Source organism: Oncorhynchus nerka, linkage group LG17 (genome assembly GCF_034236695.1).
Source record: "Oncorhynchus nerka isolate Pitt River linkage group LG17, Oner_Uvic_2.0, whole genome shotgun sequence".
NCBI lineage: Eukaryota > Metazoa > Chordata > Actinopteri > Salmoniformes > Salmonidae > Oncorhynchus > Oncorhynchus nerka.
Genome location: NC_088412.1, coordinates 16271339 through 16415517, shown reverse-complemented (window position 1 = coordinate 16415517; position 144179 = coordinate 16271339). Strand labels below are relative to the sequence as shown.

The 144179-nt window shown below is 41.7% G+C and overlaps 1 protein-coding gene across 1 annotated transcript; it reads right to left on the bottom strand.

Moving 5' to 3' along the window:
- Positions 1–50127: 50127 nt before the first annotated feature.
- LOC115144774 (chemokine-like protein TAFA-5) lies at positions 50128–112365 on the bottom strand. The gene is made up of 5 exons (XM_029685831.2): positions 111459–112365; positions 83068–83217; positions 59428–59555; positions 53021–53155; positions 50128–50865 (listed from the first exon to the last, which is right to left on the bottom strand). The coding sequence occupies exons 1-4, from the start codon at positions 111547–111549 to the stop codon at positions 53147–53149; spliced, it is 378 nt and encodes a 125-aa protein (XP_029541691.1). The 5' UTR covers positions 111550–112365; the 3' UTR covers positions 50128–50865; positions 53021–53146.
- Positions 112366–144179: the final 31814 nt, after the last annotated feature.

The following is a 144179-nucleotide window of genomic DNA, read 5'->3' as shown; positions in this document are numbered from 1 at the left end:
CCTACTCTGACCAGTCTAAATAAAGACACTAGAGAGACTACCTACTCTGACCAGTCTAAAGACAGACACTAGAGAGACGACCTACTCTGACCAGTCTAAAGACAGACACTAGAGAGACTACCTACTCTGACCAGTCTAAAGACAGACACTAGAGAGACTACCTACTCTGACCAGTCTAAATACAGACACTAGAGAGACTACATACTCTGACCAGTCTAAAGACAGACACTAGAGAGACTACCTACTCTGACCACAGTCTAAATACAGACACTAGAGAGACTACCTACTCTGACCAGTCTAAAGACAGACACTAGAGAGACTACCTACTCTGACCACAGTCTAAAGACAGACACTAAAGATACTACCTACTCTGACCAGTCTAAATACAGACACTAGATAGACTACCTACTGTGACCAGTCTAAATACAGACACTAGAGAGACTAACTACTCTGACCAGTCTAAATACAGACACTAGAGAGACTACCTGCTCTGACCAGTCTAAAGACAGACACTAGAGAGTTAAAGTAAGATTGGTAGTACAGAGCAGGAGGCTAGTGAAGGGAGGATGGCTCATATTAATAGCTGGAATGGAGTGGACGGATTGGTATCAAACGATGTATTTTATACCGTTAATAAGTACACTGCGTTACAACCATTACTATGAACTCACCCATCCCAATTGAGGTGCCTACCAGCCACTTGGGTAGTACAGTAATGGTCATAAGTTCGGAACAATTGACTTACAGTAACGTACGGGGACAAAAGCGACATAATCTCTCTGAAAAACACTCACACATGCAAGTTTTCCATAAATTACTCATCCGGAAATCAGTACTGCTCTGCAGACACAAAACTTTGTCCCTTCTGTCGAAGTACATGCATTCACACAACCAAACTGTACGGACTGCGAAGAAAGAGTAGCACCATGGTTCATCAATCTCACTGCTCAATGTGCAAACCCCTGAGTCCTGGGGTTCTCTGTTTGGTTCTCGTTGTACTTCTTGCAGTTCTCCAGACACCCCATGCCGTTTCCAAGCAGGTTACCACTCCATTCTTCAGTACTCGCTATGCAGCAGTGCCTTTATCATTTACCCGACTTTGCTCTAAAGTTACGCAACATGCAGAGACCGACTTACGTAACGTTGTAAAAGTTGTAAACTTTTCAACGCTTTCTTTTGTTTTCATTTTCTGCCTCTTCGGAGATCTTCAATCCACCGTGTTTTTGGAGATAATGTTGTGAAGCTGTAAAACATAGTTCTGTGTTTATTCTGGTTCCTCTGGGGACTGTGAACTCAGTCTACTGTGGCTTGACAGACGCGACTCTGTGTTTTAATGTGACACCCTCCAAACTGATTAGAGTTCCCCATCTCACTGGAGTGGCTCAAAGGCCCTTTCCCATGAGCAGAACGTCATGCAAATAGGCTGTGACTGCTCGGCATAATACAGCTTCCAACATCCAGCAGACAGAAGCATTTGATTGTGTACTCTGAGATCATAACCAATACATAACTTAATGCAAAAGGGAACAAGCTGAATTTCCCAGCTTAAACCTGTTCTCTGCCCACAAATACTATGACTGCAAACAGTAGAAAGTAAAAACTAAATGGTGACGAACAACCTATGTGCCCCTCGCTGTATCACAATAAAAGCTGTGGGACTTAGAGGTGAACAATATAGGTCTAACAACAGGAAGGAATCTAACAGTCTTCATCTCTAGATGGCTTCACAGATTTCTAACAAAAGTTGGAACTAACACACTGGGCACAGACGTCAATTCAACGTCTATTCCACATTGGTTCAACATGATTTCATTGAAATGACGTGGAAACACTGTTGATTCAACCACTATGTGCCCAGTGGGGAGATTAAACAGAAACATTACATGAATAACATTTAGCTGCTTATTTAACATTATTACAAAAGGAAAAGGGCATTATACTCACTGATGACAGTCAAAGGCTAGTTTTTTTTTTTATAATCAGAGTTTTTTTTCATTGCCTGGTCTCTTCGTTACGACTGGCATGTATTATGTCTAATTCTCTCCTAAAACCGTAGGCAATCAAGCGAGAGGAGCTCCATTAACCAATAAACTCTGTGTCACTGCTTACAAACGACCCCTTTCAGAAGGAACTAGAAGGTAAAAAAAAGATCCTCCTCTCTTTTCTTTTATTGCAAAACTTCAGAGCTCAACCCCTCATCCCAATCCCTTCCCTGTCTTATTTGATTTATTATGATTTGTGGGTCTCAGAGGAAAGGAAGAGAAGAACTCCTATTGGTTAAAATCAGCAAACAATGAGTCTTCTTTGTGTGTGATGGATGAACTACATCCCTCCCCATTTGTCTGGGCTTTATGCGTCCCCTGTATCAATTGTTAAAGAAAGTTAGCTTAACATGCACTCCTGAATGTAGTGAGGTCAAAAGAAAAAGCGAGAGAGAGAATTAGGAACAAGAAAAGGACTGATTTAGGCAGAAAGTGTGGGACAATTAAGAATGTCTATTCTTATGTCTTTCAGGCTACCATTAATAATGATACTTCGGTTGTAGTCCTTTTTCTGTGACATTTAACTCTAAATGTTCCTCATTATTGTTACCCTGTGTCCAATTAAGTAACCCATATATGCATGACAATGTACTTGAAATACTTTTGTCTTTACAATATTCACATCATTGTCCATTTAAAACTTTTTGTTAAAATCAATAGCGATGCCTGAGGGAAATACACTGTTCAGTATTTGTTCTGTGTATCTCAGTTGGTAGAGCACGGAACTTGCAACACCAAGGTTGTAGGTTCGATTCCCACAGGGGACCAGAACGGAGGAGAAAAAAATTTTTGTATGTAATGTATGCACTCACTACTAAGTTGCTCTGGATAAGAGTGTCTGCTTAATGATGAAAATGTAATGTGTAATTGAAGATGTAATGTCTCTGTAGGACAAAAAGATACACATTTTATAGTCAGTGAACATAGCACTCACCACTGCACATTCTTTAATTAAGCACCTACATGCATACGTTTCTGTCTACATGTTTTACTGTAATTCATTAGTAAAACTAAAGGACATGATGAATTGTCATAGTGACAGGAAATAAAACGCATCCATCCCATTGACGTGCTAAAATGTGGATTTGAAGAGGACATCGCTGCATTCGCCACCCCTTTTTCCCTTACCTTGATATTACAACCTCCTTACAGAATTTACAGCCAGGTTTGAGTAATATCACCGTGCAAGCAATCAATCAGAGGACGTTTAGTCCTGTCATCTCAGCTAGGCTATTCAAGTCCCCTTTTGAATGTTAAATGTCTCACCTAAGAAACAGTTTGTGGGTAAAGCAAGCGGATATAGCACTATGGTAGCATTAGCAAAGAACTCTGTTTTTACAGGACACCATTTCCCAACGCATTTAATACATCTTCAGCATGCGAGTTGCTTCCCCCAAAAACATTATGCAGTCCGTTGTCCACATAAAACCAGTCCATTTCACCATCCACTTTAATGTTAAAAAGCCACAGCAGGACATTGGTAGTTCTGCACACAAAAGTTTAGGGACCTTTTTTTATGTCTTAATGAAGTCTAAACATATCTTTAGACTTTCCTTTTTAGAGATTTATTTTGCTGGACCTCTATTCGTTTCATGTCTAGCCACACTCAGTATCATATTACAGTTAATTGGTCCTCTAGAGGAATAATTAGGTGCCAAAATAAAAGTGTTGTTTTTTTGCAATGAAAAGCTGTCTTTTTTTCCATACGAATTACAGATCATGGTCGTTTATTTTTGAATGGAGAGCTATTCTTTTTAAAACATAAGTAAACAGAACTGTATAAATACAAAGAAATGAAGAACTTGAAATGTACTCAGTGTCTGATTAACTATGCTATGCTGGTAACAAACAGTAAATCCATTTAGCTCACCACTACTTAGCGCAGGGTATTCTTTTGTTCTCATGAACAAGGATTTAGAGTTTATCTATTTGCTTAACCTCCATCCATTGCTTAGTAATGATTTCTACTAATGACAAGCGAATAGGAAAGTAAATAGGCGGCATAGATGAGAAAGCAGGCGAGTGAAGCCAAGTGTAAAATTGATATTTCAGGAAATGTGATGCATTGTTGTGCCAGGTCTGCTTAGTGTCATGGGCTCAGTGTCACTGTAATGATAGAATAATTTCCCCCTTTTTCCATGTCTTCATTGGAGAGTATTTTCGCCCCATACAGAATAGTACAGCCATTTTTTTAAGTACAAGGAATACTGCTGAATTCAATCAAATAAATATATCGGAAAACATGAAAAACATGAAAATTGATGATCCACGATACGACATGGAGTTCCACTCTCTCTTTTAATCAACAACAGTATAGGTAGCTCAAAATCACAAGCATCTTTCCTTAAAACCTGTATAAAGACGTTAACATTAGCATTCTCAGATTTTCTACTAAGCTGACATGCTGGTGACACAGAGGTCACCAAATGTCAGGCCTGTAGGCTTTGTCTTGACAGGGACACTTTAAACACAGACAGAAGAGGTAATTAGAGAGCATGTGTGACCGATAACACACAGCAGCGGTTGTCTCAATCTATACATTGACATTTTTATGATTAAGGATCCACACCTTTTTTCCATTTTGGCCTCAAATGACATACCCAAATCTAACTGCCTGTAGCTCAGGACCTGAAGCAAGGATATGCATATTCTTGATACCATTTCAAAAGAAACACTTTGAAGTTTGTGGAAATGTCAAATTAATGTAGGAGAATATAGCACATTAGATCTGGTTATTAAAGATAATACAAAGAAAAAAACATGCATTTTTTGTATTTTTGTGTACCATCATCTTTGAAATGCAAGAGAAAGGCCATAATGTATTATTCCAGCCCAGGCGCAATTTCGATTTTGGCTACTAGATGGCAGAAGTGTATGGGCAACGTTTTAGACTGATCCAATGAACCATCGCATTTCTGTTTTGTATCAAGACTGCCCAAATGTGCCTATTTGGTTTATTAATACATTTTCATGTTCATAACTGTGCACTCTCCTTAAACAATAGCATGGTATTATTTCACTGTAAATTGGAAAGTGCAGATAGATTAACAAGAATTTAAGCTTTATGCCAAGAGCAGATATTTCTATGTCCTGGGAAATGTTCTTGTACTTACTACCTCATGCTTAGCATGAGTTTAGCTTAGCTTAGCCTATGTTACCTCAACCATCCCAAATCAAATCAAATGTTATTTGTCACATACACATGGTTAGCAGATGTTAATGCGAGTGTAGCGAAATGCTTGTGCTTCTAGTTCCGACCATGCAGTAATATCTAACAAGTAATCTAATAATTTCACAACAACTACCTTATAACAGAAGTGTAAAGGATATTTAAAAATATATATTTTTTAATCATTGTATTATTTATTTTTTCAGAGGGGGGTCCCAAGGGGGACCCACCGATCTTGTAGAGGTTAACCCCTTACCTTCAGAGGAGTCCCATTTGACACATGTGGGGGTCGTAGAGCAAAACGGAGAATACCATTTTGTTTGTGAGAGTCTCCCCTTTCCATGGTGTGGTCATAATAGTTTGTAGGGAGCTGCAAACGTTTTCGCGAGAAGACCAGTTTTCGGGACAGCTGATGATAAAGACTGCTCCAGCTCTCCCACCTTCCACCGCATATGCGGAAGTGCGACACTGGTGCATGCAGTGGATTGACACACATCCAATGTGTTAGCTTAAACTGAAGGATTTTGATGGGGATGTATTGGTTATGTAACTTAGATTGACGCACCGGTGCACTACCCAACGCTATGGGGTTAAATTAAACAAGAAATAAGAGGCAACCATTTACCTCTTCCCTGTGTTGTTAAATTGATGCACACAGCACAGAACCCACTGGGCAAAAACTAGTTGAATCAACATTTTTTCCACATAATTTCAACCCCCAAAATGTGATGACGTTGAATCAACCCTCAAAAAATCTATGTGATGATGTTGATTCAACGTGGAAAACTTTTTTTACACCAAACTAAATCCAATGACATGGTAAATGTTTTGTTCATTTCCTGTTGAATTCATGTTAGTTGACAAATCAAATATAATGTAAATCTAAACTAGATGTAGAGCTTACGTCTGTGCCCAGTGGGCTATCACAGACACCATGTCCAGTGTTATGTTCTATCTCACCTGCTAGTGTTATGCAGGTGAGTGAGGACCCAAAAGCGGTTTAACAAAAACAGAGTCCTTTAATGTCAAAACACAGGGAAGACATAGATCCTCTTCAGATGTATATAATGGCAAAATAGACAACCCGCAGAGAGGGCGACAAATGAATCATAAAGTCCTTCTGATATTTGCAGAAGAGTCCCCTTCTTATCAGCAGAGGAGAATAGCAGGGTTAGCGGCGACAGACTGCTGGTCTCTCTGGGTAGGCGCGGGTTGTAGAGGACAGAGGTACCTGATCACACGTAGCATCAGATGAACAGGCAGATTCCGACAGGACGGGACAAGGGTGAAGCAAACGAGACGATAGTTTGGTTCTGGCATGAGAAACTCAAACGAGAATCTGACAAAGACAGAAGCAGGAACAGAGAGAGAAATAGAGACCTAATCAGAGGGAAAAAGGGAACAGGTGGGAAAAGGGTGAACGAGGTAGTTAGAGAAGATGAGGAACAGCTGGGGGAAGGAAAGGAAGAGAAGGTAACCTAATACGACCAGCAGGGGGAGACGGAGTGAAGAGAAAGAACAGGAACAAGACATAATATGACAATACATGACAGCTAGTGTCAATGGCTTCTGTGTTCTTTAAATATGTGAAAATATACATTATATATATATATATATATATATATACACTACCGTTCAAAAGTTTGTGGTCACTTAGAAATGTCCTTGTTTTTGAAAGAACAGCTAATTGTTTGTCCATTAAAATAACATCAAATTGATCAGAAATAAAGTGTAGACATTGTTAATGTTGTAAATGACTATTGTAGCTGGAAATGGCTGATTTGTTAATGGAATATCTATATAGGAGTACAGAGGGCCATTATCAGCAACCATCACTCCTGTGTTCCAATGGCATGTTGTGTTAGATAATCCAAGTTTATTGTTTTAGAAGGATAACTGATCATAAGAAAACCCTTTTGCAATTATGTTAGCACAGCTGAAAACTGTTGTTCTAATTAAAGAAGCAATAAAACTGGCCTTCTTTAGACAAGTTGAGTATCTGGAGAATCAGTGTTTGTGGGTTTGATTACAGGCTCAAAATGGACAGAAATAAAAAATATTATTCTGAAACTCATCTGTCTATTCTTGTTCTGAGAAATGAAGGCTATTCCATGCGAGAAATTGCCAAGAAACAACGCTGTGTACTACTCCCTTCACAGAACAGAGCAAACTGTCTCAAACCAGAATAGAAAGAGGAGTGGGAGGCCCCGATGCACAACTGAGCAAGAGGACAAGTACATTAGAGTGTCTAGTTTGGGAAACAGATGCCTCACAAGTCCTCAACTGGCAGCTTCATTAAAAAGTACCCGCAAAACACCAGTCTCAACGTCAACAGCAAAGACGCGACTCCGGGATAATGGCCTTCTAGGCAGAGTTCCTCTGTTCAGTATCTGTGTTCTTTTGCCTGTCTTAATCTTTTATTTTTATTGGCCAGTCTGAGATATGGCTTTTTCTTTGCAACTCTGCCTAGAAGGCCAGCATACCAGAGTCGCCTCTTCACTATACAATTATATATATTTCCAGATTTTTTTTTTATCTCCTAGATTTAGGAAAGACACTTCAAAACTTTTGTTTTTGCCATTTATGAATGTGTTATTCAATGCATTTCTGTGGGCTTTAGTATTAAAGGCCAAATTCAATATTTTATCCCCCCCCAAAAAGTATATATTATTTTTTTTATAACTAAAGGGGTCTTAAATTCTAAATCAAATAGCTAAATGATCCATCTGAATAAATATCCATATGTCAGTTTAGCACCAACCCCCCAACATCTTAGTCTCTAAATAGTTTATTTGATAAGGGTGCTTAGATTGAAGAACGACAATAGAGGAGGGAAAACACTCGAGAATGTTGAGCACAGTCAAACTTCAATAAAATGGAATATATGTATCACAATAAATGCAACAGGAAAGCCATTGAAAATGTGTTTAATTTCTGAGAATAGCTGGCCCTTGAATCCTTTACCGCACAATAAAGGACTTGTGTGACAATAATGGTGAAGTAAACTTTGTGTTGTAAGTCTTTGGGCAGTGGAGGTTCCTCAGTAGAGGAAGGGGAGGACCATCCTTCTCAGTGAATTTTCTCCAAATAAAAATTGTGAAACATTTAGAAAGTTATCCTTTTTAGATAAAACTATGCTAAATATATTTATGTTTGACCAAATAATTGATTAAAACACTGTTTTGTAATGAAGGTTTAGAGTAGCCTCAGAAGCATTCTGATGGGTATCACCATGGTGTAGCTGGAGAACAGCTAGCTTCTGTCCTCCTCTGGGTACATTGACTTCAATACTTCCGGAGGATGTTCTCCAACCTATCAGAGCTTTTGCAATATGAACTATCATGTTGTCCACCCAATCAAAGGATCAGAGAATGAATCTAGTACTGAAAGTATACACTACAGCTAGCTAAAAATGTTATAAATGTTATAAAATGTTGTAAGTAGTTGACTCAAAGAGAGAGAAAGACAAAAGTTGAACAGTTTTGAACAAATTCATTTCTTCCTAAATGAAAAAAAAGCAAGAGATAGAGAGAGAGAGGGACAGAGAGAGAGAGCGCAAGAGCGCTATATTTTTTAGTATATATTTTTTCACTTACTTAGCTATTATTGAATGCAGCTAGCTAGTTTAGCCTACTCAAACAGCGGGCTCAAACAGAGAGGGATGCTATGTTAGCTAGCTGGCTATGGCTATCCAACACTGTAACTCTTCGAAGTAAGGTAAGCTTTTGGTTTTATTTATTTATTGCCACCGAGACCCACCAGTGTAACTGCTAAACTGCTTGCCTCTGACTGTACACTGTAAATCAAATCAAATCAAATGTTATTTGTCTCATACACATGGTTAGCAGATGTTAATGCGAGTGTAGCGAAATGCTTGTGCTTCTAGTTCCGACAATGCAGTAATATCCAACGAGTAATCTAACCTAACAATTTCACAACAATTACCTTATACACACAAGTGTAAAGGAATGAATATGAATATGTACATACAAAAATATATGAATGACTGATGGTATAGAACGGTATAGAACGGCAAGATGCAGTGGATGGTATAGAGTACAGTATATACATATGAGATGAGTAATGTAGGGTATGTAAACATATAAAAGTAGCATTGTTTAAAGTGGCTAGTGATACATTACATCAAGATGGCAAGATGCAGTAGATGGTATAGAGTACAGTATATACATATGAGATGAGTAATGTAGGGTATGTAAACATTATATTAAGTGGCATTGTTTAAAGTGGCTAGTGATACATTTTTCATCATTCATTTATTATATCAATTTTTCCATTATTAAATTGGCTGGCGTAGTGTATGATTGCAGTTTACTAAGGCATTCGTTTTAGTAGCTATGTTGACTATGATGTGACAATGATGTAGGTGGTGTGCAGTTTGTGGTCATGATATGAAGGTTTGGCTTGGTTTTTTCGCCTGGTCACAGACAGCTGATGTGTTGTGCACTGAAGTCCAAAAGCGAAGGGAAAAGATGATAGGAGGAGAGCGTGTAGATAGCTGTGAGAAGGAATTATATATATGAAGAGCCAATTATATCTGGCTGCTATGAAAGTGAACTGTGTTTAACTGTGATCAGAGGTGTATTCATTCTGCCGATTCTGTTGAAAAACGTTTCCTAAACGGAAGCAAGCGGAATGAAATGGGGTTAATTAAACATACCTGAATTTGTCCACTAGAAACTCTCGTTTGCAACTGTTGGACTAATGATTACACTTTAGATCAGCTAGATGCAGGCAAGAATGTGCAATATGGTATTGAATGTGTCACTGTCTGTCACCTTGATTACTCAAAATGATTTAGACCTGTGCACCAACCTGTGCACCTACGTTAGAAACTTTCATTCATAGGCTAGGTTGTAGCAACTTCATGATGGGTACAGGGAAAATTCAAGCATCATGTGGGAGCCTAAACCTATTGATGTTACATTGAGCTGGGTCAACCAATATGCTGTATTAGAAATAAGGCAATGCTCATAAAAAATAATCCCTCATCTAAAACGGAACCTACCGCCACTGATTTGGGGGATGCAAGTCACATGACCAGTTTTGGAAGCACTCCCAAGGACTCTCACTCTCTTTTCCCGAGGGGCCGAACACTCCTCTCTCGATCGCAGGCAGCCATGATGGATTGAGGGTGTGAGAAATGGGTCTGTCCCAGGGGCTGAGGCGTCTTTCTGTGGGGTTAAACAACGCTCAATACCTGCTCCACACTGAATGGGCTTCCTGTTCGTTCAAAGCTCTTGGTGAATAGCTTCATTCTAAATCTATATTTATTGGAAATGACTATGATGTGATCTTGAACAGTGCTAAATATAAGTAAATATCAGCATAAAACCAAATGGTTATCCTTATGAAAAATGATTTCAGTAAGAGTGTAGTTTAACTGCAGTATGCTGCAAATACTGCATCCAAAATAACACCGTTTTTTTTTACTGCAGTAATTTTGCAGTGTAACTGCAGTTCAACTTCAGTACACTACAGTTATTTTGCAATTACTGCATCCAAAATACCAGTCGACTGCAGTTATGCACTTTTACTGCATTTTCACAACTGCTGTCTTCTTTTGTTAGGGTGTACTTTCAAAGCCTATAGGGTAAATGACTGCTGTCTGAATCAGCTCTCCGTACATGGAAAATATTCTTAGATGCTCCACATTTATTTGAATAAAGGCTCTGACTGACATGTGGAAAAAAATGCAAGAGAGAGATCCTCTTTCCGAAGCCTTAACAGGGCCATGTGCAACACCAAACTATACACTTGGAAAGTGGAGACATCACAAACCACAATATGTAAACCAAACTTGAGACACATGTCAGTTTCGTCACACATGTCAGTCTTTGCTAGCAAAGAGCAGAGTACAGCCACAGAGTTTCTAAATGTAACATGTGTGACAATGTCTTGTGGCACTATCTTGCATGCTGTTGTGCAACCCAGTGAAGGTTGTCTATTTACCGAACTCATCTCATTGGCTGATGAGATTGATCCATTTCAATATCAGGTTTGTTGAGACTTGGGTGCGGCCAGGAGCCGGTAGGAGTGTATGGAGCTCACTTGGTCATGTATGAACATTTGAACATCTTGGCCATGTTCTGTTATAATCTCCACACCGGCACAGCCAGAAGAGGTCTGGCCACCCCTCATAGCCTGGTTCCTCTCTAGGTTTCTTCCTAGGTTTAGGCCTTTCTAGGGAGTTTTTCCTAGCCACCGTGCTTCTACACCTGCATTGCTTGCTGTTTGGGGTTTTAGGCTGGGTTTCTGTACAGCACTTTGAGATATCAGCTGATGTACGAAGGGCTAGAAAATACATTTGATTTGATTTGTTTTTAGGCATCTAAAATGTCCTTTAAAATGTTGATTACTTCTTGCTATTATCACTCACCTGATGATAATACAAGATGTAAAAACGTTTTGTTTTTGCTAATGCCTGGGAGGGGAGGGGGTCCCTGGCCAAGAAAAGGTTGAAGACCCCTGTCTTAAGTAGCTGAACATGTTACTACTTATGAAAGAAGTGCCTTGGATTTGATGGCATGCACATGCACAGTTCATGAGAGATGACTGTTAGACCCAATGACGTGTTTCTGCACATGAGCTTAGCTAGCCAATGTCACCATGACCTCGCCCACAAGCGTGATTAGGGACTTCTATTGCAGAAGCAGTTTTTAAGCTTCTTCATACTATACAATATTTGGTACAGCTAACTAACAGTAAATAGTGATTTGTTTCACCTCACTGTTAGCCCAAATGGTTAGCTAGCTAGTTATATATTTTTTTCCTGCTTGCTTCCATTTCTCCTATACTCTTTCGTTAGCTTATTCCGCTGTGTCAAAAAAATAGTCTCCAAAAATTACAAGGCGTCTCCAACGGTGTTAAGTTACATTTGCTAGGAGGCATTTTTACACTACGACAGATTCTGTAGAGGTTTTGAGAAAATACCCTAGCTATACCTTTTACTGTAGTGTCAAGTTGTGAAAAGCCTGACGTCTCTTACTCCCACATCATGAGGTTGCCGGTGAGACTCGGGCTGAGAGAACCCCCCTCCGAGCAGTCAGATTTAAATAGAATTGTCTCTTCAAGTGGAATGCACCTACAGATAAAATCGTAATAGCAGAGCAGTGTTTTTGAAACAGCTAAAATGTATTCCTCATATTTAAGACGTGTTTCATTGAGTTTTTACATGAAATTGCAGTAACAGCCTGTTACATTCTAAAATTGTCACCGTAGCTTAAAAAAAACAGGTGTTTGGCTGCACTGAGCCAAGTAGCTTACATTTGGCTAGTAAGCCGTTGATCTCAACTCACCAGTGAATTACCCATGTTTTCAGTCGCAATTGCTTTGCATGACATTGATAGAACAAACCAGGCTTAATTTTGTAAGGTAACTTTGATAAGATAAAATTGTAAGGTAGGCCTATTGTACTTTTGTATCCGTATGAAAGAGGTAATCACTTATTTTTTTACGAGTCATGTTGTTAGCTTTAGCTAGCTAGCTGTAACTGTGCTTCTATTTTGAAGCTAAAATGACTTTATTTTATTTAACGTTTATTTAACCAGGAAGGGCTTATTGAGATTTGAAATCTCTTTTTCAAGAGCGTCCTGCCAAGATAGGCAGCACCATGTAATTACACAATTACAGACAGACAACATGACACACTACAAGTAATCTAGTAAAAACCATAGAATATAACAAAATCATAAAACAACAAATTAAAAACATTGACAGGTCAGGGAATCAGCCTCAAAATCCTTCATCAGTGATTTAAAAACACCAATCGGGACAAGTTCTTCCAGTTTATTTATTTATTTAACTAGGCAAGTCAGTTAAAGAACAAATTCTTATTTTCAATGACGGCCTAGGAACAGTGGGTTAACTGCCTTGTTCAGGGGCAGAGAGACAGATTTTTACCTTGTCATCTCAGGGATTCGATCTCGCAACCTTTCGATTACAAGTCCAACACTCACACCACTAGGCTACTTGCTGCCCCCAAGGCTTTTAGATTAAAGGATTTTGTAAAGTGTTCCAAGCCGATGGCGCAGAGTACATAAAAGCCCTTTTACCAAATTCAGTTTGGACATTTGGAACAGTTAGCAGGATAAAGTCCTGCGAACATAGAGAGTATCCACCACATTTCTGAACAATAAAAATGCCCAAATAAAATGGTAGTAAACCCAAAATGGCTTTGTAAATACAAGTATACCAGTGACTGAGCCTACGAGTGACTAGAGAAGGCCAGCCAACCCTGGTATATAAAGTGCAGTGGTGCGTAAGGGTTTAGCAGTTTAAAATAAATCTCAAAGTGCCATGGTAAAGGGTGCAATGAGTGTATTGACTAAAAAACTAACCCTTTATTTGTCTTCACATGAGTGTGAATTGTTACATTATTCAATATGGCACAAACATTCAGTTGCTATTGTAAATTGAAAAGTTTATGTACATATTATGTACATTTTTAAATCATCTCGATGCCTCTGCTACAACTCTCTTCAATCTGAAAATGCTCTTGGTCTTAACTATAAACTGTGGACAAATCAAACAAATCCAAACTCATGGATCGGAAGGTAGTTGACTTTCAGCAAGTAGGTTGAGTTAGCTAGGATATCAAACTGGGCACAAAGTGCAGCTGATTTAAAAAAAATCTTGCATAAAACCACAGTGCAGACTATATTTAATGAGACATTATGTTAAATGATTCTGTCAGGTGTATGGACTTATGCAAACAGCAACCTGGTGACCTCAATGCAATGTCTTGCTTTGGTGCATGTGGAGTACTTTGGAAGTGCATCATCGGGGAGCGATATTTGAAAGTTTAGGACCTTGTGTTATCCTGCTCAAATGGAGATGAAATAACACCTATTTCAACTGCCATATTGCCACGTCTTTTCATCTCTGGGTTGTTTTCTCTCCACCAGACCACCCAGTGGCTTCTGTCCACCCTCTGTGTCACTTGATTTATTTATTCAAATTATTTCCATATGCAATATGACATGGCATGACATCAATTCACATTACCATATGGTCTGCTGAAAGCAACATATTTTCGCTTTTAATGCAGGCTGGCGCCACAAACTCTCAACGGAGGGGCCTCCACTCCACTCCATCACGCACTGTCTGTGAACCTCTCTAAAGAGGGAGAGAATTGAATCATTTATACATTTATTCCATGTCCATCTGCCCCTTTCCAGACTCGGCAACGATAAACCAAGGGGGTTCTTCACTTAGTGCCAGAGAATGAAGCGAGCAAGACACAGAATGGAGAAAAAAACAGTCATTCGATTCGATGAGCAAATCTCACGCTCGAAATTGGGTGTTTTCGCACTATGGTGGGTTTAGAGGGCATGCACACTATTTTACTCTCACTCTTTCTCTCGCAGTATCTTTTTCTCCGAAAGAAACCGACCTCTTGAGATGTATCATTTTACAGATTAAGCTGTAAATTGTTTGACCCTGATGTGGAATGGTGCCTTGCAATGATCCCCTCTTGCAATTTGAAAGATGTGCCTTATGGTTATGTACTCTCACCACTGACTTTCTAATATGATAGATGTCAATAACGAGACCCCGTTAAATTAGTATTAGATATACTGGCTCACCTGGGTTACTTGCTGTACAGCCATAATACTGAAACATTGATATCTAATCTTAAGTGTAGGCCTATAGCTTCCAGGGTTCGTATACACTAAATGGCCAAAAACATCTGGGCACCTGCTCATCAAACATCTGGACACCTGCTCATCGAACATCTCAATCCAAAATGATGGTTATTAATATGGAGTTGATCCCGCATTTGCTACTATAACAGCCTCCACTCTTCTGGGAAGTCTTTCCACTAGATGTTGGAACATTGCTGCGGGGATTTGCTTCCATTCATTCAGCCACAAGAGCATTGGTGAGGTAGGGCACTGATGTTGGGCAATTATGCCTGGTTCGCAGTCAGCATTCCAATTCATCCCAAAGGTGTTCTATGGGGTTAAGGTCAGGTCTCTGTGCAGGCCGGTCAAGTTCTTCCACACCAATTTCGACAAACCATTTCTGTATGGACCTCGCTTTGTACATGGGGGCATGGGTCCCCAGATCCTCAAAAGGTTCTATAGCTGCATCACCGCCTGGTACGGCAACTGCTTCTCGGCATCTGACCGTAAGGCACTACAGAGGGTAGTGCATACAGCCCAGTACATCACCGGGGCCAAGCTTCCTGACATCTAGGACATATATACTAGGCGGTGTCAGAGGTGGGCCCAAAAAATTGTCAAAGGCTTCAGTCACCCAAGTCATAAACTGTTCTCTTTGCTACAGCACAGAAGTGGTACTGGAGCCCCCTGTATATAGCCTCGTTATTGTTATGTACATATATTTTTTTTACTTCGGTTTATTTAGTAAATATTTTATTAATTATATTTCTTGAACTGCATTGTTGGTTAAGGGCTTGTAAGTAAGCATTTCACAATAAGGTCTACCTGTTGTATTCGGCTCATGTGACAAATGCGATTTGATTTGATGCTCAAGCTGAAACAGGAAATTGCATTCTGTTGCCAGAAGTTGGAAGCACAGAATTGTCTAGAATGTCATTGAGCGTTTCCACTGCACCAGAGTCCAATGGCGGCGAGCTTTACACCACTCCAGCTGATACTTCTCATTGCTCATGGTGATCTTAGGCTTGCGTGCGGCTGCTCGGCCATGGAAACCCATTTCACGAAGCTCCCAACAAACAGTTATTGTGCTGATGTTGATTCCAGAGGCAGTTTGGAACTCGGTAGTGAGTGTTGCAACCGAGGACAGACAATTTTTACGTGTTACGCGCTTCAGCACTCGGTGGTCCCATTATGTGAGCTTGTGTGGCCTACCAATTTGCGGCTGACCCATAGTTGCTCCAAGACGTTTCCACTTCACAATAACAGCACTTACAGTTGACCGGGGAAGCTCTAGCAGGGCAAAAAAAATAAGAACTGACAGTGCCATGTTGAAAGTCACTGAGCTCTTCAGTAAGGCCATTCTACTGCCAATGATTGTCTATGGAGATTGCATGGTTGTGTGCTCAATTGTATACACCTGTCAGCAACGGGTATAGCTGAAATAGCCGAATCCACTCATTTAAAGAGGTGTCCACATACTTTTGCTTATATAATGTAAGTGCTTGCTTTCTGGGTCATTTCTCCCTTGATCTTCCGTCCTCTCACCTCGAGACTTCATTCTCCAATCCTCCATTGCATCCAATACGTCTCAATCACAACTTGAAAGAGTTATCTGTTCTGTTTCATTATCCCAACATCCCCTGGACAAAAGTACTTATGAGTTAGAAATACAATTTTTAGGAGGTGATAGTGTCATAGTAGGTGCCATACTATCCAATCCTTCCCACCTTGTCACTCTTTCTACACTGTAACTCACCCTGTCACTCATTCAAAAAAATGGTTATTTCAAATGACATATATCACTTGTGGCATTCAATTGCAGACAGGTTTAGGGCATAGATCTGCAAATAATGATGAGATGCTCATGTCTCCACCCTAACAACGGGAGACGTTGTCCCAAAGTATGGAAGGCAGGTAACAAGCTTAGGTCCAAAGTAAGCCCATAGAAATGCATTGGGATTATTTTGGACAGATTTTGGCAAGAGAGAAACCTCTCGCTTCGCCTCTTCCTCTCTGGTTAAGGGCCAAATCGATTTCTACTCTGTCTATTCAGGAGACAGGATTTGAAACTCAATTCATGAAAAAGTGAAAATAAACTTTTCTATGTTTTTGTGAACAACTTTTATTTGGTTGTACAACTGTGCCCACAGTGCAGGGAATAACATTTAATGTAACATACTGTGTGGCATTCCACCAGTACAGTGCCTTTTGGGAAGTATAATTTGGTCAAAATAAACTATTTATTTCACCAAATTTTTTACATTCTGTCATAAAGAGCGCATGATCAACCTCATAAACTTGTTTTCCCATCTCCAGAAGTTAAATAAGTAATGTTGTAATTAAGTGGGTTAAAATATTCCTAGAATTCCAAATTCAGATTTTTGGCAGTTTAGCAAGTCTTTATCCATATGAAAATCTTATTTATAGAATTTTCCATGTGGTATACATTAAAAGGCACTTTATTTAACAGGCTTTTAAAATTCAGTATTGGTACACAATTTCTACTTAAAATATAAAACGGACACAAAAGGCCGACCCCTGTATTAAAATAGAATTAACAAACTAGCATCGTCACTATTAGCAACAGAGGATGTAGCTATGCTAAGCTAACCAGATACTGCTGACAGAAACTCTCCCAGAAGTGTCCTTATCCTTTCTCACCATTGCTAAATAGACTACAGTGCACCACCGTTTTCAATCAACTAGCCTCCCCTTTTTCCTGGAAATAGCCAGTCCTCCTATTGGCACTTTGGCTGCTGTGGACATCAACTGGATCAGTGTCGTCTTCTGAAATGAGCACAGCTGGAAAACCACCAACTGGACTTCCCTCTCTGTATCTTTGTTGTGAATAGTGGTGTGTAAGTCCTCTGTCTATCAGTTGGTATTGCATGTTGCTTGCAATCCCAGGTTAGTGGGTTTGATTCCCGGGACCACCCACATGTAAAATGAATAACACTTCATTTGGATAGTCCATCTGTAGATGCTCTACAGACTATCAGTAACATTTCAACTAACGGTCTACAAATCCTAACCTTTATTTATATAACTGTAACCTTAGCAAGCCGCTGTTGATAGTATGACTGTGTGTAGAACATCTACAGATTTACTATAGGGGGTATCCAAATAAATTGTGACCGAAAAGGGTATGCACGCATGACTGGATAAAAGCATCTGCTAAATGGAAATCTATATCAATATGTATTTTTTTGTATTCCACAAGTATGAATTCCACAAATTCAGTATGAATGTGATGCTCCATCAGACAAGAGAGGCAAAACCAATGTCAGCAAAATACTGATATGAGCCCTCGCCAATTGATGCTCAAGGTTTCTCATCTGCCCACAAGAAGTTTATCACTACTCCTAATAATATGATTTATAGTATAAATAATCTGCCTGTCAAATATTCTCTTCCTTGCTATGCATGGTTTCTGTGTGTAGCCTTCTCGTGTGCAGGGCTTTAGCGATTCTGCGCTGATTGTTTAAAAGGATTCCACTCTGTTGTCGGCAGTGCTTTAAAGATCCTGACAGAGGTAGGTAATGGCCCCTCTTATCTCTCTATAAGGAGCCATGGCTTTGGCAGCAGATCTGGCACATCTACATGATGTGTTTAATGCCTCTGCAGTTGCATTCACCTGACAGGGAAGCCCTGTTACTGCACTGATAACAGCATTGTATCGGCAACAAAATGGCCGCTCGGGAGAGGAGTTCATTGTAGAATGATGCAGTTCACAGCACATTACCTAACAGATTTGACATATATGGTGAAGTAAAGAAAAAAGGTGCCTTGACTTTCATCAGTTTCAGTGAGTTGAAATTATGGTTGGATGCATGAAGGATAATGAAAAAATGATTGCCGCTAGGCCTTCCACCCCTAAATACTTAACATTAGCATGTCATCATGCTTCACACACACACACACACACACACACACACACACACACACACACACACACACACACACACACACACACACACACACACACACACACACACACACTTATCAAACTTGGGCAGCCAGCTGTAGGATGAGACTGCTGCATTGCGTTTTCAGGTTAGATGGCAAATTACATTTTCTCTCTGCCTGAATTAGATGTTATAATAGGAGAGTGTATATGAGACATGTTGATGCTCTCTCGTTGGTAGTGTATGAGCTCTGCAGTGTGAATAATTCAAACGCTAGACCCCTTCTCTTTCAGAGGCACAACGTATGCTTTTTGAATGCAATATTCACCCATGTGCTACCAAGGACATAGAGTTGAAGTCGGAAGTTTACATACATTTAGGTTGGAGTCATTAAAACTCGTTTTTCATCCACTCCACAAATGTCTTGTTAATAACAAACTATAGTTTTGGCAAGTCGGTTAGGGCATCTACGTTGTGCATGACACAAGTACAAGTAGTTTTCAACAATTGTTTACAGACAGATTCTTTCACTTATAATTCACTGTATCACAATTCCAGTGGGTCAGAAGTTTACATACACTAAGTTGACTGTGCCTTTAAACAGCTTGGAAAATTCCAGAAAATGATGTCATGGCTTTAGAAGCTTCTGATAGGCGAATTGACATCATTTGAGTCAATTGGAGGTGTACTTGTGGATGTATTTCAAGAACTGCCTTCAAACTCAGTGCCTCTTTGCTTGACATCATGGGAAAATCAAAAGAAATCAGCCAAGACCTCAGAAAAAAATTGTAGACCTCGAACAGTCTGGTTCATCCTTGGGAGCAATTTCCAAATGCCTGAAGGTACCACATTCATTTGTACAAACAATAGTATGCAAGTATAAACACCATGGAACCACGCAGCTGTCATACGTCTCAGGAAGGAGACGCGTTCTGTGTCCTAGAGATGAATATACAGTACTTTGGTGCGAAATGTGCAAATCAATCCCAGAACAACAGCAAAGGACCTTGTGAAGATGCTGGAGGAAACAGGTAGAAAAGTATCTATATCCACAGTAAAACAAGTTCTATATCGACTTAACCTGAAAGGCCGCTCAGCAAGGAAGAAGCTACTGCTCCATAAAAAAGCCAGACTACGGTTTGCAACTGCACATGGGGAACAAGATTGTACTTTTTGGAGAAATGTCCTCTGGTCTGATGAAACAAAAATAGAACTGTTTCGTCATAATGACCATCGTTATGTTTGGAGGAAAAAGGGGGAGGCTTGCAAGCTGAAGAACCCCATCCCAACCGTGAAGCATTGGGGTGGCAGCATCATGTTGTGGGGGTGTTTTGCTGCAGGAGAGACTGTTGCACTTCACAAAATAGATGGCATCATGAGGACGTAAAATTATGTGGATATATTGAAGCAACGTCTCAAGACATCAAGTTAAACAAGTTAAGCTTGGTCGCAAATTGGTCTTCCAAATGGACAATGACCCCAAACATACTTCCAAAGTTGTGGCAAAATGGCTTAAGGACAACAAAGTCAAGGTATTGGTGTGGCCATCACAAAGCCCTGACCTCAACCCTATAGAAAATGTGTGGGCAGAACTGAAAAAGCGTGTGCGAGCAATGAGGCCTACAAACCTGACTTAGTTACACCAGCCCTGTCAGGAGGAATGGGCCAAAATTCACCCAACTTATTGTGGAAAGCTTGTGGAAGGCTACCGAAACGTTTGACCCAAATTATACAATTGAAAGGCAATGCTACCAAATACTAATTGAGTGTATATACACTTCTGACCCACTGGGATTGTGATGAAAGAATGAAAAGCTGAAATAAATAATTCTCTCTACTATTATTATGACGTTTCACATTCTTAAAATAAAGTGGTGATCTTAAATGACCTGAGACAGGGAATTTTTACTAGGATTAAATCTCAGGAACTGCGAAATACTGAGTTTAAATGTATTTGGCTAAGGTGTATGTAAACTTCCGACTTCAACTCCAAATGTGATACACTGAGTGTATAAAACATTAGAAACACCTGCCATGACATAGACTGACCAGGTGAATCCAGGTGAAAGTTATGATTCATTATTTATGTCATCAGTTAAATTCATGTCAGTCAGTGTAGATGAAGGAGAGGATAGAGGTTAAAGAAGGATTTTTAAGCTTTGAGATATTTGAGACATGGATGCCTGTGCACCAGTTCGAGTTAGTGTCAAGAATTGCAACGCTGCTGGGTTTTTCATGCTCAACAATTTCCTGTGTGTATCAAGAATGGTTCACCACCCAAAGGACATCCAGCCAACTTGACACACCTGTGGGAAGCATTGGAGTCAACATGGGCCAGCATCTCTGTTGAATGCTTTTAACACCTTGTAGAAGCCCCGACAAATTGAGGCTGTTCTGAGGGCAAAAGGGGGTGCAATTCAATATTAAGAAGGTGTTCCTAATGTTTTGTTCACTCATTGTATACCCATATCTCTGCTCTTCATAAACACACCATGTCTCCCCTCACTCTGTTTCTTAACCCTTTCTCTCTGTCTCACATTCTCTCTCCTAACATTTCTATTCATCTCACTGTCCTTTCTTAGTGTTTTTAGTTTCATTATTTGGAGACTATTCTCCTTTTCACCTTTGTTTCCATACTCTTTAAGTGAGTAGATGAATGGACACCAGTCCATTCCCAAGCCTCGGTGCTAGAATCGCTTCTGGAAGAACAATATGATCCCTTTTGGTTGAACAATAAGTCATTTATAATGTTTTCGTCATCCTCATACTACTCCAGTGTGTTCTAAAACATGCTTCCCACAGTCCATTCTATAACCACCTTACCACACAACAACTCATTGTGTCTGCGTTGAGCCTCGTGCCATAGTTCGGCATGATTTCCCCTTCCAGCTAAAACACTACTTTCGGTTTGATGGGAATTGACATTGATCTCTCCTCAGATTCCAAAATTCTTCGGGGGCTTAAAATCGATGCCATTTGTTGGTCAATTGTACTAAATGGAATGGTATGCACTCTCTTAACTGAATAATGGAAAGAAATGGAAAAGCAGCCACAGAAGAGAGTCTATCGAAGTGAGAAAACTTGTTTAGTTTCCCCTCTGTCCCAATGACCCTGGACTCTTTGCAGGCTGTTATGTTGATTTTTGCTCCCCAATCCATTCTTGCAATCACAGTGTGCAGCTGTGGGAAGGCAGAGGAACAACTCGTTAATTGATTGGCAGTTATTTGCATATACAGTACAGGAAAAATGTCACATTGCGCTATCCGGTGACCTAAAGGGTCTGGCGGAGAAACAGGCTGATGAGGGTCATTTATCATGCGGCAGTCTTTAGCGCTGGGCTGTCTGTCCGGTCAGGCTATTGTTAGCGTCGCCAGTCACCTGTCATAGCACACTGCTAACGCTAGCGAGCCGTGAGGGTGGATTCAGCAGGCTGGACGCCAACAAGGAAATGTCACAACACCATGATTAGAGCGGAAAGATCACGATAGATGGTTAGGAGGGGCAGTGAATGCTTCCAACGGTGAGATATAACTACCTAACAATGTTTTGTGTTTGAAAGCAAAGTATTTGCAAAGAACGTTCTGAATACTTGCCAATGCAGTGGTCAATAGTCATGTCATACCAGAGCGGCATATAATGACTTTCATATGTGAATTGACAGTGATAGATAGAATAAGGTTGTAGCTGTTGCCACGTCATTTTGAAGTAACTAGAGGACACATCGTGTGCTGTCAACAAATGGGTTAGTGGTGTTTCTATATGGGCAGCCATCTGATAGAACCAGACCAGAACCAGATGATTTCCGGCGCCGACAGAGATGGCCGCCTCGCTTCGCGTTCCTAGGAAACTATGCAGTTTTTTGTTTTTTTACGTGTTATTTCTTACATTAGTACCCCAGGTCATCTTAGGTTTCATTACATACAGTCGAGAAGAACTACTGAATATAAGATCAGCGTCAACTCACCATCAGTACAACCAAGAATATGTTTTCCACGCGAGCCTTACAAACAGGACAACGGAATGGATCGCATGCAGCGACCCAAGAAAACGACTCGAAAAAGAGGAAACGTGGCGGTCTTCTGGTCAGACTCCGGACAAGGGCACATCACGCACCACTCCCGAGCATTCTTCTTGCCAATGTCCAGTCTCTTGACAACAAGGTTGATGAAATCCGAGCAAGGGTAGCATTCAGAGGGACATCAGAGACTGCAATGTTCTCTGCTTCACGGAAACATGGCTTACTGGGAAGACGCTATCCGATGCGGTGCAGCCAACGGGTTTCTCCACGCATCGCGCCGACAGAAACAAACATCTTTCTGGTAAGAAGAGCGGCGGGGGCGTATGCCTCATGACTAACAAGACATGGTGTGATGAAGGAAACATACAGGAACTCAAATCCTTCTGTTCACCTGATTTAGAATTCCTCACAATCAAATGTAGACCGCATTATCTTCCAAGAGAATTCTCTTCGATTATAATCACAGCCGTATATATCCCCCAAGCAGACACATCGATGGCTCTGAACGAACTTTATTTAACTCTTTGCAAACTGGAAACCATTTATCCGGAGGCTGCATTCATTGTAGCTGGGGATTTTAACAAAGCTAATCTGAAAACAAGACTCCCTAAATTTTATCAGCATATCGATTGCGCAACCAGGGGTGGTAAAACCTTGGATCATTGTTACTCTAACTTCCGCGACGCATATAAGGCCCTGCCCCGCCCCCTTTCGGAAAAGCTGACCACGACTCCATTTTGTTGATCCCTGCCTACAGGCAGAAACTTAAACAAGAGGCTCCACGCTGAGGTCTGTCCAACGCTGGTCAGACCAAGCTGACTCCACACTCCAAGACTGCTTCCATCACGTGGACTGGGACATGTTTTCGTATTGCGTCAGATGAAAATATTGACGAATACGCTGATTCGGTGTGCGAGTTCATTAGAACGTGCGTCGAAGATGTCGTTCCCATAGCAACGATAAAAACATTCCCAAACCAGAAACCGTGGATTGATGGCAGCATTCGCGTGAAACTGAAAGCGCGAACCACTGCTTTTAATCAGGGCAAGGTGTCTGGTAACATGTCCGAATATAAACAATGCAGCTATTCCCTCCGCAAGGCTATTAAACAAGCTAGCGTCAGTACAGGGACAAAGTGGAATCTCAATTCAATGGCTCAGACACAAGAGGCATGTGGCAGGGTCTACAGTCAATCACGGACTACAAGAAGAAACCCAGCCCAGTCACGGACCAGGATGTCTTGCTCCCAGGCAGACTAAATAACTTTTTGCCCGCTTTGAGGACAATACAGTGCCACTGACACGGCCTGCAACGAAAACATGCGGTCTCTCCTTCACTGCAGCCGAGGTGAGTAAGACATTTAAACGTGTTAACCCTCGCAAGGCTGCAGGCCCAGACGGCATCCCCAGCCGCGCCCTCAGAGCATGCGCAGACCAGCTGGCCGGTGTGTTTACGGACATATTCAATCAATCCCTATACCAGTCTGCTGTTCCCACATGCTTCAAGAGGGCCACCATTGTTCCTGTTCCCAAGAAAGCTAAGGTAACTGAGCTAAACGACTACCGCCCCGTAGCACTCACTTCCGTCATCATGAAGTGCTTTGAGAGACTAGTCAAGGACCATATCACCTCCACCCTACCTGACACCCTAGACCCACTCCAATTTGCTTACCGCCCAAATAGGTCCACAGACGATGCAATCTCAACCACACTGCACACTGCCCTAACCCACCTGGACAAGAGGAATACCTATGTGAGAATGCTGTTCATCGACTACAGCTCGGCATTCAACACCATAGTACCCTCCAAGCTCGTCATCAAGCTCGAGACCCTGGGTCTCGACCCCGCCCTGTGGGTACTGGACTTCCTGACGGGCCGCCCCAGGTGGTGAGGGTAGGCAACAACATCTCCTCCCCTGATCCTCAACACGGGGCCCCACAAGGTGCGTTCTTCTCCTGTACTCCCTGTTCACCCACGACTGCGTGGCCACGCACGCCTCTAACTCAATCATCAAGTTTGCGGACGACACAACAGTGGTAGGCTTGATTACCAACAACGACCGGCCTACAGGGAGGAGGTGAGGGCCCTCGGAGTGTGGTGTCAGGAAAATAACCTCACACTCAACGTCAACAAAACTAAGGAGATGATTGTGGACTTCAGGAAACAGCAGAGGAACACCCCCCTATCCACATCGATGGAACAGTAGTGGAGAGGGTAGCAAGTTTTAAGTTCCTCGGCATACACATCACAGACAAACTGAATTGGTCCACTCACACTGACAGCGTTGAAGAAGCGCAGCAGCGCCTCTTCAACCTCAGGAGGCTGAAGAAATTCGGCTTGTCACCAAAAGCACTCACGAACTTCTACAGATGCACAATCGAGAGCATCCTGGCGGGCTGTATCACCGCCTGGTACGGCAACTGCTCCGCCCTCAACCGTAAGGCTCTCCAGAGGGTAGTGAGGTCTGCACAACGCATCACCGGGGGCAAACTACCTGCCCTCCAGGACACCTACACCACCCGATGTTACAGGAAGGCCATAAAGATCATCAAGGACATCAACCACCCGAACCACTGCCTGTTCACCCCGCTATCATCCAGAAGGCGAGGTCAGTACAGGTGCATCAAAGCTGGGACTGAGAGACTGAAAACAGCTTCTATCTCAAGGCTATCAGACTGTTAAACAGCCACCATTGAGTGGCTGCTGCCAACACACTGTCATTGACACTGACCCAACTCCAGCCACTTTAATAATGGGAATTGATGGGAAATGATGTAAATATATCACTAGCCACTTTAAACAATGCTACCTTATATAATGTTACTTACCCTACATTATTCATCTCATATGCATACGTATATACTGTACTCTACATCATCGACTGCATCCTTATGTAATACATGTATCACTAGCCACTTTAACTATGCCACTTTGTTTACTTTGTCTACATACTCATCTCATATGTATATACTGTACTCGATACCATCTACTGTATGCTGCTCTGTACCATCACTCACTCATATATCCTTATGTACATATTCTTTATCCCCTAACACTGTGTATAAGACAGTAGTTTTAGAATTGTTAGTTAGATTACTTGTTGGTTATCACTGCATTGTTGGAACTAGAAGCACAAGCATTTCGCTACACTCGCATTAACATCTGCTAACCATGTGTATGTGACAAATAAATTTGATTTGATTTGATTTGATTTGATTTGATTTGACTTCAATGGCATGTCGGACTTGCTGTGGAATCATATGAAGTTCAATTGCCTCCTGCCTTATACGTGTCCCATGGTCTGTGTTGTTCCATTCTTTCACTCTAGTCATCTCTCATTCCCTCTCCATGTCATTCTCCACGGTTCCCAACATTCACTGTTCAATCATCTTCCCCCCTCTCTCTTCACCTTTTCCCCGTTCCCTCTCTCTCCACCTTCTCCCTGTTCCCTCTCTCCACCTTCTCCCTGTTCCCTCTCTCTAAATCTCTCCCTGTTCCCTCTCGCTCCACCTTCTCCCTGTTCCCTCTCTCTCTACATCTCTCCCTGTTCCCTCTCTCTACATCTCTCCCTGTTCCCTCTCTTTCACCTTTTCCCCGTTCCCTCTCGCTCCACCTTCTCCCTGTTCCCTCTCGCTCCACCTTCTCCCTGTTCCCTCTCGCTCCACCTTCTCCCTGTTCCCTCTCTCTCTACATCTCTCCCTGTTCCCTCTCTCTACATCTCTCCCTGTTCCCTCTCTCTCCACCTTCTCCCTGTTCCCTCTCTCTCTACATCTCTCCCTGTTCCCTCTCTCTACATCTCTCCCTGTTCCCTCTCTCTCCACCTTCTCCCTGTTCCCTCTCTCTACATCTCTCCCTGTTCCCTCTCTCTACATCTCTCCCTGTTCCCTCTCTCTTCACCTTTTCCCCGTTCCCTCTCGCTCCACCTTCTCCCTGTTCCCTCTCGCTCCACCTTCTCCCTGTTCCCTCTCGCTCCACCTTCTCCCTGTTCCCTCTCTCTCTACATCTCTCCCTGTTCCCTCTCTCTACATCTCTCCCTGTTCCCTCTCTCTCCACCTTCTCCCTGTTCCCTCTCTCTCTACATCTCTCCCTGTTCCCTCTCTCTACATCTCTCCCTGTTCCCTCTCTCTCCACCTTCTCCCTGTTCCCTCTCTCTACATCTCTCCCTGTTCCCTCTCGCTCCACTTTCTCCCTGTTCCATCTCTCTCCACCTTCTCCCTGTTCCCTCTCTCTCCACTTTCTCCCTGTTCCCTCTCTCTACATCTCTCCCTGTTCCCTCTCTCTACATCTCTCCCTGTTCCCTCTCTCTACATCTCTCCCTGTTCCCTCTCTCTACATCTCTCCCTGTTCCCTCTCTCTCCACCTTCTCCCTGTTCCCTCTCTCTCCACTTTCTCCCTGTTCCCTCTCTCTACATCTCTCCCTGTTCCCTCTCTCTACATCTCTCCCTGTTCCCTCTCTCTACATATCTCCCTGTTCCCTCTCTCTACATCTCTCCCTGTTCCCTCTCTCTACATCTCTCCCTGTTCCCTCTCTCTACATCTCTCCCTGTTCCCTCTCTCTACATCTCTCCCTGTTCCCTCTCTCTACATCTCTCCCTGTTCCCTCTCTCCACATTCTCCCTGTTCCCTCTCTCTCCACTTTCTCCCTGTTCCCTCTCTCTCCACCTTCTCCCTGTTCCCTCTCTCTCCACTTTCTCCCTGTTCCCTCTCTCTCCACATTCTCCCTGTTCCCTCTCTCTCCACTTTCTCCCTGTTCCCTCTCTCTCCACTTTCTCCCTGTTCCCTCTCTCTCCACCTTCTCCCTGTTCCCTCTCTCTCCACTTTCTCCCTGTTCCCTCTCTCTACATCTCTCCCTGTTCCCTCTCTCTCCACTTTCTCCCTGTTCCCTCTCTCTACATCTCTCCCTGTTCCCTCTCTCTACATCTCTCCCTGTTCCCTCTCTCTACATCTCTCCCTGTTCCCTCTCTCTACATCTCTCCCTGTTCCCTCTCTCTACATCTCTCCCACTGTATTCCCAGGCCTCCAGCATGGTGACTTCCACTGATGTGGAAAGGTGACATTCAGGTGTCTCTGGTGGGTCGCTGCCGACATAAATCAATCAGTTTTGGTAAAAGTGGTCCAAAATAAATGCCGGTCAACAAAGCCCTGGCTTCCTCTTTGCTCCAATAATCCTGTTACCACACTGCTTGGCTTCTTCCCTTCCCACCCCACAGGGGCTCCGACATAGGACACCACTAATGTACACCGCGGAAGGTCACTGAGTATTCCGACTGGAGCGTAATCACGTGTACATTTTGAGGCATTCACAGTTTGAGACGGGGCTTTTATTGTGTCTATATGTCAGCTGCTGATAGAGAAAATGCTTCAGAGGCCATTGCTGATCGTGGAGTGTTGGTGAATTATGATGCATGAGAGTCTACCCGGTGCTCCATTTGGCAACATGCTCCAGTTTCTTTCCTTTTTAGCTTGCCTCATACCCTTAGCTAACGTTAACCACCATGAGCTAGAACAGTCAATGCTTCTCTGGACCAGTGATCAAAGAATATGATGTACATTAAACATTGTGACGTTCTGGTTACGTTGAATGGATGTTGATTTTCTGTTGGGGTGATGGACATGTCAGCCTGTCACACAGTCTGTGGCCCAAGAAGATGTCTCCACCCTGGTCTTACCTCATCAAGGAGCCGCCACCCCGGTCCTACCTCATCAAGGAGTCTCCACCCTGGTCCTACCTCATCCAGGAGTCTCCACACTGGTCCAACCTCATCAAGGATTCTCCACCCTGGTCTTGTCTCATCAAGGAGTCTCCACACTGGTCCTCCCTCATCAAGGAGTCTCCACCCTGGTCCTACCTCATCAAGGATTCTCCACCCTGGTCTTGTCTCATCAAGGAGTCTCCACACTGGTCCTACCTCATCAAGGAGTCTCCATTATGGTCCTACCTCATCAAGGAGTCTCCACCCTGGTCCTGTCTCATCAAGGAGTCTCCATTATGGTCCTGTCTCATCAAGGGGTCTCCATTATGGTCCTGTCTCATCAAGGGGTCTCCATTATGGTCCTACCTCCTAAAGGAGTCTCCACCCTGGTCCTGTCTCATCAAGGGGTCTCCAACGTGGTCCTATCTGGTTTGGAACCACTAAAGCCAGACATCTGTTATAGGCATGCCATGTTAACAAACATAGAGGAAAATAAGAAAATAGGGTCCAGGGCTGAGTGTGTGTGTGTGTGTGTGTGTGTGTGTGTGTGTGTGTGTGTGTGTGTGTGCGTGCGTGCGTGCGTGCGTGCGTGCGTGCGTGCGTGCGTGTGTGTGTGTTAATACTTTTGTGTTTGTGGCAAAATAGCCCAAAAATACAGGGAATTCAATTGAGCACCCCATCCCTAACTTTGACCACAACATAATTCACACTGATTCGATGAGCCGCAGACAATGTGTATCCATCCTCCCACTAAATTAAAAGTAACCAAACTAATCAAAGAAGCTATTTATCTAATGGAACTTTGAATGATATTTGAATAGATTTTCTCTGGCAATGTGGAGCTTCAGGACATGCTGTTTATGAATATTTGTCGCCACGGGACCAATGTCAGAGCCAGTTCGTGTTTCTCTTTGAAGTTCATTGGAAAAGTGTGAATCTAATCTCTACTGTCCTCTCCCTCTCTCACATTCTGTTTCATACAATCATTAAGTGAGAACTGCTGTGTTTGCATTGTTTGGAAATAAGGAATGGGTATGAACAGGTGGTAATGTACTCGGGCAGATAAAGGTGATTCTGATTCTGAACACACAGTGGTGTTGCTATTACATTTCTGAACGTTCTGTTCAGGTCACTGTTCAATGGCTTCTAAGAATATTCATGTGACAGGGTAGAACTGTTAAAGTATTTCGAACACACCATCATCTCCTTTGCCAGCTGCAGGTGTGTCTAATTGTTAATTAAGGGTGTGGCCATCTGTATAAAAGCTGTGCATTTTCTGTCGTTCAGAGGATCCCCTTTGCCATGTCGAGGTCGGTGTGCCTTGGGAGGATGGGGGCGGTGATGGTTGTTTTAACAAAGTAAATGTAGTGTTTTAAGCATAGTATCTTTAGTCCTCCTAAACCCGCTCTCCTTCTCCCTGGACATGCCCTCCTTCTCCCTGGACACGCCCTCCTTCTCCCTGGACATGCCCTCCTTCTCCCTGGACACGCCCTCTTTTTCCCTGAACATGCCGTCCTTCTCCCTGGACACGCACTCCATCTCACTGGACACGCCCTCCTCACTGGACACGCCCTCCTTCTCCCTGGACACGCCCTCCATCTCACTGGACACGCCCCTCCATCTCACTGGACACGCCCCCATTCTCCCTGGACACGCCCTCCTTCTCCATGGACACGCCCTCCTTCTCCATGGACACTCTCTCCGTGAGTGTTGCAACAGTGTCATTGTCAGTTTGATTATTTGAATGAAACGTGTAAACCTAGTGATATTCGTGTGTGAAGATCTGATATTGCTAACGTGAAGTTTGTCTTTTGGACAGCTGTGCAGAGCTCTTACAACTGAAGATGATGTATGTAGATGACTGCATTGGAGAACTACACAAATAAGAAAATAAATGATTGTTGCATTGAAGATATGGTTATCTTATTCCCATACTCCACTCCTTGATTTAAATAACTAACTAACTATGTGTTAGTTTGTTTATTCCATGTGTATCTCTGGGTTGTTGTTTGTGTCGCACTGCTTTGCTTTATCTTGACCAGGTCGCAGTTGTAAATGACAACTTGTTCTCAACTAGCCTACCTAGTTAAATAAAGGTGAAATAAAAGATAAATACATTAACTTCTTGCGTCGAGCCATCCCGGATCCGTTATCGTGACTACAGCCTCAAGCTCATTACCATAACGCAACGTTAACTATTCATGAAAATCGCAAATGAAATGAAATTAATCTATTTGCTCTCAAGCTTAGCCTTTTGTTAACTACACTGTCATCTCAGATTTTCAAAATATGCTTCTCAACCATTGCAAAACAAGCATTTGTGTAACAGTATTGATAGCTAACGTAGCATTTAGCGAAGCATTTAGCGTTAGCATTCAGCAGGCAACATTTTCACAAAAACCAGAAAAGCATTCAAATAAAATCATTTACCTTTGAAGAACTTCGGATGTTTTCAATGAGGAGACTCTCAGATAGCAAATGTTCAGTTTTTCCTGAAAGATTATTTGTTTAGGACAAATCGCTCCGTTTTCTGCGTCACGTTTAGCTACGAAAAAAAACCTGTATCCAGGATTGTGTAAATCTATCCGCAAGCTCATTAGCATAACACAACGTTAACTATTCATGAAAATCGCAAATGAAATTAAATGAATCTATTTGCTCTCAAGCTTAGCCTTTTGTTAACAACACTGTCATCTCAGATTTTCAAAATATGCTTTTGAACCATAGCTAAACAAGCATTTGTGTAACAGTATTGATAGCCTAGCATAGGATTATGCCTCTCTTTCAGCATGCAACATTTTCACAAAAACCAGAAAAGCATTCAAATAAAATAATTTACCTTTGAAGAACTTCGGATGTTTTCAATGAGGAGACTCTCAGATAGCAAATGTTCAGTTTTTCCTGAAAGATTATTTGTTTAGGACAAATTGCTCCATTTTCTGCGTCACGTTTAGCTACGAAAAAAAACCTGTATCCAGGATTGTGTAAATCTATCCGCAAGCTCATTAGCATAACACAACGTTAACTATTCATGAAAATTGCAAATGAAATTAAATTAATCTATTTGCTCTCAAGCTTAGCCTTTTGTTAACAACACTGTCATCTCAGATTTTCAAAATATGCTTTTGAACCATAGCTAAACAAGCATTTGTGTAACAGTATTGATAGCCTAGCATAGGATTATGCCTCTCTTTCAGCATGCAACATTTTCACAAAAACCAGAAAAGAATTCAAATAAAATAATTTACCTTTGAAGAACTTCAGATGTTTTCAATGAGGAGACTCTCAGTTAGATAGCAAATGTTCCGTTTTTACAAAAAAATATTATTTGTGTCGACTAATCGATCCGTTTTGTTCATCACGTTTGGGTAAGGAAAAAAAATAAAAAAATAAAATAAAGTCATTAAAACACTAACTTGTTTCCAAATTAACTCCATAATATCGACAGAAGCATGGCAAACCGATGTCTAGAATCAATCCACAAGGTGTTTTTCACATATCTATCGACGATAAAATCCTTCGTGGCAGTTGACTTTCTCTTCTGAAGAAATGGAACACGCATGGACCTACAGATTACGCAATAATTTCGACACAGGACACCGGGTGGGACACCAGGTAAATGTAGTCTCTTATGGTCAATCTTCCAATGATATGCCTACAAACACGTCACAATGCAGCAGACACCTTGGGGAAACGACAGAACGACATTCACAGCCATATAAGGAGACATTGGAACACAGCGCCTTCAGAATCTGGGGCATTTCCTGTATGAAACTTCATCTTGGTTTCGCCTGTAGCATTAGTTCTGGGGCACTCACAGATAATATCTTTGCAGTTTTGGAAACGTCAGAGTTTTGTCTTTCCAAGGCTGTCAATTCCATGCATCGTCGAGCATCTTTTCGTGACAAAATATTGCGCTTAAAACGGGCATGTCTTTTTATCCAATAATGACATAGCGCCCCCATAGGTTGAAGAGGTTAATTAGTTTAGTCTCGGGGACTTCACCTCGTGTATTAAAAGGGTGGTGTATATCGGCTACAGGATATTGATATTTATGGCTAAATCCCCCACGTTACACTAAAGGTGTCCGCATGCTTCCCAGCTGAAACAGTTTGGATGAGTTTGTGCATATACAGGGTTGGGGAGTAATTGCTTCCCAGCTGAAACAGTTTGGATGAGTTTGTGCATATACAGGGTTGGGGAGTAATTGCTTCCCAGCTGAAACAGTTTGGATGAGTTTGTGCATATACAGGGTTGGAGAGTAACTGCTTCCCAGCTGAAACAGTTTGGATGAGTTTGTGCATATACAGGGTTGGGGAGTAATTGCTTCCCAGCTGAAACAGTTTGGATGAGTTTGTGCATATACAGGGTTGGAGAGTAACTGCTTCCCAGCTGAAACAGTTTGGATGAGTTTGTGCATATACAGGGTTGGAGAGTAACTGCTTCCCAGCTGAAACAGTTTGGATGAGTTTGTGCATATACAGGGTTGGAGAGTAACTGCTTCCCAGCTGAAACAGTTTGGATGAGTTTGTGCATATACAGGGTTGGAGAGTAACTGCTTCCCAGCTGAAACAGTTTGGATGAGTTTGTGCATATGCAGGGTTAGAGAGTAACTGCTTCCCAGCTGAAACAGTTTGGATGAGTTTGTGCATATACAGGGTTGGAGAGTAACGGGTTACAAAACTGTACCTGTAATCCGTTACATTACCAGCAAAAATATTGTACTCAGATTACAGATACTTTTTGAAAAACTAGATGCTTACTTCAAGGATTACTTTTAAATTCAGAAAGGATGTTTGCGGAAAAAAATGTTTGACACTTCTCTGTTTTTTCAATGACATACCACTCAGCATTGAAAAAAGTGCAAATTTACATTTGTTCAACGTGAGCAAGTCTGACCATAAGTCAGAGACCACTATGATGCCTTGATTGTGGTTGTTGTGGATGACTGTTCACAAAACTAAATGTGTATTTGAACCCAATAATGGTGGAATTCAAGAAGTTTAAGCTGCCTATCAATCATTGTTTTTGAAACCAGTGGACAGCCAGTGAAAATGTGCTCTTGCAACAGCTGCATAGTGCCGATCCCAGCCTATGGAATAAAAGTGAGGCGTTTATTGCTCAATCTAATTCATGCTGGTAAAAAAACATCCATTTATATATATCGCCACTGTGTCATGACCTGACCTTAGAGCCGTTTTATTTCTCTATTTGGTTAGGTCAAGGTGTGATTTGGGTGGGTATTCTATGTGTTGTATTTCTTTGTTTTTGGCCGAGTGTGGTTCCCAATCAGAGGCAGCTGTCTATCGTTGTCTCTGATTGGGAATCATACTTAGGCAGCCTTTTTTCCCACCTAAGGTTGTGGGTAGCTATTTATTTTCTGTGTGTGTTTGTGTGCGCCACGGTTGCATCACGTTTGTTTCTGTTTACCTGTTCTTTTTTGTGACGGTTTCACTACGATTAAAAGATGTGGAATTACATGCACGCTGCGCCTTGGCTCATCTATAACAGGGAGTTTGAAGACAGTGAAAGGGACACATTGATTCTTGAAGAATATTATTTATGAGTTTAATTCAACTGTCACACGCCATGGGAACCCAAAATATAAGCTTGTTTTCTCCAATGTTTGGAAACGTTGTAAATGTTAATAAACACTGTATAGCCTCGTAACATAAAAACAACAATTGTGATATCATGGATGGTCAGTCCTTGCATCCATAGCTCTGTCTATTAATCTGAGAGGGATTACATTTCTCCAGGCCCACCCCTCAGCCTTTTACCATTGTTTAATCTGTGGATTTTTTTTAAACAACTACAAATCCACAGATGAAACAATAGCAAAACAGCCTCCCCGCCTCTGTTTTGGTAAAAAACTGAGGGATGGGCCTGGAGAAATATAACCACTCTCAGATTAATAGACAGAGCTATGGATGCAAGGACTGACCATCCATGTTATCAAAATTATTGTTTTTATGTTATGAGGCGATAGTGTGTTTGTTTACATTTACAATGTAAGAAATGAGTGTCACCAACAAAAAGGCAAACAATAGGCCTATAGCAAATACGTTAATTTTTCACATGTAAATCGCACTGTCATTCTGCCTCTGAACAAAGCAGTGAACCCACTGTTCCTAGGTCATCATTGTAAATAAGAATTTGTTCTTAACTGACTTGCCTAGGTAAATAGGTTAAATGAAACACAGCATGAAATGTAACATTTTTTCAGTAGTGCTCAAAACATGCCATTCCATGAGAGCAGCACTTATTTTTCAAATCGAATCCATGAGCCCAATCAGTCCTCCATAAAAACAAAATCATAAACAACAGAGTAGGGCTGGCTAATAAGTCCTTAGTTTTGCGGTTATGCTCAGGTAAAACAATTTGGCTAATCTATACTTCCATATTTCCAAGTCCTATTCTGGAAGATCAAGGGGTATAACATTTATTGGAATGACTGGAATTCTGACAGACTTTGGTTTTTAATGTAAAGATATAATTTAATCATATTATTAAATGTAGTAGAAAGCGATGGGTTAGAAGAAGCCTACATAACCAATCCATGGAGTAAAATGTAACATCCATATATGGCCAGATATGTAAACTTTAACACTGATTTATCCTGCAATAGATGTCGTTCAATTGGTAACATACATTTTTGTCTTCTTCTAATGCCTCTTAAGAGGAAAGTAATCTAAAAGTAACAATGTAATCAGATTACGTTACTGAGTTTGGGTAATCCAAAAGTTACATTACTGATTACAATTTTGGACAGGTAACTAGTAACTGTAACGAATTACATTTAGAAAGTAACCTACCCAACCCTGTACATTTACTATTACAACATTTTATGACGTTTTTCTTCGTTTTGGACATCGGTAAGGGTTTTTTCGGCTGTTCAGGAACACAATTGTTTTTCTCAAAGTCATCCGAAGTTCGGGAGCCAAAGTCTATGCCCCTTTGTCCGTGATTGGTCAACTGTAGAGATTCTTCAAAAAAGTATTTGTTGTCATTCAATGAGAGACTACTTGTTTTAATGCTATTTTTTAAATTGAGAAATACTACTTAGTTAGATGTAAAATTGCGCAACCTGGGAAAAATATCTAAATTAATGACAGATTTCTTGAGTTATCTAAGATTATTTTTGAACTATTTTGAAGAAGTGTATACTGGCTACGGCGTCTCAAAATGGACAAACAGTACTTCCTTGTTTCTCAAACAAAGGTCTTTTTAAGGGAGTTTATGAGCACACTCGTTCGGTTCTCCTAGCCGACCTTGGCTAGCCGCCATCAAACTGAAGCATGCTGATGCCTTAGCACATCCGCTAAAGTCACTCAACAATGATGTGAAACACTCTATGGGTGTCCGAACACGGTTTATCAATCTTATTCAACAAACTCCTCTAAGGACCCTCCACCGCCGGTCCGTACTGTCAGATTTGTCAAGCTGACATCATAGACATGCTCACGCCAAGAAGATATATTACATGTCCATTGTCATGTAAAAAGCTGCACTGAACCCTTCTGTTCATGAACGTCTCATTCTCCAAGGTCAGAGATGATCCAATTCATGGAGCCACAGTGTTCCTGCGTCATCCTCTGGGCGGTCAGAACGCAACTGATAATCATAATCCAGACTATTTATTTCCTGTCAGGAATATAAAATAAAAACTTTTAACCATTGTTCCCCGGATAACAAATTAGATGTGTCGTTCCGGACCATAGAGAAGCCAACAAAAACACAGGGTTACCACAAGAGCAAAAGTAAATAGATAAGCCTATGTACATATTGTATACCCATGTACTGGACACAGATATAATATCTGATTATATCCAATAGATGAGCACTAACCAATTATGCATTTTGATGAATGACTGATTTGCTCTGTTTTTCTCTGCATTATTACATGTACTGACAATATCCATGAGCAGGGTTAAAATGTCTTCCCTTTGAAAGTGGTGAATTCAGTTACTTCCCCAGAAGTAGAGTTTTTCAAATGTTTTTTTTTTTTTGTAAAGGGACGTTGCCTCTTGTGTCCAGAGAGCTCCCCTGTGAAGAGTCATCCTAGCAGTAACGGTGGACTTCCTCCCTGTTATTTAGGACAGCCAGAAATAGGGCTGGTGTGAATTGTATTATCCAGACCTGGTTTTCACATTGCTCTGACTCTCCTCAAGGAATTGCAACCCTGTAAAAGAAGCTGATGGTAATAGTTTCAAGTGTCTACCATTATCATTGTACCATGTACAAAGGACACTGGACTTCCTTTGCTCAAACATCTGTAAGACAGTGTATGTAGTTAATAGGGACATGTAATAAATACTGTATTGATGATTGATGCCAGACTCAGTACAACTTTCAAACATTGTTTAACATTGTGACTGTGGCCTGGTTGGCCTACGATAATTTGACAGCCTCCAGCACGTCTAAGGTTTTGGCATAGGTTCAAATCTACCACTGGCTACTACCTACTGCCCTTTGACACAACCTCTTTGTTTCCCCACTATCATCCTCTCAGTATCTGTCCAATAAAGTTAGATATTATATATATTTTTTAAATTGACCTTGTGACTTATTATTTTGGAAATGTTGTATTGGCTTAAGGTACATCTTTAGTACACATTTATAAGCCATAATTGCATTACTATTCCAACCCAACCCTATATTTGTTTATTTCATTACACAAATAGCAATGAGTAGTGTAAATAAAGGTTACAAATGACTTTTGTTTTTATAGCTAATGTCAATTTGAATCAGTTATTGAATCCATGCAGGCATTACAATGAAATGTTCTTTTTTATTTTTATTTATTTCACCTTTATTTAACCAGGTAAGCAAGTTGAGAACAAGTTCTCATTTACAATTGCGACCTGGCCAAGATAAAGCAAAGCAGTTCGACACATACAACGACACAGAGTTACACATGGAGTAAAACAAACATACAGTCAATAATACAGTAAAAAAAAAAACAAGTCTATATACAATGTGAGCAAATTAGGTGAGAAGGGAGGTAAAGGCAAAAAAGGCCATGGTGGCAAAGTAAATACAATATAGCAAGTAAAACATTGGAATGGTAGTTTTGCAATGGAAGAATGTGCAAAGTAGAAATAAAAATAATGGGGTGGAAAGGAGCAAAATAAATAAATAAATTAAATACAGTTGGGAAAGAGGTAGTTGTTTGGGCTAAATTATAGGTGGGCTATGTACAGGTGCAGTAATCTGTAAGATGCTCTGACAGTTGGTGCTTAAAGCTAGTGAGGGAGATAAGTGTTTCCAATTTAAGAGATTTTTGTAGTTCGTTCCAGTCATTGGCAGCAGAGAACTGGAAGGAGAGGCGGCCAAAGAAAGAATTGGTTTTGGGGGTGACTAGAGAGATATACCTGCTGGAGCGTGTGCTACAGGTGGGAGATGCTATGGTGACCAGCGAGCTGAGATAAGGGGGGACTTTACCTAGCAGGGTCTTGTAGATGACATGGAGCCAGTGGGTTTGGCGACGAGTATGAAGCGAGGGCCAGCCAACGAGAGCGTACAGGTCGCAATGGTGGGTAGTATATGGGGCTTTGGTGACAAAACGGATATTATTCTTATATTATTCTGTCTCAGTATGTCATCAGCACCAAGATGTTGTGCTGTAGATGTTACTTGTAATGTTGCATATACTACATCTCCTACATCAACATAATGAATCATCTAGCTAAATACATCAGATTATTTCTGCTTTGTTTGAATCTGACTCTCCTGATGTGACATGACCTCGTACATTCTTAATCTAACATACAATGGCTCTAAACATAAAGTGTAGCGTTATCCAAGCTAATGTACTTTTGCTTGGATGACTTAAAATATGCATATCCAATTGATGGATGTTTTAGTTTTCAATGACTAAGGCCTTTATTCAATCCGTAGCGCTGAAGACCTGCACTACAGTCCAATATAAATGTAAAGGGATTGTTCCCGCATTCGTGGAGACTGCATTCACGGTAACGCTGAACATGTCGACTCAATCGGAAATTACCTTTACATTTCAATAGCGCTTCAGATTAAATCAAGCCCTACATTTCCCTATGCGATTGATAATACTTCGTGGGCTCTATCTTGACAGGTCAAATAATGGAATGGATATTCTTAACCCAAAACATATGAGCTTTTTGCATAACCAGTATTTTGGGTGCAATACCTGGTGATGTAGGAAAAATACAGGGTTTACATTAAAAAAAAAGAAAGTTGTAGCTATGGCAAGGGCTTGAAGAAGATCAAAACATGGCCTGATAAATGTCTATTTACGGTCTTTGAAATGTCTTTCATATGTCTTGCGTTGTTCTAAACTCTGTTGTTTATGTGAGGGAAGATTATTACTGACACCACAACGTCAAGTGCATCTGCCTCCTCAAGCTGAGAGATCACTCATGAGCTTTAGACATGATTTCATACAAGTTCTGTTGGGTCCATCTTTTGATCCTCAGTCCTGAAGGCATCTTCTATTGTTCTATTGAAGTCAATATAACATCCTGAATGTAGTCAGCAATAAGCTTTACAAAAGGTAGAATGCTTTAGAAAGGCTTGCAAGAGGAATCCCAGTCCCTAGGGAACACGACCCCTGCTGCGTTGCATTTTTCCTTGGTATTTCATTTATCAATTAGAGCAATTGATTGAAGTCTCCCATGAGAGTCTATTCACCTGGTTTCCTGGGTTTAGATCAGTCAGTCTGATTAAAATGAATGGATAAAAACCAGCAGATGCTGTGTAGCCCATGAGGGTGAGAGTTTGGGATTCATTGAGAGGGGTACAGCAGGAGAACATTCATTATGAAGAAAGATAAAACATGGCCTTAAAGAACTACTCATGCTGAGACTACGAAGATGATGTTAGGCAAGTAGTATACAGTACTTCGTGCAATCCTGAAGGCATAATCTTAGCTAGAGAATGATTATACTGTACTCTTACTGCAATTTAGGAGATTCCAAGACCATCTGCCGTGTGGTAATGGAGGTCCGTGTCTGAGTCTATTTGTGTAGAGCTACAAGATGGGAATGCAGAAATACATGGCTGAGTATGGGAGTCTCCTGTGTGCACGTGCCTGTACCATAAAGTGATAGGAAACCTGTCCTCACCCGTCCTATGTCCCTGAAGGACTATGACTTTTGGTGGAGCTGGAGGTCACACGGCGGACACTGTGAATGTGTGGCTCCTCTCTGGGTTGAGGTGGACAGGTGCTAGGATGTCTAAGGTCTCTGTGGACACGATGATAGCAGGGGGGGACTAAACCATTCCACAGAGAGCAGGGGACGCTGCCTGTGGATGATTTATGACTAGGTCACAGCTACTACTTGAAGGGTTAGGATGCAACTCACAGTCCCAACACATGCCTGTGGCATTTGCAGTAGGACAGAACAGGACAGTACCTCGCTGACTCTTTTAACAGGGTACACTCCAAAAGGGTTCTTCCTCTGTCCCAATAGGGGAACCCTTTTTGGTTCCAGATAGAACCCTCTGTGGGAAGGGTTTTACATTAAACTCAAAATAGTTTTACCTGGAACCAAAACGGGTTCTTGAAAGGGTTTTCCTATGGGGACAGCTGAAGAACCCTTTTAGGTTCTAGATAGTATACCCAACTCCCCAGATTGGGAGCCAAGTCTTCCTCAACTCTCCTGGCTATATCCCCTACCCTTCATGAATGAGATGTCATTTATCATTTTGATAATTAAATTCTGCGGTTTCACCCACATAATCTATGAACACTTACAATATACTGAATATTTTTTAAATTACGAGTTGGAATATTTCACTGCTCAAATTTTACAAGATGATAAAAACAAATGCAATTCCTACAGTTATTTAGATGAATGTTGTATACACCATCGCAAATATATGTATACACCATCTCTGTGAAAAGATAACGTGTTAATTGTCCTTGCAAATTTGACATTGACAGAAGAATGATTGCCAACAGTCCATAATTGGCTGAGATTTGCTATGCTAAAATATTCTGTTAGGTTGGGGGAAATCACTTAAGTGCAGGAATGATTCTTGAATACATATTTTAATATAAAGTGATATTTCATTAATGTTTTGTACACATGAATGAAAACATATTTATTTTTGATTTGACATATAATTTGAAACGTTGTTTCTTACATAACAGGGCTGCCCAAAGTGGGCCGCTGCAGTTTGGTAGCAAGTAACATTATTGTTACCTTGAATGAATTGTATATGGAGATTAAGGACGCTGGTCTGGGCCTTTTAATGGAGTTATTCTTTATGATTCACGACAAATGGAAAGGGCCAGGTAATTCTGGCAGACTGTCAAGGAGGAACGCTACGGATACATCACAGCTCTTCATTTCTCCCTCACATAGTGGTGATGAAACTATGCCCCCTGGGATTGTGAGAGGAGCGACTGCAGAAAAGACGCCACCCCCAGAGTGGCATTATTCCACTAATGAAGAGACGGGAGTAGATTAAAAACATTTCAAACACCATTTGGCCCTCAGTGTGTTTTCAGCTGTGCACACCATCACAGCCATTCTCAGAGACTAGGGAAAGACTGTGTGTTTTCAGCTGTGCACACCATCACAGCCATTCTCAGAGACTAGGGAAAGACTGTGTGTTTTCAGCTGTGCACACCATCACAGCCATTCTCAGAGACTAGGGAAAGACTGTGTGTTTTCAGCTGTGCACACCATCACAGCCATTCTCAGAGACTAGGGAAAGACTGTGTGTTTTCAGCTGTGCACACCATCACAGCCATTCTCAGAGACTAGGGAAAGACGGTGCGCTATATATACTTACCAAGTGCCTCTACTGCAATTTGTCACTTGCTTTTTTATTACTGAATAAAACATGAAAAACAAAACTATATAATAAAATTGTAATCAAGTGACTCTCTAACCATGAGTAGATGGTTCCAATTCAACAAAAGAAGATAAATGCAACTGCTTTGCATGTAAACAAAGGTTAGAATACGCTTATTTCAATAACATACAGTATCAAGTATTTCATTTATTGATGAAAATCCGGTCGGGATGTGGTGTTTCTCATTTTGCCAGTCTGTCTGAGCATGTTAAAAATAGATCTCTTCGTGTGTTTTCTTTCTCTAATACCTTTCAGTTTTCACCTGACACGTTTGTTCATTTCAGGTGTGAACTTGTGGGTTTTCATGTGAGCTAAGGTTTTATCATGGTAATAGATAATTGCCCACACGCAATTACCTACAAATGTGTGGATCTTTGTCAAATGGATGCAATTATAAATTTGCACTATAAAGAGAGGAATTATTTTTCAAATCTCTCCCTTCAACGATAAAAGGGGTATTTGTTGCCCGTAGACACAGCTGAGAGCCAACAATTTATTGTAACATTTTGCAGATGCAACAATAGGGATCAATCATTGTTGTGCAATAAGCATCTTCTAACTGTTTTGATTTGAAATGCAGATGACCTACCCTACGCCTTGTATTATAAAGCTGTCAGCGAATGGGACGCCCTACAAACACACCACATCAATACAGCTATGACCGGAAGGGACTTTTTATAGCAGGTTATGAGAGCATTTTCCCTAACCCTAACCCTTTTAATAAGCTTAACCCAATTTTCCTAACCTGCTACGTTAATTATCGTAACCTACTGTGTTAAGTTCTCCTAACTTGTGACAAAAAAAGTAACTTCCGGTTAAAGCTGTATCAAAGTGAAATCTTTTTAGGGAACCTCTTCAGTGAATGGGAAAGCTGAACCAATGGACATGATGGTGACTGAATAATTACCACCAGATATTAACCATTAACCATCCGCAACAATACATCATAATTAACATTCAGCATGCATCCAGTTGGAACACTGGAATGGATCATTGATTGTGGGAAATGAATCTAGGAAATGTAGGTAACTATCAAGTTGAACATTACAAAAACACATGTTCAATACGTCATAATAGATTTAAGCTAATAAATAAATATGTAATGAGATTTAGATGTGTACTTTTAAATCTCCCAACTGACAGAATGAAATCTTGTCTTCAGTTAGCATGTCAGCATACCAACACTTTTCTTTCAAAGCTAATTATTTTCTCTATTTCTTTCCATCGTAGTAATTCTTATGCAAAACCCTGGGGATAATTTATTCATGGCTCAGCATTTAGCAACTCTAATCCTTTCGCTGATACTGTTACTGGCACATATAATTGTGTAAAACTGCTTAAGGGAGGATATCAGGCAATTGCTGTTACCGTCTATAGTTTTGGCAAAGGGAGAGAAAAAAAGCTGCTTTGTAACGAGAAAATCAGCTGGCAGTTTGGTAAGTGGGGGTCAGAATTACCTTGATAGGATGGGCTGGGCCTTCTCTCATGCATATTTCGGTCTATTGTCACCTCTCTCTGTTCCTAATAAGAGCTGACAGGATGGAAATGGGGTTATAAAGGAACTGGCAAAGGTGCTAATTTTTCTCATTTAGGCTGTGAATGAGCAGGCCAGGATTCCAGCTGCTTTGGTTCATCTGGATGCAGTACAGCTAAACCCAACACACCAGGACCTGATGATGAACGGGAGGTCTCCTCATTTTCACATATTCATCACTGTTGTTTGGCTTTACATCAGCAGCTTGGAAAGACATAAGAAAGCAATGGAGTTTGTGGGTTAGTCCAGCCTGGCAAACAGTGGCTGCTCTCTAATCCTCTTGGTTCACTTCCATACCTTGTCTACTTTCATTGTTGTGAGCACCATATTTCCACCATATAGCTTACACCCACTCTGTTCTATCAGATCTGAGGTCAGGAGGTGAAGGAGACAAGGAAAGGAAACTGTGTAGGACTATTTGAACTGAGCCATTGTGTTTGGGGGGAGGCACAATTCGCGTACCTTTTCTCTCTGCCCCGGCTGGCCCCCTTTCAAGACTCCTCCACTGCCCCTGTAGATGTAGAGCAGCCTTGAAACCATCTGTGGAAGCAGCATCATTACCCAAACATTCTGTATGCAGTCCCAGATAGGTCTTTATGTCTGGGCAGATGCTGTCTGAATGTAAAACACAGGCTCTACAGACTCAATTAAAGAGGGGGAAGAGGGGCCACTCTCTGATCAAGACATTGGTAACATTTTAATGGCATCCAGTCAATGAAGCTGGTAGGTTTTAATAGACCCTTCTCTGGCTTTGCCAAGTCCATTTTGTGTGCACATGCAGGGTGACTAGAAGATTCTGTTTGTTCCCCCGTGCCAAGATAATGACAGTGCTTGTTTCCACTTCCTTTCTGAACCCGGTTTCAGGGAAAGCCAGCCCCTGCAATGCTTTCTTATCATGGATTGAATTGCCGGACCGGCTTGAAAAGACATTTAAAAAAAACGGAATAAATCCAAAATCCTCAATTTGGTGTATCAGCCCAATGGAAACCTTTCTTATCACAGACTGAATTGCTTGGTCCAGTATAACGCTGAGGAATGGGTCTGGGGAAATGTAACTGCTCTCAAATTCACAAATGGAATACAAAGACGTCTCTATGATATTGCACGAGTAATTCAACCCTGCTAGAGTCTCAGTAGAGAAATGAATGAAAATATGAAAACATAAGGTCAATCAATTAGTTACAGATATACAATATTACCTAATGCACCCTAGAGCCATTCAACAATTCAGCTATTCAATAATCAAACACAGAAGCCCTAGCACACTTGATGGATTTGACTGGTGAGGAGGGAGGTGTGTTAGCAGACATGGTCACACACACACACACACACACACACACACACACACACACACACACACACACACACACACACACACACACACACACACACACACACACACACACACACACACACACACACACACACACACACACACACACACACACACACACACACACACACACACACACACACACACACACACACACACACACACACACACACACACACACACACACACACACACACACACAGTTATTTTATTGCAGCTCTTTAATTATTTGTAACTTTTATGTTTTTTGTTGTTGTTTTTCTTTTTGTATACATAATTTTTTATTTATAGATTATTTTTTTTAAATGTTTTATGTTTTATTTCTTTAGGTATTTTTTCTTAACTGTATTGTTGGTTAAGGGCTTGTAAGTAGGCATTTCACTGCAAGATCTACACCTGTTGAATTCGGCGCATGTGACAAATACAATTAGATTTGATTTGAATTACATTGGGCTAAACTACACTCCAATGTATTTTGTATTTTCAAAATACCGTAATTTTTATTTTGAAAATACTATTCTATACCATTTCTTATAGCAGTTCACATCTTGCGAACCCCAGCTGCTCCTGAGTGGCACAACGGTCTAAGGCACTGCATCTCAGTGCTGGAGGTGTCACTACAGACACCCTGGTTTGAATCCAGTCTGTATCACAACTGGCCATGATTGGGAGTCCCGTCGGCCGTCATCATAAATAAGACTGACTTGCCTAGTATGCAGGGTGAACGATAGCACTATGGTGTGATAAGAGTGTCTGCTAAATGAACTAAATGTATACGTAAAAATGTTTATAAATACTTTGTTGAGGGAAAATGTGCTTGATACGATTGTCTTACCTAGCTGTCTGAAGATGAATGCACTAATTGTAAGATGATCTGGATAAAAGTGTCTAATAAATTATAAAAATTAACGATTGCAAAGCATGCTGAGTATTATAATAATGAGTTCCGTCCCATAACAAGGCCAATAATAATACCCAGTGTGCTTTGCAGTTCCTTTTGTTATGTTAATTTTCACATATACACGTTAGTAATTTAGCAGACACTCTTCTCCAGAGTGACTTGCTCAACTAAGGTAGATAAACAACAACATATCACAGTCATAGCAAGAAAAACTTTTTTGTAACCGTTACTGAGAATGTTGTTGCAATCATGCTGGGTACTTGCAAAGGCATAAAAAATTAACTAGATATTCATAGTTCAATTTTATACATTGATCTTTGTGGTGTTTTGTAATTGCATTTTTGCCCATCCCTGCTCACACCATATGCCAGGTTACTGCTGCAGTGATGGTAGCGTGGCCGGTGGTGGCTGTGTAATAAGAGCTAATGTATGCAGGCTGTTAGTGATGTTAAATGGACCTTGACGCCTGGCTGACACAGGCAGATCTCCTCTGAGCCCATGGAGGATGAGGGCAAAGAGGAGGATGAGTGAAGGACGAGACTGGGGTGACTCAGGAGGAAAGAGGAAGAGAAATGGAAAAACAAGAGGTCCGGGAGAAGAAGGCACTAAAATCTGTCCATAGAAGTAATCTACCAAGCAGCTACAATTACATGGTTTATCAAGGCCTGGTAATTTGCAAAAATGTAGGTGAATGTATAAAACATTTTTTATTTTATTTTTGAGTTGTGCATTATCTGCTATGTAGTTTTATTTTTGAGTTGTGCATTATCTGCTATGTAGTTTTATTTTTTAATGGTTTTGTGTTTTGCCATTTTGCTGACCCGTTTTGCATAGGTCAACAGGTCAAAGATAAAACATATTGACACACTAACGACACCAAAGGGACTTTGTAGTGTCTCCATGTTTTCTCCCCGACATTTTTTCGCCTGAAGGAAAATAATAGCTGCCGTAGCCGTACGGGGAAGCAGCTGTGGAAGGTATATTGCATATTGATTGTACTTTCTCCATTGCAAGAACAGTAAACCATTCCATATTGTATGTAATTCAAGCAACAATGTACAATGTGACAATTAGATTGAAAGATCATGTTACAGTATGTATCAATCAAATTAAAACATCAGGATTTGTGTCTGATGTGTTTGGTTGATCTCTGTAACGCGGTTCTTTCCTTGGTGGAGGACCTAAAGACAGATGAGAAAAATGGTCTGTCACTTTGTTACAGCACAGTCAACCAAAGGTTTTAAGGATTAAACAGAAATAACTTTACACCATATTATGGTGTTTCAATTGGTCAGGCCTTTTTTATGTGGACTTCATCGCAAATAGAAAATCAGTGTTGTGTTGGAGGAAGATACAGATTGAAGAGAGTCCAACGTATCACTGAAGAGTTACAGATTGCGGGGCTAACATTTTTAAGGTAATTTCCAATGCAGCGTTTACCGGGAATGTAGTCTCCACTAACACGGGAACATTGTGTTTACATTTCAATCACACTAACGTTGAACTTCAGTGATACGCCTTTCATTCTTATTTCTCTCTCTATCTCTCACACACACACACACACACACACACACACACACACACACACACACACACACACACACACACACACACACACACACACACACACACACAATGCGTTAGTTTTTAACGTCCCATTAATCCATTAATACATGACCCATTTGATATGCCTTTAGAGTAGGAGTGGGCAATCATTTTGGCTCGAGGACCAACATTCAATGGAGGGCTGCACAGATTTTTTGGGGGACCTACTTTTTAAAAATCAAAATCAATTTTGCAGGAGAGAAAAAAATGCAGTTGAAAATATCCATTATAATTTCTACATATTTTCGATCTAGTTTTAGACGTTCAAGCGTGGCGTGGAGTGTTTTTCAACCCAAAATAAAAATTTCCCTCCCTCCCAAAAATGTATGAATATAGATTTAATGGGCCACCCCTGCTTTAGAGTATTAGAAAGGAGTCCATCTTGCCATCATTTTACCTGAAAAATCCATAGCTTGAGGAAACCCCACATTATTATTTTAATACCCAAATTAAATATGTAGAGGCATGACTTCTATAACACATTTGCCTCCAGGATACCAGCAGGTTATTGGAATTCAATCAAGGGGAATTAAATATGTCAGCCACCTTGTTAGGCAGCCATTACATAAAGCAACTTCATGCCATTTTCTTCTCCAGGCTGTTTGCTGATCCTGAGGAAATCCATGATAAAACACAACTGTACAAATTGATTTCTGGTAGCTATCATTTATGCAGAAAATACTTACTGAGTACATTCATTGTACAAATATTGGCTGAAGAGGGTTGATGGTAAAATTGGTTAAAGGGAAGGATATTGTTTCTTGGAACACCTGATATCAATACACTCACCTTTTAAGGGGTCTATTCTAGAACTGAGGTTAAAAAAGTCACTGTCGAAGACCAACCTACATGCCACTGTCTCCGTGGTCGATTTTGTGCAAAGCCAAGGTGAAGTACATTCAAGTACATTCTAAAATCACATACATTTTGCAAGATAGAATGTATACATTAACCTACTGTCAACTACTTTTGGTGTCTTTCTATGACTTAGCTTTTGTTTAAAATACAGTATATTTATTACCAAATACCTTAAACCAAAATGGCATAACGACTTTCAGAAGCATAATTCATTTTGACTCTCAGTTTAAGTGTGTTAATAGTACTGTAGGTCCAAAAACTAGGCCAGAATCAAGTTGATAAATAAAAGCGGACAATATAATAAATCCACAGCCTCTGAGACTAAAGTCCTACATTTGAACCATTCTGTATTTTTTGTGTTTTCAAACGCCTCATAACTGTTCTAATAAGTTAATATGTTCACACACAGTCAGGTCCAAAATTACTGGCACCCTTGATAAATGCATCTTTCTTGCGATGCAAGACCCACCACTGGTGTGCGTGGCCGAAGAGCTCTATTTTCATGTCATCTGACCATAGCACAGGTTCCAATCCAAGTGCCAATGCCGTTTAGAAAACTCTTGGCATTTACATTTGTTGGATGACATGATAATTGAGCTCTTTGGCCAAAGACACCAGTGGTGGCACATGCAGAAAGAACCCCATACCTACTTTTAAATATAGTCGTGGATCTTTGATGTTATGGGGTCAACGGCATCATGAATTTTACCCAGTACCAGGACATGTTTGCCAAAAACCTGGCAGCCTCTGCCGGGAGGCTGAAACTTGGCCGCAAGTGGATCTTCCAGAAAGACAATCACCCCAAGCACACATCAAAATCCACACAAAAATATTAGTTAGCACAGACAAAGGATATCAAGGATCTGGAAAGATTCTGTATGGAGGAATGGTCTAAGATCCCTCCCAATGTGTTTTCCAATCTCAAAAGCATTTTATAAAAAGGCTCATTGCCATTAACCTCGAAATGTGAGGTATTGAAAGACATTGAAAACCAGGTTGCCAATAATTATGATCTTAAAAAAATATATATATATTACTTGTTTAACAAAATCTCTTTCTCTGAGCAATTGCGTTTAGTATTACGTAATATAATTTCCCAAATAATATTAGAAATATTTATTTAATGCAGTGATGTTTCTCATCGTTATCAAGGGTGTCAAGAATTTCACACCCCACTGTATATGATGATCTGTTTATTTAAAAAGAAATACATTTTTTGGAGCTTAGTATTTTTATTATTTGTTTTTTTGCTCACAAATTTTGGACCCGACTGTATGTCATATGGAAATACTCTATGCAAGTGATTTGATATCCTCTTTGATGTCATTTTACTTTGATGGCACAAAGGCATTTAAATGGCCATGTGCGAACAGCATCTAAAGAGCATGATACTCATGTCTTCCAGACTCAAAATCTACAGGAAATATTGTGAAAGTAGAACATGTGTAGTCTGTATATTATTGATACTTTTTCACTAATTATACCAATTAGCCACATCGATGCAACCGGATTATGTTGACAAAGTCAGTTGAAATAAGGAGGAAATAATTAGTTAAATCCATGTTTGTCTAGAGATGTTACTGTAGGATGATATCTTGTAAATCAATGTTCACCTATGTATATGATATTCCCATGAAGTCTCTCTGATATAAAGTAAAATCTTTACAGAATCCCAGAGAAAACTTGCATTGAGACTACAGACAGTGGTAGAAGTTGTGTTTAAATTGGCCCACAATAGAGTACGTATTTGCCACTCATTGATCCAATACTCCAATGCGGTGGCATAATCCCACCACTAGGGTTGAACTACTAACAGGACGTTCATACTGCTCGCGACCTTCCGTACCATGTTGCTGAAATTATCCTAGTGTGTTTCTTCTGAACAGCATGCAAAACAGCATGTTGGTGGTAGCCTAACCAGCAGTGTCGAAGTTCGCTAGCGCGAGAGCTTCTCTCCCCCATTGGCTATTTCAAAAGTAGCCTCATCACTTTCTGAGCTTTGGTCGCAAACTGTAGTCGCCAATGAGTAACTCACTAAATGTCTCCCCCTTCCATTGAAAATGGCAGTAGCTTGGTCATTGAATGTAGTTTAAGTGGTTTGAAAAGTAAAACCCCAAATTGTGCAACATTTCCACAAAGGTTATTGGAGAGGGGCTATAAAAGTAGAACACTTAGAACACGTAGAACATATAACCTTTCAGAAATGGGCTCTGTACTATGATCTGAATGATTTAATTCTGATCTTTCTTCAATTCATGTTAAATAATTGACTTTTTATGATGAAAAAACTTGTTCAAATGAACAAGAGACCAGTAGGTTAAGGACGCTCATTGCCAATCATAAACTGTGGATACACAATGTGACCACATTTTCAGTGTTAAATAAGGTTTTCTACAAAGATACAACATATAAAACTGTTAAATATATAACTTTAGGCTTTTGAAAATACATTTAATGTTTCTTTACCCCAAACAGATATGATGTATTTACTATTTTCCTCCTATTCTTTACTGGTGAGAAATGATTTGTTTCTTTCACTATAACCAGTCATGCTGACTGCAAATTGTCCAAATATAGCAATTGAAAATGTATATCTGATTTAATGTATGTTCAAAATAGAGCAGTGAGTATACAAGTACAGTTTAGTAGTCCAAGAGATACATAATTGACGAATTACACAACGTCCCTTGACTTTTTCCATTCAGTATTCGTCATTCATTTGTACACATTTACTCTGCACAACACATCACTTTTATCACCATGTGTACATTTGTGGGTATGTCTAGAGTCTGTAATATGGTGAGAGGGAATATGGGATTGCATGTTTCATCAACTTGGAAAAGTCTCTAAACCCTTCATCCCGAAGTCCACTGTGTCTCCAAAATATGGAGCAGTCGGCTATCTTTTTCTTTGGTCTGTAAAATCACTACAGAGGAGTTGCCAAGCATAAACTCCAAAATAAACATTTTGTCCCGTGTCTCCAAAGTCTAGGTTGGGTCAGATCCAGAAGTTCATGACGACACACATCAGAATTCTCCAAACTCAACTGAAAAATAAGTTCTGTCTCCCAAGGAATAATAGAGCATTGCAGAGTCCATATGTTCCATGTTAAGCTCCAACTCCTGTATTTGGAGTCCGGGCCTTTGGCAACGTAGGTTCTACGTGGCTTCACGCTGCTGCACAGAACAATAGACGGACAGCTGATGATAAGACGACGTATGCTCCACACAGGCGGTGACGATGGACTATAGGAAGCAGCTCACACACCATCCCCTCTCTCTCGCTCGGGAGCGTCTGTCCCCGCCATCATCAGGAGACCTGGGAATCGATAGGAACACAACAGCCGTCAGGGGAGAAGAGGATGCAGGACGACATGCGACATCTGGCTCTTGTGTAAGCAATGTATTTATGGTGACGGCCACTGTTGATAAAAGGGCAAGCCCATCACTTCAGGGGACTCAATGCAGCATGTTATGTGTGATTCAGAAAACATTGGGGTTTGACATCAGGAGTCTGAATGTTTTGAGCTGCAGATACCCCCCCCCTCTCCCCCCTCTCTCTTTCCCCCTCTCCCCCCCTCTCTCTGTCACAAACACTTTTAAAGATTAACAATACTTTTTCCATATCCATGTCTTGTGTTCTATAGATAAAATTGCACAGAATGTTCTTTATTCTCCGACTGTATCACGTTCATTTCAGTTAATGAACTCGCTCTAATGATGCCAAGGTGTTGCTCAAGTTGAGATTAGACACGCACAAGATGTAAATGAGGTGACGAATACAGTGGCGTGAGGCAGACCTCACTGTCTGACTGAGCCTTCATTCAATTGAATACCATCACTTTCGATGACCCAACAGTACAGGGGTTAAAGAGTGTGACAGATCTTCCCCATACACACATAGCTTTGAAATGTAATCAGAGTTGTTTCGAATTCACTGCGATTTGACACAGCCCTTAATGTACAAAAGACAGTGTGGGGCACCACACTGCCCTCTAGCCATTTGGTTATGCTAAAAATAATGACAACATCATAGATGAAATGACAAAGTGAAGCAAAATGTCTTCCCTGCGCATTCACAAAGCAATTTAACTGAAGTATGCCTTAGTGCCCTGCATAAGTCACTGCCCCCACACTTACAATACAATGTCATGCAGGCGTCATGTTTCCTACCTCATTGCAATAGAGGGCACAGTATAGAGGTCATTCTTGCTATATTGATGACTGACACTTCAAGCCTCCCCTTGCATCTCAACCACGTGTTACAAACCCTGATATCAAATTAACTCACGTATATCCTGTATTTTGTGTTGACTGTACTGTAGTTGTAAGTCCTTCTCATTGTCCTGCATATTTAATGCCCTTTAATCTGTGCATGATGTTAGAAACATTATTTCCCCAATTGGACAATAAAATCAGGAGACACACATTATCAAAAATGACCTCGCAAGTAAATATTACCTGACAGAAATCCACAAGCAGACTACAAACAATTATAAACTGGGTGGTTCGAGCCCTGAATGCTGATTGGCTGACAGCCATGGTATATCAGACTGTATAGCATGGGTATGACAAAACATTTATTTTACTGCTCTAATTACATTGGTAACAAGTTTATAATAGCAGTTTATAATAGCAATAAGACACCACGGCTAAGGGCTGTATCCAGGCACTCCGTGTTGCATCGTGGCTAAGAACAGCCCTTAGTTCTGAATAGGCCATATACAACACCCCTCAGCCTTTATGCTTAAATATACCATGGTTGGTTTTCTTTAGCCATAGATTAATTTGCCTGCTTGAATCCAAATTAGACTACAGTGGAAATCATGCGTAGCACAGACTATAGAAAGATGGCACGACAAAGGCAGACAGTATATATTCATATTTCGGGATAGCACTCAAAGCTTTCTCTAAAAATGAACAATGGAAGACAATATGGGCAGGAAAAATATTTGTGTCCCTTAAAGGGCAGTGTCGTAGTCAATTCCATGTGAAGCCTTTGAACAAGTGCACCTTTGGGGCGAGTATGCATTGAATAATTCATAACCGTCTTGTAACTGTCTTGTACATCTGTAATAGGAATTCCAAAGCAGAGGCAAAACAGTACGGTCAGGCCAATGAACCTGGGTTCTAAGACCTTTATTTTGGCCCACTGCCAATTGAATCTCCCCTGTATTATTGACTCAAGCTAATTAAACAGGGATCAAATATAAATGTATCTATCATTACAGATGTCATTAATGTCAACATTTCATCGGATGCTGTTCAAATCAAATCAAATTGTACACATATTTAGCAGATGCTATTGCGGGTGTAGCAAAATGCTTGTGCTTAGGAGTTAGAAGCAGATCTGCCATGTCTGTCGGCGTCATCTTGCCCAACATCATTACGGAAGAGAAAACAAGTGTGTCATTTGCCATCACAAAGGAGTAATCATGCATATGACATTTAGGGGAAACAGGATTCATCTGTACCTTGCTGTGTCGCTCTAGCCTGCCAGGATCTGCAGTTTGTTGTTTCTCTCCTGTCTGTCCTTGAAAAGTGGTTGACTTTTGCTGTCTGTCTGGCTGGCAAGGCGTTGTGTCTTTGTGTGTGTGTCGTCATAGGGCCTGAAATCACAGGGAGCGTTTCTTGCATTTTTTGGTCATACAAAAAAGGTGCTATCTAGAAGCTTAAATGGTTCTTCGGGTGTCCCCATAGAAGAACCCTTTGAAGAACTCCCTTGGGTTCCATGTAGAACATTCTAAAAGAGTTCTACCTGGAACCAAAAAGGGTTCTCCTATGGACAGCCGCTGAACCAATTTGGAACCCCTTTTTTTAAGTGTATGCATAGGGATAAAGCATGGTCTTATACTAAATGAAGAGTGATGCTACATTTTCTTTGGTTAGATAAAACACTTCAAAATGTCAATATAATAACATTTTTTGTGTGAACAAATAAAAACTTAACTGTGTAGCAATTGAAACATTCTCTATTGCAGTGCTACACCTATATTGTGTCTCCAGGAATTCCCAGTTATTTGTTTGGATAGAAAAATGATTAGATTTTTGATTTCCCAATGTATAGATACTCATGGCAATGTAGCATAGCTGGCACAGGACAAAGCATAGTGATGTCTGGAAGCATGAGGCAATGATGGCACAACCAGTGGAATACAGGGAAACATCCTAAATGCAAAAGGATACAGCCATGTTGATACAGACAATACAGATGAAAGGTAAACCGTATGCTCAAGACCAAATATGATTAGTCAACAGAAATTCAATGAGCGACACAGTTATTAACACATTGGAAGTAATTCTGAGGAATAAAGTTTTTGTTTCCCGCAGTTAGATAGGGAAAATAGTGTTGACATTGGGAGAATGCTGAGATGAGGTTATCGCTGCCGCTTATGTTCTGACCTATGACCAGTCTATATATCATTTCACCTCCATAATGCTTAATGTTAGGATTGGTGATGGGTAGGCAGTTCCTACAACCTTGAGTCATTCTGCACTGTGTTCAGACGAACAGCTGTCCCCTCCATGGTGATTGTGTTCGAACTGTGATTTGATTGGTCCTGGTAAAGCCTGGCTGCCCAATGGGATCAATTAGGGAAAGAGAATCAGCTCCACCACAGCCCAGTCTATCTGTCTTCTTATAGATCTCTGTACTGTCCACTCATGCATTCCCCCAATTGGAAGAGCTGGGCACGTACACGCACACACACTCTAATATAGTTCATGTCAATAGTCTTTATTAAAAATGTGTTGCATACATAGGGAAAGAGTTGTGGTCCTGACAGTACGTGAAAATGAACCATAACTTCCTTGTCTCTGTCTCTTCACATTGACTGTCCATGCCAGCTGCCAAATATGACTGATTACAGTAATCTCATTCCTCAGTGTTAATGATGATGTACCACAGAATGTTCATTTTTAGTCTGCCACACAGTAAAGAGAGAGGTAATAACCGATGAGCTTTATCATATAATTAAGAACTTTCACTGCATCTAGAAATTGAGTGTGAATGTGAATACGGGATGGCAATAACCGCTTTTTGGGTTTTAATAAAATGGATGTTGTTATCTGTCATAATTTTTTTGCGATAAATAATCCTGCTAAAATTAATTGGAAAACAAAAGGGGCTGTGTTTCTTGCGTTTGCACATAATTAAGTTTTGGTAAAAAAATAAATAAAAGGAATTTGTTTTGAGAGCAAAACAAGATGAGATTTGATTGAATTAAACAGGCAAGCAATTGGCAAATATCTCAAAGCAACAAAAAACTAGCATGTTCGTGCGTTAGCCTGTATCAGCTCTGCCTTATTCTTTGTTGAGCCAAACCTTCTGGTCCAATGCTTTAGCTGATCGTCATATGCAAAGATATTTTGGGCAGGGTCGCTGGTAATGATTGGGGACATTGCCCTGTGTAGGGTGTTGTCTTTCAGGTGGGACTTTAAAATGGGTGTCCTGACTCTCTGTGGTCACTAAAAATCCCACGGCACTTATCCTAAGAGTAGGGGTGTTAACCCCGGTGTCCTGGCTAAATTCCCAATCTGGCCCTCATACCATCACGGTCCCCTAATCATCCCCAGCTTCCAATTACAATTGGCTCACTCACCCCCCATCCACTCCATTGTAACTATTCCCCACGTTGATGCTGTAAATGAGAATGTGTTCTCAGTCAAATTATTGGTAAAATAAGGGTAAGAAAAAAATAGTTGTTCTAGCAACTGCATAATGCTAGCTAACATAATTGTAGCTAGCACAACATGTATAGCTGATGTGTAAGGTACTTTCACTTGAAACTTGATTTTGTGACATTACATCTCATGGACAATATCTAAACATGTCAACACAAGTGTGTTAATTCAGGTCAAGACTAGAGTATGTGCAGTAAGGCCAGTTTCATATGAATTGGGCTTGCTAGCTGCATACCTGCCTGTGTCAACAATGTCTGTGATTAGATTGTGTGGCTGAAGGTATTTATTGAATCAGGATAAGGCCTGCTCTACTCCTCGCCCTTAATGCTCAAAAAAAGACTAGACAGACGATGACAGCGAGCCTAGACTGCCTGGCATGACAATGAATGACAAAAGACTGAAGCATAGACTACACAGATACGTGAAGAACATCAACTGCCTCTAAATCATTCTGCTACTTGGAAAATGGGCTTCCATTTCTCTTACCAGCTTGAAGCTTATAAGATGGGAATATTATGTTAAACATGCTGTAATATTGGTGTTCAAATGATCAATGCATTTATATAGCAAAAAGGCTAATTCCTCTGCCATTGATAGACTATTATACTGTCAGAAAAGAACCAGATATCGTGAGTTGATTTGGCTGGTGACTATCAACTTCCCCTCTACTTCCTCTCTCCGCACTCTCGCTGCCTCTCTTTCCTTCTTTCTTTCTGAATCCCTTTCCCTCTCTCTCTTTGGTTTGAACATGATACTAAGTCTGCGCATGATTCAGCATCCACTGAATGACATAATATATTGCCATACTGTCAGGAACATTACATCAGGGGATACAAAAAAGCCAAGAGACAGAGATACAACAAGAAATTCGAAATCATGCTTGTTAATCTTAGGTAAAGCAAAAGATGGATCCGTAAAATAAATATGGAAATTGAATTGAAGAATATGAAGACGTGCTTGAGGGCGGCCTATATGAGAATGTTTGGACATTTTAAGAAGATCAGTTTAATGAGTCTAATATTATAACTTTCACACTGTAAAATGCATTTTTATATACATTACATTAGCATGCTGTAAAAATTATACTGAGGCTGTAATATTCATCTTTATAGTCTTATAAAAACAATAGAGTGACTTTTATACACATTAAGCTGCACATATTTGGCAATCATGTACTAAGCTATATGTTAGACCTCAGGGTCCGGTAGAGCTGCTGTTCCCTACAGGAGGCTTTCATTCCAACCCTAACCTAGCACACCTGATTCTACTAATTAGCTGTTCACCAGGTTATTGATTATCAGGTGTTACCATGGGACAGAACCGGAAGCCTGCACATCCAGTGGCTCTCCATGACCAGAGTTAGAGAACGATGGCGCATCTCAATGATATCGAACGAAGTCAAAATGCTCAAGTTTTAAGTATGGAGAAAACAGTTTGCCATAACCACTCCTTATTTGATGAATTAGAAATCAGTAATGCCTCTGGGTCATTGTGTACTACTTAGTACTGTATAAAATATAAATACATAATCCAATACATGTGGTAACATGCCTAAACATTTTGCAATTGTGTTAATGTCCTGCATGTGATTATAAAATGTAAAAAAGCACTCAAGCCCAATCCATAGTTTTGAGACCATCCGTAGACAATGCCCTCGGATGAAAATGTCACTGGTTACTGTGACTTGCACAATAGTTTTTACTTTTTAGTCTGGGGCAAAGGATTTCAACATAATTGAGTCAAATGTATTCTATAACAACATCTGAATTCATTAGTTCCTGTGTAGTCAGCCACGGCAGGGCTTAACTTTGGAGGTCTGTGTTGTTAAGTTAGGGGAAAAAAAGGCTTGTTTTCTTATCCCTACTAAAGCTTTTATGGTTACAGAGCAGAATCCCTTAGCATCGGACACAATTGGCACAAAATGGAGTCTGCCACTGCAATACAGGAGATGGCTCTAACGGTCTACCAAGAGACACCTGTTATTTTAGACAGAATTTACAGGGTTAGTAGCTCCCCTGGCCCCTGTCTATCTTTAAAACAAGCCCCATTGAAAGCAATGGCGCCTGAACAGAGGGTTTCTGCACATAAAATGCTGGACTTTCAAAGCGATGCTTGGGTTGACAGGTTTCATTATTCAGTACCTAGACTGACAGCCCACCAGCCTCCTGTCTCAGGCCGCCAACCATGGCACTGAAAGCCTGAGCATGCATGACTACCCCTCAGACTTCAAGACACTTCTGGAGGGAAATTCAGAGAATTCTACCTGATTCTTTGCGATGTAGAAGACTATCACAGGTGTTTATGATAGTCAGAAGACCTCTATAGGATGTGTATGTTAGCAGGATGTGTATGTTAGCTGCTATTGATAATGGAGAGAAGTACGCAACCTTAATGCAATGACAAATTTGTAAATCATAAGCTTTTAGTTAATGCCTTATCTTTGTATGAATGCTAACAATAAGCTATTAGGTTGATGAGCTGCAGTGCATGTGTTCTGTAAACCCTTTATGGCGTAGATATAAATGAACAACCTTTCTGCCCCATTTATGAACATCAGACTACATGCCAATGATGGGGATGCAAATGAATGTAGCAGAATGACCCTATTGAAATGGAGCTCCTTGATCACCTCTGAAATGAATGCCCTGACAAGAGAGCGACAGAAGTACCATTCAGGGAGTGGCATTAAGTGTGCATGAGTGACAATTATTTAATCAACACACTTAAGCTTTGGTTTCCTTTCTGTTGTCACATAAAGACACACAAAAAACACACTGTAACACATTGAAATAGCTAGATGGTGCAGCCATACAAACAGCTAATCACATCAGTCACTGACCACATAGACATACGTGACAAAGACTCATTCAATTGAGTTATCCTGAAAATGACTAGTAGACAGGTGTTAAGGCAGGCCCCTGGACAAGTGTTAAGGCAGGTCTCTGGACAAGTTTTAAGGCAGGCCTCTGGACAGGTGTTAAGGCAGGCCTCTGGACAAGTGTTAAGGCAGGCCTCTGGACAGGTGTTAAGGCAGGCCTCTGGACAGGTGTTAATGCAGGCCTCTGGACAGGTGTTAAGGCAGGCCTCTGGACAAGTGTTAAGGCAGGCCTCTGGACAGGTGTTAAGGCAGGCCTCTGGACAGGTGTTAAGGCAGGCCTCTGGACAGGTGTTAAGGCAGGCCTCTGGACGAGTGTTAAGGCAGGCCTCTGGACGAGTGTTAAGACAGGTCTCTGGACAAGTGTTAAGACAGGCCTCTGGACAGGTGTTAAGGCAGGCCTCTGGACAGGTGTTAAGGCAGGCCTCTGGACGAGTGTTAAGGCAGGCCTCTGGACGAGTGTTAAGACAGGTCTCTGGACAAGTGTTAAGACAGGCCTCTGGACAAGTGTTAAGGCAGGCCTCTGGACGAGTGTTAAGACAGGTCTCTGGACAAGTGTTAAGACAGGTCTCTGGACAAGTGTTAAGACAGGTCTCTGAACAGGTCTTATGACAGGTCTCTGGACAGGTCTTATGACAGGTCTCTGGTCAGGTCTTATGACAGGTCTCTGGACAGGTCTCTGGACAGGTCTTATGACAGGTCTCTGGACAGGTCTTATGACAGGTCTCTGAACAGGTCTTAAGACAGGTCTCTGGACAGGTCTTATGACAGGTGTCTGGACACGTCTCTGGACACGTCTTATGACAGGTTTCTGGACAGGTCTCTGGACAGCTCTTATGACAGGTCTCTGGACAGGTCTTATGACAGGTCTCTGGACAGGTCTTATGACAGGTCTCTGGACATCTTATAACAGGTCTCTGGACAGCTCTTATGGCAGGTCTCTGGACACGTCTTATGGCAGGTCTCTGGACACGTCTTATGGCAGGTCTCTGGACACGTCTTATGACAGGTCTCTGGACACGTCTTATGGCAGGTCTCTGGACACGTCTTATGGCAGGTCTTATGAGAGGTCTCTGGACAGGTCTCTGGAGACATCTTATGACAGGTCTCTGGACACGTCTTATGACAGGTCTTATGAGAGGTCTCTGGACAGGTCTCTGGAGACATCTTATGACAGGTCTCTGGACACGTCTTATGGCAGGTCTTATGACAGGTCTCTGGACAGGTCTTATGACAGGTCTCTGGACAGGTGTTATGACTACGAACTCTGGTCACTTTAACTGTGACAGATTGTGGTCACGAGGCTTGGCAGTCTTGTCTTACCGTGGTGGTCTTCACCCGGCCCCCTGGCTGTGTGCAGGTCCAGCCCGAGTGGTTTACTAAGAGGTCACAGCCCTCGTCATCCAAGCAAGGCGTCATCTCACACCACTGCCGGCTTCTCACAATGAGAGCTGTGGGGAGAGGAGAGAAAGAGGGATGGTTAACTATCGCCGAATCTATCAAACTAATGAAAAAAAAGCCTGTGGACAGACAGGGACACAGATAGAGACAGAGGGGAGAGAGAGAAAGAGATAGAGACAAAGAGAGTTAGTGAGTGAGTGAGCAAGAGAGAGAGAGAGACGGAGAGTAGTGAGAGAGAGTGAGAAGGAGAGGAAAGTGATAAACATGGGAGAACATGTAGGATTTGCAGCACAGGGATGGAGAGGGGACATGTTATGAAAGACCATTGATCATTGAGCTTATGAACCAGGAACGCTCTAATGGTCAGCACACTGCTGTATACCATCTGATCTCGGGTTGTTATAATTCACAGCCCACTGGAGGGAACCAACCAATGCCTGCGCTTAGATTTCACGATGGGTTGCGGCAAGGCTCTCTCGACCTTATCAAACCATACTCTTTGATGAAACAAAGTGAATGGTATGTATGTGTGTGTGCGTACATGTGCATGTGTCTGTGTGTGTGAGAGAGACACCTGCTCAACACTGGGGATTGCAGCCCTCCACAATAAGAGTGTGTGTTCAGGTGTTATTAAACCTCATTCCTGTACATTAGCACACTCAGAGGTTAAACAACACACAGCAAGGGTAACCACAACCACAAAGACTACAGGAAAATAAAAATGCCTGAATAAAACACGCAAATTAATAATTAGATCTGTGATTATGAAACAGAACATTTTAGCTCTACAAAGAGCCTTCTCCTCTTGAAGTAGACCTGTTTTTATACTTGATCATACACATGTCTATTTATAAGAATCTAGGGCATTCGCACTATCATTTGCATATCATGACATCCCAATTGGCCCTCAGAGAGAGAGGGGGATAGGGAGAAAGAGAGAGAGAGTTGCATATATAGGTCCAGGGGAAAATGATAATTGAGCAGAATATAGCTTATAACAAACAAAAACTAAAGTATGCAAATGGTGGCACGTACAGCATCAGGGAAAAAAGGAGTCACTTTTGCACATAAATAAGTTGTATGTGGTGTGTTTATGGACATATTCAATCAATCCTTATCTCAGTCTGCTGTTCCCACATGCTTCAAGAGGGCCACCATTGTTCCTGTACCCTAGAAAGCAAAGTTAACGGAGCTAAACGACTACCGCTCCGTAGCACTCACTTCCGTCATCATGAAGTGCTTTGAGAGACTTGTCAAGGACCATATCACCTCCACCCTACCTGACACCCTAGACCCACTCCAATTTGCTTACCGCCCCAATAGGTCCACAGACGACGCAATCCAAACCACACTGCACACTGCCCTAACCCATCTGGACAAGAGGAATACCTATATGAGAATGCTGTTAATCGACTACAACTCAGCATTTAACAACATAGTACCCTCCAAACTCGTCATCAAGCTCGAGACCCTGGGTCTCTCGATCCCGCCCTGTGCAACTGGATACTGGACTTCCTGACAGGCCGCCCTCAGGTGGTGAGGGTAGGTAACAACATCTCCACCCCGCTGATCCTCAACACTGGGGCCCCACAAGGGTGTGTTCTGAGCCCTCTCCTGTACTCCCTGTTCACCCACGACTGCGTGGCCATGCACGCCTCCAACTCAATCATGAAGTTTGCGGACGACACTACAGTGGTAGGCTTGATTACCAACAACGACGAGACGGCCTACATGGAGGAGGTGAGGGCCCTCGGAGTGTGGTGTCAGGAAAATAACTTCACACTCAACGTCAACTTAACAAAGGAGATGATTGTGGACTTCAGCACACAGCAGAGGGAGCACCCCCCTATCCATATCGATGGGACAGTAGTGGAGAGGGTAGTACGTTTTAAGTTCCTCGGCGTACACATCACGGACAAACTGAATTGGTCCACCCACACAGACAGCGTTGTGAAGAAGGCGTAGCAGCGCCTCTTCAACCTCAGCTTGTCACCAAAAGCACTCACAAACTTCTACAGATGCACAATCAAGAGCATACTGTCGGGCTGTATCACCGCCTGGTATGGCAACTGCTCTGCCCACAACCGTAAGTCTGTCTAGAGGGTAGTGAGGCCTGCACAACGCATCATCGGGGGCAAACTACCTGCCCTCCAGGACACCTACACCACCCGATGTCACAGGAAGGCCATAAAGATCATCAAGGACAACAACCACCCGAGCCACTGCCTGTTCACCCCGCTATCATCCAGGAGGCGAGGTCAGTACAGGTGCATCAAAGCAGGGACCGTGAGACTGAAAAACAGCTTCTATCTCACCACTAACATTGAGTGGCTGCTGCCAACATACTGACTCAACTCCAGCCACTTTAATAATGGAAATTGATGGAAATGGATGGAAAAATGTATCACTAGCCACTTTAAACAATGCCACTTAATATAATGTTTACATAACCTACATTACTCATCTCATATGTATATGTATATACTGTACTCTATATCCTGTACTGCATCTTGCCATCTTTATGTAATACATGTATCACTAGCCACTTTAAACTATGCCTATGCCGTTCTGTACCATCACTCATTTATATATCTTTATGTACATATTCTTTATCCCTTTACACTTGTGTGTATAATTGTTGTGGAATTGTTAGGTTAGATTACTCGTTAGTTATTACTGCATTGTCAGAACTAGAAGCACAAGCATTTCGCTACACTCGCATTAACATCTGCTAACCATGTGTATGTGGCAAATAACATCTGATTTGATTTGATTTAAAGCCAAGGGCAACATTGTTGTGCTCATACAGTGAAAGGAAGAACACTGAATTATCACTACAAGCAGTACAAACAAATCCATTGTACAAACTCAATTAAGTTACAGTAGATTCAAACTGTAATAGAAAGGTAAAATACATGTTTTCCTCAAACAGAGGATCTACTTTTGGTGCAACTGCCTATACCAAATTTCTTTCAATGTTGTCATGGAAACACCTGATGCCAATTTTATTTGCATTTTTTTGATAATTGTTTAAAATATATGTTCAATCAATAGGCAGATTAACAGCATTGGACAAATAACAAAAACATTGTAAGCGCATGTCCACCAATTTTCTTAAACAGGACACATGTTGACCCCAGGAAGAGTAGCTGCTGCTTTCACAACACCTAATGGGGATCCTAACAAAACCCCAAATACCAACACGTAATCACAAAAAAACTAGACAAGAGTGAAGGGAAAAATAATGAACGTTAGAACTTTAAATGAAACAGATCCTTATAATTCACATCCCCGTCCACCTCAATTCATTTGAACTTTGCCAGGGATGCTGCAGGGATCCTTCTGGAAGTGAACAATTTGCATGGGGAGGCATTTGAATGCCAGAGATATGGATAACAAATTTAGAGGGAGAGGCCAAACCATTTATACTATACAAAACGCATTCAGGTACCCTGCACTAAATTCCTAGTGCGACCAGAGGATGGTATAGAACATTAAATGGTATATGGACTGCTTAACAAGGTAATACATTCTCCTTTGGTGAAATTTTACAGTGATAACCTGTTAGCCTCAATTATCAATCTGAATTCCCATTGAACAACACCATGGGACATGAGACCCTCTCAAAAATGGTCCTTAATTCAATTCTTCCATTTCCGTATACCTTTATCTGATGTGGTAGGGGGTAGTGGAAGTGATAAGTATATCAATAACACCCAATCACCACGCCGCCCGCCTTCCCGAGGTCATTCACACCTTCAGATAACAATCAATTCAAGTTATTGTTCTCCTTCATTATCTCACCATTAGCTGCTGCGGCCACTCAACTGAAACAGCTGGGGATCCAAAGGCAATCTCTGTTGTGGAATAATAATCATGAAAAGAAGAAGAAGAAACCTGGATGTAATCTACCTACGTGAAGGTGTGTGTGTGTGTGAGAGTGCAGATGGAGCGGAGGTGGGCGTGGATGGGGGCACAGTTCATCTTGTGGAGATAAGACAGAAATAACATTATTACATCCACCAGTGGGGTAGTATGTCTGTGAAATAGCATATCACTGAGCCGTCAACAGCTGCCGCCCCGGGTGATAAATCCTGCTTAATATGGTGTGAAGCCGGGGGTCTGCCAAGATAGGGGCTGGGGCTGCTAATCTGCCCCAAGGACAGGACAGGGAATACAGAGAAAACACACCAGCTCCTTTCCTATACCTGTATATTTACTGCCTCTATACAATACCACAGTACAGAGGCCGTAAATGCAACATATTCATTTTGCAGCCTTTTCTGTAGGCAGCGATGGGCAGTATTTCTGTTAAATGTATTTGAAATATGTATTTCAAGTAACTTTATGTATTTTCTAACAAGATACTCTCGAGAGCTGTAATTTCTGTAATTTCTATAGTCTATATAGACTAACATGTACCCCCGCACATTGACTCGGTGCCGGTCCCCCCTGTATATATCCTGCACATTGACTCGGTGCCGGTCCCCCCTGTATATATCCTGCACATTGACTCGGTGCCGGTCCCCCCTGTATATATCCTGCACATTGACTCAGTGCCGGTCCCCCCTGTATATATCCTGCACATTGACTCGGTGCCGGTCCCCCCTGTATATATCCTGCACATTGACTCGGTGCCGGTCCCCCCTGTATATATCCTGCACATTGACTCGGTGCCGGTCCCCCCTGTATATATCCTGCACATTGTCTCGGTGCCGGTCCCCCTGTATATATCCTGCACATTGACTCGGTGCCGGTCCCCCTGTATATATCCTGCACATTGACTCGGTGCCGGTCCCCCTGTATATATCCTGCACATTGACTCGGTGCCGGTCCCCCCTGTATATATCCTGCACATTGTCTCGGTGCCGGTCCCCCCTGTATATATCCTGCACATTGACTCGGTGCCGGTCCCCCCTGTATATAGCCTCGTTATTGTTATGTCATTTTCTTGTGTTACTTTTGGATTTTTGGACTACATCTTTTTTCACTTTAGTTTATTTCGTCAATATTTTCTTATCTCTATTACTTGAACTGCATTGTTGATTAAGGGCTTGTAAGTAAGCATTTCAAGGTAAGGTAGTATTTGGCGTATGTGACACATTTGATTTGAAGTGTCTTTTAAATGACAAAATGTAAATGGTAAAACAAACACGTAAAACATGCCGAGTATTATTCTAATGACCTCCGCCCCCAAAACAAGGCTAATAGTAATAGCTAGTGTGCTTTGCAGTTGTTCATTTTTACATTTAAATAAAAATGTTGGTCATTTAGCAGATGCTCGTATGCAGAGCGAATTACAGGTAGTGCATTCAACTGAGGTAGTGTCACGTCCTGACCATAGAAAGCCTTTATTTTCTATGGTGGAGTAGGTCAGGGCGTGACTGCTGGATGTTCCAGTTTATTATTTCTATGTGTAGTCTAGTTTTTGTATTTCTATGTTGGCCTGGTATGGTTCCCAATCAGAGGCAGCTGTCTATCGTTGTCTCTGATTCAGGATCATATTTAGGCAGCCTTTTCCCACCTGTTGTTTGTGGGATCTTGTTTTTGTATTGTTGCTTTTGAGCCCTACAAGGCTGCTAGTTTCTCTTTATTGTTTTGTTGCTGGTTCACATTTAAATACATTTTGATGAACCCAAATCCCGCTGCGCCTTGTTCTACCCATTTCAGCGAGCGTTACAGAAGATCCCACCAACAACGGACCAAGCAGAGTGCACAGGAGGAAAGCCAGGAGTGGAGGACATCCTGGATGTGGGACGAGATTAGGGCAGGAGACAGAAGCCTGCCATTGAAGCAGGCGGAAGCAGCGAGGGAAGGACAGCGATGACGCCAGGGTTCGCGACCACGACGCAAGCCAAATGTTTTTGGGGGAGGCACACAGAGTGGTCAGCGACGCCGAGGGGTGAGTCAGAGACCGAGGAGGAATATTGGGACAGATTGGGCGAGGAGTGGGCAGCGAAAGTTGAGGGGAGTGAACCAGAGCCAACTCCCAGTACTCACCGTGGGGAGTGCGTGACCGGTCATGCACCATGTTTTGCGCATTCACAGCCGGTGCGTTCTGTGCCAGCTCCTCGCACTTGTCGTGCTAAAGTGGGTATCTGTCCAGGATGGGTTGTGCCGGCTCAGCACGCCTGGTCTCCAGTGCGCCTCCTCGGTCCAGGATATCCAGCGCCGGCTCTTCGCGCTGTATACCCAGTGCGCATTCACAGTCCGGTGCGTTGTGCCAGCTTCTCGCACTTGTTGTGCTAAAGTGGGTATCTGTCCAGGACGGGTTGTGCCAGCTCTACGCTCCAGACCTCCAGTGCGCCTCCACAGTCCAGTACGTCCTGTGCCTCCTCTCCGTACTCGCCCTGAGGTGCGTGTCACCGGCACGGTGCCACCTGTACTGGCCCCACACATCAGGCCTCCAGGGCGCCTCCCCAGTGCAGAGCTTCCGGCGACAGGTACCAGTACAGAGCTTCCAGCGACAGTTCCCAGTCCGGAACTTCCGACAACAGTTCCACAGTCCGGAACCTCCAGAGACGGTCCACGGTGCGGAACCTCCAGAGACGGTCCACGGTGCGGAACCTCCAGAGACGGTCCACGGTCCGGAACCTCCAGAGATGGTCCACGGTCCGGAACCTCCAGAGACGGTCCACAGTGCGGAACCTCCAGAGACGGTCCACGGTGCGGAACCTCCAGAGACGGTCCACGTTCCGGAACCTCCAGAGACGGTCCACGGTCCGGAACCTCCAGAAACGGTCCACAGTCCGGAACCTCCACAGTCCGGAACCTCCAGAGACGGTCCACGATTCGAGACCTCCAGAGACGGTCCACGGTTCGAGACCTCCAGAGACGGTCCACGGTCCGGAACCTCCTGCGACGGTCCACGGTCCGGAACCTCCTGCGACGGTCCACGGTGCGGAACCTCCAGAGACGGTCCACGGTCCGGAACCTCCAGAGATGGTCCACGGTCCGGAACCTCCAGAGACGGTCCACAGTGCGGAACCTCCAGAGACGGTCCACGGTGCGGAACCTCCAGAGACGGTCCACGTTCCGGAACCTCCAGAGACGGTCCACGGTCCGGAACCTCCAGAAACAGTCCACAGTCCGGAACCTCCACAGTCCGGAACCTCCAGAGACGGTCCACGGTTCGAGACCTCCAGAGACGGTCCACGGTCCGGAACCTCCTGCGACGGTCCACGGTGCGGAACCTCCAGAGACGGTCCACGGTCCGGAACCTCCAGAGATGGTCCACGGTCCGGAACCTCCAGAGACGGTCCACAGTGCGGAACCTCCAGAGACGGTCCACGGTGCGGAACCTCCAGAGACGGTCCACGTTCCGGAACCTCCAGAGACGGTCCACGGTCCGGAACCTCCAGAAACGGTCCACAGTCCGGAACCTCCACAGTCCGGAACCTCCAGAGACGGTCCACGATTCGAGACCTCCAGAGACGGTCCACGGTTCGAGACCTCCAGAGACGGTCCACGGTCCGGAACCTCCTGCGACGGTCCACGGTCCGGAACCTCCTGCGACGGTCCACGGTGCGGAACCTCCAGAGACCGGAACCTCCAGAGACGGTCCACGGTTCGAGACCTCCAGAGACGGTCCACGGTTCGAGACCTCCAGAGACGGTCCACGGTCCGGAACCTCCTGCGACGGTCCACAGTCCGGAACCTCCACAGTCCGGAACCTCCAGAGACGGTCCACGGTTCGAGACCTCCAGAGACGGTCCACGGTTCGAGACCTCCAGAGACGGTCCACGGTCCGGAACCTCCTGCGACGGTCCACGGTCCGGAACCTCCTGCGACGGTCCACGGTCCGGAACCTCCAGAGACGGTCCACGGTGCGGAACCTCCAGAGACGGTCCACGGTCCGGAACCTCCAGAGATGGTCCACGGTCCGGAACCTCCAGAGACGGTCCACGGTGAGGAACCTCCAGAGACGGTCCACGGTGCGGAACCTCCAGAGACGGTCCACGGTCCGGAACCTCCAGAGACGGTCCACGGTCCGGAACCTCCAGAGACGGTCCACGGTCCGGAACCTCCAGAAAAGGTCCACGGTCCGGAACCTCCACAGTCCGGAACCTCCAGAGACGGTCCACGGTTCGAGACCTCCAGAGACGGTCCACGGTCCGGAACCTCCAGAGACGGTCCACGGTCCGGAACCTCCAGCTCCATGGCCGGAACCTTCTCCTGCGCCGATGCCCAGTCTAAGCACGGAGTCCAGTCCAGCTCCAAGAGTCTTCTTCTGTGTCCAGCCCGGGTCCATGACTAGATTCACGGGATGAGAGGGTTCTTCGTCTCGCACCAGAGCCGCCACCGACACTGGACACCTCCCCCCCCCCTAACCCTCCCTTTTGGTTTCAGGTTTTGGAGCCAGAGTCCGCACCTTGGGGGGGCGGGGTGGTACTGGTTCACATTTAAATAAATTATGATGAACCCAAATCATGCTGCGCTTTGGTCTACCCAGTCCGACGAGCGTTACAGGTTGATAAAAAGTCATTCAAAAGTAAGCAAAAAGTTATATTACCATTACTGAGCATGTTGTTGTTGCTAAGGGGGTTACTTGCTAATATATTTTAGAAATTTTTATTGAATACAATACTTTGCAAATGTATGTCATAAATTATTTTGATATGTTGTTCTTTAGGGTATTTTGTAAAAAAAAATGCTATTGTATTTTTGCCCATCCCTGATTGTAGGACAGTGAATACTCCTCCACATTGAGACTGTACCTCAGATGTCAGTGAGTTTGTGAGTTTTGTAAATACTGCTGTGCATCTTGTTCCAGTCTCAGTCTTCAGGTCTTAATGGGAGAACCTGCAGAGTTGCAAACCATCTGCATACCCAGACCCCTTAGAGGTAAAGCCTGCCAGTTGCCCCCCATGCATTAGCATTAGCATTAACATTAACCACCAAACTCTGTAACGACAGTGCCTTTTAGGGCAGCCAATTTACTGGGTCTTGTTTTCATACTGTAGCCTCCGATGCTAAGACGCTCAAATCATGTCAGAGGCTGGGCTCATTGAGGCTCCATTGAAGAAGCACATCCCATTCAAGAGGGATAGCTACCAAACTCTCAATAGAGACAAAAACATTCCAGGAGTCACCACTCACTTTATATATGGAAACAGTGAGCCTCTCCCGATCACACTGTTCTGCTTTGCTAAACTGTGTGTAGGCCTAACTGCTCAAGCCTTTAAGAGGTTAAAGGTTTGTCAAATTGTGTTTTGCTTTGATGCAATAAGCAGTTTCTGAGGAGTGCAGTCTGAAAAGTACAAGAGACATCCATGCTTTTTATGTCTATGCTGCATACAGTAATTCACCTAATTAACAATGTTCTCTATTCATCAGCTCACTGGTGCGAGTCACCTCTTTCTCACCAAATCACAGGCGTTACAATGTAGTGCTGTGTTCATGATAAGAAAAAAGCCCTTCTCCATAATTACTCATACATGGCCCCTATTTTAATGAGAATATTCTGCTCGTTTGGTGGGCTTGATGAGGGTCTACAAAACAAGGTGTCAACATGGCAGAGGTGAAAGGTAGAAATGGTTTTGAAGCTACTGAGGGTTCTGTTGAAAGTTTGAATTTCTAGTCAAGCTGAGCATCTATGACATACCAGCAGTGTTCTATGGATGTTCTGGTACTTCTACGATGGCCCAAGTCAGTAGACAACACAGACATTTGTGATGGAGATGACAGGCTGCATCTCTGCACCAACACTCACCTCCCTCATCTTTCCTACTGTACTGAGCAGGGTCTCAAAATGTCAAATTGATAACCTGATATCACCTAAATAATAATAATAATTACATCAATCTATTTGTATTCCTTCTTTTAGTACAGTTAGGCTGATAGCACATTGTTTATATGAGAGGTATACGAATATTAATGCTGTCATTTCAGTCATCTGCGATATTCTTTTCAAATGGTAGTGTAATCAGTAAGGTTTGTCTGAATGGCTCGCTCTTGACTTCATTCAGTAAGCAACATATAGTTATCATTGCTTCCTCTCTATGGGCATAGTGGAATGTATTTGTTAGTTTTACAAACGTTATCACCGTCACCATAGCGTCACGACTCTCCTCCTCTTTTACTATTAGCCAAGTGCGGAATGTCGTTCACCTATGATCTTCTAGCCTATGACCACAGCACACTAGTACAACTCCACCAGGCTAGCTGAGGCACCAATGGGCATAAATCTTGTGATGTATTTATATGTCAACATACCCCTAGATTCTTTCACTTGTGTGTTACGTCAACAATTTACTGACAAACCTCCACCTCCCCACCACCACCTGCTGCAGGCCCGCCATTGGCCAACTGAATTAAAGCAGGGAAGCGAGGCTTTCAGGCAGAACTGTCGTGAAGCGATTTGTCCGAACAGAAGTTGATTTATAAGCGAATTACCTTGATATGCCTTGATAAAACAATTCAATTATATTGAAAGTCCTCTAAGCAGGAGAATTGAACTTAGGTTGGATAAATGGGAGCAAGCTTTAATGAAACAAACAAACAGACTCCCACCCTCTATTAACTGTCATGGCTACAGAGCCACACACTAAGACTCCCTCTCTAATGAGACATACGCTGTCTCTGCCGCTCAGAGAGCCTGTCACTCGGCGGGGACGCAGACTATGGAGGAACACAGCTGTTCCCAGTGCAGCCTTTTGTAAATCGATACATCAAAGTGCTGTACTCAGCCTGAACCCAGAACTGCCAGCCAAATGCCCACAAACAAAAAGGCATGTGACGAATCCAGTCGGAGGAACCTGCACACACAGTAAGACTGGACTCCCTGAATACCTGAGTTTATTCACAAGGTACCTAAGCAGAGCCACCTCAAATTGCCTTAAACCTGTAATATGTATGGGCATTGTTATTCAAAGGTGTAATTAGAAGTGTCAGGGGTGGAATGTTAAAAAAAATTGAGTGAGAGAGAACACAATCCATGTAAGATTTATTCACAGCTCCAATGAATAAAGGCTGTTTTGTCTTGTCATTTTTTTGCAGAGTGTATTAAACTCGGCAGGATAGAGGACATTTTTCTTTGTGTGCTCTTGTGGAGACATTGTTTCTTAATCTAATTCCCTGGGAATGTCTGGAGCTACATCTCTACCCTCAATCATCCCAGGACACCTTCCCTAAGTGCGTGCGCCACACGCTTCCCTTGATAACGCTTTCATTCATTCAGCCGCCTGTCTTTGCTGGTCCTCCAAACAGCTTTCATGGGAAGCCTTGCAGCTCGATCTTAGACCGGAAGCTTTCATCGGAAGCCTTGCAGCTCGATCTTAGACCGGAAGCTTTCATCGGAAGCCTTGCAGCTCGATCTTAGACCGGAAGCTTTCATCGGAAGCCTTGCAGCTCGATCTTAGACCGGAAGCTTTCATGGTATCGCTGCTTATGGACATGCTTTATGGATACTAGAAGCACAAGGATCTCAATGGGATCCTTGCTGTGCAGCATGATGCACTGTCCAACTTCAAGCTCTGTCTGAAGAGCAACGAGAGAACGAGAGAAGGCATTGAATCATATTGAAGGTACCTGGAGTACGTAGCAACTGTGGTGGGCAGGTAACTAAGACAACAAGTCTACTATACATAGGCTACCAATATAGAGAAAAAGGATTCACAAAGAACAGCTTGGCACAAATGACATCTTGCTATTAAAAAGAGGTTCATGTGAAAAAATACCATTCATTGCACAGTGGAGTTGCACCAAAGGTGCAGTGTGGCAGTTGAATCACACCCTTGACTCGGAACAGCCCCTCTTTTCTCCAAACGGTAAATGCCCCACCACATTCCCCTGAATTCATCTTGAATTCTGCGGGTCCCTATTAGGCCTGAGCGATGGCCCGGTCCCAGCTGTGTTCAGCCAGCATTCTGCAGACAGAGAGGGGGAAGTGGTCTCAGGAGCCTTGGCGGTCTTGACCCAGTTAAGGTAGGCGCTGACTGATGACCGATGCAGAGACCTGCCGACAGGATTTATTGAGACGATAAATGAGAGGGGCTTTGCGTTGCGGTGGACGAGAGATTATTTATATATTTTGATATTTTGAAGACTTTTGGTAAGCGCTACACAGCCTTGCGTTGCTGTCTTCAGTTTCTGTTCCTTTGCATGGAAAGCAAAGGCCTACCCCTGTGGGCATTCCTCAGAGACTTGGACACACGGACACAAACTAAAATAAATACTAAACCCGTCTTGATTTAAAAAAATATATTATAATAATTGTATTCAGTTGAGAACAAATTCTTATTTACAATGACGGTCTACACCGGCCAAGACCGGACGATGCTGGACCAATTGTGCGCCGCCCTCTGGGACTCCCAATCACAGATGGTTGTGATACAGCCTGGATTCAAACCAGGGTCTGTAGTGACATCTCAAGCACTGAGATGCAGTGCCTTAGACCACTGCGTCACTCGGGAGCCCCACTGCAACAAGTCCCTTTCGTTTATAGTCCCCAGAAAAGTCCTGTTAAAAGCTTTTCCACTGGAAATGCAGTTAAAAAAGAATTGAGAACAACACTATGGCAGCAAGTGCTGTAAAACATCATATGCTATTTGTGTAATAGTTTAGCTGATAAAAATCCAGAGTAGATTAGCAACTTACAAATATGTCAGTAGCATGACATAAACTGGCCCAGGTAACCACCAGTTACACTGTAGAGTTCATAGCTCAGATAGTCAGAGGCAACATCTGTGAGCACCGTCTGCCCGGGTGTTGTACTTGACATTTTAAACAAATCAGCTTGAATCAATAGCAAAGGTTACGACAGCAACACTCCGGGCCTCAGCGATGCTAAATGGAGTCAGTCTGCTTAGTGCTGAACCCTCTCCCTCCCCTAAATGCTTGACCGTCTCCGAGCCTGTTCCCTTCCACGATCGATTGGAAATGACGTAAGCCACTCCAAAAAGACTGGAAGCCTTAAAAGACATTTTGACGTCTTCATTTAGGATTGTTGTGTTGTAAATGCGGAGGACGGATATTAACTGTGGATTTCAGAGGCTTAGAGGTGTTCTGTCCAAGTTAATAGTTGCATAATGTCATGGGCAAAATGTATCAGACAGACAGTTTAACGGTCAAATTTGAAAAAGACATCAGTTATTCTAGGCATGAGTTTCAGGGTGTTCCTCATTTAAATGATGGAAAGCAAGTACCAATAACAATTAGCGATTGGGTATTTTACAACACACGCCTACCACTACAGAGCCACTCTCTCGGAACCGTTATAGGTCTATCATGATATTCACCAAATGGTAAACAACTAATCAATAGTTCATTTGTTACTGGAGTCACAAGGAAGCAAGTTAGGGGAATTCCAGCTTTTTCCATAACCAAAATGAGACAATCAATTTCCACTTTAGTAAGACTATCAAGGGAAAGGGGCTACAACTCAAATGAAGGTTGATTGCTCCAAATACCAAAACAACTCTCTTTTTCAGTAATCTTTTTACTTTTACTACTCTGAGAGGGTAAAAGTCTTTCTAGGCCCGTTGGCATTTGGGTCTAAATGGATAGCACAGTGCCCCCTGTCACAGCCTGAGGCTGACTGGAAATGGCAGGTGTATTATTCTTCTGGTTGCTGGTTCCCTGGACAAATTCTAAGATATTTGAAAGGCTCTGCAGTCACTATAGTGCCCTCTAACAAATATCTCTGTTCAGCATTGCAACACTTCAAGTTGCGTTAAAGTCTCCAGGACTCGCCAAATTTGAGTTGCACCGATCGATACAAAATGTTATTTAAAAAAAATAAATGATGTGCAGTTAATTACATTGATCTCAAGACTGTTTCTTATTAGGTTCCTAGAGAGTTTTTTTCTAGCCACCGTGCTTCTACACCTGCATTGCTTGCTGTTTGGGGTTTTAGGCTGGGTTTCTGTACAGCACTTTGTGAAGTCAGCTGATGTACGAAGGGCTAGCCACCGTGCTTCTACACCTGCATTGCTTGCTGTTTGGGGTTTTAGGCTGGGTTTCTGTACAGCACTTTGTGACGTCAGCTGATGTACGAAGGGATTTATACATTTGATTGATGGATTGATTGTTGACAAAGCACGTACTGAGTCAACAGTCCAAATGTGTCTTAATTCTGAACTAGCTTGCTTTCCATGTCTCCTATCAGCAATTGGCCAATTTATAACTTTGATCTTAGACATTTTAAGATGAAACATCTCCCCTAAATGCAGTCTAAATGATGTAGTATCACAATTACCATGACTAAAAGTGAAAAATCATTGACCCCCACAAATGTCCTCAAATGACCCACATTTATCTGGGAGAGTTGTGTGGCTGCACTTGACCCTAAGCTGCAGACAGCTGCATGAATAAGCCCTCTTGCCTCTTCTAGGAAATTGCTTCGCAGCAAGTCACAAACATGGGGTTTATCAGTATTAATAGAGGTGTCCATGCAAATGAGCTCCATTCATATTGATGGTGGTTGTAGTGTTTCCAGGTGACAAGAGTTGAATGTGAGTTTGTGTGTGACAGGTTTTGAACCCAGGTCTTCTGTGCACCAGAAGACTGAGCTAAAGCCTAGGTATTACAAGTCATCTGGTGTTAGGCAACGTTACTCATCACACAAGTGTGGCACACATACAACCATTAATATGTACACGTATAAGTTCAAATCAAACGTATCCAGAAAGAAGAAATGTGCTTTCTTGACAAATGTATTCATTGATTCAATTTGAGGCACAAGAAAAGCTATATGTCGTTGTGTGAAATTACCACCCACAAATAGGTGAATAAATGAAAAAAATGAATTACATTATCTTTGGTTATTAAAGTGACCAAAACGTGTATTACATCATAAGAGATGTGGGATTCCAGTCATCTAGGCAGAGATCCTTACTATTTACACTTCATTGGCATCAATCACTTGCAACACTGATGAAATTATTTAATAAAAGCCATTTTGGATGATTGATTTGTATTTATGGCATTTGTTTGGGTCTGTAATGCCAGTTACTCATGCAAAGAAATTAAACTCATCCGTGTTATGACAATAGCATAAAGAGAACGTTTTGTCATCGGTTTACAGCTCTTATTGAGTGGATCCTTTGAGAGGTGTCTCTGGGAAAGGGTGTCACGGGGGAAAATAATCTGCCATGGTGATACAGTACATATTCATTCACGCATCATTCATCCTCTTTCATTGTAGATATCATCTTATAATCATTTGCCCTTTTGCCAACCTTCACTTGTTTGTCTCAGCCATATAGGCTTGTTGCTGAGGTCATAAAAAGTATTTTGGAGGCCCCCCTCCACTCCCTATATCCCATGAACACCCACTTATGAAAATTGCCTGGAGTGACAGAGTGGAAGAATGTGCGTTTTTTTATGATGTCTCTTTTTTTCCTGTGGCCCCAGACCAAATGGATGTTGTGTGGGATAATGATGTATGTCCTCATGCGTTAAGGGGACTTGTGAGAGCACATCATGTTTTACTGCTGCAACAGCAAACATTCCCAAGGACAAAGGTCTGGCCTGGTCACCTATATTTTCCAATGTATTTTGAGAAATAATTTGGCGATAACAATAGAGCATAATTGTAGGCAGTAAAGAGTATCACACACATCACTAGTCCCTCACTGGATTTGACATTCAAATCCCCCTATGAAAGAGAAAGTATAGGCAACAACTTCCCAGTATGCGCAGCTGGTTGAAACAATCAAGTTGCATGACTTCTCAGCCAGGTTTGCCCTCAGAACTGTATGGATCAGGCCAAGTGACAGCCCGTGTCTCAATCAAGTGTAAACTGCCTTCATGGGACACACTGCTGTGCAAACAAAACACACTCCTGAAATAGATGTCTTCAATGCTGGTTTTCAATCAATTGGTTAATTTGTTGAGAAAGTAAGGAACTCAAAGCCGTTCCCGCCCCAGGAACATCCCTAAACACAAAATAAATTCAAATCTGTCTATTACATTACAATAACATAAAAAAGAATGAAAAGTGAATCAAAAGGCAGGTCATGATATGAGAAAATTGACTATTTGTGTTACAGCAAAATTATTTGGTGCCTTCTAAGTTAGTCACAGCGCTTTCTCAGAAAAAGAAGCATCTTTGTGATGTTTTTGTGTCCTTCAAAATGCTAATTGCCTAATGAACAACAACGTTCCTTATTCCAAATGACTAGAAACTGTAGGGAGTCGTGTCATATAGTCTAAACACCGTCACATGAAAGGACCAAGACCTTAGCTTCTTTCCAATGGACAGATTTCATTACAACATGCTTGTCTCCATGGCACATTTTAAGCACCTCTAAAAGATCCTTTCTGAAGATTGCGGCAGCGTAGCCTAGTGGTTAGAGCGTTGGACTAGTAACCGAAAGTTTGCAAGTTCATATCCCCAAGCTGACAAGGTACAAATCTGTCGTTCTGCCCCTGAACAGGCAGTTAACCCACTGTTCCTAGGCCGTCATTGAAAATAAGAATATGTTCTTAACTGACTTGCCTAGTTAAATAAAGGTAAAATAAAAATAAAATAAAAAAATGACCTGAAAAAAACATGTGACAGATGACTGCAAAACAAATGTGTGTGTGTGTAAATCTCTTCCAATGCCCTAGCATGTGTAGTGTTGAAACACATACTGAAAATTATCTGACAATTACTGCAATGGTATACATGCCTCGATTGACTGTACCATGTTCGATTTCCTCAAACAACAACTGCAATTTGAACAATAACTTTAATAGTTTTCGAAGACTGCCTTGTCTCATGCTGCTTCAATCAAAGATGTGGTTAGCTTACGTTTGGAAAGAGCCTGAAGGATTGCGTAAATGCTAAAGTTCTTCTATACTAAAAAAGAGGAGCTATCATACTTTAACCTCTTGCATTTCAAAAATGGTACAAAAACAAACAAATGTTTTTTTCTTATCTTTTACCAGATCTAATGTGTTATCTCCTCCATTGATTTCACATTCCACAAACATCAAAGTGTTTCCTTTCAAATGGTATCAAGAATATACATATCCTTGCTTCAGGTCCTGAGCTACAGGTAGTTAGGTATGTGACTTTAGATGAACATTGAAAAAAAGGGTCAGATCCTTAAGAGGTTTTTATGAGAATTAAGAGAAGATTTACATCAGAGAATGGAGAACACATGCAATGCATTAAATATAGAGAGGGCAACCTCAAAGACATCGCTACTCTTCAGGCCGGACCACTGCTGGAAGGGGTTTTACAAGCTGAGTAGAAACAAACCCTGGCCTGACTGTTATAGCCTCGAATGCTATCACTGCTATTGATGCTCAAGGCTCACTCGTCTTAATGCTCCATCGTAATTCCCTCTTTAACAGTCCCTCTTTAAAATATGGTGAAGATTCTTATAAACAGATGTTGTGGTACAATCCTTTTTTTGGGCGTCTACGCTCACCGCTTGAGAGGTGCATTAGTTAAGGATGTGAGAGAAATACTGTATTTCTAGAGACCACGGCCATTATAAAAAAAGAGGAAAGTTGAGAGAATAAAATTGTTAGACAATGTGTTGCCTAGGCTACAGAATAATGCATTGCAACCCTCACCAATTGCATAACTAATTAACTGCAGCCACGCATCGGCGGTAGCAGAACATTTTATTAATGTTACATATCAATTGTTCTGAACCCACCTGAACACCTGCAAACACTTTATCATTGCGTACTCTGATTTATTGTTGCTTTGCGTAAATACACAGGAAGCATCATCCATGTAAGTAACTCAATTTATTCAAAGAGGAAAACATTTAGTAATCACGTTATTCATCAATATGGTAGGTTCTTCCAGAAAAAAGGTTGCGTGCATGTCCCTTGAGGAAAAAAGAGACAACTACATTCGACGGGCTTGGAGATAGAAGGGGAGGAGCAAAAGGATGAGTAAATGAGTGAAGTAGTCTGAAAACGTCAGGAGAGAAAGTTTAATGAGGCAATAAAGTCAGAGGTGGTGTGGTATATGGCCAATATACCACAGCAAAGGGCTGTTTTTAAGCACGACGCAACGCAGAGTGCTCGATACAGCCCTTAGCCGTGGTATATTGGCCATATACCACAAACCCTCCGAGGTGCCTGATTATTATTATCGACTGGTTACCAACGTAATAAAGGCGCCGGAGGAGATGGCTGCCGTTTTACGATCTCCTAACCAATTGTGCTGTTGTGTGTGTTTTTTTGCATTATTTGTATCTTATTTTGTGCATAATGTTTCTACCAACACAGGACAGCGATTACTCACCTGTACTGGAGGAATACTTTTTCTTTAATGAGTCGGACGGGAAGGATTTACTACGCTCATCCAGAGGCAGCGCTCCAAGTGGCTGGTGACTTTAATGCGGGGAAACTTAACCTATTTAATCCCATCGGTCACAATAGTGACCGTAAAAAAATGTTTTCAGTTATATGGCTCTAAAAATGTTACTGAATGATCTATCAATGCATTTCCAGTAAATATTTAAATAATAAAGGGTCCCAATGAATGATGTGCAGTGTCACATGTTTACTGTAAATTGTCACATGACCAGAGCTGTTTACTTCCTGGTTGCAGCATGAGAAGAGGATGGCTGCATCAAAGCTCCCAAACAAAAGGTTAGTAAAGTATGTTAAAATAAAGTTAGGACAAAGATTTTTGGTACACATAATCTTTAAGGTGTCTAGTTTTGATATATGCACTTACAATTCCTCAACTTTGTTCAGTGTGGTCATAGAATGTGTAAACATGTTGACGGCAACAATAGTGACAGGCGGGATAACACAGTGCATCTAGGTATACAAATACTGATACACATACATAGTTCTTGTTTTACCTAACCTTCTACTCTGTTCTTTCTTTTAGTTTCACTTTGAGTCAAGTTCTGGATATGTTGGATCTAGGTGACTGCCAAGACAAGGCATGCAACATTGCAGTTATCCCTCAAGATGAGAAAGATGCTGTCCTGAGTGATTGTGATTGCGATGGGTCAGATATGGACTATGGACAGGCCATTGGCCAGCCAGGCTGTTGAATGCATATGCTGAACCTATGCAAACAGATCATGACAGAAACAACGTTATCGGTGATGATGACCTACCCCTCTCCCCCATCCACAACCTCCCCCACCCCGCTCCATTGTTGATAATGAAGAGCCAAGGGCCTCTACCCGCCAGAGGGTCCAGTCAGAAGAGCCAAGGACCTCTACCCGCCAGAGGGTCCAGTCAGAAGAGCCAAGGGTAAAGCTGCAGGTGGTCAAAAATAAAGATTGAGTGTTCAAACGATTGAAGAGGCCTGCCACTGATGTGATTCAAAACACATAGTATACAGCCCAAGTTTGGCACGAAACCACTGAGCCATGGAAGGAGGTCTTTACTGGCCGCTACTGTTGAAGATCAGGCAAGATTGCAAGATATGACAATTGCTTCTCACTGGCCAATCAACATGATGCACCAGTTCCAGAGAAGTCATCATTGTGACAAACGTATTACCTATGCATGTGAGAAATGCAAAGCGCCACTGCACATTGAGTGCTTCAAGATATACCATGGACAGTAGAAAAGGAAATGAGACCGAATGAAAAAGCGCTCGGACCGAAGAGTGAAGGAAAAGCAGCCGACAAGTGGTCAGCATATGTGGGAACTCCTTCAAGACTGTTGTAAAAGCATTCTGGGGAGAAGCGGGTTGAGAGAATGCCAAGAGTGTGCAAAGCTGTCATCAAGGCAAAGGGTGGCTATTTGAAGAATATAAAATATATTTTGATTTGTTGAACACTTTTTTGGTTACTACATGATTCCATGTGTGTTATTTCATAGTGTTGATGTCTTCACTATAATTCTACAATGTAGAAAATTGTAAAAATTGTAAAAAAATTATGATAATGGCCTTTTAGTGTAAGTGCTGTTTGAAAAGACCACCTGAAATTTCAGCTTGTTTTGGTGGGATAGAGCCTGGCAACATCCCCAGGTGGTATAAGTTAATAGATAACAAAGAAAGTTTCAAATATCTCTCCCAAAAGCAGATAGTTTTCAGGTTACATATCCCTGCCGTTAGGCTCATCCAATTAGTCCCCTCACTCAGACCACTCCCAGACAGTCCTAGCTACATTTTTGCTTGAGAAATTGTGATTTGTTAAGAAGTTATTTTTGTTTATTTTTTTTACCATTTTAATTGAAAACATTCATATAACAGTAGTTTAATTGTTACACAAATTATTTGATAGTGAGATAAAAATGGCTGCATTGGACCTTTAACGGATTACATTAATTGGAAACGAAAATGTAATCCTGAACCATTTTTCCATTTATAAATAGGTAGGGTATGGCTACATTGCCATTGTTGATTTGCCGTGGAAAACAAAGAAAATGTATATTTTATTTAAATTCGACAGAATGGTTGCCAAATAGATAAGTCGTCATTAGACTGCTCAATTAAAAGGATTAAATTGTTTCGATGATAATACCCACCAGAGTGCGAAATATTCATGAAAATGTTGGCAGCAATCAGGATTAAGAGTAAACCCCGACATCCGCTTTAGGGAGAGGTAAATTGATGGCCTATAACGGATGCAATTGAGATCAGCTGTGCTGGTGATTGATGGTTTAATGACAGATCAGATAGCGATAATCTGGGGGGCCATGGATGGTTGCAAATGGCCTGCAGGGTTTGTATCTGTACATAATGTGGTCCACATAATGCCCCCGACATTTGAGATTGTAATATTTAGACAAATTCATATGAAAGGTTGTCTGATTTGAATTGTACTTGTATAGAGACAAATGACCAAATAATTGAATTTGATATTACAGGTTTCCTGTCATCATTTTCCAAAATCTGTGTCAAAAGAGGTGTTAAAAGATGGCAAATAGTTTTTAAAACACTTTTTGAATAGGTGGCTCAGCTCTGTCTCAGAATCAAAGCTAATATTCCTAAAACGTGTCATTGTTATGCTAATGTCCGTGTCAAGTTGTAGCCTTACAGGCAAATTAGACTTCTTTCCTCATATTACTCTACCTGTCATGTCAACAATGCTCTTTTTTAATTTTTATTTTCATTCTTGCTTTACAAAAATATAATTCCCTCCTGAGTTACAATTGTTTGAGAGACTGTAGAGAAACTTTGCAGTCATATTTTGAACCTCTCATCTTTCCAGCTGAGCTTTTTGGTCAGTTGCAATTACTCTTCTTCCAAATCTAACTTTTAATGTCCATAATGTTCATAACAACATGACACGGATCAAAAGGGATCACAATTATGTACTGTAGGTAGAACATAAAATGATCATGAAAAGCAGCAAACTCAGACTACTCCGAATGGCTTGTATCCAATATCAAATGATACTGCAATGCAACAGAAGTCACTGGAATACACTGTTCTCCATGTACTGTCTGGGGTCACAATTACAGTCTAAATCTTCCCTTCAGTGACAGGTTGATGATTCATGATGCTTTCAGTACGATCTGAGAGGAAGAGGCGAAGCGAGAGGGTTCACTCACGTCAATATCTGTCCCTGCGTGAATACAGTGATAAGCAGACTGATAAGCAGACCGATAAGCAGACCGATAAGCAGTCCGCCTGCCTCCGCCTTTGGGACAACGACTCCCATTGTTAGGGAAGAGACAAGACCATCTCGTCATTATACAGTATCTCTCGTATGATGCTCTACATCACTAGCAGAAAAACACCATTGAAACATGTTGAAAAGGCGGCAACTTTTTAGGTGGATGTTTTTTTTGGCCTCTAGGCCTTTTGAAAGGCAGTAAAGAATATAATCTTAAATTGAGAAACTACATCTAAAGTACCTCCTTTGTTCTCTCGAAGACACCGGCGATCAATTGAAACGAGTAAACAGCAAAGCCGCAGCACACAAATCTGCCCCTAGAGTGACCCTTTGTCCACATTTAAAGGTCTCAGGTGTAACTTATTTTATAATCACAATGGGAAAGAGTAATGGGTCTCCAGTTAAGATGAACTGTACCGTGCCCCGTAAGTCATCCCCCTGGTCTACTGGAGTGATATCATTACATCCAGAGCAGACCTCAACAACGCCACTAATCTACCTGGTGGCAACAGTACCTCAACCCTGACAACAGAACCTTTTCATCTCTCACTCTCTCTTTAACTGAAATCAATACCAGGCACCCTGTCACTTCAGGGAGATGTTGAAAGGGGACCGGATAGCATGAAATAGCAGAGAAGCGAAGTCTATATAAACAACAATGGCTACAAACTCCTGCTTTTTGTTGATTCTGTTGAAGTCTCTATTTCCTATGAACTAATACGCTGAAGGAATGTTTCACACAATATTTCCTTGAGAGTCATTTGCGACGGCAAATGGCAGCTGTTCCTTGTGTGATTAGAAAAAGGCCTTGAGGGTCTTTGAAAGAGATCAAAGTCACAGGTGAAATCATTACATGGTAACATTTCCACAAAGGCAGAGGCAATCTAAACTCCTATTGTGCCTTTGTAAATATAATCCAACTCCTTATGAGCAAAAGACAACACCGCATGGAGGCTTACTGATTTAGTTGACTTTTAAGATATTTTTGCCCACATCCTTGCAGTTTGGCTGGAGCAGAGGGCTTAAGATGTGATGGATATATGGATTATCCTGTTAGAAATGTGACCTCTGTGGAACAAAGGAATGGGGATAGAGGACAAAATCATTTGGAGCACGTGGTACTGCAGCTTGGGGACCTTGAGAACTGAGGGGAAGATTAAAAATGATTGAAATCTCATTCGTTTTTTCAGTCTGATGGAATAAACCCTGCTCTATGGTTCATTCCCCAATGTTTATTTCTGGAACAAACAACAAAAGAAAATGAGTGGCCGAGCTAAGATCCGACCTGACATAAATACCAAGCCTGCAAAGATACGGCATGCTCTAGGTAAGTAAAGGTCACTGAAGTTGTATGCCGACATATTTTTAAGAGCAACGACAACCACCAGACACCTCAGGTGTTAAACTTGTCATTAGGATGTTGTGTATGCGTTTCACTTAGGTAGAGAGGTATCATAGCAACAACAGCTACAGGAAGAGTGTCAAAGGCAAGTTGTCAACAGTAAAGCTGGAAAAACAGGTCACAGCGATCAGCAGCTTCTCAAAATGACAAAACAAAGTTGAGGCTGCCTAAAATAGTCGCTTTGGTGCTAGGCAACATTATAGAAAGGGTACACATTTCTGTCACAACTAGTGCAAAATGCCAATTTCAGCCTTTATAAGTTAAGAACTTTTTGAGGGCTTTTGTCAAATCATCTTTGTAAGTATCGCACAAATGGAGAGAAGGTATTTTAACTTGACAGAACGTCCAAAGTAATATAAGCTCAATGGAATCCCCACAGAGAGAGACAATTCTCTGTGCAGCCAGTAGCTGCTTTCAAATCCTCCCCAGATGGCAACCAGGTCAAGAACAGCAGGTGATGAAATGCAATGCAACATTCCATTCCCATACGAGATGCCTAAACCACCTCAGAGACAACAGAGTAATCCACAACATCAGAAATGGTCCTGGGGATACATAGGAGGTGGTGGCCCAAACAGGCCCTCAAGGGGAGCTTTCTAAGCCCCTCTCAATCCCTATGCTTGGGGGGGCTCTCTCTGAAAGTGAAAGATGGAGGTGGATCTTGGCTCTTACCGTCTACACAAGCCGGTCTGGCTCTCGTGGTGCCGGCAATCTGTCCCTTCTTGCAGGCACACCTCGCCGTCTGTCGTGCTATGGTCCGCCGCGGCTGACTGCTGTCCCGGTCCAGAGTGACAATCTCACACGTACCTGCTGCCAACTGACCTGAAGATAGGAAGAGGAAATTATGTCGGACAGATAACAAGTGGAAGTGAAGGCATGGCAGAATTATCATATGGAGGGAGATACTGTACTTCCAGTGCTTAGACACATTGAGGTGAAAGGTCCCATTAAATGGATACATTTAGCAAAATTAGAACATTGACCAATCAATCATTCACCACCAATCATAACCAATCACAAAGGACCAGTGTCCTTCCTCATGGCCCTCACATCCTATAGGCTAACATCATCTCTGACACAGTGGAGACTGCTTAGTGGAGACGGCTCATAATAATGATGGAACGGAGTCAATGGAATGGCATCAAAACATGTGTTTGATGTATTTGATACAATTCCACATATTCCGCTCCAGCCATTACCAGGAGCCCGTCCTTCCCAATTAAGGTGCCACCAACCTCTTGTGCTCTGACACCATCACACGTGATAAAATGGTCTCTAACAGTTTCCTTAGAAATCCACTTATACCTCCCAGTCATATTTCAGTGTTCATTTCCCTTCCTCAGTGCATGGATGAGGTGGGACAGTGGTTTGGTTGGACACCAGAGTTGTTGATGTATCTAAGTTCTGGGACCTTTTGACCTAGCTCCTGATTGGAGATTAACCTGTGTGATTGGACTGGCCCTGGGGTCTTCTCCATAGGGATTCAGTAGGCTCTCAGAGTCAGCGGTTGTAATTTGCAAGCAGCGTGGTGTGGTGATTTAATCTGGCCCCAAGTCACAGTGTAGAGGTTCTGGGGAGTTAATTAAGTTTACTGCAGGGACACATCCAGAGTAATGGTGAGCTGTCGGATGGTGATTCAGAGAGAAATGTTCCAGCCTCTCAGAGGGTTCCCAGTTAAAATGGAGATGGAGAAAAGCACAACACACCTGTTCTCTGGTATAACCAGAGCAGATAGCCTAGCAGTTAAGAATGTTGCGCCAGTAAATGGAAGGTCGCTGGTTTGAATCCCAGAGCTCACTAGGGGAAAAATCTGTCAATGTGTCCTTAAGCAAGGCACTTAACCCTAATTGCGCCTGTAAGTTGCTCTAGGTAAGTGCATCTACTAAAATGTTTGAGAGTAATATTACAGTCACGATAAATACTCGGACATTAATACTTTGGAATTGGACCTCCTGCCCTCCATCCAATTATTTCGCTAGTAATGCAGGTCACACGCTTTTTGATAAGGCACAACAGTTCTGAAAAAATTACACTTGATTTGTGCCACATTCATTATAGATCAGTTACTTTGTAGCTGCATTACATTTAAATTAAAATAACTGAACATGCAGATTCACTTGCATTTAGACTAAGACTCCGTCAGTACAGTAACTACAGCATTGAAGAAATCATTGTCATATGTTTTACTGTATACACAACAGTGCACTGTCAATGCACAACCATTGGGCCATTTCAGCTGTATCCATAGGCCCGGGGAAACAGGGAAGGTTACAATCCAATCCCACGTTGTTACATACTGTTGGACATGAGGAACAATCACCTGTGCTCCACATGTACCCCATATTCCCTCCCCCCAAAAAAAATATTAATTTTATTTCACCAGGTAAGCCAGTTGAGAACAAGTTCTCATTTACAACTGCGACCTGGCCAAGATAAAGCAAAGCAGTGTGACTGTAACGATCGTCGTAGGTGGAAGAAGGAGAGGACCAAGGTGCAGCGTGGTACGTGTTCATGATATTTTCATTATACTGAACACTAGAACAAAAATAACAAAAACGGAAAAACGAAACAGTCCTGTCTGGTACAGAGACAGAAAACAACTACCCACAACTCAAGGGCAAAACCAGGCTGCCTAAGTATGGTTCTCAATCAGAGACAACGATTGACAGCCTCTGATTGGGAACCATACCAGGCCAAACACATAGAAATACAAACATAGAACAAAACATAGAATGCCCAACCCAACTCAAACCCTGACCAACCTAAAATAGAGACATAAAAAAAGGAACTAAGGTCAGGACGTGACAGTGACACAAACAACAACACAGAGTTACACATGGAATAAACAAACATACAGTCAACACAATAGAAAAGTCTATACACAGTGTGTACAAATGAAGTAAGATTAGGGAAGTAAGGCAATAAATAAGCCGTAGCAATTTCGCAAATAACCACTGGAGTGATAGATGCATGTGCAAGTGGAGATACTGGGGTGCAAAGGAGAGGAAAATAAATATATATAAATAAAATAAACAACAATATGGGGATGAGGTAGTTGGATGGGCTATTTACAGGTGGGCTGTGTACAGGTGCAATGACCTGTGAGATGCTCTGATAGCTGATGCTTAAAGCTAGTGAGGGAGATATGAGTCTCCAGCTTCAGTGATTTTTGCAATTCGTTCCAGTTACTGGCAGCAAAGAACTGGAAGGAAAGGCGGTCAAAGGAAGAATTGGATTTGGGGTGAGCAGTGAAAAATACCTGCTGGAGCGCGTGCTACGGGTGGGTGCTTCTATGGTGACCATTGAGCTGAGATAAGGCGGGGCTTTACCTAGCAAGGACTTATAGATGACCTGGAGCCAGTGGGTTTGGCGACGAATATGAAGCGAGGGCCAGCCAACGAGAGCATACAGGTGGGTAGTATACGGGGCTTTGGTGACGAAACGGATGGCACTGTGATAGACTGCATCCAATTTGCTGAGTAGAGTGTTGGAGGATATTTTGTAAATTACATCGCCAAAGTCAAGGAGAGCAAGAGTTGCACCCCTTCTGAAAAAACCTACACTCGATCCCTCCGATGTCAACAACTACAGACCAGTATCCCTTCTTTCTTTTCTCTCCAAAACCCTTGAACGTGCCGTCCTTGGCCAGCTCTCCCGCTATCTCTCTCAGAATGACCTTCTTGATCCAAATCAGTCAGGTTTCAAGACTAGTCATTCAACTGAGACTGCTCTTCTCTGTATCACGGAGGCGCTCCGCACTGCTTAAGCTAACTCTCTCTCCTCTGCTCTCATCCTTCTAGACCTATCGGCTGCCTTCGATACTGTGAACCATCAGATCCTCCTCTCCACCCTCTCCGAGTTGGGCATCTCCGGCGCGGCCCACGCTTGGATTGCGTCCTACCTGACAGGTCGCTCCTACCAGGTGGCGTGGCGAGAATCCGTCTCCTCACCACGTGCTCTCACCACTGGTGTCCCCCAGGGCTCTGTTCTAGGCCCTCTCCTATTCTCGCTATACACCAAGTCACTTGGCTCTGTCATAACCTCACATGGTCTCTCCTATCATTGCTATGCAGACGACACACAATTAATCTTCTCCTTTCCCCCTTCTGATGACCAGGTGGCGAATCGCATCTCTGCATGTCTGGCAGACATATCAGTGTGGATGACGGATCACCACCTCAAGCTGAACCTCGGCAAGACGGAGCTGCTCTTCCTCCCGGGAAGGACTGCCCGTTCCATGATCTCGCCATCACGGTTGACAACTCCACTGTGTCCTCCTCCCAGAGCGCTAAGAACCTTGGCGTGATCCTGGACAACACCCTGTCGTTCTCAACTAACATCAAGGCGGTGGCCCGTTCCTGTAGGTTCATGCTCTACAACATCCGCAGAGTACGACCCTGCCTCACACAGGAAGCGGCGCAGGTCCTAATCCAGGCACTTGTCATCTCCCGTCTGGATTACTGCAACTCGCTGTTGGCTGGGCTCCCTGCCTGTGCCATTAAACCCCTACAACTCATCCAGAACGCCGCAGCCCGTCTGGTGTTCAACCTTCCCAAGTTCTCTCACGTCACCCCGCTCCTCCGCTCTCTCCACTGGCTTCCAGTTGAAGCTCGCATCCGCTACAAGACCATGGTGCTTGCCTATGGAGCTGTGAGGGGAACGGCACCTCAGTACCTCCAGGCTCTGATCAGGCCCTACACCCAAACAAGGGCACTGCGCTCATCCACCTCTGGCCTGCTCGCCTCCCTACCACTGAGGAAGTACAGTTCCCGCTCAGCCCAGTCAAAACTGTTCGCTGCTCTGGCCCCCCAATGGTGGAACAAACTCCCTCACGACGCCAGGACAGCGGAGTCAATCACCACCTTCCGGAGACACCTGAAACCCCACCTCTTTAAGGAATACCTAGGATAGGATAAAGTAATCCTTCTCACCCCCCTTAAAAGACCTAGATGCACTATTGTAAAGTGGCTGTTCCACTGGATGTCATAAGGTGAAAGCACCAATTTGTAAGTCGCTCTGGATAAGAGCGTCTGCTAAATGACTTAAATGTAAATGTAATGTAAATGTAATGTAAATGTCCAGGCCAATTGGCAAAGGAGGTAATTGTAGCCCTAGAATTAGTTGGTATATGGGCCTCGCTTGAGAGTAGCTGGTGCTTGCTTCGGGACAGAGGCGTTAGCTAACAGTAGCCATTCGTTTGCAGCTAGCTAGGAGTAATGATCCAGCGTAATGATCCAGAGCGGCAGGAATCCGGTGATATGATAGAGAGACGCAGTGCGATATGCTCTGGGTTGATATCACGCTGTGCAGACTTGCAGGTGATTGTCCGAGCTAAGGCTGGCTGATTCCGGGGGAAAAAGGCGAGGAAAGCTAGCCGTGGCTAACAAAGACTAGTAGCTAGTTAGCTGGCTAGCTCCTGATGGAAGTTCCAGTTTTAAGGAATAAAAATAACAGATCCACACCTCATTGGATGAGGCGGGTTGCAGGAATCCAGTGATATTGTTGAGAGAAGCAGTCCGATATGCTCTGTGGGTTGCTCAGTGTAGACTGGCAGGTGATTGTCCGAGCTAAGGCTGGCTGAAGCCGGTGGGAAAAGGCGAAGACGGCTAGCCGTGGCTAACAAAGACTAGTAGCTAGTTAGCTGGCTAGCTGCTGATGGAAATTCCAGTTATAAGGAATCAAAATAGCAGATCCGTACCACAATGGGTGAGGCGGGTTGCAGGAAAGTATATTTAGTTCTTAGATAGAAGTGAGATTAAGATATATACAACAACAAAAAAACGTCTATCTGACAAGTAAAGCATGAACGTTAACTCATTAGAATGGTCCGTGCTACCCGGCACCCTTGGGATGTCCCAGCCCCCATTGAAGTTGAAATATAAAAAAGGTAAGGGTTAAGGTTAGTGTTTAGGTTATGGATGTCCCAAGGATCCCGAATAGCACTGACCACGTTAGAATTGGCCCTGCCTGTATGTAGCTTTAAGGAGAGAAAGCGAAGGTCCAAGTCTGCCGTAAATATACATTATGCTGCCATAAAATAGGCCTGTCACATTAATGATGGCTAGATGAAGATGCATGTGCAGATGGGGTAAATAAACACTCAATCAAAAGCTGAAAGATGGAGACGGATTTGCAGTCTCTACTGTATAACTACATCATCGATGTGATTATTGACATCTCACTCAAGCGCTTCCTGGGATTTCTGTACATTCCCTCCCTTGCTCAGATATCATTCTCATTTGGATTGATTTGCTGACTGCAAATGAAAACTCCAAAATGGACATGGCATCTTTATTCTGCATGCTTCTCCTTTTCAAGCATGCCAAGACACAACCTTGAGCAATGAAATCAAAGATTTTTCCCAGCAGATTATTTCCTTTAGTATCACAGTACGCCTATCGAAAAAAGGGGATGGTTTGTCCTTTCGCTGTTCAAGTTGAGGTAAAGCAAACATACTTTTGTAAGCTCTCTCTTGTTAGGTCTGTGAGGTGAGGAAAAGTTGAGTAAAATACTGCTCCCATTTTAACCCTACCTTATTCATCTGCTAAATCATAAACAACAAGAGGCCATTATCTTCTTCACCTTTATATGAATAGAAAACCTTCTGGACTGCCTTATCTCATTATGGGCAGCTTAGATCTTACATTTATATGAATAGAAAACCTTCTGGAGTACCTTATCTCATTATGGGCAGCTTAGATCTTACATTTATATGAATAGAAAACCTTCTGGACTGCCTTATCTCATTATGGGCAGCTTAGATCTTACATTTATTTGTGAATGATCAAATCACCACATATCACATGCTTGCTATCCAGAGGCAGAACATTCTCAAAGGTGGCTATTGAAAATAAGATATGGCACACTGTGATCATGCTACAGGGAAAAGGTATGTATGTCATTTGAATCATTCCATGATTCAATCCAATACATCTTTTTTCCAGGTGTGAAATCTCTGCTTTCCATTGTCGCTGTCTATTTTCTGTCCTGCGTCTGGACAGCTCGAATGGATGTGGGAGTGCTCACCTCAACAAACAATGTTAAACACAAAAAACATTTATTTTGTCATGGCATACAGAAGGTCAAAGCCAGTCAGAAGTTCAATGTTAAATAATGCTGCATTCACTACTGCCTATGTCCACAATGGTGCATAATTTCAGTAACATGTGGTACATACCGTACATCAATCATATGAATCACAAAACTGAACAGATAAACTTCCTGTTTGTGTTCATCCAAAATACTTCCCCCGTCTATGTATGCCTCATCAACCATTGTTCCGAGCTATCCTGAATCTGTGCCACGTCCTTACCAATTGAAGTTGAAATGTAAAATGGTTAAGGTAAGGAATAAGGTTAGGTAAGGGCTATGGTTAAGGTAAGAAATAAGGTTAGGGCTATGGTTAAGGTAAGGAATAAGGTTAGGTAAGGGCTATGGTTAAGGTAAGGAATAAGGTTAGGGCTATGGTTAAGGTAAGGAATAAGGTTAGGGCTATGGTGAAGGTAAGGAATAAGGTTAGGGCTATGGTTAAGGTAAGGGCTATGGTTAAGGTAAGGAATAAGGTTAGGTAAGGGCTATGGTTAAGGTAAGGAATAAGGTTAGGTAAGGGCTATGGTTAAGGTAAGGAATAAGGTTAGGTAAGGTCTATGGTTAAGGTAAGGAATAAGGTTAGGTAAGGTCTATGGTTAAGGTAAGGAATAAGGTTAGGGCTATGGTGAAGGTAAGGAATAAGGTTAGGTAAGGGCTATGGTTAAGGTAAGGAATAAGGTTAGGTAAGGGCTATGGTTAAGGTAAGGAATAAGGTTAGGTAAGGGCTATGGTTAAGGTAAAGGTATGCGTTAAGGTTAGGGCTATGGTTAAGGTAAGGAATAAGGTTAGGTAAGGGCTATGGTGAAGGTAAAGGTATGCGTTAAGGTTAGGGCTATGGTTAAGGTAAAGGTATGCGTTAAGGTTAGGGCTATGGTTAAGGTAAGGAATAAGGTTAGGTAAGGGCTATGGTTAAGGTAAGGAATAAGGTTAGGTAAGGGCTATGGTTAAGGTAAGGAATAAGGTTAGGTAAGGGCTATGGTTAAGGTAAGGAATAAGGTTAGGTAAGGGCTATGGTTAAGGTAAGGAATAAGGTTAGGTAAGGGCTATGGTTAAGGTAAAGGTATGCGTTAAGGTTAGGGCTATGGTTAAGGTAAGGAATAAGGTTAGGTAAGGGCTATGGTGAAGGTAAAGATATGCGTTAAGGTTAGGGCTATGGTTAAGGTAAGGAATAAGGTTAGGTAAGGGCTATGGTTAAGGTAAAGGTATGCGTTAAGGTTAGGGTAGGGATGTCCCATGGATCCGGATAGCACTGACCATCAACTATTCTGCTGAATCCAAGGCAGAGTTTACTACTTGTCACAATTCAACCCGTCATAATTCAGCCTACATTTACAAAGGCAAAGAAATAATACATCTCTGTCAGAGCTGCCAAAGTAAACCTTTCTGTGGATGAGCCTGCAACTGTTCTCATCAGAAAACTGAAACTTTCAATCCAATCTATTTCGGCAGATGAGTTGCTTGAGCACTTCAGTGATTATTGGAAGATTTTCAAGAGATGATTTGATTCTTTCTCTACTCCCTTTCACCTCATCCAAATAACTCTCAAAGTTATTTCAATGTTCACTCTCTTCCAATGTTACTTCGTTAATGACTTTACAGCCTTTTGACATAAAACATTTCTAAATGCCCATGTATGTAAGTCTTGTTACGCTACCATTGTTCAGAAATTGTGTAGGTGAGTGTGTAGCTAACCTAATTTTAATTAAATATCAAGTACATTTTCCATTAGAACCAAGGTGGCTTGTTGTACTGCATGACCTTAGATATTTATCTTTCGTCATAGGAAAATCTGCTATTTGTCCATAGTATCTGCAGTAATTATTTTCTGCTTTGGCCTTGTATTATGTTTCCTTGTCAAGAAACAGCTAGAAAAACCATTAAAGAAAGAAGATGAAGAACAATAAGTGAACCCTCATGTTTACCCATGGTGCTGTGTTTTAATGGAATGTATTCAAAACCCCTGCGAGATCAGCTTATACTCCACAGGGTCTAAATACTACATTCCCCCCCCCCCCCACATTACATACTTCCTCATTCCCTTCCATGAGAAACCAGAAATGTTGTTGGCTTTTTTTCCACCACTTTATTTGGATGCTGGGGAACCCTGAGGGCTATACGATATACTGCACGTAGCTAGATGTACCCAGGCGTTTTTTAATGAGCTAGTTTCAGTTAGTTTCACATTCCAGCTCAGGTTTCATCTGTACTACGATGGTGGATATTGCTCGTCCGTCTGCCGCCAACTCTAACAGGCTAATAACTGATCGTGCATGTCACACACGGCCAGTCGAATTCCGAACTCGTCAGTGAGACAATGCTGAAACATCAATCCATGAGCGAGTCAGTGCCACATTAACATGTTTGCCAAAATCAGCATGAAATTAAAGTTATCTTGCAAATTCAGCAGGCTATGATGAGAAATAGGCTTTTAATAGTGCCGTCTTTCTCTTACTACGTATTGTTAATGCCATCTTTGATGTGCTTTACTGTGCTTATCAATGAACACAACACCTTTTTCCCCACCCCTATCGATAAAATATTTTCATAACGTTTTACTCTACGTGAACTTTCAAATGTTCCTTGTAATTACAAAAGAAGTAATGTGATATTCATTTTAATGTCTTTAAAAAATATATGTACAGTTGAAGTCGAAAGTTTACATACACTATCTTGTCTCATTGCTACAACTCCCATACGGGCTCGGAAGAGACGAAGGTTGAAAGTCATACATCCTCCGATGCACAACCCAACCAAGCCGCACTGCTTCTTAACACAGCGCGCATCCAACCCGGAAGCCAGCCGCACCAATGTGTCGGAGGAAACACAGTGCACCTGGCAACCTTGGTTAGCGTGCACTGCGCCCGGCCCGCCACAGAAGTCACTGGTGCGCGATGAGACAAGGATATCCCTACCGGCCAATCCCTTCCGGTCGCAGCCAGTTACGACAGAGCCTGGGCGTGAACCCAGAGTCTCTGGTGGCACAGCTGGCGCTGCAGTACAGTGCCCTTAATCACTGCGCCACCCGGGAGGCCGAGTTGAAAAACGAGTTGAAAAACTTGGTGGTTTTTCAACCACTCCACAAATGTCTTGTTAACAAACTATAGTTTTGGCAAGTTGTTTAGGACATATACTTTGTGCATGACACAAGTAATTTTGTGCATGACACAAGCCTGAAGGTACCACGTTCATCTGCACAAACAATAATACGCAAGTATAAACACCATGGGACCACGCAGCCGTCATACCGCTCAGGACGGAGATGCGTTCTGTCTCCTAGAGATGAACGTACATTGGTGCGAAAAGTGGAAATCAATCCCAGAACAACAGCAAAGGACCTTGTGAAGATGCTGGAGGAAACAGGTACAAAAGTATCTATATCCACAGTAAAACGAGTCCTATATCGACATAACCTGAAAGGCCGCTCAACAAGAAATAATCCACTGCTCCAAAACCGCCATAAAAAAGCCAGACTACGGTTTACAACCGCACATAGTGACAAAGATCAACATTTTTGGAGAAATGTCCACTGGTCTAAAGAAACAAAAATATAACTGTTTGGCCATAATGACCATCGTTATGTTTGGAGGAAACAGGGGAAGGCTTGCAAGCCGAAGAACACCATCCCAACTGTGAAGTACGGGGGTGGCGACATAATGTGTGGGTGTGCTTTGCTGCAGGAGGGACTAGTGCACGTCACAAAATAGATGGCATCATGAGGACGTAAAATTATGTGGATATATTGAACCAACATCTCAAGACATCAGTCAGGAAGATAAAGCTTGGTCACAAATGGGTCTTCCAAATGGACAATGACCCCAAGCACACTTCCAAAGTTGTGGCTTAAGGACAACAAAGTCAAAGTTTGGAGTGGCCATCACGAAGCCCTGACCTCAATCCTATAGAAAATGTGTGGGCAGAACTGAAAAAACGTGTGCGAGCAAGGAGGCTTACAAACCTGACTCAGTTACACCAGCTCTGTCAAGAGGAATGGGCCAAAATTCACCCAACTTGTTGTGTGAAGCTTGTTGAAGGCTATCTGAAACGTTTGACCCAAGTTAAACAATTTAAAGGTAGTGCTACCAAATACTAATTGAGTGTATGTAAACTTCTGACCCACTGGGAATGTGGTGAAATAAAAAAAAGCTGAAATAAATGATTCTCTCTACTATTATTAAGACATTTCACATTCTTAAAATGAAGTGGTGATCCTAACTGACCTAAAACAGGGAATTTGTACAATTAATGTCAGGAAATGTGAAAAACTAAGTTTAAATGTACTTGGCTGAGGTGTATGTAAACTTCCGACTTCAACTGTGTAAACACATTTGCAAGAGGGAGGGAATCTGATTTAATTGGTCCTCAACTTGCGGCTCAGACACTCCATTTAGGATGAATTGTGTCAATTCTGAGTTAGCCTGCCCCAGAGCAGGATAGTTCTGAAGCATTTGATGCCATAGAAATTAATCTGACTAAAAGATGAGCCACTTGTGTGGTACCAGTTATCCCGACTTGAACTCAGAGTTGACCAAAGTTACCTCGCTAACTCCTTCTCTGGAGAGAAACTGCCATTTGTCTGTCGTCCTTTCCTGCATATAGGCCATAATTGTTGGGGTCTGGTAGATATTGGAGTAGGGAGAGTCCATGGGCCCATTCATTGGAGTTCATCAGCATGCGAGAGGGCACCCGCGGTCACTGCAGTGACTGAATGCAGACTTCCCAACGCCTAGGCTTTAATCTCTCCCCTTCATCCATTCATTCAGCCTCAGAAATGGTGCTGTGGATCAGCTGTATGGTAAATATACTCACACACATCCTCTCTCTTTCCCTCTTTCTCCCTGCTTCTTTCCTCTCTCTCTCCAAATTTTTTTCCCACACACATCTCCCCCTGTGTGACCTTCCATGTCTTAGTACTATCTTAGTACTACCCCCCTTGTATGATCTTCCCTGTCTTAGTACTACCCCCCTTGTATGACCTTCCCTGTCTTAGTACTACCTCCCCCTGTGACTTTCCCTGTCTTAATTAATACTACCTCCCCCAGTGTGACCTTCCCTGTCTTAGTACTACCTCTCCCTGTGACTTTCCCTGTCTTAATACTACCTCCCCCAGTGTAACATTCCCTGTCTTAGTACTACCTCTCCCCGTGACCTTCCCTGTCTTAGTACTACCTCTCCCGGTGACCTTCTCTGTCTTAATACTACCTTCCCCAGTGTGACCTTCCCTGTCTTAGCACTACCTCTCCCTGTGACCTTCTCTGTCTTAGTACTACCTCCCCCAGTGTGACCTTCCCTGTCTTAATACTACCTCCCCCAGTGTGACCTTCCCTGTCTTAGTACTTCCTCCCCCAGTGTGACATTCCCTGTCTTAGTACTACCTCTCCCTGTGACCTTCCCTGTCTTAGTACTACCTCTCCCGGTGACCTTCTCTGTCTTAGTACTACCTCCCCCAGTGTGACCTTCCCTGTCTTAATACTACCTCCCCCAGTGTGACCTTCCCTGTCTTAGTATTTCCTCCCCCAGTGTGACCTTCCCTGTCTTAGTACTACCTCCCCCTGTGTGACTTTCCCTGTCTTGGTACTACCTCCCCCAGTGTGACTTTCCCTGTCTTAATACTACCTCCCCCAGTGTGACCTTCCCTGTCTTAGTACTTCCTCCCCCAGTGTGACCTTCCCTGTCTTAGTACTACCTCCCCCTGTGTGACTTTCCCTGTCTTGGTACTACCTCCCCCAGTGTGACTTTCCCTGTCTTAATACTACCTCCCCCAGTGTGACCTTCCCTGTCTTAATACTTCCTCCCCCAGTGTGACCTTCCCTGTCTTAGTACTACCTCCCCCAGTGTGACCTTCCCTGTCTTAATACTTCCTCCCCCAGTGTGACCTTCCCTGTCTTAGTACTACCTCCCCCAGTGTGACCTTCCCTGTCTTAGTACTTCCTCCCCCAGTGTGACCTTCCCTGTCTTAATACTACCTCCCCCAGTGTGACCTTCCCTGTCTTAATACTACCTCCCCCAGTGTGACCTTCCCTGTCTTAATACTACCTCCCCCAGTGTGACCTTCTCTGTCTTAATACTTCCTCCCCCAGTGTGACTTTCCCTGTCTTAGTACTACCTCCCCCAGTGTGACCTTCCCTGTCTTAGTACTTCCTCCCCCAGTGTGACCTTCCCTGTCTTAGTACTATCTCCCCCAGTGTGACCTTCCCTGTCTTAATGCTACCTCCCCCAGTGTGATCTTCCCTGTCTTAGCACTACCTCCCCCTGTGTGACTTTCTCTGTCTTAGTACCGCCTCCCCCAGTGTGACCTTCCCTGTCTTAGTACTACCTCCCCCAGTGTGACCTTCCCTGTCTTAATCTTCCCCAGTGTGACCTTCCCTGTCTTAGTACCCCCCCCTGGGTGACTTTCCCTGTCTTAGTACTACCTCCCCCAGTGTGACTTTCCCTGTCTTAATACTACCTCCCCAGGGTGACCTTCCCTGTCTTAGTACTACCTCCCCTGTGTGACTTTCCCTCCCCCAGTGTTACCTTCCCTGTCTTAGTACTACCTCCCCCCAGTGTGACCTTCCCTGTCTTAATACTACCTCCCCCAGTGTGATCTTCCCTGTCTTAGTACTACCTCCCCCTGTGTGACTTTCCCTGTCTTAATACTACCTACCCCAGTGTGACCTTCCCTGTCTTAGTACTACCTCCCCCAGTGTGACCTTCCCTGTCTTAATACTACCTCCCCCTGTGTGACTTTCCCTGTCTTAATACTACCTCCCCCAGTGTGACCTTCCCTGTCTTAGTACTACCTCCCCCTGTGTGACTTTCCCTGTCTTAGTACTACCTCCCCCAGTGTGACTTTCCCTGTCTTAATACTACCACCCCCAGTGTGATCTTCCCTGTCTTAGTACTCTCTCCCCCTGTGTGACTTTCCCTGTCTTCGTACTTCCTCCCCCAGTGTGATCTTCCCTGTCTTAGTACTACCTCCCCCAGTGTGACCTCCCTGTCTTTTCTTTCCTCTCAGGGTTCGATTCCTTTTCCCCCCATCTCTGATCTCAATCCTTGACCTCTACCCTCAGAAAATACTTGATCAAAGGAGCTCTGACATAGGGTAGCAAAAATAACTCTGGATAGGAAAATCACAGTGCAAAGCAATAAGATACCAAAGTGCAGTACTGCATAAGCATTTCATATGCAGAGCATTTTAACTAAATTTGGTGAGCAAACTCTGACCTTGGATATGCACTTAAAAAAATGGTGGCTCTACATAACCTTGGGTAAGAACTTATGTGCTTGCCAGGGACAGGCTTTATACTTCAGGGTTTACCTTGCTTGGGGCGTCTTATTTCAAACATGTAAAATGTTCAACATGTATTATTTGTCTCATGGCATTGGTGAAAAGTGATGCTTACCCAATCCCTTAATATGTCCCTATTGTACAGTTTATGTACTTAAGAATTACTTTGGAAACAGAACACAAAAATGATTCCTTATTAAATATGGCTAACAGTCAGTTGTTGATGCCTCTTGAGGAAAAAAGCTAGTTTTGTTCTTAAGTAGAAATCAAGAACCACGTTGTTTGGAAGGAAAAATGAGCCTCAGCCATGTAGCTTATCAAACAGACACTAATCTACCCAAACATATTTTAGTGATAAGGCTGAGCCCTACTAAGTACCCCAAAGTCGTGATGGGCGACAACGCCGGCTTTGACAAGATAAATGTGTCTTGGGTCTGTGTACGTACCGAGTGACAGTGCAACTGCTTGCTACGTCAACCACCACTCTCCACTTCAGTTAGTCCTTCGTTTTTATGGCAGTCAAACTGACAACTGTGTCATCCAGAAGAGGCTTTTTCCCCTGACAATGTCATGTTCTTCAAAACCCCTCTTTTACAACAAAAAGGAATCACTGTGAAGAGCCGTCTTACTGTGGAAGGACGAATGCTACACATTCAAACATATTTCCTTGACAGGGAGCTCATTTATTTCTGATCTAATGTAAAGTCCTTCATGAAATAGTCAAGGACAATGATATGAAATGGAGGTACAGACAGAATCTACATGCTAACAATAGCCTTGTCTGACACAACAACAATCAGGGAGATGGAATGCAACAATCCAACATGGATGCTACAGGAGCACATAAACAACATGTTCACCAAGCTTAAAAACCAAACTGACCTCCCTGTTTTGGCTGCTGGGATATAGAGAGGGCTGCTTAGAAGAGGACGTTTCCGTGGTGAACCCCTTGGAGGCCTGGGTATACTGTGGAGGGAGTCTGCCGGTTGTCTGTCCCCTTGCCAGATCATCTTGGCACTCATCCGTGGCTTACCACAGCCAAAAGGCAGCACTGACAGTGATACTTGTCCCACAGGAGTGGATTGAAAAAATGAACACAGTACAGTATCAGAAAATATGTCTGTTTCAAAGGATATGTGCCCACATACACACTTGTTTACAAATCTAAGAGTTGAAGACAGCAAGGACACCAAGCTTGTATACATTCATGATGATTTAGGCGATTAAGTAGCTTGTCCTTTGAGATGAGTCAAAAAATAATAATATCTGTGTTTGTTTATCAAATTTAAAAAATCTAATTTGTTGCATGTCTCTGTAGAAAAGAGAGATGCGATTTACACGGCAATGGAGAGTGAAATTACTTGAGTACTTCAGTTCTTTGCCACTACTTCAGTTCTTTGCCACTTATTTCACTCCTAGTGAAAAGGCCAAAGATATGCTATGGTAATGTTCCTGTCCAAATGACATATTGTAATGCAGTGCACTGGCTCATGCTTGGTTGAGTCCATGTTTTAAACAAGGAGATGTAGACATCGGCTGAGGCTCATCATGAGTCTTGTTCTGGAGGCAGCTCTGCAGAGTGGTCACTAGCTGGCACAGCCACAAAGTCATAACATCTGATTTTGAACCTAACCATAACCCTAACCATAAGTTAAGACCAAAAATAACATTGTTTTAAACATTTTTACAATATAGCCAATTTTGACTTAGCAGCCGGCCTATACACGGGGAAATCGCTCAGTTCTGCCTCCAAGAAAAGACTACACTAAAGCTCCATTGCTACTACTAGGGTCTACTAGGGTCTATAGCCAACTCTGATCGCTATTCCAAGACACATTTGAAAAGAGATGTCAGCTTTCAAGCCACATTTAGAGAAGAACGCACTATAAAAAACTTTGTAGGATGAATTAAATCAGCAAGATTAGTCCACAGCAAAAGTGGCACAAAATAAGAGATTGCAGTTTTCCTGGCTTTCAGAATAATTCCTCCAATACGAACCCAAAAAGCATGTCGGAATCTGCAGTGTGTGTGTGTCTGTCTAGCCATAAATTAACTAACCTTGTAATTGTGTTTGACAGCCTGTATAAAGATATGACTCTGGACCACTCCAATCACTGGGCCACTCCAATCACCGGGCCACTCCATTGCGATTCCCCAGGCTCAGGACTGTATGGGAGCTAATGTATCTCATCACTGGTATTCTCACTGCTCAGGCAGCCAGTGAAAGACAGTCTGATAATGGTTATCACCCCCCCCCCTGACTGCTCATATGGAGATAGCAGAGCTACTTCAGAAGTGTGAATGCTTCTTTCCATGTAGAAAGGGGCTAACGTGTGACATGGAGGTCGAAAATTCTAAATGGTTGGATTCGAGTGGAATGGCATTTTTCATGTAGCTTGTGTGCATGGTTAAAGGTAAATATGAAAGATATGTCATCAGACTATGGAAACGCTCCATCTACCTAGATGGTTTCATTGACAGACAAAGGTCTTTACTTTGACATAAACATACTGTGACTCTTGTAAAGCTTTTGAAAATGTATTGTGACCCACCAGGTCAACAGACCTTTGTCTCTACTACCCAGAACATGTATTTTATTTAACCTTTATTTAACTAGACAAGTCAGTTAAGAACAGTTTCTTATTTACAATGACGGCCTACCAAACAAACCCTAACCCGGACGACGCTGGGACAATTGTGTGCCACCCTATGGGACTCCTAATCACGGCCGGTTGTGATACAGCCTGGAATCGAACCAGGGTCTGTAGTGATGCCTCTATCACTGAGATGCAGTGCCTTAGACTGCTGCACCACTCGGGAGTCTTAAGCTGCCATCCAAAAGGAATTGGCCTCAACAGACCATTTGGGAAACACTACTGCAAATACTAAGCTCTATACCTCATTCTGAATGACACAAACAGAGCTTTTTACTTATTCGATCATATGTTGAACAAAATGCCTGGTTCAGCACCAGTTGAAGCCCAAGAGAAAGGTAGTTATTTGCAGTAATTCATTCTGCCAACATTTAGATGATGCATGACGCTTCGGTCGAAGAGCCAAAGAGGAAACTCAGTAACGGGTATCCCATGGTAACCACAGAGAACGGCAATAGCGTTCCTTCTATCTGTCGATCTCTCCCCTGCTCTCTCTACTCACCACCTCCAATTCATTGCTATCCTTCACGCCTCCATCTAGCATGTTCCACAGAAATAAAGCCGACAGACAATAGCTAAGTTTCCATCCAATTGGTGACAGATTTGAATGTGAATATTCTAAAACCGCACAATAACAATACGTCCATGTTCTCGCCAGAGATGTTTCCGTCAAATTGACTTGGGTTAGGCTGTAGCCGTTGACATAATGCACATACAAATAACTTATTGCTATTATTTGTATTTGTCAAACAGCAACCAAGCATTGATGATCATGTCAGTAGAATTAGACTCTTGATATTTATTGGAAAGGAACATCAAGCTCATCACCTTGCACTTTCACCACCCTGTGAAGTTCATCATCATTTATTTAATCTGCAGACTAATGAACTGCATGCTTTCCTGAGTTGTAGTGGGAGGACCACACACCATGGTTATTATATCAATATTGTCATCATTTGTCAACATTTGGTTTACTGACAATTTTTCTGTTTCCATCAGGCCTGTCATGACACTTTCTTGCCTAAAAAGGTTGGATGGAAACTGACTAGGAAAAAAGAGGAGCTCAATGGGGTGGTGATAAAGAGATAGACAGAGGACTAGTGCCCCCAAGCCTGTTTTAGCATGGAAAGTGCCATGGAGGACATTCAGAAAATGCAAAAGCCCACATTCACACAACTTTAAGTTTGAAACATTGTGTCATTTTTGACTGGTAAATTTCATCATCTCTTGATCGATTCATCATTTCCACCGGTCACTTTCCAGCACAAGGCTAGCCTTTATACTACAGGAATGTTCAGATAGAGTTCTCAGAGGACTAAGAATCAAGAAAGGTTACAAGGCCCTGCATTGAACATGGAATGAATACAAAAATTGTTGCACTTCTGTGTGTATTTACTGACTGACCATTATGACTTTGAAGTCAATCATTTCTACTGTTTTTATTTCCATTTATTGCCAATTTGACAAGGGCATATTCACTTCATATCTAGATAATAATTGTTATTCCCAACATAAACTATTGTGCAACGTACTGTATCTATCCTGCCTATCATCTATCTGCCCAATTATTTACAATGTCTTTCAATCATCCATCCATCCATCCATCTTCCATCCATCCATCTATCCATCTTCCATCCATCCATGTTATCCACAAACCATTTGTGGGTAACATAAATTACAATAATTTAGACAAATGGTCCATGGAGTGTTACCTCTTTACAATCAATACAGTATAATGTATGCTGTACATATGCACCTGCATGTTACACCACCTTAACAAACATAATGTTGTGGTTGCTTAGATTGACAGATGGATGGATAGATGGATTAAAGGATGGAAGAAGGAGTGGATGGAAGTTGGATGGATTATTTTATTCGGATCCCCATTAGCTGACGCTATGACGACAGTCTTCTTGGGGTCAGACTTAATGAAAAAGACTAAAAGACTTTACAATTTATATACATTTAAAACCATTAACATGTAGACATTTCAGACATGGGTGGATGAAGGAAGATGGAAGATGGATGGATGAATGATGGATGGATGGATGAAAGACATTGTAAATGAAAGTTGGGCAGATAGATGATAGGCAGGATAGATACAGTACATGAATATACAGTTATGCAATTCAGAGTCATTTGTCAAGGGCACTTCCTTGTTTAATCTGTGTTTTAGTATATATAGTATAGATATTTACTAGCAGAGAAAGCCATCTGAATTATTCTTCAAAATACTATCTGGAATTTTGCATATACTAATTTATAGAGCGCTTTACATGTAAGACAAGGAAAGTTTATGTACAGGTTCACAAAAAGAAAGATCTGTTTTAAGCATGAAATTCAAACAATGTTAACCAGACACACTTTCCTTACTTTGAGAACAATGCGTCTTCCATTTCCCCTATTTCAGATAGAGTAACTCCAGTCCTCGGGGACCGGTCACACTTCTTCCCCATCCCCAACAAACACAGCCGATTAAACTAATTGCATTCTAAACTGAAGATCATGACTAGTGATCAACTGGTGAAAGGCAAAAGCAATGAGAGCAAATGAACACCATGTGATGCTCTTCATTGTGGAATAAACATCTCAGGCATAACCAGGCCCACTCATGATCACAAATAATGAAATTATAGCAGGAAATGAGAGAGAGCTTTCTGTGGTGATATTGCTTTTTCACTTGCTACATAGCCTGAATCATAATATTTTCCAATTGCTTTCAGTTGGGATACAATTGCAACTGGCATGCAATTTATTCAAGGATGAGGGAATAAGGGAAAGTGACATTCATTGATATGGGATATTCATTAAAAGCCATATTTTTTTAATTTCCTCCAAATTGAAAATAGGAATAACAATCACGCAATGCACTAAATGGCCGTGCCACAAATGCAGGTTCCTTTGTTTGGCCTTCAAGTCAAAACAGGGAAATAATGATTAGGTTGAAATTGCTTTTGACATCATGCAGCGTCGGTTGCTGTTCTTCTTATAATGGTTAGTATCTCTATTACCATGGCGTGTAAACAAACCCATACCCTATCATCTTGTATCATGATGCTTCTTGCCCCCAATGTCAGAGATGTTTTTTAATTTTCTGAAAACATGGCAAGTCAGCCATTGTGGCTGATTAAAATTGGTTCACACAACTAGTTCAACATAGCCTCACTACATACATTGCATTCGAAAGGTATTCAGACCCCTTGACCTTTTCCCCATTGTTATGTTACAGCCATATTTTAAATGGATAAAAAGGTTTGTTTCCTCGTCAATCTACACACAATATATAATGACAAAGCAAAAACAGGTTTTACATAAGTATTCAGACCCTTTACTCAGTACTTTGTGAAGCACCTTTGGCAGTGATTACAGCCTTGAGTCTTCTTGGGTTTGACGCTACAAGCTTGGCACACCGGTATTTGGGGAGTTTCTCCCATTCTTCTCTGCAGATCCTCTCAAGCTCTGTCAGGTTGGATGGAGAGTGTCGCTGCACAGATATTTTCAGATGCCTCCAGAGATGCTTGATCGGATTCAAGTCCGGGCTCTGTCTGGGCCCCTCAAGGACATTGAGACTTATCCCAAAGCTACTCCTGCGTTTTTCTTGGCTGTGTGCTTAGGGTTGTTGTCCCATTGGAAGGTGAACCTTCGCCCCAGTCTGAGGTCCTGAGCGCTCTTTAGCAGGTTTTTATCAAGGATCTCTCTGCACTTTGTGCCACATTCAGGCCAAAGAGTTCACTCTTGGTTTCATCAGACCAGAGAATCATGTTTCTCCTGGTCTGAAAGTTTTAGGTGCCTTTTGGCAAACTAAGTGGACTGTCACGTGCCATTCACTGAGGAGTGGCTTCCGTCTGGCCACTCTACCATAAAGGCCTGATTGGTGGAGTGCAGCAGAGATGGTTGTCCTTCTGGAAGGTTCTCCCATCTCCACAGAGGAACTCTAGAGCTCTGTCAGAGTGACCATCGAGTTCCCCGTTGCTCAGTTTGGCCGGTTGGGCAGCTCTAGGAGTCTTGGTGGTTCCAAACTTCTTCCATTTAAGAACAATGGAGGCCACTGTTATCAATAACCTTCAATGCTGCAAACATTTTTTGGTACCCTTCCACAGATCTGTGCCTTGACACAATCCTGTCTCTGAGCTCTATAGACAATTCCTTCGACCTCATGGCTTGGTTTTTGCTCTGACATCTGTGAGAGCTTATTGTTTGTAATCTATGTATGCTTGTGTTCCCTCATGTGCTTTATGTATTGATTTGTTGTTAATAAAAAAAAAATAATAATAAAAAAATAATAATAATAAAAAATAAAAAAACAGTTCTGTGCCTCTCCAAATCATGTCCAATCAATTGAATTTACCACAGGTGGACTCCAATCACGTTGTAGAAATGTCTCAAGGATGATTAATGGAAACAGGATGTACCTGATCTAAATTTGGATTCTCATCGCAAAGGGTCTGAATACTTACATTTGCTAAAACGTCAAAAAACCTGTTTGCGATTTGTTATTATGGGTTGTGTGTAGATTGAGGATTTTTTTGGACTGAATCCATTTTAGAATAAGGCTGTAAACGTAACAAAAGGTGGGAAAAGTCAAGGGGTCTGAATACTTTCCAAAAGCACTGTACAGTGTAACTATTAGTATTAGCAAGTAATGTTGAACACTAGCTAACTATTAGTAGTAGTAGTAGCTGCTAAGATAACTACCTAAGCCTAAATTCTATAAATCATGATAATGATGATAGTAAGCTAAATCTTCATAAATTCCTCTTCTCTCCCACAGATTCCCATAAGATCTCAGGCTCCAGGATGGGAAATGCTTAACAAGAAAGAAACAGATGAAGACACAGAAGGGGACCATGCAACCCTAGGTTTTATTTTAAATAGTTAATCTGGTTTCAATTTCTATTCTGATTTGTACTACTATAAAAGGGGAGAAAAATACCCCGTTTATCTGAATTAGCTAGGCTACTCACTATACCAATGATAGGCTACAGATTTTAGTCACTGCAAATAAAATTGTTTTCCCAATGTATCTTTCTATTAAATTACATTTTGTTCTCACTATGTATTGCATTTTTGAGGATAATATATACTGTTATAAATAGCCAGAAGGTTTCCACTTTCTCTGAAGCTACATTAAAAAAAAAAAATGAAATATTGGTCGGCCTAACTCATTAATAAATGGTCAGTAGGTTTCCACTTTATTTAATGGTATCTTTTTAGCAGTTATAAAATGTTGGTAACTCATTTGTTAATGCTCAAAGGATTGCCACTTTAAAATTCGGTATCATTTTAGCAGTTATGCATGTGGGTAAATCATTTATAGATGATTTGAGAGTTCACCCAGAGCTTAGACATACTGTACAGTGCATTTGGAAAGTATTCAGACCCCTTGACATTTTCTACATTTTGTTAAGTTACAGCCTTATTCTAAATGGATTTAAAAAATGTTTCCTCATCAATCTACACACAATCTGAAATAACTTATTGACATAAGTATTAAGACCCTTTGCTATGAGACTCGAAATTGAGCTCAGGTTTATCCTGTTTACACTGATCATCCTTGAGATGTTTCTACAACTTGACTAGAGTCCACTTGTGGTAAATTCAATTGATTGGACATGATTTGGAAAGGGACACACCTGTCTATAAAAAGGTCCCACGATTGACAGTGCATGTCAGAGCAAAAACCAAGCCATGAGGTTGAAGGAATTGTCCAGAGTGCTCTGACAGAGGATTGTGTTGAGGCACAGATCTGGGGAAAGGTACCAAAACATTTCTGCCGTATTGAAGGTCCCCAAGAACACAGTGACCTCCATCATTCTTAAACGGAAGAAGTTTGGGACCACCAAGACTCTTCCTAGAGCTGGCCGCCCGGCCGAACAGAGCAATTGGGTGAGAAAGTCTGAATACACTGTATTTAAAGGCAGTATTGGGTACTCATCACTACATAATGTACATGAGAGAAGATTCAACACTGTTAATTAAACATGTTCAGTCAATGAATGGTGGGTATGAATACCAAAACATTCAACATTGTGGGAAGATACCACCACCGTTTCTCCAACCAAAAGGAATTATGGTTACCATTTCCATGGTTACCATTTCACAATAGAGCATTCACCATACTTGGAGTGTTGATATACTCTGATAAGGGGTAATATGTTAGGAATAATGTTCCTGCTGAGCCACCAGGTCTATGGACATAATGGAGATTGGCTATATATTTATTGCCACAAATACATTTCTGCACTTTGCCTAAAGTTGCAGTAAAATAAAGTTGCAGTAAAATGTAAATATATACAACTTGACAGTGTTACGTCTATAAAATGACAGTATTCTGCTGAATTCTTTTTGCTGTAAAATCTTGATTAATTTTGTGCTGTCAACAAAAATGGGACTTAAATGGGAGTTAAACTAATGACCCCTTGCTCGCTACCAACCTGTAATGTCCTGCTACAGTGCAGCTATACCACTAGATCTGTGAGTGTAAAAGAGATTTAAACTCACATGGTACAATTTGGTATCTTGTTGATAACGGGATATTTTTCTACACAATATTTTGAATATAAGCTATGATCATTATTGCGTTTTAAAATATGGGTGGGGGCAATCTACTGGTTGGGGCTCATTGGCATATTTTGGCGTGTGATGAAATATATGTGTATTTGTGCCAACAGTCAATGGAAATGTTGCAAGAAGTTTGATGCAAGTTGAGCAACTCCTTTGACCCTGTTCTGCAAACTTTGCAGGAGAATGTGTCCGTAATGAGCTGCACTGTAAAGAGGTTATGTCCATTTTCCAGTAACTTAATGAAAACTTGTGATGCTGTGAATTTGTCATTTTTTACAAAGCTGCAATATGTACATTTTTGCGCGACCTGACCAAATGTGTGTTTTTATTTATTTTTATTTCACCTTTATTTAACCAGGTAGGCAAGTTGAGAACAAGTTCTCATTTACAATTGCGACCTGGCCAAGATAAAGCAAAGCAGTTCTACAGATACAACGACACAGAGTTACACATGGAATAAAACAAACATACAGTCAATAATACAGTATAAACAAGTCTATATACAATGTGAGCAAATGAGGTGAGAAGGGAGGTAAAGGCAAAAAAAGGCCATGGTGGCAAAGTAAATACAATATAGCAAGTAAAACACTGGAATGGTAGTTTTGCAATGGAAGAATGTGCAAAGTAGAAATACAAATAATGGGGTGCAAAGGAGCAAAATAAATAAATAAATTAAATACAGTTGGGAAAGAGGTAGTTGTTTGGGCTAAATTATAGGTGGGCTATGTACAGGTGCAGTAATCTGTAAGATGCTCTGACAGTTGGTGCTTAAAGCTAGTGAGGGAGATAAGTGTTTCCAGCTTCAGAGATTTTTGTAGTTCGTTCCAGTCATTGGCAGCAGAGAACTGGAAGGAGAGGCGGCCAAAGAAAGAATTGGTTTTGGGGGTGACTAGAGAGATATACCTGCTGGAGCGTGTGCTACAGGTGGGAGATGCTATGGTGACCAGCGAGCTGAGATAAGGGGGGACTTTACCTATTGTTGTTATAGATCTATCATGCTTATTAAAAGCAAGTCTAAGAAGCAGTAGATCTGTTCTATGCGAGCTATTTCTATGCTTCCTGATCTCTGTTTTTGCATCTTTTACATTCATTCTCAACGAGTTCAAACACATGAATGCATCCAACTGGTATTTACGACGTCACAACTGGTAAATTCCCACCTGTCACGTTCTGACCTCAGGGTGTGAGTTGGGTGGGTTGTCTATGTTTGTTTTTCTATGAGTTGGTATTTCTGTGTTTGGCCTGGTATGGTTCTTAATCAGAGGCAGCTGTCAATCGTTGTCCCTGATTGAGAACCATACTTAGGCAGCCTGTTTTCACCCTTGATTTGTGGGTGATTATTTTTCCGTTTCAGTGTTTGCACAATTTGGGACTGTTTAGGTTTTCATTTTGATTCTCTTGTTCTTTTGTATTTTATATTCATTTTCCATTCAATTACATTATGGATACATACCACGCTGCATTTTGGTCCTCCGATCATTCCTACTACTCCTCCTCAGAGGAGGAAGAAGAAACCCGTTACACCACCTCCCACATGGTTACGAACTCTGCATTATATTGAATATATTGGGTAGAAAATGTACCATTATACTAGATTATCAGATTATCTGCACATGTACCCTAAAAAGTACCATTTGAATTCCTATGCGTACCTACGAAGGCACCTAATGTGTACTTTTGACCTTTTTGTACACCAGGGAACAACACTGTACCGTAACCATACTCTTATATTTGAGAGTGTGTGGATACATGTTCTTGGTAACAAATAACCATATGGTGGCAGTGCTGAGATCAGGTCTGCACCAGCTATGAGGGTGTTGGCAATCACGTATGTATGCTTGATCTGATTAAATATAGACCTTAATGTCAAGTGTCCTTGAGCACAGCTACTTTTCGTTGGTGTTGTCAGATAATTGCATGATTATTGACTTGATTCCCGGGCAACTTTTAGCAAAGTGAAGAAATGTATTCTTGCCAATAAATCTGTGGCCCATATGTGTCACGGCCACAGACCTGGTGGTGAAGTAGGAAATTCATGTTGCTAGCATCCAAGAGGCTGTGAATTCAAATCATAGGTGTTGTTGTGTCTGTCCCAGGTGTGCTAACCAATGTTGATGTCAATTCCATTTAAGTTCCAGTCACTTCAGAAAGTGAACCAAATTCCACATTTTCCGGTATTGAATATAATTGGAATTTCTGTGTACTTCCTGAATACAGTTCATTGTTGTACAATATATTTACTGTAAAAATACAATTTAGCTGTATAAAAACATAAAAAGTTGTTTCCACCATTTTCACTGGTACTCAGTAGCCGGTAACTTAATATAAAATTACAGGATTTAAAAAAAACTTTGTGCCATAAGCACATCGAAACAATTATCCTACGTTTACATGCAATTGCAAGCGAGGTGTGTCACATTAAGTTGCAACATGGGCCAAAAAGTACCCAAGTGTATTGCAATTCACAGTAAATGCACTAGCGTTAAAAAAAATTGGGGTCTCTTAGAAATGTCCTTGTTTTTGAAAGAAAGCTATTTTTGGGTCCATTAAAATAACATCAAATTGATCACAAATACAGTGTAGACATTGTTAATGTTGACAGATTTTTTATGGAATATCTACATAGGTGTACAGAGGCCCATTACCAGCAACCATCACTCCTGTGTTCCAATGGCACGTTGTGTTAGCTAATCCAAGTTTTTCATTTTAAAAGTCTAACTGATCATTAGAAAACACTTTTGCAATTATGGTAGCACAGCTGAAAACTGTTGTCCTGATTAAAGAAGAAATAAAACTAGTTGACTAGTTGAGTATCTGGAGCATCAGCATTTGTGGGTTCGATTACATTCTCAAAATGGCTAGAAACAAATAACTTTCTTCTGAAACTCATCAGTCTATTCTTGTTCTGAGAAATTATGTCTATTCCATTCTAGAAATTGCCAACAGTGAGGAGGCGTGAAGTGAAGAGGTGACTCCGGGATGCTGGCCTTCTCTGCAGAGTTGCAAAGAAAAAGCCATATCTCAGACTGGCCAATAAAAATAAAAAGATTAAGATGGGCAAAAGAACACAGACAGTACCTCTTTCTGTTCTGGTTAGAGCCAGTTTGCTCTGTTCTGTGAAGGGAGTAGTACACAGCATTGTACCAGATCTTCAGTTTCTTTGCAATTTCTTGCATGGAATAGCCTTCATTTCTCAGAACAAGAATAGACTGATGAGTTTCAGAAGAAAGTTCTTTGTTTCTAGCCATTTTGAGCCTGTAATCAAACCCACAAACGCTGATGCTCCAGATACTCAACTTGTCTAAAGAAGGCCCGTTTTATTGCTTCTTTAATTAGAACAACAGTTTTCAGTTGTGCTAACATAATTGCAAAAGGGTTTTCTGATGATCAATTAGCCATTTAAAATGATAAACTTTGATTAGCTAACACAACGTGCCATTGGAACACAGGAGTGATGGTTGCTGATAATGGGCCAATCTGCCGTTTCCAGCTACAATAGTAATTTACAACATTAACAAGGTCTACACTGTATTTCTAATCAATTTGATGTTATTTTAAATGGACAAAAATTGCTTTTCTTTCAAAAACAAGGACATTTCTAAGTGACCCCAAACTTTTGAAGGGTAGTATATATAGCAAAACACTATTACTGTGGAAATGTACAGTAAAATGTTCTGCAAAATTAACAGCAATGGCTAATCGTGTAGTTTCATGTCACATATTGAACCACATGATTTCACATGTGGAAAATCACATGATTTCACACGACAGGTGAAAACTGGTTTTTGGTCAACTTTGTGACATTTCACACGTGAAATCCTATGACAACGTGTTTTTGGTAAACTTTGTGACATTTCACACGTGAAATCCTATGACAACGTGTTTTTGGTAAACTTTGTGACATTTCACACGTGAAATCCTATGACAACGTGTTTTTGGAACACTTTGTGACATTTCACACGTGAAATCCTATGACAACGTGTTATTGGAACACTTTGTGACATTTCACACGTGAAATCCTATGACAACGTGATTTTGGAACACATCATGTTACACTTCACCTGTACAATCTCGTGACAATTTGAACCCACATGTGAAAGGTTATGCGATCACGTGAAAATCCACATGTGAAACTTCATGTGAAATATCATCACATGTGAAGTTACCCAAAAACACATGGTTTTACATGATTTCACATGTGCAAAATATGTGGAAATGTCACATGTGAAATCATGTGATTTTTCCATATGGGGTATTTTTTTATGAGTGAAATTATACTGTTGTACACAATCAAATCAAATACAATCTGAGATGAGACAATACTAAGGAAGAGATCCCACACTAGGGCACAATGTGCGTGAAACCAGCATTTGACCACAATTTAGCGAGAAATAAGATGGCCCACATCCCACCAGTTTTGGAAAATGGGAGCATGTCTTACTGCATCTGCTCAATGCAAACGCAGCCACATTCAATAGCTCTCACAGCTTCAGTATGTATACACCCTCGTCCATTCCAATAAAGTTTATGAAAAAATGTATCTAATCTCATAACAAAGTTGTGAACTCGCACTTAATCACTTGGTCACATATACGGCCGGTATGGAAGAGCAATTACTTGTCACAACGGCGCTTTCTCAACAGCCTTTCTCACCAAGATCCGGAAAGAACACCGGGCGAAGTGGGATTATAAATGGTTGTGCCATAGATTGTCACAAAGCCCCCTTGCACGAGAAAGAAACACGCCGGGTCACCCATTACAGGCACCCCTCACAAAGCAGTGGACTACCCACCCAGGAAGGAGATTTTGTGTGTTTGACTTGCCTGTAATTATTTTCTGTCACAATTGCATTCACATAATAGTGGGCACACATTTTTATTGTGAATCAAAATTAAGTTAATGAAGTGTGTGCAACCACTGTGTCTGTAAATATGTGATTACAACAGACCTTTTCAAAACGCCAAAACATGTGGCTGGCATTCTATTCAAGTGTGAATGTCAGAACCGAGTAATGTATGTCTTAGTCACAATACATAATTATGCTAAAATGTAATTACAATTGACCCTGACATTGTCCTTCAGTGTGACTCTGGTGCCATCTATTGAAGAATAACGAAATAAATAATTTAACAAAAGACCTCTCTATTCTTGCTCCCAACACACTGCTCTCTATCTCTCTTTCTCTGCACCAGGCATGTTATTTAATGTAATAATACATGTTGAGATATTTTAGTAAACTACACCTTACAAATCTATGAATTATTAAAATCAGTATTTTATGGGACATTAAGGCGTCTTACAGTTGAAGCACCACCAATCCTCTTCACCCCCAATGCTCTTCACAACCGATGTAGGCTAACGTTACTCATGAATGCATGAATAAATATAGGCTATGGTATTTTAACAGATTGCCATAGGCTTGTGAAATAAAACATGTGTTTCAGAATAGTGGTCTACAAAGCCAAGAAGAGCGATGGATAAGGAATTACCTTCTTTTAGAACGTGTGAGTGAATGAGGAGGATAACAAAACAGCAGACTGCGGCTCCGGTTAAAGCCCACGCTAGTCGAAGGAGCTGCATCGTTGAGGGGAAAAAAGTCAGAAATCCCGGACGGAGCGCGCGGTCTTCAGCAGCAGCAGTTGGCTACAATGACACATCCATTCTGATCCAATGCAGCAGGGTTTAAAAGAAAAGTGAGTTGATTCCCTAAGGCTACTCCGTTGGCTTAAATTCAAAGTAAAATACAAAATAGGCACAATCCATGACAGATAATTTTTATGATCCCTTCAATTCCAAATTAATGCAACCCTTTCGTTCTTCAGATAGCCTATAATGGAGAGAAAAGTTAAAGTCGTTAGACCATCACATCATTTGAAGTGAGGCATTTTCTCACTTTAATTGAATCTGCTTTTCACCGCAAATTATTCTCTGAGCTTGGAGCGCAGTGACTCTGATTCCCACTCTCCGGGATGGCTAGTATGACATGAGACGGCTGCGCCACCGGAACACTTTGCAGCAATTGCGTAAAATGAAATTTGTCTCGATATTTTCCGCATTAGATATATCACTAACTAGACAGTGGCTGCCGGTTTGGGAAACGTCCATCTTCGCTGTCTCCAAGTTAGATCTCTCTTCGTCTTGTACCCATTTCGACTCTTTCCATTGTGTTTCACAATATTCCCAAAACTGATGGATAAGAAGTCAATATGAAACTACATCAAATAGGAGCTCACTGCTCACAGACTACGCTGAGCATCAGGTTCAGTACCATGTAATGCAAATACCCGGATAACTTGTGAAATTAATGATGGGCAGCTCGTGGAGACACTGCGGCGTCACTATACTGTTCAATATACCAATACGTCTCGGGCTTGCCCCCGTTCTTACCCGCGGCTTCACGAGCGACTTTCACTGAGCTCTCTACCTGACGTCACAGCCATTAGTGTTTTATCTCCGGGCAATTCCACAGGCTGTTTTCGGTTGAGGGCATATCGGGGGACATGATTCCGTTAGACCCATGACTACCTCTCACATTTCGCACAAAGACTTTGATACCTCCCATGCATCGATGATAATTTTGGAATGTGAATGTAGTGTTGCAGTCTAGCTAGTTCCATTTAATTAATGTCCCTTTCCAGATTGAGTGCATGCATGCATTATGCACATGCCTTAGAATGCGTAACATAAAACATGGGGAGTGCAGGAATAAGCTATGAGGGAAAAATACATCGGTATCATTTGAATATAGCCTACACGCATTCAAAACACCTTTATGAAACATACCAAGACACTATGAGGGTTGCTGTACCACTTTCCTGCAGTCAAATGACCAACTCGCCCTCTAGTGGCCTCATGGGTGGAACGTTATTAATAATGTTCAGAATTTCATAATTAATATACATTTTGTGAAACAACGAAAATCCAGTGTTACGTTAACGGTTTTGTTATATTTCAGTCTTTGATGTATATAAAGTGTAATATTGGGATGCCAACTCAAAATGTAATACATTTCAACTGATATGTTACGGGTGTCTTCTTTTTGTTTTAAGCCCATAAGCATGTGTGATGTGTATACTTTTGTTTCAAAGTAGATTTGTTTAAGACTAATTATATTACAATCAATTTATACCAGTTGAATTTAGACACAAATAACACTTTTTGTATTACTATTTTTTGGAAAATTCGGTGATAACTCATAAAAAAGGAGCATATCTGCATATCATGCAAATCCATTTTTCTGTATACTGGATGAAGACAGTCTAAAAATCTTGGTTTTAATTTGTTAAGACACTCCAGGACCATAGCAGTTTGTGTCATAAATATTATGACATGTTTCTATCTGTAAAATACTTAAGATATGCATGGGGAAATTCATTTTTGTGGCATTTTCCAAAGAAAATGTTAACTAGAATAAAAATGTACAACATATTAACAATTCCCTCTGGGCAAGACTGGAGAATATATCTAAGGATAACCACACCATATTTGGTGAATGAAGATGCTTCTGAAGCTGAGAAAAATGAGTTGGCCTGTCGGAAGAGTCTGACTATCTGGACATGGCAGTTAAAGACAAGTACACTGAATTTAGACTACCAAACAACTATTTAGTCGCAATCACCATCTCTTACAAGGAATTGACTAAATATAGTCCAGTGTTAACCCTTTATAAAATGGGCTTGTAAATTGTGCAATATAATGTAGTGAGCTTTAAAATGATTGATGTATGTCCATTGTAAAGTGACAAAAATGTTCTTAAGTGTTGATGACTGTAGTATGATAAACAAAAGTGTATTTTCAAGAAAGTCCAAATTAATTAAATTGCCATTTGTGTCACTTCAAAGTACAGCAGCTTTGTTTACAAATTGCAGGTCAGATTTCTCCAGGTAGCCTTCTTATGCTGCTTCTTTGTTTAGGTTCTAGGCCTATCTGTTAGTCTGATCCATCCACGACTACAGCAACACATCAACAATACAAATAGGCCTCTCTTTTATCCCTCTTATTATAAACAAGAGTCCGCATAACAGAGTTGAGTGATACAGAATAAAAGTGTAATTCAGCAGACAAATGCATGTCCTAACGGTTCATATTGTCTGCTCTCTGTCCGTCTGTGAGACAGCTGATGATGCGCACAGATTTGAAAACACCAGCGGGTCTGTTACAAAGTTGCTTTGATGATGCTGGTTTGAGTTAATGACTGAAACATTTGTGGTCGATTTTCACTCAGCAAGGTATTGGGAATATTTTCCACTTGCTATAGCTGGACCACGTTTTAAACATTACACTAGATATTTGGTTCTCTCTCGCCAATAGCTATTGAACCACACATGCCATGACTGGGGAGGATGGAGAAACAATCAATACCTATTTTTAATTCCTAAAAATATTTTCAGATTTTGTATTTCAATCTCCAGTAGCTCGTAAACAAAGCGTGTCATGATTATGAAAAGTATATATTCTGAATCTGGGGAGGATGGAAAACAATCCAGGTGTTGTTCTCCATCCTCCCCTTTTCCAATGTTTTTGTACCTCTACTATCTTGTCCCCTAAGATAGACCTACACTATTGGCTCTTCTAATGACTGTGTGGCATAATATAGTTATCTTAAGAGAGTATCACAGCAAATACAGTATTCTCATCTATTGTAAAATAGTATACATTTTGTAGCCCTGTAGAAAAGCCTAACCACACATGATTCTCTGCCTCTGTATCCATGGCAGCATGGTACATGTACATGAAAAATATTATAAAAGGTCATTCTCCAGAGCAAATTATCTTTAGATTATAGGCTACTGACAAGGCTCTTTCATAACTACAATCTGCCTTTTTTGCTTTACAGAAAGCCTTTGTTGAACTGAAAATGGTACTTAATGCAAAACTAAGTATAGGTTATTTTTAAAAGAAAATAGTGCCCACATTGTTATAAATATCAGGGTATCTTTCAAAAAGCATATTGATGAGTTAGTTAAGAATAAAAAATGGCATTCCTTTATAGGAATAAGACATGCCTTTTGTTAAATAGCAGAAAACAAATCATTCAGTCGACGGTTATTCCGGCTTTAGACTATAGTAATATCGTCTATATGAATGCAGCTGCCACTGTATTGAAGCCAATGGACGCAGTTTATCATTGCGCACTATGCTTTATTACGGGCGATAGGTTCAGTACACATCACTGTATCAGAACGTAGCATAGCCTTCTATTAAGTCTCGTAATGTTTTTGTTTATAAAGCCCTCTTGTGCAAACTTCCGCCATACCTTGCTTCATTGTTAAATTACAGGCATACGAGTCACTAGACCAGATCACAGCGATGGCTAACTCTGGAGATCCATTTGGTCTTCACTGAGTTAGGTAGATCTGTGTTTAGTTTTTTTGCACCTTGCTTGTGGAATGATCTCCAGAACTCTCTAAAGTTGCATGAATTGGTGCGGGTAGGGCAGTTCAGACAGCTAGTCAATTACTTTTTAAAATTGAGGAATGATTGTGTTTTCTAAGTTACTTTTATTAAATTGTTTGTAAATATTGTGTTTTTATTGCATTGAAATTGTAAATATTGTGAATTTGTATGATTGTGTACAGGGATCCCTTGTAAAAGAGGCTATGGCCTCAATGGGATTTCCCTAAATAAAATAGATTTACCAAAATTAAAGATCTTGTAGTTAATTCTACATATTGTCTTCACCGTTAACAAATCTGCATTTACTTTTTTTTAGGTCATAAGAGAATTATCAAAAATCAGGATCAAAATGTCAATGCATTTGTTTTCTCAAGCAGAAATTGAAACGTGATGATACCTTGCAGAAAACTTCTGTGGGGGCATTTTCAGGAACAGTCTACGTCTGTTGGGTCAATTATTGTCCAGAAACTTCAAAAGCAATTGACTATTGAATACTGTGTACACTCTCCAAGCCTTACACCACTACCGTGGCCTGTATAGTGTAGGGATTGTTGTATGTTCTTAATACATATTTCTGCCCACACCGACCTGTTTCCAACAACATGTGTATGGAAGTTGCTGGGTCAACATATAGTCACTGAAACATAAAGAACATAAACAACATACCCTTGACACACTTTTTGTCTAACTACTATTATTACCAAACAGTTTTTCTTTCCTGCAGAATGGTGTAGTCGGGAAATAGCCAGATAGCTAGCTAATAGTGTGTGCCTCTCATGCAGGTCATCACATTGCCATAAGTTACAGTGCTGGCCTTCTGTCCCTTGTGCCTCTTTGCTATCGGCCAGGCTTCTCCTTCCCCACTGGAACAAGACCCAATCAGCTTCCTGGGAGACCTCTGATCTGCCATCCCACAAAGCACCTGGCCTTGTGTTGATAATGGATGGCTTAAACCACCCAGGATGCATCTGGCCTTGCACTGATAAAGATGGGCCTGGGGTGCTCTGAGGGAGACAAGGAGGCAGAGAGGGTTGTGGGAGAGGGATGGCTTCAGGAAATAGACTTCGGGGTCAATAGTTGAACGCATTAAATGTATTGGGAAGAGACCATACATTTCAATGAGGGAGGTTCCAGTTCATGAAGTGAATTTAATCTTACCATGTTAAAATGGATAATGATTGCAAAGCTGATGGATGTATAGTTCTCTGTAGGTACAGGTAGGGGACAGTTGATGAGTCTCAGTAGTCGTAACTCCCTCCATGACCACTGATTGCAGACAGGACTGGATAGGCCTCCACCAGACGACACTGACCTCCGTAATCCTGTCTGATCAGTGGCTGTGAGGGAAAGGACACAAGGAAAGGAAGTATTGAAATAATTCTAGCTACATGCCTCTGGGGCCCATCTCTACAGATTTAACCACCAACCACTTTATCCATCCAATTCCTGCTACTCTTAAATTAGAGCAGGGAGATTGATCGCTAAGCTTTTGAGGACAGGAGAGTTAAGAGAGGCCCAGGTGCTTATCGAATCCTTCAACACTTCCGGATCTGTCATGAAACTCCATCAATGTCCCCAGCCACCCTTTGATTGTGTGCTTTTTTCTCATCGATTACCTTTCTCTCACTGATGTCCATCAATGGCCTCTTATTTCATGCGAACATAAAGTGAGATATATGAACCTGGACACTCTTAGACATCATCCATCTTCAAATCGTCAAGGAAATGCCCAACCCTCTACATGTTGGTACCATTTTATTGCATTCTGTGTCTCTGACGTTCACAGATTGTTGGCATGAGGAAATCAAGGAAGTTTTCAGAGCAGTCAACTTTAAATAGATTTTACTGTCCTGAGCTTATTGCAGAATGTTTCAAGGGGAAACTACATGATTAAATGTATAGAAACTTGTGACATTTCACAGACCATATTGTTGGTAAACTGCTGAAAAAATCCACTGCATTCTTTTCTCAATATAAATGTAATATGCAAACAATCCGCATACACTTCAATCACCATAAAATATATGTAAATGTTAGCGTATTGCACACAATAAATTAGTACGGGTGCCTTGCGTAAAACTGGATTTACTGAAATGGGGTGCATGGTGCATTTCTCAAAATGATCCCAGCCACCAACCAATGGGGAGGTGGAGAATAAGGGCTTTGTAGATGCCTGAGGCAGTAACATTACACTAAAGATTAGAGTACGCCTTTCTTTTCTTTCGTTCTTTTGTTCCTCTAGGCACTCTGCAATTAATTTGTGGAGGTGTGAGATTCCTCTTGAGTAATGGAATTTAATTGGCATGTGGTGACCACCGGGAGGCCTGGGAGCCGGTGAAGAGAGAGCACACCTGCAGAACTAGAAATAATCTGGGCAGTGTAACGTTTAAATGAGTCCCCCCCCCCCCCGCCCGCCCCCCACCTCATCTGCTCCCTCTATACGTGTCACGCCCCTTTTGGTCCCCCTGTTTCTGAGGCTGTAATGCAGTCTGACGGAGTAAGCGTGTAGGGTTTTGTCTCCGGCTGAGAGTAGTGGGAGGCGGTGTGTGAATAATGGTATGTGACTATCTGTGGTAGGTTGGTTGGTGAAGTGCTGTGTAATCTTGCAGGGTTTTGTCTTATCTTGAGTTTTTAGGGAGTGGGTTTTGTGGTGGGTGCTGCAATACGTTATTTTGTGTTTATGTGTCGCACCTTGTATTCAAGCACAGGGTGAGTATAGATAAAGCTTCTGATTTACTCTGCTGACAAACACCTCTCAGGTCCCTCCACCACAAGAGTATGTGTCTGTGTTCATGTTTGTGTGGGTGGGAGGGTGGAAGCTCTGCATGGAAATGAATTCAAAAATGCAATTTACACATCGCTGTTTGTTTACCTTTCTAGACTTTTTATAGCTTATGAATAAATTATACGGTGAACGCCTAGGCAACCATACAGTTGCATATTTGTGCCTGAAAACCTTTTGTGAGCCACAACAATTCATAGATGCTGTCATACATAAGCATTATGCCCACCCACCTTGCCTTCTTGGACAATTCTAAATGTTTTTCCAGTGCAAGTTGATGACAGCTCTCAGCTCTGCAGTTTATTATAATAATATGGCCATTGGCAACAGTAGTATACCCTATGCAATACTTGGCCTTCTAGGTGGCTCATTGTCAAATACATTAATGATATCCAGCCAGTGCCAGTGTAGACTACATTAATGACACTGACATTTTAATGTCTCCCACATAAGAGGAACAGCCATTAGTGCCCTTGGTATCCTAAGGAGATGAATACAGGGAGAATAAAATAAGATGAGATATGGCAGGTGGAGGGAACTTGAATATGTTAAGGCTGGCTCCTGGTGCCTGCATTGGGATGGTATTCCAGTTGCGAGTTGGTGAACTTGAAGATGATGGTTCGCTGTTTGGCAATGTAGACAAAGTGTTGCACTGTAAATCCACCTTTTGAAGTAACCTGTCATGCAGACACCTGGGAAGTACAGCTCAGGTCACCAACACTAGCCCATAAGTAGGTTGCTTTACACATGAAGCAGCTTGTGCAGGTGGGTGGGTTATTACTTTTGGATTCATCCCTTTAGTGATGCATCAAGGACACACGTCAAATTATTTATTTATCCGTTATTTTACCAGGTAAGTTGACTGAGAACACGTTCTCATTTGCAGCAACGACCTGGGGAATAGTTACAGGGGATGAATGAACCAATTGTAAACTGGGGATTATTAGGTGACCATGACCAGATTGGGAATTTAGCCAGGACACCAGGGTTAACACCCCTACTCTTACGATAAGTGCCATAGGATCTTTAATGACCTCAGAGTCAGGACACCCGTTTAACGTCCCATCCGAAAGACGGCACCCTACACAGGACAGTGTTCCCAATCACTGCCCTGGGGCATTGGGATATTTGTTTGTAGACCAGAGCCAGAGGAAAGTGTGCCTCCTTTGGCCCTCCAACACCACATCCAGCAGCATCTGGTCTCCCATTCAGGGACTGACCAGGACCAACCCTGTTTATCTTCAGAAGCAAGCCAGCAGTGGTATGCAGGGTGGTATGCTGCTGGCATCAAAACATCTGACATAGGCTTATTGTGAAGAGCAAAGCATCAATGGATATGTAGTTGGAAGTAAATGCATGAGAACCACTAAAATGACCAATATCTAAGGACAGAGCATCTGTTGGCATGATGTGTTTCTAACCTAACAAGACCTATTCATCCATTGTTGGACAGTTTGTTTGCCTGTGTGAAAGTTCTAAGCTCTCAGAGATAAACAGAGCGGTCGAGCCTCAAGGCAACTTGGTTTGCCCTGTCAAAGATAGACAGAAGACTCAAATCAAGGTCTCCAAGTGTCAATCAACCCCACAGGGGGTCACAGGTGTGTGTGTGTGTGTGTGTGTGTGTGTGTGTGTGTGTTCAGTTCTCACTCACAGTAGTGGCTGAATTGGAAATTCGAAGAGACACCTCAAACCAAATGTAAGCAGCTATGCATTACAGGGGGGAGATTGTTGTTATTTATTCTGCAGTAATTGGTGCAGCAATTACTGCCTTAACGCAAAATACACATACTGTAATTTAAACATGAAGTCATAATCCATATTGAAAGTATTGTTCGGTATAGCAAGTCCAGTCCTGGCCATTAATCTGCCTTATGGGAGATTTCTTTTTGCCACTCTCCTCTACCCACGCAAATCTACAATAGACTCAGTAAACAAAATTAACTTGAAAAGATATCTAAAACAGTATTTTCCATACATTGAATTTTGGTTCATTTTAGGTTCTGAATAAAAGGTTAAAATATGTCTTTATCGGACATTGAAATCAGGTTAATTTTCAGTTCTGAATTAAAGTTGAAAATACGTATTTTCCGGACATTGACGGTAGGCCTACCATCCATCCATGTGGTAGGCCTACCATACATCCATGTGGTAGACCTACCATCCATCCATGTGGTAGGCCTACCATCCATCCATGTGGTAGACCTACCATCCATCCATGTGGTAGGCCTACCATCCATCCATGTGGTAGACCTACCATCCATCCATGTGGTAGGCCTACCATCCATCCATGTGGTAGACCTACCATCCATCCATGTGGTAGGCCTACCATCCATCCATGTGGTAGGCCTACCATTTGTAAAACACAAAAAAAAGACATCTGGTCAGAGCCAAAGAAAAAAGACGTCCAAAAGACATCGGCCGTGCTTACTGGGGTGTAGCCTACAGTGCTGCTGCATTGGAATTTTATGAAAGCCCATCCATGTGGTAGTCCAACCGTTTGTAAAACAGGCAGTTGCATTGGCCTTATTAGTCCTGATTCCTGTGACTAATCAATTTGACTATTTAAGCTCTGAATATCATCTACCCAGCTTTATCAGGAGTTATCCTGAACCTATTTGCAATGAGAATCAACGTGTTTACACAGTGGGAAATGCACAAGTTTTTTTTTTTTCGCTAGCTTGACAAAACATTTACGGATACAAACTGAAACCACTGGTCATGATAATTTAGCCCATGGGGTGAAACTCCTGGACAGCAGTTGTGAGTAGCCTGATTGTCCATTTTACTTTGACCTGTCCTGTTAATAGGATATTGTGTTTGTTAAAATGTCAGTGCATTTATTTGATTGGGAGCCATTTAGGTTAGGCTATTTGATCTGAGAAATATGCATGCTTTAAAAAGTGTCAGTCTCATTACATTGTTATTCATTTTTATCTCCAGCCAGTATGCTACAGAAAAGGTCACATACTCTTTCTACCATAGGCGATATCCAGGATGGACTCAAGCCTTTTGGGGGAAAATTTCCTGCAATTCTACACATTTTGCCATGATTTATGCCATGTTAATGATATCTGAGTTAGAGTGACTAGTGGTACGGTACATACACACTGAGAAATCGGACTGCCCATCGACATTTAGCACAGTAGGAGGCCGTTCCTTCCCTTGCTAGAACAAAAGACGGCCCTGCTGTTAACTGACCTGGTACCAAAGAACCTGCCATTTCGACTTGTGGCCTAGAACTTGACTTTGAGCCAATCAGAGAGCACAAACTTAATGTGGGGGAGAAAAAGGAAAGGAGGAAACTTTTTGGTTGTCACTAGTTACCACAAAGTAACTAAGTCATAATTACAGCTAACCTCCCATGATTATTTTATGATATAGGACATTTTTACTTTGTGGCTGTGGTAAATAGTGACAACCAAACTTTTTCTGGTATAATCCACCACCTTTCATTTAACATTTACATTTAAGTCATTTAGCAGACGCTCTTATCCAGAGCGACTTACAAATTGGTGCGTTCACCTTATGACATCCAGTGGAACTGCCACTTTACAATAGTGCATCTAAATCTTTTAAGGGGGGGGGGAAGGATTACTTTATCCTATCCTAGGTATTCCTTAAAGAGGTGGGGTTTCAGGTGTCTCCGGAAGGTGGTGATTGACTCCGCTGTCCTGGCGTCGTGAGGGAGTTTGTTCCACCATTGGGGGGCCAGAGCAGCGAACAGTTTTGACTGGGCTGAGCGGGAACTGTACTTCCTCAGTGGTAGGGAGGCGAGCAGGCCAGAGGTAGATGAACGCAGTGCCCTTGTTTGGGTGTAGGGCCTGATCAGAGCCTGGAGGTACTGAGGTGCCGTTCCCCTCACAGCTCCGTAGGCAAGCACAGAATTGTATCAAAAACAATAAAGCTGCATAAAACATTTTTCTAGAGCAATCTTTTACATCTAAGGAGATTTGTGGTTGAGGACTGATTTTTTGTTAGGTTCAGTTCAATAATGTGCACCTGCTCATTAGTTAGCTAGCTAGTTAATGTTAGATTGATAATTGGGCTAGGCAGAAACACACAGTTTATATGAAATGAATGGGGTGATAAGTGCAGCACAATGCACACAAAACTAAATGCTTAACCAAGCTAGCTATCTAACAAGATGATGAAGTAATTCCATTCACTGTCCATTTTCCTATACTGCCAGTGCCAGTTAATTTGCTTGCTAACGTTTGCTAAACGGTTAACATCGCCATTTAGTACAACATAGCTAGCTAGCTACTCTCAACATCTAACAGGCAGCTGCTTCATTCAAAAATAAATCCATTGTGATTTAATTATAATATTGCTAATATGCTAGTTACACTATATACAGAGGCCTGTAATTTTCATCACAGGTACACTTCAAACTTGACAGACAAAATGAGAAAGAAAAAATCCAGAAAATCACATTGTAGGATTTTTAATGAATTTATTTGCAAATGATGGTGGAAAATAAGTATTTGGTCAATAACAAAAGTTTCTCAATACTTTGTTATATACCCTTTTTTGGCAATGACAGAGGTCAAATGTTTTCTGTAAGTCTTCACAAGGTTTTCACACAGTGTTGCTGGTATTTTGGCCCATTCCTTCATGCAGATCTCCTAAAGAGCAGTGATGTTTTGGGGCTGTTGCTGGGCAACACGGACTTTCAACTTCCTCCAAAGATGTTCTATGGGGTTGAGATCTGGAGACTGGCTAGGCCACTCCAGGACCTTGAAATGCTTCTTACGAAGCCACTCCTTCGTTGCCCGGGCGGTGTGTTTGGGATCATTGTCATGCTGAAAGACCCAGCCACGTTTCATCTTCAATGCCCTTTCTGATGGAAGGAGGTTTTCACTCAAAATCTCACGATACATGGCCCCATTCATTCTTTCCATTACACGGACCAGTCGTCCTGATCCCTTTGCAGAAAAACAGCCCCAAAGCATGACGTTTCCAGCCCCATGCTTCACAGTAGGTATGGTGTTCTTTGGATGCAACTCAGCATTCTTTGTCCTCCAAACACGACAAGTTGAGTTTTTACCAAAAAGTTATATTTTGGTTTCATCTGACCATATGACATTCTCCCAATCTTCTTCTGGATCATCCAAATGCTCTCTAGCAAACTTCAGACGGGCCTGGACATGTACTGGCTTAAGCAGGGGGACACGTCTGGCACTGCAGGATTTGAGTCCCTGGCGGCGTAGTGTGTTACTGATGGTAGGCTTTGTTACTTTGGTCCCAGCTCTCTGCAGGTCATTCACTAGGTCCCCCGTGTGGTTCTGGGATTTTTGCTCACCGTTCTTGTGATAATTTTGACCCCACGGGGTGGAATCTTGCGTGGAGCCCCAGATCGAGGGAGATTATCAGTGGTCTTGTATGTCTTCCATTTCCTAATAATTGCTGCCACAATTGATTTCTTCAAACCAAGCTGCTTACCTATCAGTCTTCCCAGCCTGGTACAGGTCTACAATTTTGTTTCTGGTGTCCTTTGACAGCTCTTTGGTCTTGGCCATGGTGGAGTTTGGAGTGTGACTGTTTGAGGTTGTGGACCTTTTATACTGGTATAACAAGTTCAAACAGGTGCCATTAATACAGGTAACGAGTGGAGGACAGAGGAGCCTCTTAAAGAAGAAGTTACAGGTCTGTGAGAGCCAGAAATCTTGCTTGTTTTTAGGTGACCAAATACTTATTTTCCACCATAATTTGCAAATAAATTAACAAAAAAATCATACAATGTGATTTTCTGGATTTTTTTTCTTATTTTGTCTGTCATAGTTGAAGTGTACCTATGATGAAAAGTACAGGCCTCTCTCATCTTTTTAAGTGGGAGAACTTGCCCAATTGGTGGCTGACTAAATACTTTTTTGCCCCACTGTATACACAAAAGTATGTTGACACCAATTCAAATGAGTGGATTTGGCTATTTCAGCCACACCCGTTGCTGACCGGTGTATAAAATAGAGCAAACAGTCATGCAATCTCCATAGAAAAACATTGGCAGTAGAAAGGCACCAATCATAGGATGCCACCTTTTCAACAAGTCAGTTCATCACATTTCTGCCCTGGTCAATTGTAGGTTCTGTTATTGTGAAGTGGAAACATCTAGGAGCTAAAACAACGGCTCAGCCGTTGGAACCATTGAGTGCTGAAGCGCATAGTGCGTAAAAATCATCTGTCCTCGGTTGCAACACTTACTACCAAATTCCAAACAGTTTTTGGAAGCAACGTCAGCACAACTGTTCGTCGGGAGCTTCATGAAATGGGTTTCCATGGCTGAGCAACACACACAGGCCTAAGATCATTACGCACAATGCCAAGCATCGGGTGGAGTGGTGTAAATCTTTCCGCCATTGGACTCTGGAGCAGTGGAAACACGTTCTCTGGAGTGATGAATCACACTTCACCATCTGGCAGTTCGACGGACGAGTCTGGGTTTGGCGGATGCCAGGAGAATGCTACCTGCCCCAATGCATAGTGCCAACTGTAAAGTTTGGTGGAGGAGGAATAATGGTCTGGGGCTGTTTTTCATGGTTCGGGCTAGGCCCCTTAGTTCCAATGAAGGGAAATCTTAATGCTACAGCATACAATGACCTTCTAGACAATTCTGTGCTTCCAACTTTGTGGCAACAGTTTGGGGAAAGCCCTTTCCTGTTTCAGCATGACAGTGCCCCCATGCACAAAGCGAGGTCCATACAGAAATGGTTGTCGAGATCGGTGTAGAAGAACTTGACTGGCCTGCACACAGCCCTGACCTCAACCCCATTGAAAACCTTTGGGAGGAATTGGAACGCCGACTTCAAGGCAGGCCTAATCGCCCAACATCAGTGCCCGACCTCAGTAATGCACTTGTGTCTGAATGGAAGTCCCCACAGCATTGTTCCAACACATAGTAGAAAGTATTCCCTGAAGAGTGGAGGCTGTTATAGCAGCAAAGGAGGGACCAACTTCATATTAATGCCCATGATTTTGGAATGAGATGTTTGATGAGCACGTCCACCTACTTTTGGTCATGTAGTGTATCTATACTGAACAAAAATATAAACGCAACATGCAACAGTTTCAAAGTTTTATTGAGATGCAGGTCAGATAAGGAAATTAGTCAATTGAAATACATGTATTAGGCTCTAATCTATGGATTTCACATGACTGGGCAGGGTTGCAGCCATGGGTGGGCCTTGGAGGGCATAGGCCCACCCACTTGGCAGTCAGGTCCACTCACTCTGTGTGAACAACCAAAGGGTAACTGCCACTCTGGGCAGAGGTGCTAGGTACCTATCGGCAGTCAGATTTGTCGGTGTGTCTGACCCTTACAACCAATGGGGTCCCCCTGGAGGTCAGGGACCCCTGGGCATGTGCCCTGCGTGCCAGTTCGGTATTCGGCCATGATTACTACAAGTTTAGACCGTTTCGGTCGCTTATGCCTGGAGCCGGCCCTGGCTCTATCTGCTACATGATTTGTGTTAGAGGATTGTTTTGGACGGAATGTTGGTGGAGCGCCGCAGCAATGCGTCTCTCCAACAGCACTATGGAGAGGTGTGCCGGGAATGGACAAGCTAAATATTTTGCTCCCCTGCCTTTGACAAAGCGGGCACTGCTTATCACAGGGCGGCATAAGCTCTCACCTAAAAAGCCCAAATGCCACTGGTTGAGAGAAATTGTCATTGTTTTTGGGCAGAATTATGTGAGGTTTTATGGGTTGTTGGAGGTGCTTTCTGGTCAGTTTAGCTTTGAAAATACCACCAATGTGAATCTGTAGCCATAGGAATCTGCCTAGAAATAAAAGGTGCAGATTTGTTAACTAAAGGGGTACAAATGCTTGTCACTAGTGGTACCCTGTAAGATATGTCCTTTGTACCTTTAGTTATAGGTACATAGTTTTACCCTTGCTGTTTGTACCTTAATAGCTATCCCCATCATCAGTATCTTTGATATATGATGTAGTCTTTAATATTCCATAGGGCAGCATTCACACAAACCATTCTGATATTGATATTGTTTGATAATGTTATAATAACAGTGTAGTAATTATTTAACGTTGCTACTTCAGAGATATGGAAAAATGCTGTGAACCCTAGTTCAGATGGTTCTAGGGTGACCACATGTTCCGGATTGTGTGGGACAGTTCCGCTTTTTGGCCCTTTGTCCTGCATTCCGCTAGCCTCGTACAAACGATATTGATCTTACGAGCTTACATTCTGTTTCGCCACATGGATTCAATGAAACAGAAAGTAAGATCAGGATAGTTTGTACGAGGCTAACAGTTAAATCAAATCAAATTGTATTGGTCACATACACATGGTTAGCAGATGTTATTGCGAGTGAAGCGAAATGCTTATGCTTCTAGATCCGGCAGTGCAGAGGTATCTAACAGGTAATATCTAGCAATTCCATAACAAAACCTAATACACACAATCTAGTAAAGGAATGGGATAAGAATATATAAGTATAAAATATATGGCTGAGCAGTGACAGAGCAGCTAAGATGCAATAGATAGTGAAGGATAGATTGTGAAGGATGTAGTATACATTATATAAATATGAGATGAGTAACGCGCGATATGTAAACATTGTTAAAGTGGCATTATTAAAGTGACTTGTGTTCCATTTATTAAAGTGGCCAATGATATCAAGGCTGTAGGTAGGCAGCTGCCTCTCTGTGCTAGTGGTGGCTGTTTAACAATCTGATGGCCTTGAGATAGAAGCTGTTTTTCAATCTCTCTGTCCCAGCTTTGATGCACCGGTACTGACCTCGCCTTCTGGATAGAAGCGAGGTGAACAGGCAGTGGCTCGAGTGGTTATTGTCCTTGATGATCTTTTTTGCTTTCCTGTGACACCAGGTGTTGTAGGTGTCCTAGAGGGCAGGTAGTTTGCCCCCAGTAATGTGTTGTACAGACTGCACCACCCTCTGAAGAGCCTTGTGGTTGTGGGCGGTGCAGTTGCCATATCAGATGGTGATACAGTCCAACAGGATGCTCTCGATGATGCATCTGTAAAAGTTAGTGAGGGTTTCCGGTGACAAGCCACATTTTTTCAGCCTCCTGTGGTTGAAGAGGCGCTGTTGAGCCTTCTTCACCACACTGTCTGTGTGTGTGGACCATTTCAGTTTGTCGGTGATATGAACATGAGGAACTTAACTTTCCACCTTCTCCACTGCTGTCCCTTCGATGTGGATAGGGGGCTGCTCCCCTTGCTGTTTCCTGAAGTCCACGATCATCTCTTTTGTTTTGCTGACATTGAGTAAGAGGTTATTTTCGTCTGTAAACTTGATGATTGATTTGGAGGCGTGCATGGCCACGCAGTCGTGGGTGAACATGGAGTACAGGAGGGGCTGAGAATTGTGCCTTGTGGGAACCCAGTGTTGAGGATCAGCAGAGGGGAGTGTTGTTTCCTACTTTCACCACCTGAGGGTGGCCCGTCAGGATAGCCAGGACCAAGTTGCACAGGGCAGGGACGAGACCCAGGGTCTCAAGGTTAATGATGAGTTTCGAGGGTACTATGGTGTTGAATGCTAAGCTGTAGTCAATTAACAGCATTGTTACATAGTTATTCCTGTTGTCCAGATGGGATAGGGCAGTGTGATGGCAATTGCATCGTAAGTGGACCTATTGGGGCGGTAAGCAAATTGATGTGGGTCTTGGGTGACAGGTAGGGTGGAGGTGATATGATCCTTAACTATTCTCTCAAAGCACTTCATGATGACAGAAGTGAGTGCTATGGGGCGATATACATTTAGTTCAGTTACCTTAGCTCTCTTGGGAACAGGAACAATGGTGGCCCTCTTGAAGTATGTGGGCACAGCAGACTGGAATAAGGATTTATTGAATACGTCCGTAAGCACACCAGCCAGCTGGTATGCGCATGCTCTGAGGATGCAGCTAGGGATGCCATCTGGGCCGGCAGCCTTGCAAGTGTCGTGTCTTTGGCTATGCTGGATTAAGTGATATGACATGCTATTCTATAAAATCATTTCTCCGTAATTAATATTACCTGATTGAGCTAATCATGTAAATGTAATTAACTAGAGAGTCAGGCACCACAAAATAATATTTATAGAGCTGTTACCTTCCGAATAAACTCTTAAAGACCTAGTAATATTTTACATCAATAGCAGTCAATATTAATCGTCATCTTAATTCAGTCTCATCTGAAAGTTGAAAATTCGTGGTTATCTGCACGAACCCTGGCTAACAAGTTGAATCAGCAATGCAAAATTGGGTTTAATTATTTATTTACTAAATACCTAACTAATCACACAGAATTACACATACACATATTTAAATCATAACTTGATTACAAATTACGTAATAAAGGAAAACGTCCCTAGCGGGCGGAACAGATATGACAGCTGGTTACACAAAAGAAAAGGGGCTGGGTTTGAGTGAAAGAGCGGGAAGACTGAGGAACAAAGGGCAAAGCTGTGCTATCATAAATATAGTATCTTATGCATTCTAAATTACCGCCCATTTGGAAAAGGAAAATCCAATAAATATTTACTCTGAGCTGCGCTTCAGTAGGCTGGTGGTAGATGGAAGGCCGTGTTGCCCAACCGAGTCCTTTGAAGAATGTCTCTGCTGGTAAAGTGAATACGTTGTAGTAATGTCGTTGGTAGACGGGATACTCTGTCTGTTCCTTCCTAACCCTCGTTTTCAACGGCTGTTGCTAACTCAACGGCTAGGAGGTATCACTTCTGTAGTGAATAAGAGTTCAAAGTTCATACCATTCGCAACCAAGCTCACGCTGATGTTGGCTTCGTTCTGTAGTTATTATCTGAACCATTCTGACATCGGACCGTCGTCCTCACAACAGGAGGTTATATTGTCGTCAAGGGCTTATATAGGAAGGGAGAGGAGGGCATGTTTGAAAAGTTTTATAGCCCATGTCCCTTCACAGGGGTGGGCCGCTGATTGAGCAGAGCCCCATCTTATGAAAACCCCAATCTCACATTTTAGAAGCTAAAATCACATTTCAACCCATCACGAATATTTCATATTTCATATTCAAACATTTAAATTGAACAACAATTCCATGTGAATCTGATAACTCTGATGTGTAGACTTTACACTGTAGAGTTTATGTCATCTTATCATTTTGGAGATTGTCTTAGATGACAACCGATCTGACATCATATTCATTAAGTACCACCACATATGTTCAATTGGTCGGATTACCAGAATATAGTTCATTTCCCCCCACCTTCTGTTGTTCCCAGATTCTGTATGTTAACCAAGGGTTTTGCAAATGTAACATCAGTAGGGTAGAGAGCGGAAAAGGGGGGGAAGAGGTATTTCTGACTGTCATAAACCTACCCCAAGGCCAACGTCATGACACAAGGGTTAACACTTTTAAATGTTTTACTCACATCGGGCACAGGGAAGGAGAGCCCACAGTCTTTGGTAGCGGGCCACATCATTGGCACTGTATTGTCCTCAAAGCATGCAAAGAAGTTGTTTAATTTGTCTGGAAGCAAGACGTTGATGTCCGTGACGGGGCTGGTTTTCTTTTTGTAATCCGTAATTGTCTGTAGACCCTGCCACATACGTCTCGTGTTTGAGTTGTCTCTATACTGACACTTTGCTTGTTTGATCGCCTTACAGAAGGAATAACTACACTGTTTGTATTTGGTCATATTTCCAGTCACCTTGCCATGATTAAATGCGGTGGTATGTGCTATCAGCTTTGTGGAAATGCTGCCATCAATCCAAGGTTTCTGGTTAGGGAAGGTTTAAATAGTCAGAGTGGGTATAACATCTCCTATACACTTTCTTGTAAACTCGCTCACCGAGTCAGCGTATACATCAATGTTATTATTTGAGGCTACCCGGAACATATCCCAGTCCATGTGATCGAAGCAATCTTGAAGCATGGAATCCAATTGGTCAGACCAGTGTTGGATAGACCTAAGCACATGCACTTTCTGTTTTAGTTTCTGCCTATAGGAGGGAAGCAACAAGATGGAGTCATGATCAGATCTGCCAAAAGTAGGGCGGGGGGGCCTTGTATGCATCACGGAAGTTAGAGTAGCAATGGTCGAGCGTGTTACTCGCTCATGTACAGCAATCGATATGTTGATAGAATTTAGATAGCCTTGTTCTCAAATTTTCATTGTTAAAATCCCCAGCTACAAAAAAATGCAGCCTCAGGATATATGGTTTGGCTGTATGGACTCTGACAGCATGTCCCCAGCTAGCCATGTTTCTGGGAAACAGAGTCACAATCCCAGATATCTCTTTGGAAAGCAACTCTTGCCTAGATTTCGTTGACTGTGTTAACTAGGGACTGGACATTAGCAAGTAATATACTCAGGAGGGGTGGGTGGTGTTCGCGCTTCCAAAGCCTCACTAGGAGACCGCTCCAGGCACCCTCTCCTCTGGTGGCGTTGTTTTGGGTCAGCCTCTGGAATCAGTTCAAATGCTCTGGGAGGTGCAGACAAAGGATCCGCTTTGGGAAAGTCATATTTCATATTGTAGTGGAGGTTGTGCTGGTAAGTTGACGTCTCTCTGATAGCTAATAGTTCTTCCCGGTTGTATGTAATAACACCTAAAGTTTTTTGGGGCTAACAATGTAATAAATAACACATCAAAAAATAAAATACTGCACAGTTTCTCTATCGGTGCCATCTTCTTACACCTGCATTGTCCTGCATTTTATCAGCAAATGTGTCCCCTATTTCAGTCAGACATTCCAACCTGTCTCTTCTGCAGTCACATTGCACTTTTGACAAGATATATATCATAAGGATGTGATACTGCTGATGTTAAACACTTTAAACATCTGATATTCTGTGCATCGCACGATGAGACGTAGGCCAATGTCATATCATCAACCAATTACATTTGTCAAATCCATTTGGTCTAAATACCAGCTAAACTTGGAGAGGACAGTTAACTACTTACAAAAAGTGTGTTTCTGATGAAGAGCTACAAAAGCAAGTAAATAGCCGTATTAGGCTAAAAAGATAAGGGTATTTCTTCAAACTTGTGAAGCTCTGCATGCTCATTAGTTGCTCATTAAACACATTTTCTGCTAGACTACTTCACACAATCCAGTTTTCAAAGTCTCCCTTCCTACCCGTTTTACATTCCCTGAAACCAACCAGAAAGGTTTCCTTGGCCAACTGTTCCCAGATTTTCATTAAACATTCACACATTTGGTCTGTTGTTTTTGCATGACCAAATTTTGCACAAAGCAAAAGACTAGTCTATAGGCATGCTTCAATTAACTTGTTCGGTGCAGCGGGAGGGGGATCTGTATGTGTGTGTGTATGCGTTTGTCTTTTTTCCTTAATTTGGGTGTTTTAAATGTGGGCGCCCTAGTTGGTTCAGAGATATGAGAAAATGCTGTGTCTGCTAGTTTGGCTAGTTCAGACTTCCTAAATCAAGTTAGCTAGCTATTGCGAAATTTGATCATGGGCTCTGAGGATATGCTACACAATTATACATTATCATAAAACTTCAATTAATAGCCTGGGTGTTTATTTGCTTAAATCACTGAACACAAGAGGCACTTATTAGAGACAGGATTCTATTTGAGCCAGGCGTCTATTTCCTTAATGCACACAGCGTTTGCTCATTTGCATAGTTAAATGTTTAATAACAGCATTCACTTTCAGCATTGTAATATTTGTTTTTTTATTTATACACTGTCACATTTCTTTTGTCTTAGTATGATTCCCGTCCTTTTTGAGTCATTACTGAATTATTTAATGTAGCAAATCAACATTAAATCTCGCTAACAATTCATGGTAATTCATGGCAACTTCGCAAACAATTCATTTAGACCTAGTGTTTATTTGAAATGAGCTTTTATTTGCTGAAAAGGGGTGTCGTTGCCCAGCCATTAAAAGGGACAGGCGGATATTTGAGACTCAGCATTTATTTGAAGTTTTACGGTTTGTAACTTAAGAAGATTTGAAAAGTCAAGTGCAAACTGCACCATTAACTAAAGATCCCAGAGAGAAGTCGCAGCGCATCAATCCCAACACCTGGGTGATAAATCGCCTCCGTCGTCATACAACCAATGACAACCATGACAGTGGGGTCAATCACACTGCCGACGAAAGAATACCCTATCAGCATGTAACACAATGAAAAAATATTTGCCTCTTGGAGTGGAGCATCTGGAGTGTCTTCACCGATTGGAAGTGTCTTGTACTTAAATTCAAATATGTTGTAATTAAGGCTTTTTATGGTAATGTCACTAAAAAATATCAGGGATATGCAGAGAAACTGTGCGTTTTAACGGTCCAATTACCAATTTGACCTCAGATACATATGAACAGTGTATTTCAGCAAGGGCTTTGAATAGGTAAAAACATTTGAAAGCAATATCATTTTGAGATATTACGGATATAAAATAATGCTTAGGCTAAAATATAGTTTTGGCCTGAGATGTAATGACATTATAGCATTCCATTGAAGATAGCCACATTTCCTGCTCCAACATCACACACTGTATTGGGAGTGGAGGGGGAAAAAGTTAATGTACCCATAAAAGATAGGACACTTTATGAATTTTATTGCCCGGAGGTCAAATGGGAATACATTTATTTTAAATTCAGCTCGGAAATTATATCTGTTTCCCGGTCATTGCTATGCAAAGCACACAAGGACATTCTCAAGGCAAGCCATAAACCAGCTGTCCCTGTGGCTACCGAGCTCAAGAAACAATCTCAATGAACTAAACGCTACAGAGGAAGGGGGGTTCAGAGAGGAGGGTTTAAATGAAAGGGAAGATAATAACAAACCCCTAAACATTATATGCATTTCCTGTCTACTTAAATCATACCTGGACCCAGCTTTTGACAGCAGGTGATTCTGTGAATGGGTATTATAAATGTTATCTGAGCGACTAGACGCATTTAGTCTTATTGGGCTTCGTGGGTGCTGGTGTGCCTGGGTATGATGTGTGTGTGTGTGTGTGTGTGTGTGTGTGTGTGTGTGTGTGTGTGTGTGTGTGTGTGTGTGTGTGTGTGTGTGCAAGAGAGAGAAAGATTCATGTAGAAGGCTGCAAATCGTTTAGAATACTTAAGCAAAGAGGATTAGAAAATGACACTAGGACTTGGTGTTAGCCTGTGTCTTTTTGCCCCATGGTCGAGGCATTATGACATTGAACGGGTCTCAGGGGGGTATTACCTAGGATTGAAGCTACAGGCGTGCTCCAAGCTTTGATTGCATCAATGTAAGGCCACTCCCTCAGAAGCCGATGTGGTTTGAAATTAAGTGGCTCGTTACTGTATCCTTTTTAAAAACTTTTTAAGACGTTTATACTAGCTTAGTAAATGCGAGACCTAGTACTACCTAACTGTGCTAATTCCAGAGCTTACTTCCTCACACTGCTGCCCACTAAACTCCTTTCCCTTTATCTCTCTCTCTGGATTCTGTCTGCCTGACACACACACAGAAAGAGAGAGAGAGAGACAGAGGCACACACAGCTCATATTATCCAGACAATGTCCACAATATTCAGTGTGAACCCAATGGTCTCAGAGTTCCACTTGAACGTAAAAGCCTCTTGCAGTTTAACATAAGTCAAAGCGATGTTAGATGTTCCTCATCCCATACAGGTACCCTGCCACGGAACACAGCAAAAGCACAAACAAATCTGGGCTTGCAAATTGGAGAGGAAAAAGATAAGCATTTCTCAATATAAATGAATGGATGAAAGGTCAGGTCTTGTGCCTGCGGTAATTTGTTTTGAGAGCTTTGGGAAAGCATGGAAACACAGTCATTACGCTTATGTAACTGTTTTGAAAGCATTCTTTAAATTAGTTCAACCCCGAGCAGATTCTCGAACAGGCCAAAATAGCAATTTCTTTACATTATTCAGGGGCTGCAAGACTCCACTTTGGCATGCCTTGCACATTTAACTTTAACTTGATTTAGTTTAGCAAGAAAAGCTCAGCGTAAAGGGCATGATGGCTGGTTGCACACGGCAATGATGCGTCACGGAAGTGGGAAAAACAATTTCAGTAACAGTGATATCCCACACAACAAATGCCTCGCAGAAAGGAAGAAGCCATAAAGCTCGGCTTTGCCAATGACTCCTTATGACGAACTGCCTTTTGGAGGGCAAAAGTGTTTGTTGCTTTTTTCTATTGCTTTACCATCACATTGATACATTTTTGGCAATATCGCCTCCACTGCCCCGTGTACTGGGACACAATTTACAAGGGTTACAGTGTTGAGAAGTGTTGAAATTGTAGCGGCCTGCGGGTGCGAAACAATACTGTGGGTCAACCCTGGAGGGAATCTGTGCTTCAAATTGAATTATCCTGAGATGGGCGCTAACTCCATGAAATATATTGTGACTGGAACCACAGTGACAAACTGAATTTTTCTTCTCACAACACAGCTCAAAAACAGCATGACTCAGATTTAAGCCAAGCACTGTGTTGGCCTCTCAGTTTGGCAGCAGGAATGATCTATGGTTGGATAAAACAATGGTTGTTTCTATGATTACTGAAAGTACACTTTCCTCTAATTTGTGTTTTATAGAAAGTAACAGGAAATCTAGTATGGGTGTAAGCAATTAGCATGAAACAAACATAGGTTCAAGTAAGGTCTTTAAGAGCGCTGAACAAAATGACTGTTTAGCCACTTTGCAGCCGCTAAATTTAAACCCCAGGCTTGGAGTTCTATTTATTATTTACAAAAAAGTATCTGAAATAGGTGTGAAAAAATGTGCTTAGCCTGCATCTTCCTGGTATAAGACCGGGGTACGTGGACTGCTCGAGGAAGCCGTTGATGTATAACCAAGGCCTTGCATTTAATTAAGCCAGCCTTCCCTTTCTCTTCAGCAAGGGTGCATAATCATTCCATACACTGCGATATCATCTGCCTAATGTGATCCTTTACCGTAGACTTAAACCCTGGGCGATAAATTCAACAGTGCTAGCCTTTAATAGATGCAGGCTGAATAATATGCCGATTACATTAGCAGGAGAAACTCTGTGGGCAGATGAACAGATATAAATTACCATGTGGTCTAACATCATTGCCAGTGGAGGGAATCTGTTGCCCTTAAAATAAAAGTTTGAGTTCTTGAGCCACCAAGCCTTCCCATCAATCAACCCCAGATCCGGTCTTAACTGAGCGTTACAAATTCCCATCAAGGTAGAAATATTAAGGGAAAATATTAAGGGAAAAGGAGGATTAAAGACATTTCACCAATAATGACTGAACACAAAACAATTAACCATCGGCCACTGGGTACGAGGTAGAACAACCAATTACTGTGGATGTTTGCGATTTAGAAAAAGGTGATTGTGTTTAAATCGTCCTCCATTTATAGATTTGTTTGTTTGCTATGTTTTCCCCAGGTAAGCCCATAATACCACACTAAGCACACCTTGCAACATTAAAGCGGTGGATGCAAAACCTTAAAATATTCTGTAACAGTACCAGCAGATTAGCTAATTAGCATCTCGACATCTGTCCTCTGTTGGGTGGTATTAGGTGAGTAAAAGTGATTTTCTGAATCACCGCCCACTAGAATGTTGGCGACAACAGATGTCAAAACATTTGCTTGGAGAGATAAGTCCTAATACATATTAATGAAAGTAAGATCAAAACAAATGATTTTATGTGGTATAAATGTGCTCTATGAATTATGTATGGTATTACTTGGAATCATATTGAAAACACACACCGGGTTATGCCTCAACTGATCTATTCAGAAAATAAAGGGAGAAGCATGTAAACAAGCATATCATTGTTATGCTTGAATATGAGTCATTCCATAGAGTATACAGTGACCACACGAAAACATCACACACTGGCTATTTTGACCTCATCGGTTTTGACTAGATTAAGAACGTGATAGGCAAGTGATTTCTGGACCTGCATGACCAACCAATCAGTAGGTGGTCAAAGTAAAGCATGATTGAAACACTTCAATCCTAATGGAACAGAAAGGTGATTTACTTGAAATGGGTTCAAGTTGGATTGTCACAATGACCCTTTAAACCCTGAGGGGACAATAAAATGGACATAGTGTCAGAAATACAGTTATGTAATTGATAGGCTGAGCAGAGACAGAAAGATGACGAAAGAAGGGGGGGTTCTAGCCCTATGTGCGTAGCCAATGATGAAGCATAGCACAGCCATGTTGAATAGATGCATCAGCAGGAATGATCCACGTTATATGTGATTTACAAGTCAGAGAGCATTAGGGTGAATAGACTTGATGTGAAGATCGCCTGGAGTACTTGGCATAAATCACTAATTACTTTAATTGTGGGTCCCAATACATAGATCAGTGGAGATGCCCTGATGACATCGAGCTGCCTGCCTACCTGCCTGCCCTTGGACATGCTGACCTGACCACCCCCTCCATTGACCATCTAGCTATGAGCTTCCAGATCCTCTCATGACTGTGACTGCCCATCTGGAGGCTTCAAGAAGAACTCAAACAGACTTGATCCAGCTACTGTTGTAGCCTATATCTCTTTTTAAATAACTTCTTGTTTATTTTGCTTAACAAGTGCTTTGAGACTCTGTCGAATGAAAATCCCTATTAAGCGTATTATTATTATTATTTAATGTTTTAGGGTGGTAATGAATGAATGAAAACAACAAAATGGGACAAAACATCCTCTCTGCAATAATATAATAACCTGTGTTCACATGTTGTGTGTGGACAGGATGGAATGCATGTGCGAGCCCTCATCGTTCTATCCATAACCCAGAAGTATAAACCATTGTTGACATAGTGTAGTTTCACTCCATGGAAATGAATGACAACATTTAGAAGTTATTTCAGAGCCGATATGTAAGTGCTATATGACACATTACACCAGAGTTATCCAATGTTTATTTGAGGAAAATAAACACCCAGGCTTTTATGGTAGCTATAACTGTGTAGCCTAACCTGAGAGCCCATGATCACATTTCTAATGGATTTAGTGTAGCTTTCACAACATGCTACCTTATATTCAGGTAAATTCTCCATATTACAGTCAAAAAAGATGTGACGGGATCCAGAATATGGTTGGTATCTGTCCGAAAGTAAAATATGAGAATGTATTTTGCCATTCATATTGATGTCATGTTTGAAGTTACCCTCCCTAATGGTTTGGACCTAACTTATTTATTGTATTAAATCTGTTGACTCCCATGGCTGTTGAATCAGCAGACTGAACAATTTCCTCTGACTGGTTATGTCTTGTTGTCGCTGTTCTCTCCTCCCTGCCTCATCTTGTCCCTCAGACGCTTTCTGCCACAGCAGCGAAAGCCGATTCCCATTGATGTGGCCCTCCAGGAATTCTGAGAGCCGTTTCCTAGTTTTGCCTTTTCTCATATTGAACAGTTAATTTCATAGACATCTACAAGTGTGTGAATGGGTTTAACATTCATTCTCCAATGTGGATAAAGCCCTCCCTCTCAGTGATTTTGTGTGTGTGTGTGTGTGTGTGTGCATGCGCGAATATGTACACTGTAAACACAGCTCTGCTAACAATATGAATTCAAATAAGCATTTTATTGTGGTATTGCTATTGTGCGTAGCTGAATGTCAATCGAATGCTGGGATAATAGAGATTACTTGACTTGAATGGTATACAGTATTTGACCTGGTAAATGGTTGACGCTTACAGTGCCTTCAGAAAGTATTCATACCTCTTGACATATTCCAAATTTTGTTGTTACAGCCTGAATTCAAAATGTATTTAAAAAAAATCCTCACCCATCTACACACAATAATGAAGTGAAAACATGTTTTTAGAAATTTTTGCAAATCTATTGAAAATGAAAAACAGAAATATCGAATTTACATAAATATTCACACCCCTGAGTAAATACATGTTAGAATCAAATTTGGCAGCGATAACAGTTGAGCCTTTCTGGGTAAGTTTCTATTTTGCACATTATTGTTTTAAAAATTCTTCAATTACTGTCAAGTTGGTTATTGATCATTGCTAGACAGACATTTTCATGTCTTGCCATAGATTTTGAAGCCGATTTGAGATAAAAAATGTCACTCAAGAACATTCAATGTCGTCTTGGTAACACAACAAAATGTGGAAAACCTCAAAGGGGGTGAATAATTTCGGAAGACGCTGTAAATGGCTGCTCTGTCGCAAATTTAACAAACCCCACAAGGAAAGAGGAAGCAAGCTTTTTCAAGTCTTCCATATGGTGGCAGACTCCTCTGAGATGCTCTGCCTCATACCCTCCCAAATAGTTTAAAGGCCCTTTTAACAAACCACTTGATGTTCTTAAAGTTAAGGCACAAGCCAGTCTATTCTCACAGGAACATGTTTGCAAATTTGCAAAAATTCTGGAATACTTCAAGCAGACATGAAAGGACTGTGGCTTCCAAATTCTATAAGTATTTTAGGAGATAAAATAGAGATAATATACTGAACAAATATATAAATGCAGCATGTAAAGTGTTGGTGCAATGTTCCATTAGCTCAGTGGTGACCCAGAGGCAGAATGATGGTTGTCTGTTTTGAATGTTATTTTGGCTTGTCTGTTTTGCATGTTATTTTGGAATTAATATGTGTCACATATCAGTTTGCAAACAATGTAAAACATTTTTTTTTTTAAATTTAGTTAATAAAGCCTCCATACAAACATGGACTCTTTTTTGCTTTCTTGAGTAAGGCAGCTCCAAAATGCAGGTGGTTCAGCCTAGCTCAGTGCTTTCTGTGGTGGTGGGGCAGCCAGCAGAAAATACGGAGCGTAGGGGTTAGCAATGTTCTCTAGTTGCACCGTGATTGGCTCAGTGTTCTGTCACTCATGGCGACACTACGTCACTTTCGAATCTAAGGGTAGAGCTCGAAAATTCAAGTCCCTTGCGTGCTGCCCTAGAGTTACATTAGAAGTGCCCATCCAAGAAGGCTCAAGGTCATTGGCCACAGATAAAATGATGTCAAATCACGTTATATCTACAGTAGCTTTGATTGGACAACATTTTAGCTACGGTAGCAGTCATCATCATGAATCAAGTTGACAATCTGCTGGCAAATCATTTTTAATCTGTGTCATATGAAGAGAAATAATGAAGAGAAATTATAGATACAACGTATCGGTGCTCATCGGCCATAGGACATACATTACACAACAAGTTGGAAATTGCAAATTCAACAATGAGTGGTTTGGAAGGGAATAGCAGGCCAGCAATCACTATCCTGCTATTCAGTGAAGTGGGTGTGTGGTCACAATTATCAGTTTAAGGTTCTCTTTTCCAAGCTTAAAATTCTAAACATTCAACATTGTCAATCATACTGTCAATCCAGCATGATTTCTGCCGTGCTCAAAACTGTTAACTCAGAACTGGAAAATCTGACTTTAGTGAGTGCAAGACAACTGGGAACTACATTTTTAATGGTCATCCACATCGGGATTGTAAGTCGGAAACTCAGGCCTCTTTCTTGAGCAACGACCTGAAGATCACTGACGTCAACGTGATTTGACCTTGATTTTTTCTGAGTTCCCAGTTGTCTTGAAAGCACCATAAATCCAGAGAACGGCAGACTTTGATTAAAGTTTGATGGCAAAATTTGCCCACGAAGGACCGCCATGCCACCTTCCTGTTCAAGTGAGCCCAACACCACAAGGTGAGTCCAAAAATGTATTGTATGCTGCTGCATAAATGATGTAATATGCCAGGGAGATATGCATACTGTAGCTAATAAAGTAATACTAAGTGTATGTTGTGTAGTAAGCTGTTAGTAGCCCATGTGCCTCACCCTAATAATTTGGTCTATTTTCCCCTCTTAATTTCACCTATTGTCCTGTGACTTGGTGTTGCACATGTAGCCTATAACCTGTTTTAGAGAAATGTAATCATTGAATATTGTAAGAGCTTTCATTGTCTGCTTATATGCCCCCTTTATTTATCATACGGTTCTGACTTGGTGTATAGGGAGAACACTGTAAGAACGGCCCATGCTCTGAATTCTGACGCTGTACATTTCAAAAGTGCTAAACAAATAGTTAAATTGACTACATCCGTCCTAGCTCACTCATGAATGAAATGACAGATTGCCTCTTATCCTCTTGTTGTCCCCTTATGCCATAGTTTGCACATCTCAATTGTCAATAGAAACAACATTAGTTTAAGCAAGTCATCCATATCAGCTATGTTTTTTTTAAAAGGAGGGAAATGAGGCTGAATGAACTGTTTCGCTGCCAGACAAGTCTCCCCTGATAACCAGGTGTAGCAGTGGTAAGGTGTTTGGACTGTTGTTGGGACAGCTTTATGTAGGCCCTAACAGTTTGTGAGCACCGTTTGTCATCGTTGTAGTGCAATTAATGTATTCTTTAGTGTTGTGTTGTGTATTGGCTTTGCTGACATGCATACCTCAAATTATTTGGGGGTTTGCCCAACCAAGATTTATATGCTAAAATCGCCACTGCATTAGCTGAAATAAAAGATCCCAGAAATGTTCCATATGCACAAAAAGCTTATTTCTCTCAAATTGTGTGAACAAATTTCCACCTGACAGGTGTGGCATATCAAGAAGCTGATTAAACAATACAATCTTTACACAGGTGCACCTTGTGCTGGTTACAATAAAAGGCCACTCTAAAATGTGTAGTTTTGTCACAACACAATGCCACAGCTGTCTCAAGTTTTGAAGGAGCGTACAATTGTCATGCTAACTGCAGGAATATCCAGCAAAGCTGTTGCCAGAGAATTGATTGTTAATTTCTTTACCATAAGCTGCCTCCAACATTGTTTTAGAGAATTTGGCAGTGTGTCCAACCGGCCTCACAACCGCAGACCACGTGTAACCACGCCAGCCCAGGACCTTCACATCCGGCTTCTTCACCTGCAGGATCATCTGAGACAAGCCACCCGGACAGCTGATGAAACTGAGGAGTATTTCTGTCTGTAATGAAGCTTTTTTTGTGGGGAAAAACTCCTTCTGATTGGCTTTGCCTGGCTCCCAAGTGAGTGGGCTTATGCCCTCCCAACCACCCAAGGTTGCGCCGCTACCCAGTCATGTGAAATCCAAACATTAGTGCCCAATTAATTCATTTAAATTGACTGATTTCTTTGTGAACCGGAACTCAGTAAAATCGTTGAAATTGTTGGATATTGCGTTTATATTTTTGTTCAGTAAATTGTAAATTAACAAATCACATATTCACTATGATCTGTTTCACTTGTTTAAATTCAGCTAGAACACTAACCACCAAGGACAAGCACAACATTCTGAAATATTGACAGTGTTCACATTCTGTATGAACATTGAAGACTTATGCTATCACTTCATTATGTCTAAAATAGATTATTGGTTCAAGTTTATCTATATGTAAGCATCTCATGAATTAATTTCCCTAATGAGAATTGCTGAGAGTTGCTTCCAGGCAAGTATTCTTGCAATGAAGAAATATGGAACCTTGAGGTAATTACATTAATGTAATGATTGGCTGATGAACATGGAACAGGCTAGAGAGGCTGAGTCATGGAGTAGCCAGCATGTACAAAACCAGGCACTCCTGAAAGACACAATCACTTCTAACAACAGCATTTCAGAAGATTCCTAGAAGAGACTTGACCTCAGAAACAAAGTTGAAATACATTTGTTGCATTGTCTCTTCAGCTACATTTTTGTGGGGTTCCTTTATGTTGAAAATGTTTCATGTGTTGTAGCAGTTTCATGTGTTTCATGTGTTGTAGCAGTTTATAACACAGCATTGACGAATACTAATTTCTACTTGGCTTGAAAGGCATTCTAGAGCGTATATTATTTCCCTTTAATGCACGACAATATTAAATGGCTATGAAGTTCATTCTTACATGTTCTATGTTTCAACTGCTTTTGAAAGCAAAAGTCAATTTGAAAATATTATAGACATTGTTGAAATCGATTTTCAAAATAGCAAGCAAGCAGGACTGATGATTTGGTTAGCTAAGCCAGAGAGGAAGAGGTGAAGCTAAAGGGCTGACTACGCCCCAAAATCTGTCCACGCGAAAATAAAGCGTTAACCAGTGAAAGTTGAGATTTTTTTGTATGAAGGTCAATGGGAGTGTGACAAATTTGGTCAACATAAATGTAATTGCTAATTTTTTAAATTAGGCTTATTTGATCGAATAGACATTTTTGTAATGTTTAGGTTGTTACAAATTTAACTATAACTGGACGCATGTGGCAGTTAAGAAACAATGTTATATTGTAGTTGTGCCTGTTGTTCAAATGCAAATCTGCACTTTCATTGACTAGAATGTTCCCACCTGCCTCTTGCCTTCGTGTAAATGATTCCAATAGTTACAGCATTGAGGTCAATCTTGTCAGTATACAGTTGAAGTCGTAAGTTACCATACACTTAGGTTGGAGTCATTAAAACCTGTTTTTCAACCACTCTACAAATTTCTTGTTAACAAACTATAGTTTGGGCAAGTCGGTTAGGACATCTACTTTGTGCATGACACAAGTAATTTTTTCAACAATTGTTTACAGACAGATTATTTCACTTATAATTCACTGTATCACAATTCCATTGGGTCCAAAGATTACATACACTAAGTTGACTGTGCCTTCAAACAGCTTGGAATATTCCAGAAAATTATGTCATGGCTTTAGAGGCTTCTGATTGGAGGTGTACCTGTAGATGTAGTTCAAGGCCTACCTTCAAACTCAGTGCCTCTTTGCTTGACATCATGGAAAAATCCAAATAAATCCGCCAAGACCTCCACAAGTCTGGTTCATCCTTGGGAGCAATTTCCAAACGCCTGAAGGTACCACGTTCATCTGTACAAACAATAGTACACAAGTATAAACACCATGGGACCATGCAGCCAACATACCGCTCAGGAAGGAGATGCGTTCGGTCTCCTAGAGATGAACGTACTTTGGTGCGAAAAGTTCAAATCAATCCCAGAACAACAGCAAAAGGACCTTGTGAAGACGCTGGAGGAAACAGGTACAAAATGATCTATATCCACAATAAAACGAGTCCTATATTGACATAACCTGAAAGGCTGCTCAGCAAGGAAGAAGCCACTGCTCCAAAACCGCCATAAAAAAGCCAGACTACGGTTTGCAAATGCACATGTGGACAAAGATCGTACTTTTCTGAGAAATGTCCTCTGGTCTGATGAAACAAAAATAGAACTGTTTGGCCATAATACCATCATTATGTTTGGAGGAAAAAGGGGGAGGCTTGCAAGCCGTGAAGCACAGGGGTGGCAGCATCATCTTGTGCGGGTGCTCTGCTGCAGGAGGGACTGGTGCACTTCACAAAATAGATTGCATCATGAGGACGTAAAATTACATGGATATATTGAAGCAACATCTCAAGACATCAGTCAGGAAGATAAAGCTTGGTCACAAATGTGTCTTCCCAAATGGACAATGACCCCAAGCATTACTTCCAAAGTTGTGGCAAAATGGCTCAAGGACAACAAAGTCAAGGTATTGGAGTGGCCACAAAGTCCTGACCTCAATCCTATAGAAAATTTGTTGGCAAAACTGAAAATGCCTGTGCGAGCAAGGAGGCCTACAAACCTGACTCAGTTACACCAGCTCTGTCAGGAGGAATGGGCCAAAATTCACCTAACTTATTGTGGGAAGCTTGTGGAAGGCTACCCGAAGCTTTTGATCCAAGTTAAACCACTTCTGACCCACTGGGAATGTGATGAAAGAAATTAAAGCTGAAATAAATCTCTACTTTTATTCTGACATTTCACATTCTAAAAATAAAGTGGTGATCTTAACTGACCTAAAACAGGGAATTTTTACTGGATTAAATGTCAGGAATTGTGAAAAACGGAGTTTAAATATATTAGGCTAAGGTGTATGTAAACTTCCGACTTCAACTGTATATGTTATTTTGCTAAGCTAGCAGGTCTGTTTCCTTGGTTACCAAGGCAACTACAGCTATCTATTTAACTTGCTAGCTACTTCAGTGCAATAAACACATTTCTAGTGGCAAATTAGTTAAATTATAGCAACGGATAATAAGCAGAATAATCAACTCAGAGCTGTATGTCTTCTGTGGAAAATAATGTAATTCTGTGGAAGGTTAGTGCCACTCCGCTAGCGCATCGTGTCACCTTCCACGTCGTACATTAT

Bases quoted from the DNA above. Each gene is read 5' to 3' on its own strand.
- LOC115144774 (XM_029685831.2), bottom strand. From the start codon at position 111,549: ATGCAGCTCCTTCGACTAGCGTGGGCTTTAACCGGAGCCGCAGTCTGC. The intron at 83,218-111,458 runs GTAATTCCTTAT...TCCTATCTTCAG, and splicing joins CTCACACGTTCTAAAAGAAG to GTCAGTTGGCAGCAGGTACG. The intron at 59,556-83,067 runs GTAAGAGCCAAG...CTCTCCCCACAG, and splicing joins CAGACCGGCTTGTGTAGACG to CTCTCATTGTGAGAAGCCGG.